Source organism: Pristiophorus japonicus, chromosome 9 (genome assembly GCF_044704955.1).
Source record: "Pristiophorus japonicus isolate sPriJap1 chromosome 9, sPriJap1.hap1, whole genome shotgun sequence".
Classification (NCBI taxonomy): Eukaryota; Metazoa; Chordata; class Chondrichthyes; family Pristiophoridae; genus Pristiophorus; species Pristiophorus japonicus.
Window position 1 is genome coordinate 203,720,158 of NC_091985.1, and position 144,179 is coordinate 203,864,336.

The 144,179-nt window shown below is 46.3% G+C and overlaps 7 protein-coding genes, 1 long non-coding RNA gene and 2 pseudogenes across 9 annotated transcripts; 7 read left to right on the plus strand and 3 right to left on the minus strand.

The window, feature by feature from the left end:
- The first annotated feature begins 18,320 nt into the window (after positions 1-18,320).
- LOC139273472 (histone H4-like) lies at positions 18,321-18,632 on the plus strand. Its single transcript, XM_070890377.1, has one exon. The coding sequence runs from the start codon at positions 18,321-18,323 to the stop codon at positions 18,630-18,632; it is 312 nt and encodes a 103-aa protein (XP_070746478.1).
- Positions 18,633-20,776: 2,144 nt separating this feature from the next.
- On the plus strand, positions 20,777-21,151 carry LOC139273461 (histone H2B 1.2-like; annotated as a pseudogene).
- Positions 21,152-22,172: 1,021 nt separating this feature from the next.
- Positions 22,173-22,586, plus strand: LOC139273457 (histone H2A type 2-A-like). The gene has a single exon (XM_070890362.1). It carries the CDS (start codon positions 22,173-22,175, stop codon positions 22,557-22,559), a length of 387 nt encoding a protein of 128 aa, XP_070746463.1. The 3' UTR covers positions 22,560-22,586.
- Positions 22,587-24,091: 1,505 nt separating this feature from the next.
- Positions 24,092-24,469, plus strand: LOC139273459 (histone H2B 1.2-like). The gene has a single exon (XM_070890364.1). The coding sequence runs from the start codon at positions 24,092-24,094 to the stop codon at positions 24,467-24,469; it is 378 nt and encodes a 125-aa protein (XP_070746465.1).
- A 962-nt stretch (positions 24,470-25,431) lies between these two features.
- Positions 25,432-25,803, plus strand: LOC139273462 (histone H2A type 2-C-like; the record flags this gene model as incomplete). The annotated part of the gene is made up of 1 exon (XM_070890367.1): positions 25,432-25,803. A coding segment is annotated over exon 1 (372 nt), but the record flags the coding sequence as incomplete, so codon positions are not given.
- Positions 25,804-28,372: 2,569 nt separating this feature from the next.
- LOC139273474 (histone H4) lies at positions 28,373-28,684 on the minus strand. Its single transcript, XM_070890378.1, has one exon. The coding sequence runs from the start codon at positions 28,682-28,684 to the stop codon at positions 28,373-28,375; it is 312 nt and encodes a 103-aa protein (XP_070746479.1).
- Positions 28,685-29,490: 806 nt separating this feature from the next.
- LOC139274070 (histone H1.11L-like) lies at positions 29,491-30,189 on the minus strand. Its single transcript, XM_070891121.1, has 2 exons — positions 30,004-30,189; positions 29,491-29,910 (listed from the first exon to the last, which is right to left on the minus strand). The coding sequence occupies exons 1-2, from the start codon at positions 30,187-30,189 to the stop codon at positions 29,491-29,493; spliced, it is 606 nt and encodes a 201-aa protein (XP_070747222.1).
- Positions 30,190-36,902: 6,713 nt separating this feature from the next.
- LOC139273486 (uncharacterized) lies at positions 36,903-45,934 on the plus strand. Of its 2 annotated transcripts, XR_011595139.1 has the most exons (4): positions 36,903-36,984; positions 37,762-37,852; positions 39,935-40,049; positions 44,936-45,934. It is a non-coding gene; the product is annotated as an uncharacterized lncRNA (long non-coding RNA). The 2 variants fall into 2 exon arrangements; XR_011595140.1 differs by lacking the exon at positions 39,935-40,049 and having other exon boundaries at positions 44,936-45,932.
- A 197-nt stretch (positions 45,935-46,131) lies between these two features.
- On the plus strand, positions 46,132-46,614 carry LOC139274071 (zinc finger protein 664-like). The gene has a single exon (XM_070891122.1). The coding sequence runs from the start codon at positions 46,132-46,134 to the stop codon at positions 46,612-46,614; it is 483 nt and encodes a 160-aa protein (XP_070747223.1).
- Positions 46,615-61,229: 14,615 nt separating this feature from the next.
- On the minus strand, positions 61,230-115,519 carry LOC139273479 (zinc finger protein 271-like; annotated as a pseudogene).
- Between the last annotated feature and the right edge of the window lie 28,660 nt (positions 115,520-144,179).

The following is a 144,179-nucleotide window of genomic DNA, read 5'->3' on the forward strand; positions in this document are numbered from 1 at the left end:
CTAAAACATGTCAATGATATCATCCTTCATTTTCTATCTTCAAGGAAGTAAAAGACTTGTCTATGCCATCTGTCCTCATAATTTAACCCTTTTAGCCCCGGTATCAATCTGCTGAATCTGTGCTGCACCCCCGCCAAAGCTAATACATAATTCGTGAGGTCCAGAACTGAACACAATTCTCTCGATGGGCTCTTCCTTTGCATGGTTTAGTTTGCGCGGATGCAATTCATCCAGTCCTGAGGATTTATCGTTTCTACATTTTCCTAGTTTATAAATTCAGGAACAGAAATGGTCTGGAGTAGGGCTGGGGACAGAGTGACAGTAGTAATGACAAGGTAATGTAGAGGGTGCTCAGTATTGTATGTGCCCTGGAAGTGCTTGATAGTGACACTGGAGATAAAGTGGAGGAAGGAACATCGGAACAGGAACAGGCCATTCAGCTCCTCGAGCTTGTTCCCCCATTCAGTGAGATCAGGGCTGATCTGTCTCTTAACTTCTTCCACCTGCTTTACCTCCGTATTCTTTTATACGCCTGCCCCGAAAAATCTCTGCTCATCCACAGCTCCGAGCTTCTCGCCAGTTAGAGAAGTGTATGTGTGTCAATCTTTGTGGCTGTGTATGTGTTTATGTATATATTTTGATATATGAATGTGTACGTGCTTGTGTATGTGCTTCTGTGGGTATGTCTCTACGTGTGTGTATGTGTCTGTGTGAGATTGTCTCTTCCTCCTTGTTCTGTTGCTCACTAAATACAGTTCAGTATCAATGTGTCTCGGCCATTCACCTCCCCAGAAAGTGCTGAATTTTCTGTTTCAATTGGTGCATTCTGATCAATTTGATTCTGGTATCTAACAGCAGAAAACAACTGCTGCAGAGTCTCGGCAAATGAATCTTTATTTGGATTAGTTCACCAGTCCTGGCAACTGCTCCATAGGAACAGGAGTAGGCCATTGAGCCCCTCGAACCTGTTCCCCCATTCAATGAGATGATGGCTGATCTGTGACTTATTCCATATGCCCACCTTTGGCCAGATCCTTTAATACCTTTAGTTAACAAACAGCTATCAATCTCCGATTTAAAATTAACAACTGACCTAGCATCAATTGGTGTTTGAGGAAGCGAGTTCCAAACTTCTACCACCTATTATGTATAAATGTGTTCCCTCATTTCACTGCTAAAAGTTCTGGCTCTAATTTTTAGACTATGCCCCGAGTCCTAGAATCCCCAACCAGCGGAAATAGTTTCTCTCTCTCTACCCCATCTGTTCCGCTTAATATCTTAAACTTCGATCAGATCAGCCCTTAACCTAAATTCTAGGGGATACAGCCCTAATTTGTGTAATTTTTCCTCATACCTTAAATCTTGGAGTCCGAGTATCATTGTGGTAAATCTACGCTGCACTCGCTCCAAGGCCAATATAACCTTCCTAAGGCATGGTGCACAGAACTGCTCATAGTGCTCCAGGTGTTGGCTAACCAGGGCTTTGTATAGCTGCAGCATAACCTCTACCCCCTAGTATTCTAGTGCTCTAGATGTAAAAACCAGCATTCCATCAGCCTTTCTGATTATTTTCTGTACTTGTTCATGACATTTTAATGATCTCTGTACCTGGACTCCCAAGTCTCTGTGGACTTCCACTGTTTTTAGCTTTTTACCATTTAGAAAGTACCCTCTTGTATCCTTTTTAGGTCCAAAGTGGATGACCTCACATTTGTCTACATTGAAATCGATTTGGCGCAGCTTTGCTCATTAACTTAATTTATCGCTATCCCTTTGTAATTTGATTCTTTCAACTACACTGCCTGCAATGCCATCTTTCTTTTGTGTTCAGTGGCAAATTTAGATATATGACTTTCTATGCCATCAACTAAGTCATTAATAAATACTAGGGATAGTTGAATCCCCAACACAGATCCCTGTGGGACACCACATCCTGCCAACTTGAGAACCAACCTTTGTCCCTACCCTCTGTCTCCGACAGCTCAGTCAATTTCCTAACCAGGTCAATAATTTGCAATGAATTCCTACTATCACCAAATTCCTCCACCCTGCTTGCGATCCACTTATCTGTGATGTTACAAGAAAAAGATAAATACCAATCTGGTGATTATTTACCTTACTCATCGAATACCTACCAGTGAATTCGTACTATCACCAAATGAATCCAGTCGGCTTATGTGAACGATCCAGTGATGGATTCCCACCAGCCCGAGCTCTCTCTCTAAATCTACTGGGACTTGTTTTCCATTATTTTTGACAGCTTGTGTCTGTTTTTGAAGCAGTTTGGTCATTTTGTGCATCTATCTGAAACGTTTGAATAATCGGCAAGCGATTCGTACTGATCTGCTGAGTTTATTTCCAGAGGACACCTATGCCACGAGGGAGCAGGTTTCATAGCCAGGTTAAAATAGAATAAACCTAAACTCACATTCCAGAGATTGACAGGTACAAAAAAAACCTACACTCACATATTAGAAACTGACAGGTACAGAATTAAACCCACATTCCCATAGCAGAGACTAACAGGTAAGGAATAAAACCCAAACTCACACATTAGAAACTGACAGGTACAGAGTAAAATGCACACTTTCACAACATAGACTGACAGCTACAGAATAAAACCCACACTCCCACCATAAACTGAGGATAAAAACCCACACTCTCATACTAGAAGCTGACAGGTAGAGTAAAACCCATTTTTGCATAGCAGAGACTGACGAGTCCAGAATGAAACCGACATTCCCATAGCATAAACTGATAGGAACAGAATTAAACCCACACTCACATAGCAGAGACTGACAGGTACAGAATAAAACTCACATTCCCATAGCAGAGACTGACAGGTACAGAATAAAACCCATCAGAACAATAATATGCAGCAAGTAAAACCCATAGTCCCCTAGGAGCTAAATTAAAAAGTAGGACCTCAAAAGTAGTAATCTCGGGATTGCTACCAGTGCCACGTGCTAGTCAGAGTAGGAATCGCAGGATAGCTCAGATGAATACGTGGCTTGAGCAATGGTGCAGCAGGGAGGGATTCAAATTCCTGGGGCATTGGAACCGGTTCTGGGGGAGGTGGGACCAGTACAATCCGGACGGTCTGCACCTGGGCAGAATCGGAACCAATGTCCTCGGGGGAGTGTTTGCTAGTGCTGTTGGGGAGGAGTTAAACTAATATGGCAGGGGGATGGGAACCAATGCAGGGAGATAGAGGGAAACAAAAAGGAGGCAAAAGCAAAAGACAGAAAGGAGATGAGGAAAAGTGGAGGGCAGAGAAACCCAAGGCAAAGAACAAAAAGGGCCATTGTACAGCAAAATTCTAAAAGGACAGAGGGTGTTAAAAAAACAAGCCTAAAGGCTTTGTGTCTTAATGCAAGGAGTATCCGTAATAAGGTGGATGAATTAACTGTGCAAATAGATGTTAACAAATATGATGTGATTGGGATTACGGAGACGTGGCTCCAGGATGATCAGGGCTGGGAACTCAACATCCAGGGGTATTCAACATTCAGGAAGGATAGAATAAAAGGAAAAGGAGGTGGGGTAGCATTGCTGGTTAAGGAGGAGATTAAGGCAATAGTTAGGAAGGACATTAGCTTGGATGATGTGGAATCTATATGGGTAGAGCTGCAGAACACCAAAGGGCAAAAAACGTTAGTGGGAGTTGTGTACAGACCTCCAAACAGTAGTAGTGATGTTCGGGAGGGCATCAAACAGGAAATTAGGGGTGCATGCAATAAAGGTGCAGCAGTTATAATGGGTGACTTTAATATGCACATAGATTGGGCTAACCAAACTGGAAGCAATACGGTGGAGGAGGATTTCCTGGAGTGCATAAGGGATGGTTTTTTAGACCAATATGTCGAGGAACCAACTAGGGGGGAGGCCATCTTAGACTGGGTGTTATGTAATGAGAGAGGATTAATTAGCAATCTCGTTGTGCGAGGCCCCTTGGGGAAGAGTGACCATAATATGGTGGAATTCTGCATTAGGATGGAGAATGAAACAGTTAATTCAGAGACCATGGTCCAGAACTTAAAGAAGGCTAACTTTGAAGGTATGAGGCGTGAATTGGCTGGGATGGATTGGCGAATGATACTTAAGGGGTTGACTGTGGATGGGCAATGGCAGACATTTAGAGACCGCATGGATGAACTACAACAATTGTACATTCCTGTCTGGCATAAAAATAAAAAAGGGAAGGTGGCTCAACCGTGGCTATCAAGGGAAATCAGGGATAGTATTAAAGCCAAGGAAGTGACATACAAATTGGCCAGAAATAGCAGCGAACCTGGGGACTGGGAGAAATTTAGAACTCAGCAGAGGAGGACAAAGGGTTTGATTAGGGCAGGGAAAATGGAGTATGAGAAGAAGCTTGCAGGGAACATTAAGACAGATTGCAAAACTTTCTATAGATATGTAAAGAGAAAAAGGTTAGTAAAGACAAACGTAGGTCCCCTGCAGTCAGAATCAGGGGAAGTCATAATTGGGAACAAAGAAATGGCGGACCAATTGAACAAGTACTTTGGTTCGGTATTCACAAAGGAGGACACAAGCAACCTTCCGGTTATAAAAGGGGTCGGGGGGTCTAGTAAGGAGTAGGAACTGAGGGAAATCCTTATTAGCCGGGAAATTGTGTTGGGGAAATTGATGGGATTGAAGGCCGATAAATCCCCAGGGCCTGATGGACTGCATCCCAGAGTACTTAAGGAGGTGGCCTTGGAAATAGTGGATGCATTGACAGTCATTTTCCAACATTCCATTGACTCTGGATCAGTTCCTATAGAGTGGAGGGTAGCCAATGTAACCCCACTTTTTAAAAAAGGAGGGAGACAGAAAACAGGGAATTATAGACCGGTCAGCCTGACATCGGTAGTGGGTAAAATGATGGAATCAATTATTAAGGATGTCATAGCAGTGCATTTGGAAAGAGGTGACATAGGTCCAAGTCAGCATGGATTTGTGAAAGGGAAATCATGCTTGACAAATCTTCTGGAATTTTTTGAGGATGTTTCCAGTAGAGTGGACAAGGGAGAACCAGTTGATGTGGTATATTTGGACTTTCAGAAGGCGTTCGACAAGGTCCCACACAAGAGATTGATGTGCAAAGTTAGAGCACATGGGATTGGGGGTAGTGTGCTGACATGGATTGAGAACTGGTTGTCAGACAGGAAGCAAAGAGTAGGAGTAAATGGGTACTTTTCAGAATGGCAGGCAGTGACTAGTGGGGTACCGCAAGGTTCTGTGCTGGGGCCCCAGCTGTTTACACTGTACATTAATGATTTAGATGAGGGGATTAAATGTAGTATCTCCAAATTTGCGGGTGACACTAAGTTGGGTGGCAGTGTGAGCTGCGAGGAGGATGCTGTGAGGCTGCAGAGCGACTTGGATAGGTTAGGTGAGTGGGCAAATGCATGGCAGATGAAGTATAATGTGGATAAATGTGAGGTTATCCACTTTGGTGGTAAAAACAGAGAGACAGACTATTATGTGAATGGTGACAGATTAGGAAAAGGGGAGGTGCAAAGAGACCTGGGTGTCATGGTACATCAGTCATTGAAGGTTGGCATGCAGGTGCAGCAGGCGGTTAAGAAAGTAAATGGCATGTTGGCCTTCATAGCAAGGGGATTTGAGTACAGGGGCAGGGAGGTGTTGCTACAGTTGTACAGGGCATTGGTGAGGCCACACCTGGAGTATTGTGTACAGTTTTGGTCTCCTAACCTGAGGAAGGACATTCTTGTTATTGAGGGAGTGCAGCGAAGGTTCACCAGACTGATTCCCGGGATGGCGGGACTGACCTATCAAGAAAGACTGGATCAACTGGGCTTGTATTCACTGGAGTTCAGAAGAATGAGAGGGGACCTCATAGAAACATTTAAAATTCTGACGGGGTTAGACAGGTTAGATGCAGGAAGAATGTTCCCAATGTTGGGGAAGTCCAGAACCAGAGGTCACAGTCTAAGGATAAGGGGTAAGCCATTTAGGACCGAGATGCGGAGGAACTTCTTCACCCAGAGAGTGGTGAACCTGTGGAATTCTCTACCACAGAAAGTTGTTGAGGCCAATTCACTAAATATATTCAAAAAGGAGTTAGATGAGGTCCTTACTACTAGGGGGATCAAGGGGTATGGCGAGAAAGCAGGAATGGGGTACTGAAGTTGAATGTTCAGCCATGAACTCATTGAATGGCGGTGCAGGCTAGAAGGGCTGAATGGCCTACTCCTGCACCTATTTTCTATGTTTCTATCAGAAATGGCAGGGACACACTCACACACCAGAGACTGACGGAAAGAGTAAAACTCTCTAGGAAATCCCACTCCAGTGTCCGGCTCACCGAATCATTTTGTTGGTAATTCGGATTATAATTAAAATTCTCTCAATGTGGCCCATTTAATTAGTGATAAAAGCAACTTGTGAAACAATCCCATTTTTGTTGATTTAAATAGTGACAAAAAGATGGTCTGAGCATGCACTAAATACAAGCTGCTCCCCCCTCTCACCGCCCAGTGTTTAAACCGACGGGAAGGGCCCATGTGAGCTCCCCTCCCCCAGCTCTGTCAGCGGCTGCCGTTTCCTCAGTGCTGGGCTGATGATCGTTGAACACATCACGGAGCGGAGATATCCCGGGCCCAAGTAAGGGAGCAAACAGCAGCCTCCTTACAGCAGCTCATCTCATTAGCACTGTGTCCACAGATGGGCTTTGAGTCGGGGTAAGTTCAGCGGCAGTCGGGGGCTGTCTGTAATAGGTGGAGTGGAGCAGGAACTAGTTCTGGAACATGGAGTGAGTGGGGGAAGGGAGAGGCCATTCTCGGGCTGTGTGTGTACGGTGTAAGGGAACAGAGAAAGTAAATCACCTCGCTCTTTCAAATCAGTGCTGCTTTCTTTCCCCAAATCAGTAGTGAATGTTCCTGATTCAATTCCAATCTCACAGTGTCTGTTGTTCTTGGACATTGAACAGTGGAAACACAGCCTGACTGAGAAGTGTCACGAAGTGCATCTATTGCAGGCACCAGGAGAGGAGTGTGAAAGGAGACATTTCAATAATCGGTTATTTTGTTTCGGTGTGTTGAATTCTCTAGAACCGTGTTGCAGGAGATCGAGAGATACATTGTCGCTCCCTCAGATACATCTGTGACATTCTGTTAACTGTACAGGCTCTCAGCTCTGTTCATTAGACTGAAAACAATTGTTGTACAGCCCAGGTACCTGTGGTTATAATCCAGGAAGCGATTCATAACTTTACAGATTGTCCCATGGAAGTGGGAGATATAAACCTGGACTGTGCCAATCGGGTGTTCCCATTCATGGACCAGTGCTGGGTTTGGGTTGTGTCTGGATGCTGATAACTTACTATCGAACCGTCTGACACAGCTGGTGTGGGGAATCTGATCACTCACCACACCTCCGCCACGACCGTCCCGCTCCTCTGCTCATGGTCGTGGCGGAGGTGCGGTGAGTGATCGAGGCGGAGGGGCATGGAGGGATCATGGCTGAGATTCGGTGGGTGATCGTGGCGGAGGTGCGGCGAGTGTTTTGTGGTGGAGGAGCGGCGAGAGATTGTGACGGAGGTGTGGCGAATGAGGGTACAGGGCCCAGAAGAGCCGATGGCCCAGGGGCAGCACAGGCCAGCACATACTGGGTCTGTGCGCACTAGGTCCGTGCAGCCGAGCAGGTCTCCAGTCCTGGTCAACCCTTGCCACTGGTTAAAGTCCTAGTTCTGTCATGTACATGTGGTGGCTGATGTGTAATGGTCACCACACGTTAAAAAAATCCACGCACAGGCATCTTCCACCCTTTCGATTGGAGTTCAGGACTGGAATATCAGGTCCTTCATTGAAACATCTGTGAACTCACGTGGAAGCAAGTCATCCTGGTTCGAGGGACCGCCTATGATGATGATGATGATGATAAGAGAATCTGAGTGCCGCTGTACTGCAGTGAGGTCAGACAATGTCACTGTTTGTATCGCGCATGCCTCTCTCCAGATACTTTACTTTATTATAAAGAAACACATTAATTATAACTTTATCGTTATAGTCTATGGGCACCTGTCCATGACTTGTACCTAATATTTTACTCATATTATTATTCTCAGAGCAAAATACTTCACCCCCAGAATAAATGTGATCTTTCCGCCACCTGGAACACAAGGAACAGTGCAGGCAGCTCCTTCTCACACACAGTAAGTACATTATCACTCACAGAGCGCAGAGACACAGAACTGACCTCAATCATATTGTCACAGGTAGCAGAAGCTGTCAGTCCCACAGTGATCCGAATCCCAGAGTTACATTATGAATCCCACAGTCACTTGGAACAGTACAATAAGATGTTGTTTCAAAGTCCAAACATATCGCTCTGAGAGGCAGATCCATTTTCACTCACTTGCTCACACACAAGGACTGACTGACACGGTGTCAATCCACACTGGTGTCTGTACACTGACTCTCAAACCCAGCAACTAACATACAAGAGCAGAGAAACGGAGGTAATGGACTGAACCAAACCTCCTCCTGAGACAATCACGGATAATCTCAAACTAGCATAGGCCTAAAGAAGGAACAGAATCCAACAGTCACACAGCAAGAATAGCTGACAACAAGAGACTGTCAATTACATAATAACTCTCGCACTCACACACATCACTATTCTAACAGACATAGTGAACCCCACACCCACAAACAGTGCCAGGGACTGAGACATAGAATGGACCCCACACCCACAAACAGTGCCAGGGATTGAGAGACACAGAATGGACCCCACACCCACAAACAGTGCCAGGGATTGAGAGACACAGAATGGACCCCACACCCACAAACAGTGCCAGGGATTGAGAGACACAGAATGGACCCCACACCTACAAACAGTGCCAGGGATTGAGAGACACAGAATGGACCCCACACCTACACACAGTGCCAGGGACTGAGAGACACAGAATGGACCCCACACCCACAAACAGTGCCAGGGACTGAGACACAGAATGGACCCCACACCTACACACAGTGCCAGGGATTGAGAGACACAGAATGGACCCCACACCTACACACAGTGCCAGGGACTGAGACACAGAATGGATCCCACACCTACAAACAGTGCCAGGGACTGAGAGAGACAGAATGATACATACTCTCGGGCACAGTGAATGACGGATTGAGATTGAATCACAATCACATATGGTAACACACTGACTGACTGGCAGATATAGGTTAAAATCCACACTCACATATCGGAAAGTGACTGGTGCAGAGTAAAATGGATATTCACATAACTTTTATTCTGTACCTCTCAGTTTTTGTTAATACATTCTGTAAACCAGCAGATACAGAATAAAATACACTTGCATCCCAGAGTCAGACAGTTATAAAGTAAAACACACACTCACATACCAGAGACTGGAAGATATGACTAATATCCACACTCCGGTACAAGAAACTGGCAGGTACTGATTAAAATACACAATCACATCCTGGAAACTAACAATTGGAGAGTAACAACAACAGACAAATACCAGAAATTGACAGATAAAGATTAAAACCATACTCACATTCCAAAGACTGACAGATACAGAGTAAAGCCCACACTCACACCACAGAGAGTGACACATACAGTCTATAACACACTCACACATGAGAAAATGACACCTACAGAGTCAAACCCACATTCACATCCCAGAGAGTGACAGCTACAGAGCAAAATCAACAGCCACATAAAAGATACTGATCGATGCAGAGTCAAACACATGCTCACATCCCACAGCCTAACAGGTACAGATTAAAACAGACTCACACATCAGAAACTGACAGATACAGCACAAAAGCAGCACTATCACAGCAGAAAATGACAGGTACAGAATAAAACCCCACTCACATACCAGAGTCTGAATGATAAAGTGTAAAATCACACTCGCATAGCAGAGAAAGACAGCTATAGAATAAAACCCACTCACATACCAAAGACGTGACTGATACAGAGTAAAACGCACACTCACATCCCAGAGACTGAGAACTACATAGTTTTATCTACATTCCGATACTGGAAACAGACAGGTACAGACAAAAAATGACACTCACATCCCAGAAACTGGCAGGTACAGAGGAAAACCCATGTTACAAATTCAGAAAATAACAGGTACAGAATAAAACTCACATAACAGAAACTGACAAGTACAGAATAAATTCCCAATCACATATGAGAAACTGACAGGTACAGGGTAATACCCACATTGACATACCAGAGACCGACAGGTACAGAGTAAAATCCACACTCACATCCCGGAGACAGGCAAAAACAGAGTGGAACTCGCAGTCACATTCCAGAAGCTGACATGGTGTATAATAAAACCCACTTTTGCCCACCAAAAACTGAAGAAAGAACAACACTCATGTACCAGATACTGACAGCTATAAGAGAATAAGAAATAGCAGGCGGTAAGGCCGCTCGAGCCTGCTCCGCAATTCATTACATTCATGGCTGAACTTCACCCTGAACTCCTGCCTGATACCCATTTCCCTTGATTCCCTTTGTTCTCTGTCTTGAATATACTCAATGAATGAGTGTCTCAGACCTATGTGTATAGAATTCCAAAGATTCACATCCCTCTGAGTGAACACATTGCTCCTCATCTCAGTCCTAAGTGTCCGATCCCTTATCCTGAGATTATGACCCCTAGATCTAGACTATCCAGCAAAGGGAAACATCCTCACAGCATCTACCCTGCCAAGACTTCTAAGATTCTTTTTAGGTTTCAATGAGCTCAGCTCTCATTCTTCTAAACTCCAGAGTGTATAGGTGCATTTCACTCAATCTCCCTATCCCAGGATTCAATGTTGCACCCCCTCTAATATCCTTCCTTGGGCAATGAGACCAAAACTGTGCCCAGTAATCCAGGTGTGGTCTCACCAAAGCCCTACATAATTGCAGCCACATTTCTTTACTCTTCTACTCCAAACCCCTTGTAATAAAGGCCAACATATCCTTTACCTTCCTAATTGCTTGCAGTAGCTGCAAGTTAACTATATGTGATTCGTGCACAATGACACTCAAATCCCCCTGAATAACTACATTTACAAGTCTCTCCTCTTTTAAACATTCTGCTTTTTGATTCATATAAAATTTAACACACACTCACATCCCATAGTCTGAACTATACAGTGTAAAACACACACACATCCCATAGTCTGAACAATACAGTGTAAAACACACACTCAAATCCCATAGTCTGAACTATATAGTGTAAAACACATACTCGCATCCCATAGTCTGAACGAAACAGTGTAAAACACACACTCACATCCCATAGTCTGAACTATACAGTGTAAAACACACACTCACATCCCATAGTCTGAACAATACAGTGTAAAACCCACACTCACATCCCATAGTCTGAACAATACAGGGTGACAGATTGAGCAGAGACAGCGGCCTCTGAGCTTCCAGATTCACCTCCAAGCTTCACGCTCCAGCATTGAAATACTTGCCTGCTCCCCCCCCCAACACCGCCCCCCCCCCCACTTGTCTCCCGCCCAGTATTTAAACTGACAGGAAGGGCACATGCGAGCTCCCCTTCCCCAGCTCTGCCAGTGGCTGCCATTTCCTCTGTGCTGGGCTGATGATCGTTGAACACATCAGGGAGCGGAGATATTCCAGGCCAGAGTAAGGGAGCAAACAGCAGACTCCTTACAGCAGCTCATCGCATTGAGACTGTTTCCGCAAATGGGCTTTGTGTCGGGGAATCGGGGGCTGCTTGTAAGAGGCAGAATGGAGCAGGAAGTAGTTTGGGAACATGGAGTGAGTGGGGGAAGGGAGCGGAGATATCCCGGGCTGTGTGTGTACAGTGTAAGGTAACAGAGAAAGTTAATCACCACACTCTTTCAAATCATTGCTGGTTTCTGTCACCAAACCAGTAGTGAATGTTCCTGATTCAGTCCCAATCTCACCGTGTCTGCCCTTCTTGGACATTGAACAGTGGAAACACAGCCTGACAGTGAGGATGTGAGGAGTGTCACAAAGTGTATCTATTGCAGGCACCAGGACAGAAAGTAGACATTTCAAATTTGGTAATTTTGTTTCGTTGCATTGAGTTCTCCAGATCCGTGTTGAAGGTGATCGAGAGATACATTGTCGCTCCCTCAGATACATCATGATCCGGGCTCTGTGACATTCTGTTGTCTGCACAGGCACTTAACTCGGTTCCAATAGACTGAGAACAATTGTTGTACATCCCAGGTACCTGTGGTTATAATCCAGAAAGCGATTCAGAATTTTACAGGTAGTCCTATGGGAGTGGAGGATATAAACCTCGATTGTATTAATCGGGTGATCCCATTCATGGACCAGTGCTGGGTTTGAGTTGTGTCTAGATGCTGATAACTTTCTATAGAACCGTCCTACACACCTGGTGTGGAAAATCTGAGTGCTGCTGTACTGCAGTGAGGTCAGACAAGAACACTGTTTGTATCACGGTTTCCTCTCTCCAGATACTTTACTTTATTATAAACATATACATTCATTACAACTTTATTTTATATTTTCCCCATCAGTTGTCCATATCATAACTAATATTTTTCTGGTATTATTATTCTCAAAGCAAAATACTTCATTGAGCCAGTATAAATATGATATTTCTTCCACCCAGCACACAAGAAAAAATGCAGGCAGCTCCTTCTCGCATACAGTAAGTACATTATCACTCAGAGCGCAGAGACACAGAACTGACCTCAATCCTGTTATCACAGGCAGCAGAAGCTGTCAGTCCAACAGTGATCTGAAGTGGCTGAGTTTCATTGTGAATCTTACAGCCACACAGAGCGGTAGGATCAAATGCTGTTTCACTATTGAAACATATCACATTCATATACCAGATACTGAAATATACAGAATAAAACCCACACTTGCACACCAGAAACTGATGGGTATAGATTAAACCCCACACATAGACCAGAAACTGACAGATACAGATTAAACCACACACTTTTTACCAGAAACTGATGGTTACAGATTAAACCCCACACATGGACCAGAAACTGACAGCTATGGGATAAAACCAACACTCAAAGACCAGAAACTGACAGGTACAGATTAATCCCCACTTTCACATATCAAAGACTGAAAGGTACATCTTAAAACCACTCTCTCATACCAGAAACAGACAGGTACAGAATATCACCCACACTCACATACCAGAAACTAATGGGTACAGATTAAAGCCCACAATAATAGACCAGAAATTGATAGGTACAGATTAACCCCACACTCATATACCAGAAACTGATACGTACAGATTAAACCCACACTCACATACCAGAAACTGACAGGTACAGGTTAAACCCCACATTCGCATACCAGAGATTGAAATGTATAGAATAAAATACACACTCACGTATAAACTGACAGTTACAGAAAAAATGCACAGTCACATACCAGAGACTGACAGGTACAGAATATCACCCACACTCACATACCAGAGACTGACAGGTACAGATTAATCCCACAGTCATATACCAGAACCGAGAGGTACAGAATAAACCCACACTCACATAGCAGCTGACAGGTGCAGATTAACCCACACTAACATACCAGAGACAAATGGATACAGAATAAACACCACACTCAAATACTAGAGAGTGACAGGTACAGATTAAAACCCACAATCACATAACCGAAACTGAGAGGTAGAGAGTAACCCCAACAATCATATACCAGTAACTGACAGGTACAGATTAAACGCCACACTCATATACCAAAGATAGACAGGTACAGAATAAAATACACACTCTCATAATATAATCTGACACCATCAGTTCCGGTGAGATCCAGACCGCCGTGCACCTGCTGCTGCCCGGGGAGCTGGCCAAGCACGCCGTGTCGGAAGGGACAAAGGCGGTGACCAAGTACACCAGCTCCAAGTAAAACTCTCCACGCTGTCCTGAGGGAACACCCCAAACACTGGCTCTTTTAAGAGCCACCCACAACCTCTCTGAAAGACCTAAAGCGCATCACCCTTTAGACTCAATTTACTGTAATTATTTCCTGAACAAGTGTGTTTGGGAACCTTTGCAGTTCCAGCTGTGGAGTTAGTTTTGAATTCTCATAAGCAGCTTCACTGTCTGGTTCGACGTTGGGACTGCTGTTGAATTTCCCGCCATTCATGCTACAAACACGATTCCTTGTCGCTCGTTCCCATTTACAGCGCCTGCCGAGGAATTAAGAGCTTGTTTAGGGAATGAGGCTCAGATTTCATAGAAACATAGAAACATAGAAAATAGGTGCAGGAGTAGGCCATTTGGCCCTTCTAGCCTGCACCACCATTCAATGAGTTCATGGCTGAACATTCAACTTCAGTACCCCATTCCTGCTTTCTCGCCATACCCCTTGATTCCCCCTAATAGTAAGGACCTCATCTAACTCCTTTTTGAATATATTTAGTGAATTGGCCTCAACAACTTTCTGTGGTAGAGAATTCCACAGGTTCACCGCTCTCTGGGTGAAGAAGTTCTTCCGCATCTCGGTCCTAAATGGCTTACCCCTTATCCTTAGACTGTGACCTCTGGTTCTGGACTTCCCCAACATTGGGAACATTCTTCCTGCATCTAACCTGTCTAACCCCGTCAGAATTTTAAATGTTTCTGAGGTCCCCTCTCATTCTTCTGAACTCCAGTGAATACAAGCCCAGTTGATCCAGTCTTTCTTGATAGGTCAGTCCCGCCATCCCGGGAATCAGTCTGGTGAACCTTCGCTGCACTCCCTCAATAGCAAGAATGTCCTTCCTCAGGTTAGGAGACCAAAACTGTACACAATACTCCAGGTGTGGCCTCACCAAGGCCCTGTCCAACTGTAGCAACACCTCCCTGCCCCTGTACTCAAATCCCCTCGCTATGAAGGCCAACATGCCATTTGCTTTCTTAACCGCCTGCTGCACCCGCATGCCAACCTTCAATGACTGATGTACCATGACACCCAGGTCTCTTTGCACCTCCCCTTTTCCTAATCTGTCACCATTCACATAATAGTCTGTCTCTGTTTTTACCACCAAAGTGGATAACCTCACATTTATCCACATTATACTTCATCTGCCATGCATTTGCCCACTCACCTAACCTATCCAAGTCGCTCTGCAGCCTCACAGCATCCTCCTCGCAGCTCACACTGCCACCCAACTTAGTGTCATCCGCAAATTTGGAGATACTACATTTAATCCCCTCATCTAAATCATTAATGTACAGTGTAAACAGCTGGGGCCCCAGCACAGAACCTTGCGGTACCCCACTAGTCACTGCCTGACATTCTGAAAAGTACCCATTTACTCCTACTCTTTGCTTCCTGTCTGACAACCAGTTCTCAATCCATGTCAGCACACTACCCCCAATCCCATGTGCTTTAACTTTGCACATCAATCTCTTGTGTGGGACCTTGACGAAAGCCTTCTGAAAGTCCAAATATACCACATCAACTGGTTCTCCTTTGTCCACTCTACTGGAAACATCCTCAAAAAATTCCAGAAGATTTGTCAAGCATGATTTCCCTTTCACAAATCCATGCTGACTTGGACCTATCATGTCACCTCTTTCCAAATGAACTGCTATGACATCCTTAATAATTGATTCCATCATTTTACCCACTACCGATGTCAGGCTGACCGGTCTATAATTCCCTGTTTTCTGTCTCCCTCCTTTTTTAAAAAGTGGGGTTACATTGGCTACCCTCCACTCTATAGGAACTGATCCAGAGTCAATGGAATGTTGGAAAATGACTGTCAATGCATCCACTATTTCCAAGGCCACCTCCTTAAGTACTCTGGGATGCAGTCCATCAGGCCCTGGGGATTTATCGGCCTTCAATCCCATCAATTTCCCCAACACAATTTCCCGGCTAATAAGGATTTCCCTCAGTTCCTCCTCCTTACTCGACCCCCCGACCCCTTTTATAACCGGAAGGTTGTTTGTGTCCTCCTTCGTGAATACCGAACCAAAGTACTTGTTCAATTGGTCTGCCATTTCTTTGTTCCCCGTTATGACTTCCCCTGATTCTGACTGCAGGGGACCTACGTTTGTCTTTACTAACCTTTTTCTCTTTACATATCTATAGAAGCTTTTGCAGTCTGTTTCAATGTTCCCTGCAAGCTTCCTCTCGTACTCTATTTTCCCTGCCCTCATCAAACCCTTTGTCCTCCTCTGCTGAGTTCTAAATTTCTCCCAGTCCCCAGGTTCGCTGCTATTTCTGGCCAATTTGTATGCCACTTCCTTGGCTTTAATACTATCTCTGATTTCCCTTGATAGCCACGGTTGAGCCACCTTCCCTTTTTTATTTTTATGCCAGACAGGAATGTACAATTGTTGTAGTTCATCCATGCGGTCTCTAAATGTCTGCCATTGCCCATCCACAGTCAACCCCTTAAGTATCATTCGCCAATCCATCCCAGCCAATTCACGCCTCATACCTTCAAAGTTAGCCTTCTTTAAGTTCTGGACCATGGTCTCTGAATTAACTGTTTCATTCTCCATCCTAATGCAGAATTCCACCATATTATGGTCACTCTTCCCCAAGGGGCCTCGCACAACGAGATTGCTAATTAATCCTCTCTCATTACATAACACCCAGTCTAAGATGGCCTCCCCCCTAGTTGGTTCCTCGACATATTGGTCTAAAAAACCATCCCTTATGCACTCCAGGAAATCCTCCTCCACCGTATTGCTTCCAGTTTGGTTAGCCCAATCTATGTGCATATTAAAGTCACCCATTATAACTGCTGCACCTTTATTGCATGCACCCCTAATTTCCTGTTTGATGCCCTCCCGAACATCACTACTACTGTTTGGAGGTCTGTACACAACTCCCACTAACGTTTTTTGCCCTTTGGTGTTCTGCAGCTCTACCCATATAGATTCCATATCATCCAAGCTAATGTCCTTCCTAACTATTGCCTTAATCTCCTCCTTAACCAGCAATGCTACCCCACCTCCTTTTCCTTTTATTCTATCCTTCCTGAATGTTGAATACCCCTGAATGTTGAATACCCCTGGATGTTGAGTTCCCAGCCCTGATCATCCTGGAGCCACGTCTCTGTAATCCCAATCACATCATATTTGTTAACATCTATTTGCACAGTTAATTCATCCACCTTATTACGGATACTCCTTGCATTAAGACACAAAGCCTTTCGGCTTGTTTTTTTAACACCCTCTGTCCTTTTAGAATTTTGCTGTACAATGGTCCTTTTTGTTCTTTGCCTTGGGTTTCTCTGCCCTCCACTTTTCTTCATCTCCTTTCTGTCTTTTGCTTTTGCCTCCTTTATGTTTCCCTATATCTCCCTGCATTGGTTCCCATCCCCCTGCCATATTAGTTTAACTCCTCCCCAACAGCACTAGCAAACACTCCCCCGAGGACATTGGTTCCGATTCTGCCCAGGTGCAAACCGTCCGGATTGTACTGGTCCCACCTCCCCCAGAACCGGTTCCAATGACCCAGGAATTTGAATCCCTCCCTGCTGCACCATTGCTCAAGCCACGTATTCATCTGAGCTATCCTGCGATTCCTACTCTGACTAGCACGTGGCACTGGTAGCAATCCCGAGATTACTACTTTTGAGGTCCTACTTTTTAATTTAGCTCCTAGCTCCTTAAATTCATTTCGTAGGACCTCATCCCTTTTTTTTAACCTATGTCGTTGGTACCAACGTGCACCACGACAACTGGCTGTTCTCCCTCCCTTTTTAGAATGTCCTGCACCTCATTCTCTCGCAAGCCCTTTATAAGTTTATTTTTCAATTCCTGTTACGGTCAATCTGTTTATTAACCCGGGACTCCCTGCAGTGTAAAAACCCAGAATGGAAGTTTGTACAGAGACCAGAATGGGAGCAGTGTGAACACTCTATCCCTCTTCCCTTTTCACAGAAGGGCTCCCAGTTCTGGTCTCACTCCCGCCTGTGCGGAAGATCAATCCATGATTTGTGATTCCCAACATTTACACAGTTTGAGCTGGAATGTGCCCTGTTACAGAATCAGTGGGGATTGATTGCCGTCCGTTACAGACAGATTGACAGTGAACGCAAATATAATTTTGATTGTAACAGCCTGGAATTAGTAAGGGAAATATGGAATAAAATAAAAGGAAGTAAAACCTGTTTGTAAACCTTTGGCTAATGGTGCATTTGTTAACATAATCCGCACTTTAAAAAATTATTGGCGGTATTTTTGAAATTAAAAATCTTTCGAGGTGTGACTGTTGAGGACAGGAATTTCCACCCTCGTTTCATTGGTGATCTCAACAGACAATGGGTAAGGCGAGAGATTAACATTCAGCGGCGATTTCAGTAAAGAATCATCATGACTGGAGGAGGTAAAGGAGGCAAAGGACTGGGTAAAGGCAGAGCCAAACGGCACCATAAAGTGCTCCGTAATAACATCCAGGGCATCACCAAACCAGCCATCTGCCACCTGGCTCGCCGTGGCCGTGTCAAGCGGATCTCGGGCCTGATCTACGAGGAGACCCGCGGGGTGCTGAAGGTTTTCCTGGAGAATGTGATCAGGGATGCGGTCATCTACACTGAACACGCCAATCGCAAGACGGTCACTGCCATGGATGTGGTGTACGCTCTGAAACAGCAGAGCCGCACTCTCTATGGATTCGGCGGCTGAATAACATGACCCTTTTCCCCCAAACACAACACAAAGGCTCTTCTCAGAGCCATCCACCTCCTCACAGAGAGAGCAGTGACCTGGGGAACGGGGGCGAGATAGTTGCTTTACACTTTGTTCTGTATAGATATGTTTTTTGCCAAGATCTATATTGTGGTGTTAGGTGTTTTAAATCAGCATATACACGGTGGACAGAATGTCCTTTTAGTCTTCAAATCATAGACATTTACGGGGCATTCCAGCTGAAGGTAATACTGAAAAAACGAATGTAGTTAGAACATAAAAACATAAAAACATAAGAAATAGGAGCAAATGTAGGCCATACGGCCCCTCGAGCCTGCTCCGCCATTTAATACGATCATGGAGTCTGGTCTACTTCCCTGCCCCATATTCCCTTATTCCCTTATCATGAAGAAACTGTCTGTTTCTGTCTTAAATTTATTCAATGTCCCAGCTCTCTGAGGCAGCGAATTCCACAGATTCACAATCTTCAGAAGAAATTTCTCCTCATCTCAGTTTTAAATGGGCGGCCTCTTATTCTAAGATTAAGCCCTCTAGTTCTAGTTTCCCCTAGCAGTGGAAACATCCTCTCTGCATCCACCTTGTTAAGCCCCCTCATAATCTTAGTTTCGATAAGATCACCTCTCATTCTTCTGAATTCCAATGAGTAAAGGCCCAACCTACTCAACCTTTCCTCAAGTCAACCCCCTCATTCCGGAATCAACCTTGTGAAACTTCTCTGAACTGCCTCCAAAGCAAGTATATCCTTTTGTAAATATGGAAACCAAAACTGCATGCAGTATTCCAGGTGTGGCCTCACCAATACCCTGTACAACTGTAGCAAGACTTCCCTGCTTTTATACTCCATCCCCTTTGCAATAAAGGCCAGATTCCATTGGCCTTCCTGATCACTTGCTGTACCTGCATACTAACCTTTTGTGTTTCATGCACAAGTACCCCCAGGTCCCACTGCATTGCAGCACTTTGCAATCTTTCACCATTGAAATAATAACTTGCTCTTTGATTTTTTTCTGCCAAAGTGCATGACCTCACACTTTCCAATATTATACTCCATCTGCCAAATCCTTGCTCACTCACTTAGCCTGTCTATGTCCTTTTGCAGAATTTTAGTGTCCTCCTCACCCATTGCTTTTCCTCCCATCTTTGTATCGTCAGCAAACTTGGCTGCATTACACTCGGTCCCTTCTTCCAAGTCGTTAATATAGATCATAAATAGTTGGGGTCCTAGCACTGATCCCTGTGGCATCCCATTGGTTACTGATTGCCAACCCGGGAATGAACCATTTATCCCCACTCTCTGGTTTCTGTTTGTTAGCCAATCTGCTATCCATGCTACTATATTACCCCCAACCCCGTGAACTTTTATCTTGTGCAGTCAGTAACCTTTTATGTGGCACTTTGTCAAATGCGTTCTGGAAGTCCAAATATACCACATCCACGGCTTCCCCATTATCCACCCTGTTCATGACATCCTCAAAGAATTCCAGCAAATTTGTCAAACATGACTCCCCTTCATAAATCCATGCTGTTACATCCATGTTACAGCAGTGACAGATAAGAAAGGTGTTGAATTAAACGATGGGATGAAGGCAGCATCAGGGCGGAAAGACAGTGAGGGTCCCTTGCCCTCATAGAAGGACTCCCAAGTCCTGATCAGAAGTGACCCTCAGGCAATCTCAGTTATAAACCGGTCAATGTCTCGAACATGTAGAAATCTAGATCGACATACACAGCAGCGAGTTTGCTGTTCAGATTATTGAATGTATATATAGGAAAAAACGTGAATTAACTTTCCTTATAAGTTTGGCCGTCATTAACCATTTTTGCCTGAGAGCAGAACAGAAACATAAAGAATGGAGTATAAATCGGGAGGGGATGTCATTGATGACCGAATTCAAGAATTTGAGATTGTGGCGAGCAATAAATCTGATTGGATGTTTAAAGGGACCAATCAGAGAGATACAGAACAATGGAAATTGACAACGGAGCTAATGAACCAATCACAATCGTTACCTTTACCCATCCCTTATTAGCATAGGGATGTGGGCGGAGTGTGGGGCTGCCTACATAATACGAGCCCGGAGCAGACTTTGCTTCATATCTATAACTGACTGAACAAGACGATGCCTGAGGAAAAGAAACCAGCTTCGAAAAAGGTTGCCAAGAAAGTCATCAAGAAAACACCACCGAAGGGCGGCAAGAAGCGCAGAAAGTCGAGGAAGGAAAGTTACTCCATCTACATCTACAAAGTGATGAAGCAGGTTCACCCCGACACCGGCATCTCCTCCAAGGCAATGGGCATCATGAACTAGTTTGTGAACGATATTTTCGAGCGCATCGTGGGTGAGGCTTCCCGCCTGGCCCATTACAACAAGCGCCGCACCATCAGCTCCCGGGAGATCCAGACCGCCGTGCGCCTGCTGCTGCCCGGGGAGCTGGCCAAGCACGCCGTGTCGGAAGGGACAAAGGCGGTGACCAAGTACACGAGCTCCAAGTAAAACTCCACGCTGTCCTGACAACAAACCCCAAACACAACGGCTCTTTTAAGAGCCACCCACAACATCATTGAAAGAGCTGCACAAACACATCACCCTTTAGACTGAATTTACTGTAATTATTTCCCGAACAAATGTGTGTGAGAACCTTTGTAGTTCCAGCTGTAGATTTAGTTTTGAATTCTCATAAAAAGCTTCACTGACCGGCTTGACCTTGGCGTCTCTGGAATTTGCTGCAGTGAGTAAACTACAAACACGGGCCCTGGTCGCTTTCCCTTTGTTCTCAGACTCGTTCATTCACAGCGCCTACCGACGAATTTATTTTGGGGGGCGGGGAAACTCCGATTTCAGTCGCATTCTCACTCAAGCCCTTTTTACATGTTTTTTTTATTCCGTTGCGCTCAGTCCGTTTATTAACCCGAGACTCCCCACAGTGTAACAACCCAGAATGGGAGTTTTTAGAGACTAGAACAGGGGCAGTTTGAACACCCTGTCCCTCTTCTCTTTTTACAAAAGGACTCTCGGTTCTGGTCTCACTCCCACAGCAGCTCCTGTGAAAAGAAGTTCACTTTTACAAAGATGGAGCTGGAATGTATCCCGTTACAGAATCAGTGGGGACTGAGTCCCGCCCGTTACAGACAGTTTGAAACTGAAGCCGAATTTAATCCTGATTGTAACAGGCTGGAATTTGCAAGGGGAACATGGAATAAGACAAAAGGAAACAAAGTGTTTTAAAGTATTTGGCTAATGGTGAAGTTGCTAACATAATCCGCAATTTTAACAATTATTGGCGGGATTTTTGAATTTAAAAAATCGTCAGGTTCTGGCTGTTGAGAACCAGTAATTTCCGCCCTCCTTTCATTGGTGGACTAGACAGACTGTGATTGGTCATCGGAAACAGCCAATGAAATCCACGATAGAGTGACCAATCACAAGTTCGCTCCCTGCATCCCTCCAGAAGGTATAAGAAGGGCAGATGTGGGAGGAGTTTCTCATTCCTTGTCTGAACCTGCGGATCGTGAAAATGTCTGGAAGAGGAAAAACCAGCGGTAAAGCTCGGGCCAAGGCCAAGTCTCGCTCCTCCCGGGCCGGACTGCAGTTCCCTGTGGGCCGTGTTCACAGGCTCCTGCGAAAGGGGAACTACGCTCAGCGTGTGGGTGCCGGAGCCCCGGTCTACATGGCTGCTGTGCTCGAGTATCTGACCGCTGAAATCCTGGAGCTGGCCGGCAACGCGGCCCGCGACAACAAAAAGACCCGCATCATACCCAGACACCTGCAGCTGGCCATCCGCAACGACGAGGAGCTCAATAAGCTGCTGGGAAAGGTGACCATCGCTCAGGGCGGGGTGCTACCTAATATCCAGGCTGTGTTGCTGCCCAAGAAAACCACCACTTCGTCCAAGACCAAGTAAAGCGGACAAGATTTAAACTTATAACCCAAAGGCTCTTTTCAGAGCCACTCACAATATATGTGAAAGGGCTGCTTACTGTATTAATGGAGACCTTGTTTTCAGGTACCAATAAAGTGGTCTATTTCAGACCTGTATGCGGGAGTTTTCAGTTCCTGGTATCTGCATTATGGTTTTCTGCTCACACAAACTGTTCTAGTTAGCAACTAATAATTAATCTACAGTTGTCAGAGACTCAAAAATTGTATAAATACCGCAACCGGTTCCCTAAATATTATTTAATCTATCAATGAAAGCTGTATGAAGAAAGTCGGCGGTTATTAAAAGGGCCTAGTTTAATTCTGGTCTGGTTTGAGAGTTTGAATGCTGGTTCTGTTTCCGGGATCTCCGGTCGTTCCGGATTGTGTATTTCTCTCCTAAGCCGGTCAGTTTAGGCCGACACTAAGCAGCCAAGCACAAGACAGTCACTGTCATGGATGTGCTGTATACTCTGAAACGGCAGGGCCGCACTTTCTATGGATTCAACGCGACCCTCTTCCCCCAAGCAGAAAGCAAAGGCTCGTCTAAGTGCCACCCACCGCCTCACGGGGGGAGAGGAGGGGAGGGAGGGAGATACAGTTCATTTACATTTTGTTCGGTATAGATATATATTTTTCGCCAAGGTCTATATGTTTTAAATCAGCATATGCACGATGGACGGAATATCCTTTTAGTTTCAGAATTATAGACATTTATCATAGAAGCTTACAACACGGAATGAGGCCACTTCGGCCCATCGTGTCCGTGCCGGCCAACAAAAGGCTATCCAGCCGAATCCCACTTTCCAGCTCTCGGTCCGTAACCCTGCAGGTTACGGCACTTCAAGTGCACGTCCAAGTAGTTTTAAATGTGGTGAGGGTTTCTGCCTCTACCACCCTTTCAGGCAGTGAGTTTCAGACCGCAGCCTGCGTGAAGATATTTCCCCTCTAAATCCTCTACCAATTACTTTACATTTATGCCTCCTGTGCTAAGGGAAATAGGCCCTTTACGGCACAGAAGGTACGGCATATTCCAGGTGAAGGTAACACTGAAACAACTAATGTAGTTACAGCAGTGACAGATCAGAAAGGTGTTGAATTAAACGGTGGGAGGAGAGCGGAAGGACAGTGAGGGCCTTTTGCCTCATAGAAGGACTCCCAAATCCTAACCAGAAGTGACCCTCAGACAATCTCGGTTACAAACCGGTCAATGTCTGTCGAACATGTAGACATCTCGATCGATAAAGAACAGAATATGGCTCGGGAGGGGATGTAACTGATGACCTAATTCAAGAATTTGAGATTGTGGCGAGCAATAAATCTGATTGGATGTTTAAAGAGACCAATCAGAGAATTACAGAACAATAGAAATTGACAACGCAGCGAGTGAACCAATCACAATCGTTGCCTTCACCCATCCCTCATTAGCATAGGGCTGTGGGCGGAGTGTGGGGCTGCCTATATAATGCGAGCTCCGAGCTAAGTTTAGGTCATGTCTGCGTCGGATTGAACAAAACGATGCCTGAAGAGAAGAAATCAGTTACTGCCAAGAAAGGCGCCAAGAAAGTGATCAAGAAAACACCACCGAAGGGCGGTAAGAAGCGCAGGAAGTCGAGGAAGGAGAGTTACTCCATCTACATCTACAAAGTGATGAAGCAGGTTCACCCCGACACCGGCATCTCCTCCAAGGCCATGGGCATCATGAACTCTTTTGTGAACGATATTTTTGAGCGCATCGCGGGTGAGGCTTCCCGCCTGGCCCATTACAACAAGCGATCCACCATCAGCTCCCGGGAGATCCAGACCGCCGTGCGCCTGCTGCTGCCCGGGGAGCTGGCCAAGCACGCCGTGTCGGAAGGGACAAAGGCGGTAACCAAGTACACCAGCTCCAAGTAAAACTCCACTCTGTCCTAATACAACAAACCAGAAACACAACGGCTCTTTTAAGAGCCACCCACAACGTCTCTGAAAGAGCTGCACAAACACGTCACCCTTTAAATTCAATTTGCTGTAGTTATTTCCTGAGCAAGTGTTTGACAACATTTAAAGTTCCAGCTGTAGATTTAGATTTGAATTCTCAGATAAGCGGTTTTACTGTCCGGTTCAACCTTAGCTTCTCTGATGAATTTCCCTCCCAGTAAAGTGCACACACTGTCGCTGGCCGCCTGCCAATGAATTATGATCTTGTTTTAGGAGGTGAAATTCAGACTTTAGTCACCTCATTCTCTCTCAAGCCCTTTACAATATAAAAAAAATTCCAGTTCGGGTCAACCCGCTTATTAATCCGAGATTCCAAGTGCAACGGCCCAGACTGGGAGTTCTTACAGAGTCCAGAACAGGGAGTTTGAATCCTGTGTCCCTCTTCTCTTTTCACAGAAGAACTCCCAGTTCTGGTCTCAATCCCGCCTGTGCGGAGGATCGATCCATGATCTGTGATTCCCAAATTGTACAAAGATTGAGCTGGAATGTGTCCCGTTACAGAACGTATGAAACTGAACCCGAATTTAAACCTGATTGTAACATCCTGGAATTTTGAAGGTAATATGGAATACGGCAAAAGGAAATAAAAAGTGTTTGGAAATCTTTGGCTAATGGTGAATTTATTAACATAATCCGCATTGTAAAAATTATTGGCGGGGTTTTTGAAATTGAAGATTCGTTGGAAGTCGAACAGTAATTTTCGCCCTCTTTTCATTGGCAGGCGAAGCAGACGGTGATTGGTCAGCGGAAAAGACCAATGAAATCCACCTCAGAGCGACCAATCACAAGTTCGCTCCCTGCATCCCTCCAGAAGCTACAAGAAGGGCAGATATGGGAGGAGTTTCTCATTCTTTTTTCTGAACTTGTGGATCGTGGAAATGTCTGGAAGAGGAAAAACCGGCGGTAAAGCTCGCGCCAAGGCCAAGTCTCGTTCCTCCCGGGCCGGACTGCAGTTCCCTGTGGGCCGTGTTCACAGGCTCCTGCGAAAGGGGAACTACGCTGAGCGTGTGGGTGCCGGAGCCCCGGTCTACATGGCTGCTGTGCTCGAGTATCTGACCGCTGAAATCCTGGAGCTGGCCGGCAACGCGGCCCGCGACAACAAGAAGACCCGCATCATCCCCAGACACCTGCAGCTGGCCATCCGCAACGACGAGGAACTCAACAAGCTGCTGGGAAAGGTGACCATCGCTCAGGGCGGGGTGCTGCCGAATATCCAGGCTGTGCTGCTGCCCAAGAAAACCACCACTTCGTCCAAGACCAAGTAAAGCGGACAAGATTTAATCTAATAACCCAAAGGCTCTTTTCAGAGCCACCCACAGGATCTGTGAAAGGGCTGCTTACTGTCTTAATGGAGTCAGAGACCTTTAATTCATGTACCGATAGATTGGCCTGTTTTAGACCTGTAAACATAGAAAATAGGTGCAGGAGGCGGCCATTCGGCCCTTCAAGCCTGCACCACCATTCAATAAGATCATGGCTGATTATTCCCTCAGTACCCCTTTTCTGCTTTCTTTCAATATCCCTTTAGCCATAAGGGCCACATCTAACTCCCTCTTGAATATATCTAACGAACTGGCATCAACAACTCTCTGCGGTAGGGAATTCCACAGGTTAACAACTCTGAGTGAATAAGTTTCTCCTCTCAGTCCTAAATGGCTTACCCCTTATCCGTATGCGGGAGTTTTCAGTTCACGGTCTCTGCAGTACGGTTCTCTGCTCACACATACACTCTTGCCGTTAACAGCGAATAATTGAACTACAGTTGTCACTCAACAATTGTATAAATACCGCCACCGGTTCTTTAAATATTCTTTAATCTGTCTGAAAACGAGAGAGTCGGCGATGATGAATTAATGTAGTAATAAAAGGGCCTAGTTTAATTCTGGTCTGGTTTGAGATAGTTTGAATGCTGGTTTCGTTCTCGGGAGCTCCGGCCGTTCCCGGGCTCTTTATTTCTCTGCTAAGCCGGTCAGTTTAGACCGCACTGCACAACACATACAGGATCCGGGTCAATTGCAGTGCTTCCCAGATCTGCCTGCCCCCATTCTCCGGCAACACCGAATAGGGAAATCTGTGTTCTGCCCCGGGGAACTTGGGGTCAGAGCGACGCAAAGCCGATGTCAGTTTCCGAAAATATTAAAGGGCTCATCAGTTAATCGTCAATAACTCACATGTGAACTGAGCTGGTATATGAACACACGAGCAGTAATCAGTCCCACACCCTCTGCCCGTCCCTACAATAGGTTAATGAACAACACGAAACTCTGGTTACAGGAGATCGCAGCTCTTTCCTTTGCTGATTTGGTGGCTCTGAAAAGAGCCGTTGTTGCACTTGGTGCTGAAGCTTCGAGCCGAGGCAGGGGGAGTCTAGGCGCGCTCCCCGCGGATGCGGCGGGCCAACTGGATGTCTTTGGGCATGATGGTGACTCGCTTGGCGTGGATCGCGCACAGGTTGGTGTCCTCAAAGAGCCCCACCAGGTAAGCCTCGCTGGCCTCCTGCAGGGCCATGACGGCCGAGCTCTGGAAGCGCAGGTCGGTCTTGAAGTCCTGAGCGATCTCCCGCACCAGGCGCTGGAAGGGCAGTTTGCGAATCAGCAGCTCGGTGGATTTCTGGTAGCGGCGGATCTCCCTCAGAGCCACGGTGCCGGGTCTGTAGCGATGAGGCTTCTTCACTCCGCCCGTGGCCGGAGCACTCTTCCGGGCCGCTTTGGTCGCCAACTGTTTGCGAGGAGCTTTCCCTCCGGTGGATTTGCGCGCTGTCTGCTTGGTCCTGGCCATTTTCTGAACGGATCTCAACACAATCTGGGACACAGGGACTGAAATGCAGAGCCTCCTCTTGTGCCTCCTTTTAAAGTGTGTGAGGGTCGGCCCCGGGGCTGTGATTGGCTGCAGCCTGACCGCCAATCAAGTTTGAACCAAGCACCGAGAGTGAAAATGAAGGGTGGGGATTACTGGGCCCTGATTGGCTGAACTGAAACTGACAGTTGGTCAATTTCAAAAATCCCGCCAATTTCAGAATATCAACCAACAGAGATTAAATAAAATCTAATTTCCCGCCAGCAATTTAAGAATCCCGCTCTTTATAACGGCGATTGTGCCCCATTATAAGTCACCAATCCCATTCTGTCACATTCCGGTTTGAATTCTGTTCCATTCCATGATCCGTCTGTACCGGGCGGGAATAAATCCCCGGTCATTGCTTCCTGTAAACATAAAGTCCCGCATCAATCCCGCCAGTGCCGTCCCATTTAACCGATTCTCACACAGAAACCGCACATGACAGGAATTATCTGTGAGGGGAGACTGTAATGTCTGGGACTGTGTATCCTGCTCGGTAGTTGTGACTGTCAGCCGGAATTTTTGATCTCTCATATTTACAATAGTTGTAAAATATTTAATAATTCCCATATTCCTACAGCGACTACACTCCAAAAGTACTTCATTGGTCTTGTTCATTGGATGTGTTCGGGAGGGAGTTGGATGTGGTCCTTGCGGCTGAGGGGGGGCGGGGGTCGGGGAGTGGAGGTGCTGAAGTGGGTGATCAGCTGTGATCTTGTTGAATGGCGGTGCAGGCTCGAAGGGCCGAATGGCCTATTCTACTCCTGCACATATTTTCTGTTTCTATGTCTTGAGACGTTCGGTGGTCGTGAAAGGCGCTATATAAATCCAAACCTTTCTTTCCATTAATTAAACAGCCGAAACCATTTCCCAACCCTACTGTCCGCGTTCCGATCCCCAGGTCGCTGCTCTCTCTGTGAACCGGTGGGTGGCTCTTAGAAGAGCCTTTGTGTTGTGATTGGGGGAAAAGGGTCGAGTTATTCAGCCGCCGAATCCATAGAGAGTGCGGCCCTGCCTTTTCAGAGCGTACACCACATCCATGGCAGTGACCGTCTTGCGTTTGGCGTGCTCAGTGTAGGTGACTGCATCCCTGATCACATTCTCCAGGAAAACCTTCAGCACCCCGCGGGTCTCCTCGTAGATCAGGCCCGAGATCCGCTTGACACCGCCACGGCGAGCCAGGCGGCGAATGGCTGGTTTGGTGATGCCCTGGATGTTATCACGGAGCACTTTACGGTGCCGCTTGGCTCCGCCTTTACCCAATCCTTTGCCTCCTTTCCCTCGACCAGACATGACAACGACTCTTCACTCAAACAGCTGCTGAATGAGAAGTGAACTGCTGCCGGCTCCTTTTTATAGAGCCGGAGCCGACCTGACTGAGAAAGCGCAGAGTGAGAGAGGCGGGAAGGGGAGGAGACAGTCAAGATTGACAGACAGAGCAGTGAGCGGCCTCTGATCTTCCAGCTCCGCCTCCAGCTTTCTGCAGCCGCCAATTTCAAACCGTTTTCCGACAATAGAACCGAAACAGACTCGGAATTTATATTCAAAGCTTCCAGGAACCAGAAGCTTTTAAATAAGGTCCCGTTACAATTAACAATCGCGAATATTCCCGCCTATATACAGCCCTTTCCCTGTCAATCTCAGATCTTGTTCCATCTCCCCACACTTTCTCTCACAGACGGGTTCAGCAATTTACAAACACCTTATTCCAGCTGATTTGGAGAATGTGGTGTTTGGGGTTTGAGTTGTGAGGCGGGGTATCTCCGCCAGTATCACCGTCTCACAGACTCTCTCCCTGAAAATGACAATGAGCAGGAACTGAGACTGGAGCTGAACACATCCCCAGTTACAGTGAGGTCCGGGCCGGACATCCCGTTCTCAATGTGTGTTTTATTGCAGACACTGGGGGAGGGGTGAGTGCAGCCAATGTCAGCGAGTCACCAGGGATCCTGGCTTCATGTTCAATGATTTCTGTCTGAAATCTGAGCCCGGCCCCGGGACAGGGATCATTTGATTCGGGGATCAACTTTTTTCTGAGAGATGTGGGTGGCTCTGAGAAGAGCCTTTGGGTTCAGATGTTTACAAGTTGCACTTTTTATTTACTTTTTGAGCGCTGCTTTCTTGGGTTTTGCTGATTTGGCCTTGGCCCTCGGTTTTTCCACCTTTTTGGCCACCTTCACCTTTGCGCCCGAGGCCTTCTTGGGGCTCTTGGGCGTCGCCGCTGTCGCCTTCTTCCCAGCCGCAGCTTTCGCTGTCTTTTTTACTGTTGGCGCCTTCTTGGTGCTCGTTTTCTTGGCCGGAGAGTTCTTGGCTGCTGGTTTCTTGGCCGGAGATTTCTTGGCTGCTGGTTTCTTGGCCGGAGATTTCTTGGCTGCTGGTTTCTTGGTCGGAGATTTCTTGGCTACTGGTTTTTTGCCTGGAGATTTCTTGGCTGCTGGTTTCTTCACCTTCGTTCCCACTTTCCCCTGGTTTTCCTTCTTAGCGACTCTGAAGGAACCCGAGGCGCCCGTGCCCTTGGTCTGCACCAGGAAGCCATTTGTCACATTCCTCTTGATACTGAACCTGATCTGGGACCCGCGCTTCTCCACATTCACGCCTTTGGCCGCCAGAGCCTTCTTTATCGCGGACAGGGACATCCCCTTGCGATCGCCGCCATCGGCCACAACCTTGAGGATCTGTTCGCCCAACGTGGGACCGGCTGGCTTGGAGCGGGGAGCTGGCTTCTTCTTCTTGCTGAGAGCCTTGGTTTGAGCGGCGGCGGCAGGAGGAGCCGTTTCGGCGGCTGCACTGTCAGTCATGTCCGCGACTCTGTGGAAAATCTCTCTGACAGTCAGAGCTCGGTCAGAAATGAAACGGGAGGCGGCGGCACAGAGCAACTTAAAGGCAGCGAGCGGACGGGGCGGAGACATCCTGCTGTCAGCTCCCCGCCCCTCCAGCCTCTCTGTGTTTCTCTCTCCTCATTAACTGTCCGATTCCAATTCAACCCGGGCCCTCCAGATTCCCAGACTGGCCTCTTTCTGTCCCGAAGACCGGGATGTTTGTTGTCGAGAAAGCTTCCTCCGAATTGAAGGCAGCAATTTAGATTTAAACCCGTTTCATTGCTGCACTGATCGCGCTCTCTCACCCGATTGCGGACATTTTCTTCGTTTTTCGATTGAAATTTGAAATCACATCAAACTTAACGTTTAATTCCCACTTTAGCCCTGAGCAGGGCAGCAGGGCGATCCTGTGACAGGAAAATCTTTGAATTTTATACAAGAGGGACTCTGGAATCCGGCGATGAGACGGATACACAAACACAGTGACATTAGTCTCACCGGCCCGCCCCTTTAACACACTCTCGCTCACACAATGTTCACATCTGCACATTCACAGCACAAACTATCCCAGATTTACAGCTCCCAGCACAGGGTTACCTCTCCGCTCGGCCTGTGCTGCCGATTCTCGGGGTTTTTTAAGTTTCCCAGCTCAGTAAGTGTTAAACACTCTGAGGTCGGCGCTCCTCAGTGTCTGTTCCCCAGATTCAGGGGCAGGAGCCAATCACAGCTGTGGCTGGCTTAACCTATATATGCTGTTAAGTTGTTACATTGTTCGTACGCAGAAATATGTTTGATTAACGTGAAAATAGAAATTATGAGTTCACCGCCCATCCACCCTCTCTTTGTCTGTCTCTATCCTCCGAAAATGAGGGACATATCACAGTAACTGGTGAACTATCCATACCATGCTCACCACCCAGAGATGGCTATCAGAGGGAGCGACAGAGAGACAGACACAGAATCAGTCTTAAACTCCCTAACTGTGTCTCCATATTACGCTCAATAATAGTATCACACATTCATGTACAGCACCACCGAAAGAGAGGGAAAGAGACACATTATTAGTCTTACACTTGGTATCAGTGTCTCCATATTACGCTCAGTAACAGTGCCACACCGTCATGTATAGCAACAGAGAGAGAAACAGAAACAGTATCATAGAAAATAGGTGCAGGAGTAGGCCATTCGGCCCTTCAAGCCTGCACCACCATTCAATATGATCATAGCTGATCATGCAACTTCAGTACCCCATTCCTGCTTTCTCTCCATACCCCTTGATCCCTTTCATAGAAACATAGAAAATAGGTGCACGAGTAGGCCATTCGGCCCTTCTAGCCTGCACAGCCATTCAATGAGTTCATGGCTGAACATGCAACTTCAGTACCCCATTCCTGCTTTCTCGCCATACCCCTTGATCCCCCTAGTAGTAAGGACTACATCTAACTCCTTTTTGAATATATTTAGTGAATTGGCCTCAACAACTTTCTGTGGTAGAGAATTCCACAGGTTCACCACTCTCTGGGTGAAGAAGTTTCTCCTCATCTCGGTCCTAAATGACTTACAACTTATCCTTAGACTGTGACCCCTAGTTCTGGACTTCCCCAACATTGGGAACATTCTTCCTGCATCTAACCTGTCTAAACCCATCAGAATTTTAAACGTTTCTATGAGGTCCCCTCTCATTCTTCTGAACTCCAGTGAATACAAGCCCAGTTGATCCAGTCTTTCTTGATAGGTCAGTCCCGCCATCCCGGGAATCAGTCTGGTGAACCTTCGCTGCACTCCCTCAATAGCAAGAATGTCCTTCCTCAGGTTAGGAGACCAAAACTGTACACAATACTCCAGGTGTGGCCTCACCAAGGCCCTGTACAACTGTAGCAACACCTCCCTGTCCCTGTACTCAAATCCCCTCGCTATGAAGGCCAACATGCCATTTGCTTTCTTAACCGCCTGCTGTACCTGCATGCCAACCTTCAATGACTGGTGTACCATGACACCCAGGTCTCATTGCACCTCTCCTTTTCCTAATCTGTCACCATTCAGATAATAGTCTGTCTCTCTGTTTTTACCACACATTTATCCACATTATACTTCATCTGCCATGCATTTGCCCACTCACCTAACCTATCCAAGTCGCTCTGCAGCCTCATAGCATCCTCCTCACAGCTCACACTGCCACCCAACTTAGTGTCATCCGCAAATTTGGAGATACTACATTTAATCCCCTTGTCCAAATAATTAATGTACAATGTAAATAGCTGGGGCCCCAGCACAGAACCCCACTAGTCGCCGCCTGCCATTCTGAAAAGTACCCATTTACTCCTACTCTTTGCTTCCTGTCTATCAACCAGTTCTCAATCCATGTCAGCACACTACCCCCAATCCCATATGCTTTAACTTTGCACATTAATCTCTTGTGTGAGACCTTGTCGAAAGCCTTATGAAAGTCCAAATATACCACATCAACTGGTTATCCCTTGTCCACTCTACTGGAAACATCCTCAAAAAATTCCAGAAGATTTGTCAAGCATGATTTCCCTTTCACAAATCCATGCTGACTTGGACCTATCATGTCACCTCTTTCCAGATGCACTGCTATGACATCCTTAATAATTGATTCCATCATTTTACCCACTACCGATGTAAGGCTGACCGGTCTATAATTCCCTGTTTTCTCTCTCCCTCTTTTTTTAAAAAGTGGGGTTACATTGGCTACCCTCCACTCGATAGAAACTGATCCAGAGTCAATGGAATGTTGGAAAATGACTGTCAATGCATCCGCTATTTCCAAGGCCACCTCCTTAAGTACTCTGGGATGCAGTCCATCAGGCCCTGGGGATTTATCGGCCTTCAATCCCATCAATTTCCCCAACACAATTTCCCGACTAATAAGGATTTCCCTCAGTTCCTCCTCCTTACTAGACCCTCTGACCACTTTTATATCTGGAAGGTTGCTGGTGTCCTCCTTAGAGAATACTGAACCAAAGTACTTGTTCAATTGGTCTGCAACCCCTTAAGTATCATTCGCCAATCTATCCTAGCCAATTCACGCCTCATACCTTCAAAGTTACCCTTCTTTAAGTTCTGGACCATGGTCTCTGAATTAACTGTTTCATTCTCCACCCTAATGCAGAATTCCACCATATTATGGTCACTCTTCCCCAAGGGGCCTCGCACAACGAGATTGCTAATTAATCCTCTCTCATTACACAACACCCAGTCTAAGATGGCCTCCCCTCTAGTTGGTTCCTCGACATATTGGTCTAGAAAACCATCCCTTATGCACTCCAGGAAATCCTCCTCCACCGTATTGCTTCCAATTTGGTTAGCCCAATCTATGTGCATATTAAAGTCACCCATTATAACTGCTGAACCCTTATTGCATGCACCCCTAGTTTCCTGTTTGATGCCCTCCCCAACATCACTACAACTGTTTGGAGGTCTGTACACAACTCCCACTAACGTTTTTTGCCCTTTGGTGTTCTGCAGCTCTACCCATATAGATTCCACATCATCCAAGCTAATGTCCTTCCTAACTATTGCATTAATCTCCTCTTTAACCAGCAATGCTACCCCACCTCCTTTTCCTTTTATTCTATCCTTCCTGAATGTTGAGTACCCCTGGATGTTGAGTTCCCAGCCTTGATCATCCTGGAGCCATGTCTCCGTAATCCCAATCACATCATATTTGTTAACATCTATTTGCACAGTTAATTCATCCACCTTATTGCGGATACTCCTTGCATTAAGACACAAAGCCTTCAGGCTTGTTTTTTTAACACCCTTTGTCCTTTTAGAATTTTGCTGTGCAGTGGCCCTTTTTGTTCTTTGCCTTGGGTTTCTCTGCCCTCCACGTGTACTCATCTCCTTTCTGTCTTTTGCTTTTGTCTCCTTTTTGTTTCCCTCTGTCTCCCTGCATTGGTTCCCATCCCCCTGCCATATTAGTTGAACTCCTCCCCAACAGCACTAGCAAACACTCCCCCTAGGACATTGGTTCCGGTCCTGCCCAGGTGCAGACCGTCCGGTTTGTACTGGTCCCACCTCCCCCAGAACCGGTTCCAATGCCCCAGGAATTTGAATCCCTCCCTGCTGCACCACTGCTGAAGCCACGTATTCATCTGTGCTATCCTGCGATTCCTACTCTGACTAGCACGTGGCACTGGTAGCAATCCCGAGATTACTACTTTTGAGGTCCTACTTTTTAATTTAGCTCCTAGCTCCTTAAATTCGTTTTGTAGGACCTCATCCCTTTTTTTTATCTATGTCGTTGGTACTAATGTGCACCACGACAACTGGCTGTTCTCCCTCCCTTTTTAGAATGTCCTGCATCCGTTCCGAGACATCCTTGACCCTTGCACCAGGGAGGCAACATACCATCCTGGAGTCTCGGTTGCGGCCGCAGAAACGTCTATCTATTCCCCTTACAATTGAATCCCCTATCACTATCGCTCTCCCACTCTTTTTCCTGCCCTCCTGTGCAACAGAGCCAGCCACAGTGCCATGAACTTGGCTGCTGCTGCCCTCCCCTGATGAGTCATCCCTCTCAACAGTACTCAAAGCAGTGTATCTGTTTTGCAGGGGGATGACCACAGGGGCCCCCTGCACTACCTTCCTTGCACTGCTCTTCCTGCTGGTCTTCCATTCCCTATATGACTGTGGACCCTTCACCTGTGGTACGACCAACTCGTTACACGTGCTACTCACGTCATTCTCAGCATCGTGGATGCTCCAGAGTGAATCCACCCTCAGCTCCAACTCCACAACGTGGTCTGTCAGGAGCTTGAGCTGGACACACTTCCTGCAGATATAGTCGTCACGGACACTGGTGTCGTCCCTGAGTTCCCACATGGTACAGGAGGAGCATAACATGTGACCGAGCTGTCCTGCCATGACTTAACCCTTAGATAGGCAACAACAATGCTAAAGTTTACTCACTGTTTTTGAAGAGAAAAAAGAAAAACGAAAAACTACTCACCAATCACCAGCCAATCACTTACCCCCTTGGCTGTGATGTCACCTTTCTGTTTCTTTCTACTTCTTTTTTGCCTTCTCCCTGTAGCTGCACCGGCACGCCTCTCCCCGCACCTCTCGCGGACTCTGGGCCCCGGACTCCCTGCTGTGCCTTTTATCGGCCTCTCACCGAAGTCCCGACTGCCTCTCCATGCACCTCTCGCGGACTCTGGGCCCCGGACTCCCTGCTGTGCCTTTTATAGGCCTCTCACCGAAGTCCCGACTGCCTCTCCATGCACCTCTCGCGGACTCTGGGCCCCGGACTCCCTGCTGTGCCTTTTATAGGCCTCTCACCGAAGTCCCGACTGCCTCTCCACATCCCTCTCGCCGACTCTGGGCCCTGGACTCCCTGCTGTGCCTTTTATAGGCCTCACACCGAAGTCCCGACTGTCTCTCCACGCACCTCTCGCCGACGCCATCAGGGCCATATCTAACTCCCTTTTGAATATATCTAACAAACTGGCCTCAACAACTTTCTGTGGTAGAAAATTCCACAGGTTAACAATTCTCTGAGTGAAGAAGTTTCTCCTCATCTCGGTCCTAAATGGCTTACCCCTTATCCTTAGACTGTGACCTCTGGTTCTGGACATCCCCAACATCGGGAACATTCTTCCTGCATCTAACCTGTCCAATCCCGTCATAATTTTATATGTTTCTATGAGATTCCCTCTCATTCTTCTAAATTCCAGAGAATATAAGTCTATTCTATCCAGTCTTTCTTCATATGTCAGTCCTGCCATCCCGGGAATCAGTCTGGTGAACCTTTTCTGCACTCTCTCAGTAGCAAGAATGTCCTTCCTCAGATTAGAAGACCAAAACTGACACAACATTCAAGGTGTGACCTCACCAAGGCCCTGTGCAACTGCAGTAAGACCTCCCTGCTCCTATTGTGTTGTACTCATAAGTGTTTCCACATCACGCGAAATAACAGAATCCCGCCTTCACAGACAGTACAAGAGAAAGGGGAAAGCGACAGAGAGAGAAAGAGTGGGCTGAGAGAGAGAGACAGGGGAGTGCGAGGCAGGACGGTGAGACACAGAAACGTGCACAGTATCAGTTCTAGACTGACCTGTGAGGTCCGGTTTTATCCTGAAAGATCCCATTGGAGGGACAGAAGATGCAGTCCCCTCTCTCACTGATATTGTACCACAGACAGACACATTATTCGTCCCACACTGCGGAACAGTGTCAGAGAGTGAGAGAAACAAGGTCCCACATTTAACCCTCGCTTGCCTGTTGTACTCTCTGTAATCTTGCAGCTCAGGGCCGTTCGGTATTACTCTCAGTGACCGAATGTTTCACTCTGACTAAATTAAACTGGGACAGTTTCTGTCAGATATTGACTCCTGCACAGTTCCAGCAAACACTCCTACTCTGCCGTCCCTCCGATGTTTCTGCAGGATTACTTTGTGAGGACAGCTCACGAAGAGAAAAAAACCCTGCACGGAATGATCACAAATTGAGCATCTCAAAGGGGCAAGGCCCCCAGCTTTAAACATTCCCTGGCCTTGCCCCCCAGGCCCAGTTCCTTAGCTCAGATTCTGATAAAAGTAAATCGAGAAAAGTGCACTTTGCTTTTTGAAGGCTGAATTATTGCAGAGAGCTGCGCATGCGCGATTAAGCCCCGAACCTTGAGTCGATTTCCAGTGAGCAGAAGAGCGCATGCGCCTTCCCCTCCCCCAGCCCAGCCTGTGAGCGCCATTCAGTCAGTGAACGGAAGAAGATGGTTTAAACAGCCGGGAATGGACACACCGCGGTCTCGGGGTAAGGCAGCGAGCAGCAGCCTCCTTACAGCAGCACATCGCTTTGGGAGCGTGTCCGCAGATGGGCTCAGAGATCGGCACTGAGTCCGGGGGAAGTTCAGGGGGAGTCGGGGTCTGTGTATAACAGGCGGAGTGGAGCAAGAACTGGTCTCAGTGCGTGGAGTGAGTGGGGGAAGGGAGAGACCATTCTCGGGCTGTGTGTGGACAGCGTGTGTCCCGGGTAAGGGAGACAGAATGGGAAGGATCTGCTGTTTACAATCATTGCTGCTTTCTCCCTGCAAACCAGTAGTGAACGTTCCTGCTTTAGTTCCAGTCTCACTGTGTTTGTTGTCATTGGACAACGAGCGGTGGAAGCAGAGCCGGACACTGAGGATTTATACAAGGAGCATCTATTGCAGGCACCGGGTGAGAAATGTGAAGGACACGTTTTAAACAGCGGCTCTTTGTTTCTGGTTGAACGGTTAGTGCCCTGGGAGAGGGGGAGTAGCAATCTGAGCTGTGTAAAAGTTCGTGCTCCATCGGGTAGTCCCATTCCTGAAGCAGGGGTTGGGTTGTGTCTGGATGTCAGTAAATTGCTGTAAATCTGCCCAACACACTTGGTGTGCAGAAGCTCAGTACTGCAGTACTGCAGTGGAGTCAGACTCTGACACTGTTTGTATCGCTGGCTTCCCTTTGTGAATGTTCATAATGAATATTAATTGAACGATTACATTCATCACTTTAGTCTTTTCTACCTCTCCTGTTCTTGAATGATCAGAGGTACCTTATCCTCCTACAGGCAAGAAATTGAAGGAACCAGAACAAATGTGAAGTTTCCTCCACCTGAGACATAAGGAACAGTGCAACCAGCTCCTTCTCACACACAATAGGTACGGTACCTATCACACTGTGCGGGTATACAGACAGGTTATCCGAATTAAACATGTTTGTGGTGCTGAATGGCCGCCTCCTATTCCTGTGTAACAGGCCCGAGGGGGCTGATAACCGTCTCCTGTTCCTAAATTAACAGACTGGAGATACTGAGTGGCCTTCTCGTGTTCCTAATGTTATAAACACGAGGGACTTATTGGCCTCCTCCTGTTCATAGGTACCACCTCTAGGGGCAGAATGACCTCCTCCTGTACCTATGTATCAGGCTAGAATGGGATGAATGGCCTCCTTTAGTTCTGATGTAACAGGTTCCAGGGGCTGAATAGCCTCCTCCAGTTCCTATGTAACAAGCTTGAGGGGCTGAATGGCCTCCTCCTGTTCCCATGAAACAATCCCATGGGGATGATTGCCTTTGTCCTATTCCTAATGTAACAGACCCAAGGGGCAGAATTGCATCATCCTATTGCTTTTTAAATCCAGTTGCTGAATAGCCCTCTCCAGTTCCTAATATAATCGGCTCGAGGAGCTGAATGGCCCTCTCCAGTTCCTAATGTAATAGGCTCAAGGAGCTGAATGGCCCTCTCCAGTTCCTAATGTAATAGGCTCGAGGAGCTGAATGGCCCTCTCCAGTTCCTAATGTAATAGGCTGGAGCAACTGAATGACCCGCTCCAGTTCCTAATGTAATAGGCTCGAGGAGCTGAATGGCCCTCTCCAGTTCCTAACGTAATAGGTTCGAGGAGCTGAATGACCCCCTCCAGTTCCTAATGTAATAGGCTCGAGGAGCTGAATGGCCCTCTCCAGTTCCTAACGTAATAGGCTCGAGGAGCTGAATGACCCCCTCCAGTTCCTAATGTAATAGGCTCGAGCAACTGAATGACCCGCTCCAGTTCCTAATGTAAAAAGCTCGAGGAGCTGAATGGCCCTCTCCAGTTCCTAACGTAATAGGCTCGAGGAGCTGAATGACCCCCTCCAGTTCCTAATGTAATAGGCTTGAGGAGCTGAATGGCTTTCTCCAGTTCCTAATATAATAAGCTCGAAGAGCTGAATGGCCTCCTCCTGCTCCTATATAACATGCAGGAGGGGCTGAATGGCCTCCTCCAATTCCTCTAACAGGCTTGAGGGGATGAATGGTCACCTCCTGTTCCTGGTTAACAGTTCCGAGGGGTGGAATTGGCCTACTCCTATTCCTATGTAACAGACCCGAGGGACTGAGTGGTCTTCTCCTGTTCCTAATGTAAGAAGCTCGAGGGGATGAAAAACGTCCTGCTGTTCCCATGTCACAGAATCAAAGGCTGAGTGGTTTGCTTGTGTTTCTAATGTTAGAGAGGCTGAATGGACTCTTCTTCTTCCCACATAACAGAATGGAAGGGCAGAATGGCATCCTCCTGATCCAATGTAACAGGCTCAAGGGGAAGAATGGCCTCATCCTGTTCCTGTCTAACAACATTCGGTGCTGAACAGCCACCTCCTGTTCCTGTGTAATAAGTTAGATGGGATGAGTGGCCTCTTCCAGTTCCAATATAACATGTGTGACTGGCTTATTGGCCTCTTCCAGTTCCTATAACATTGTCGGTGGGCTGAATGGCCTCCTCCAGTTCCTACATAACACGCTTGAGGGTCTGAATGGCCTACCCCTGTTCCGATGTGAAAGGCTCCAGAGGATGGATGGCCGCCTCTATTCCTGTGTAACAGTATCCAGTCGATGCATCGCCTCCACCAATTCCTTTATAGCAAGGCTGAGGTGCTGAATGCCCACCTCCTGTTACTTATGTAACAGGCTCGAGGGACTGAATGGCCTCCTCCTGTTCCTTATGTAACAGGCTCGAAGGGACTGAATGGCCTCCTCCTGTTCCTTATGTAACAGGCTCGAAGGTATGATTTGCCTCCAGGTTCCATGTGCTGAAAGGCCTCCTCAAGTTCACAGATCCAGGGACTGTTCTTCCCCATTGTTTTGGAAATAGCATCGGGCAGTAAACAGGAGCTCACTGCTTCTTGCCCACCAGCTCTCTGATTGGGCTCCTTGTGCTGATTATGTTTTCTCATCTCGCTCAAATGTTGCTTTCTTTTCCATCACCTCTAGAGTTATTAGCCAAGTTTGTATCGAGCACATCGTGATCTCACCAGTAACAGCACTTTTCTGATGGTTATCCACGAGGCTGCTTCTGACATTTTCTTCTGCGTAAATGTTAGCCACCGTAAGTAACTGAAAAGCTTCATTTCTGCAGCAACAACAAACACTTGCATTTATGACAGATACAGAGTGAATCCCACACTCACTCACTGTACCACAGACACATATGGTTTATATTATGTACTAATAGCTCGTCTCTACTCAAAATATTTCTGAATCGCATTCATCCAATATAATGAGAGAAAAAAAATCACAGATATAGGATAAAACACACTCTCACATACCAGAAGCTGACAGATACAGAATAAAACCAACGCACACATACCAGAAACTGACAGATACAGAATAAATCCCACTCAGATACTAGAAAATGACAGGTTCAGAATAAAACCCACACTCACATACCAGAAACTGACAGGTACAGAATAAAACCCACATTCACATCACAGAAACTGACCGGTACAGTATGAAACCCACATCCACGTATCTGAACAATAATATGCAAGTAAAACCCACATCCGCCTATTAGAAACTGACAGGGAAACACTCACACACCAGAGACTGACGGAACAAATAGAACAGGTTAGTCACTCTTACTCCAGTGTCAGGCTCACACAATTGTTTATTCAGTAATTCGGATGATAACTAACATGCTCTCAATGTGGTCCATTTAATGGGCCCAAGTTTCCACACGATAAAAAACGGGGGCCCCTCCGAGCTGGGCGCCCGTTTTTCGCGCCTAAAACGGTGCCTAAAAAAAAAATCGCGATTCTGGAGCGTTCTGCAGCTCTTTGTCTGCCTGGCGCGGTGCCCAGGGGGGCGGAGCCTACACTCGCGCCGATTTTGTAAGTGGGAGGGGGCGGGTACTATTTCAATTAGTTTTTTCCCTGCCGGCAACGCTGTGTGTTGGAGCGTTCGCGCACGCGCAGTGTGAAAAAAACATTGGCACTCGGCCATTTTTGTAGTTCTTTGTCGCTGTTTAATTTTTGAACATTTTTTTAATAAACGCACATTGCCATCAGCACATCAGCACTTGCAGCCTTCTCACTGCCTCCCCCCCCACCCGCGGGAAGAACGGGCGCCGCCTCCTCCCCCCCCACGGGAAGAACGGGCGCCTCCTCGCCCCCTGCGGGAAGAACGGGCGCCTCCTCCCCCCGCCCCCCCGTGGGAAAGAACGGGCGCCTCCTCTCCCCCCCCCCCCCCCCCCTGCGGGAAGAACGGGCGCCTCAGGCTGACTGCAGCATTCTCCGTGCCTTCACACAGGTAGGAAGATGGTTTATTTAATCTTTTCTTTGCTTATAAATGTTTATTCAGGTTGGATTTATTTGTATAATATTTGTAGAAGTATAAATAAGGATTTATTGTAGAATTTAATGACTTCCCTTCCCCCCCCCACACCTCGTTCTGGATGCCTAATTTGTAACCTGCGCCTGTTTTTTTAATGTGTAGAACAGATTTTTTCAGTTCTACAAAAATCTTCACTTGCTCCATTCTAACTTAGTTTGGCGTACGTTTTCACTGTGGAAACTTTGAAATCAGGCGTCAGTGGCCGGACATGCCCCCTTTTGAAGAAAAAAATTCTGTTCCAAAGTAGAACTGTTCTACCTGACTAGAACTGCAGAAAAAAAAATGTGGAGAATTGCGATTTCTAAGATAGTCCGTTCTCCACCAGTTGCTCCTAAAAATCAGGTGCAAATCATGTGGAAATTTGGGCCCTATGAGTGATAAAAGCAACTTGTGAAACAATCCCATTTTTCCTAATTTAATTTGTGACAAAAAGATGGTCTGAGCATGCGCTAAATACATGCTGCTCCTCCCCTCCCCACACAGTGTTTAAACCGACGGGAAGGGCCCAGGCGAGCTCCCCTCCTTCAGCTCTGTCAGCGGCTGCCGTTTCCTCTGTGCTCGGCTGATGATCGTTGAACACATCAGGGAGTGCAGATATCCCGGGCCCGAGTAAGGGAGCAAACAGAAGCCTCCTTCCAGCAGCTCATCGCATTGGGACTGTGTCCACAGATGGGCTTTGTGTCGGGGTAAGTTCAGCGGCAGTCGGGGGCTGTTTGTAAGGGGCAGAGTGGAGCAGGAACTAGTTGTGGAACATGGAGTGAGTGGTGGAAGGGGGAGGCCATTCTTGGGCTGAGTGTACAGTGTAAGGTAACAGAGAAAGTAAATCACCTCGCTCTTTCAAATCAGTGCTGCTTTCTTCCCCCAAATTAGTAGTGAATGTTCCTGATTCAGTTCCAATCTCACAGTGTCTGTTCTTGGACAGTGAACAGTGGAAACACAGCCTGACTGAGGAGTATCGCAAAGTGTATCTATTGCAGGCAGCGGGGGAGGAGTGTGAAAGGAGACATTTCAAAAATGGGTTATTTTGTTTCGATGTGTTGAATTCTCCAGAATCCTGTGGCTGGTGATCGAGAGATACATTGTCGCTTGCTCAGATACATCAGCATCTGGTCACTGTGACATTCTGTTAATGACACAGGCCCTCAACTCGGTTTCAATGGACTGAGAACAATTGTTGTACAGCCCAGGTACCTGTGGTTATATTCCAGGACGCGATTCAGAGTTTTACAGGTAGTCCCATGGGAGGACTGTGCCAATCGGGTGTTCCCATTCATGGACCAGTGCTGGGTTTGGGTTGTGTCTGGATGCTGATAACTTACAATAGAATCGTCCTACACACCTGGTGTGGGGAATCTGAGTGCCGCTGTAGTTCTTGCATCTCTCTGCAAATTTGCTCCCCCATAATGTTGGAAAGTGTGAGATCATGCACTTTGGCAGGAAAAATCAAAGAGCAAGTTATGATTTAAATGGAGAAAGATTGCAAAGTGCTGCAACAGCGGGACCTGGGGGCACTTGTGCATGAAACACAAAAGGTTAATATGTAGGTACAGCAAGTGATCAGGAAAGCCAATGGAATCTTGGCCTTTATTGCAAAGGGGATGGAGTATAAAAGCAGGGAAGCCTTGCTACAGTTGTACAGAGTATTGGTGAGGCCACACCTAGAATACTGCGTGCAGTTTTGGCTTCCATATTTACAAAAGGATATACTTGCTTTGGAGGCAGTTCAGAGAAGGTTCACAAGGTTGATTCTGGAGAAGAGGGGGTTGACTTATGAGGAAAGGTTGAGTAGGTTGGGCCTCTACTCATTGGAGTTCAGAAGAATGAGAGGTGATCTTATCGAAACATATAAAATTATGAGGGAGCTTGACAAGGTGGATGCAGAGAGGATGTTTCCACTGATAGGGGAGACTAGAACTAGAGGGAATAATCTTAGAATAAGGGGCTGCCCATTTAAACCTGAGATGAGGAGAAATTTCTTCTCAGAGGGTTGTGGATCTGTGGAATTCTCTGCCTCAGAGAGCTGTGGAAGCTGGGGCATTGAATAAATTTAAGACAGAAATAGACAGTTTCTTAAATGTTAAGGGGTTATGGAGAACGGGCAGGGAAGTGGACCCGAGTCCTTGATCAGATCAGCCATGTTTGTATTAAATGGCGGAGCAGGTTCGAGGGGCCCTATGGCCTATTCCTGCTCCTATTTCTTCTGTTTTTATAAACCTTAGAATCATAGAAAAATGACGACACAGAATGGGGCTATCTGTCCCATCATGTCCGTGCTGGTGTACATCATGTCCCATATTTTTCCCTCTAGTTGGTGGCCTTTACAATACATCTATTGTGTAACCTCTATTATTTCTTAACCATAGCCATATAGATTCTGTCCTTGACCCCTCCAGGACATCCTCTCTCTCCAGCATTGTAACATTCTCCTTAACCAATACTGCCACATCACCTCCTATCTGTCCTTCCCTATCTTTCCTGAACTCCTATATCCAGGAATATTTAATACCCAATCCTGCCCTTTTTGAGCCAGGTCTCTGTTATTGCCATGACATCATATTCCCTGCAGCTCACCAGCCTTGTTTACTATGCTTCATGTGTTTACATACATACACCATAAACCCATCTTCGACCATTCTGTGTTCTCTCTTAGTCTGACCCCACCTAATACCTTACTATTTCTTGCTTTGGTGCTATCCGTCTCTCCCAATCCTTTGTGCCCTTTGTTTTTCCTTTATAATTTTACATTCTGGTGTCCATCCTCCTGCCAACTTAGTTTAAACCCTCCCCAATAGCACTACCAAACCTCCCCGCAGGGATATTGGTGCCGGCTCTGTTGAGGTGCAACCCGTCCGGCCTGTACAGGTCCCACCTCCCACATAAACGGTCCTAATGCCCCAGGAATCTGAAGCATCTCTCCAGCCATGCATTCATCTGCTCTATCCTACTATTTCTATACTCGCTCGCGCATGGCACCGGGAGTAATCTGGAGATTACTACTTTTGAGGTCCTGCTTTTTAATCTCTTTCCTAACTCCCTATAATGCCTGCAGGATCTCATCCAGTTTCTACCTCTGTCGTTGGTACCAACTTGGACCACGACCTCTGGCTATTCACCCTCCCTCCTCACAATGTTCTGCAACCATTCAGTGACATACTTAACCCTAACACCAGGGAGGCAACATACCATCCTGGAGTCACATCTGTGGCCGCAGAAATACCTGTCTGCTCCCCTGACTATCGAAGTCCCTACCACTATTGCTTTTCCTATCTTCCTCCTTCCTCCTTCCCCCACTGTACAGCTGAGCCACTCGTGGTGACATGGATTTGGCCCTGGCTATATTCCTCGCCCTCACCAGTACTCAGAACGGAATACTGGTTGGAGAGCGAGATGCAGTAGTGTTTTATATAGATTTAGCATCAATTCCTGGCTTTGTTAACCTGTCCTGCCACCTCCCAAGAATTTTGCACAGGCATCCCCAGATCTCTCTCTTCTTCCATTCTGTTAACATTGTACCATTTGGAATGTATTGTCTCTCATTCTTCCCACCAAAATGGACCACCTCAGACTTCTCTATATTGAATTTTATCTGCACTCCTTTTACAGGGTTTTAGAAGAGGAGCATTTACCGACTGTAAACTCAAAACAAACATCACGTCAAGATCTGACAGAGTCACACGATTCATCAGGACCTAATTCAATCGGTCCTCGAATCATCTGGCATATTAGCGAGTTCACACTCATGACAGACCTTTTAAATCTGAGTGTGGGAAGACCTTCAAAATCTACAAGTACCCAAAGAGACACCAGCGCCGAGACACTGGGGGAGCCTATTCACCTGCCTGTGTGAGGGACGGGATTCACTCGATCACCGCTGCGATTAACACCAGTGAATTTGCAGTAGGGAGGGACCGTTAACCCGCTCCATTAGTGGGAAGGGATTAATTGCACCATCCGTGCTGCTGAGACACCAGCATGTCCACTCTGATGAGGGTCGGTTGACCTGCTTCGTGTTTTTGAAGCGATTCACTTATTCTTCCACCCTCCTGAGACACCAGTTTATGCACAGTGATGAGAAACCAATTAAATGGTCTGACTTTGGAACGAGATTTAAAAGTTCCCAGGATCTGAAGGGACATCAGCTGGAGAGAATAGGAGAGATTCTGTTCACCTGCTCCGTGTGCGGGAAGGAGTTCATTCAGTCATCCCACCTGCTGAGGCACCAGTGAGTTCATGGGGGGGACATGCTGGTGAAACATTCTGACTGTGGGAAAAGCTTTAAAAGGTCTCAGGAGCTGAAGCAATTCCAGCTGGAGGGAGCTGGACAGAGACCGTTCACCTGCTCCATGTGTGGGAAGGGATTCAAACAGTCATCCAGCCTGCTGACACACCAGAATGTTCACACTGACGAGAGACCATTTAAATGTTCTGACTGTGTGAAGAGCTTTAAAAGCTTCGGGAACCTGCTGACACACCAGCGTGCTCACACTGGGGAGAGGCCATTCACCTGCTCCGTGTGTGAGAAGAGATTCAGTCTCTCCTCCACCCTGCTGACACACCAGCGTGCTCACACTGGGGAGAGGCCATTCACCTGCTCTGTGTGTGAGAAGAGATTCAGTCTCTCCTCCACCCTGCTGACACACCAGCGTGCTCACACTGGGGAGAGGCCGTTCACCTGCTCCGTGTGTGAGAAGAGATTCAGTCTCTCCTCCACCCTGCTGACACACCAGCGTGCTCACACTGGGGAAAGGCCGTTCACCTGCTTCGTGTGTGAGAAGAGATTCACTCGGACATCCCACCTGATGACACACCGGCGAACTCATACTGATAAGAGACCATTTACATGTTCTGACTGTGGGAAGAGCTTTAAAAGCTCTGGGGATCTGAAGGGACACCAGCGAGTTCACACTGATGAGGGGCCGTTCACATGTTCTGTTTGTGGGGAGAGCTTTAAAAGCTCCGGGAATCTGAAAGGACACCAGCTTGTTCACACCGATGAGAGACCTTTTAAATGTTCTGACTGTGGGAAGAGCTTTAAAAGCTTCGGGAATCTGATGGCACACAAGCGTGATCACAGTGGGGACAGACTATTTCACTGCTCCGTGTGTGGGAAGGGATTTACTCGATCCTCGACTCTGCTGACACACCAGCGAGTTCACACTGAGGAGAGGCCGTTCACCTGCTCTGTGTGTGGGAAGAGCTTCACTCAGTCCTCGACTCTGCTGACAGACCAGCGAGTTCACACTGGGGAGAGGCCGTTCATCTGCTCTGTGTGTGGGAAGTGATTCACTCGGCTGACCCACCTGCGGACACACCAGTGAGTTCACACTGGGAACAGGCCAGTGAAACGTTCGGGCATTGGGAAACAAGTTTAAACGGTCCCAGGAGCTGAAGAGACACCAGCTGGAGAGAGCGGGAAAGAGACTGTTCACCTGCTCTGTGTGTGAGAAAGAATTCCCTCGGTCCTTGACTCTGCTGACACACCAGCGAGTTCACACTGTTCTGTAACACAGGGCCCTGCAGAAAGCTGGGCCCACATGAACATGGAACGGATGAATGTTTTATAAATTCTTGTACTGCTGATAATCTTTCAAACTGTTGTGCTGATAATTCCCTTTATTTGACTTTTCATGCTATTACATAGAATATACAGCACAGAAACAGGCCATTCGGCCCAACCAGTCTATACTGGTGTTTATGCTCCATTCGAACCTCTTTTGACCCTACTTTAATTAACCCGATGAAAATAACTTTGTATAGCTTTGTCCCTTGTGTTTATCTGGCTTCCCCTTAAATGCATCTGTGCTATTCACCTCAACGACTCTTTGTGGTAGTGAGTTCCACATTCTAACCACTCTCTGAGTAAAGAAGTTTCTCCTGAGTTTCCTCCTGGATTTATTAGTGACTATCTTATATTTATGGCACCAGAAATATGTTGAGCTTCTGTTAAGCTGAGCAGTATGTCGTTGTGCTTTACTTGTTCTGATGATATTAAATAAATGAAGTTATCGGAGCTGCAAGATAATTGCAGCTTTGGATTAGCAACCAACAGTATAAACAACTTAGCACTGTGTTCCTTCATGGTAATACTTCACGTTAACAAGTTCTGAAACTATTTATAGGGATGAGAAAACAAGAGACGTAAAACACTTCAAATATCTGACCCATGATTACAAACGCAGAGGTTAATTATCGCCACTAATTTTCACTTTAAAAAAAAAAAAGTATGAGCAGGTCCTCTCATTTTAAAACAAAGTTTAAAAAAAAACAGTTGGAGTGAGTTAAGTATCAAAGCTTTAACTACAGCTAACAAGCTCATTTTTTCTTGTTGAGAAATTAATGGTTTGAGATACACAGGAACAAAGGATGGTTAAAAACATTAGAAAGCAAAATAAATCAGGAAGTAATTGGTGCCACCGAGCTTGGGTTTTTTAAAGCCTGGTTGTAAGAGGAAGCTAATGGTTTGAAGTTGTGGAAAGTAATGAGAGTTAGGTCAGGACACTGTGATAGGAGCATTGATTACAACACAATGATATAACCCAGCTGTGTACAGTCCTCAGTTCAACATAGTCATATCTCCCAGAAACCTTGCTTTTTCCTAGAATATAGGGGGCACAGTTCTGATCCACATTAGTGCCAATATCAAGTAAATAAAAACATTGAGCTACAGATTAGCGTGTTTAAATGTTCAAAGGATTCGATAGGTTAGATATGGAGAAACTATTTTATCATGAAGGGAAATAATCTTAAAATTAGAGCTAGGCCATTTAGGAGGGAAATCAGGAAACACTTTTTCATATAAAAGGCTGTAAAAAAAACTGGAATTATCTCCCCAAAAGGCTGTGAATGCTGGGATAATTGGAGCTTTCAAGACTGAGATCGATAATATTGTTAGTTAATGGTATCCAGGGATATAGAGATAGAGATGGGTCCTGTGGAAGGATCCAGTGATATAGAGATAGAGAGGGGCCCTGTGGAAGGATCCAGGGATATAGAGATAGAGAGGGGTCCTGTGGAAAGATCCATGGATATAGAGATAGAGAGGGACCCTGTGGAAAGATTCAGGGATATAGAGATAGAGAGGGGCCCTGTGGAAGGATCCAGGGATATAGAGATAGAGAGGGGCCCTGTGGAAGGATCCAGGGATATAGAGATAGAGAGGGGCCCTGTGGAAGGAGGGAGGAAGGAGGACAGTAGGAGTATGTTTGAGATTGTGTGTATGTATTGGCACATGTGGCAGAGCCTGGTCTCCAGTTGTCTTGGATCCCCTTACCACTGGACCAAGACCTTGCTCCGTCCAGTCCGTGTGGTGGCTGGTGTGCAACGGCCAGCTCACATTAAAATAATTCAGGCACAGGCATTTTAAAATGTTTAAACCGTTTAAAATGAGTTCATTGGTCACCTGGGTGCTCATCTTTGGTCTGGAAGCAAGTCATCATCGACCCCGAGGGACTGCTTATGATGATGATTTTCTGAGGAATGAAACATTACTGAGCCCCATGTTATGGGATGAAGTGCTAGACAAGTAAAGGCCCAGTGTCTGGGTGTGAATCTAATAATAACCTCAGGGACCGTATAGGTGCGATAACCAGACGGGCTTGTGGTTATAGTCTGGTCACAGATGGACAAAACTCCCGGAATTAACAGGAGTTCAGGAGACGGTCAATGGATAGGTCCAAACAATCCCATTCCCTGAATTTAAGTCATTGTCAGTTGGAACAGACTCCAGAAGATCGCCTGTGAAGCCACTGTACTTCTATTCTGCAGACTGAGGGAATTATCACAATCTATGTTCTTGTAAGCTTGATTACCTGATGTCCAAAACCCTTGGACCCTGGATCATTCAAGTCAACCTCAGTGTGTGGAAAGGGATTCACTGGGGTATCTCACCTGCTGACACACCAGAATTTCCACATCATGACTGCAGTGGTTCAATTGCATTATTTCCAGTGCTTTTAAACACATCCAGGACTGAACACATTCAGGCAACTGGGGCTTGTTAATGTTAAGAGTCCCCAATAAGTGGGCTGGATTTAAAGATTCTTCCATGTTCTCTCCGTGCTAGTGTGCAGAGAGGAGCTGATGTTACAGAATCAGAGCACAGTAGGATGCCTTTCGGCCCATCATGCTAATGCCAGCTCTCTGAAAGAGCTACGCAATTAGTCCCGCTCCCCTGCTCTTTCCCCACAGCCCCGCAAATTTCTGCTTTCAACTATATATCCAATTTCCTTTTGAAAGTTAATATTGAATCTGCTTCTGCCAACCATTCAGGCAGTGCATTCCAAAACATAAAAACTCACTGCGTAAAAACTGTCTCTTCATTCCCCCTCTGGATTCTTTTGCCAATTATCTAAAATCTGTGTCTTCTCATTACCAGCCATCCTTCCACTGACAATATTTTCTCCTTGTTTGCTCTTTAAAAAAAAAAGCACCTCTATCACATCTCCACTTAACCGTCTCTGCTCCAAGATACATTGCCATTGTTCTGTGAATTCCTACAGCCTGAGGAATGGGACATGCTATCTTTGTGAGCAACGAGTGTCAGCATCCAGCAATCTCTGGTCAGGGACTGTTTTTTTTAAACTTCCTCATGATCATTGTATAGAAATTTACGGCACGGAAGGAGGCCATTCAGCCCATCATGTCCGTGCCGGCCGACAAGCAGTTATCCAGCCTAATCCCACTTTCCAGCTCTTGGTCCATATTACTGCACTTCAAGTGCACATCCAAGTACTATTTAGAAGTGGAGAGGGTTTCTGCCTCTACCACCCTTTCAGGCAGTGAGTTCCAGACCCCCACCATCCTCTGGGTGAAAACACTTCCCCTCAAAACTCCTCTAAACCTCCTACCAATTACTTTAAATCTATGCCCCCTGGTTGTTGACCCCTCTGCTAAGGGAAATAGGTCCTTCCTATCCACTCTATCTAGGCCCCTCATAATTTTATACACCTCAATAAGGTCTCCCCTCAGCCTCCTCTGGTCCAAAGAAAACAACCCCAGCCTATCCAATCTTTCCTCGTAGCTAAAATTCTGCAGTCCAGGCAACATCCTCAGAAATCTCCTCTGTACCCTATCTAGTGCAATCACATCGTTCCTGTAATGTGGTGACCAGAACTGCACACAGTACTCTAGCTGTGGCCTAACTAGTATTTTATACAGTTCAAGTGTAACCTCCCTGGCTCTTGTATGCTACCTTGGCTAATAAAAGCAAGTACCCTGTATGCCTTATCTATCTGTCCTGCTACCTTCAGGGATTTGTGGACATGCCCTCCAAAGTCCCTCTACGCTTCTCAGTGTCCTACCATTTATTATGTATTTCCTTGCCTTGTTAGCCTTCCCCAAATGCATCACCTCACACTTCTCTGGATTGAATTCCATTTGCCACTATTCTGCCCACCTGACCAGTCCATTGATACCTTCCTGCAGTCTACAACGCTCTTTTTCATTATCAACCACACAGCCAATTTTTTGTATCATCTGCAAACTTCTTAATCATACCCCCTACATTCAATTCTAAATCATTGATATATACCACAAAAAGCAAGGTTCCAGTACTGAGCTTTGCGGAACCCCACTGGAAACAGCCTTCCAGTCACAAAAACACCCATCAATCATTACCCTCTGCTTCCTGCCTCTGAGCCAATTTTGGATCCAACTTGACACTTTGCCCTGGATCTGACGAGCTTTTACTTCCATGACCAGTCAGCCATGTGGGACCTTATCAAAAGCCTTGCTGAAATCTACATAGACTACATCAAATGTACTGCACTCATTGACCCTGTCTCTGTCTCTGTCTTGTGTTTAATTCCAGGAACACTATTCCAGAGTCATTCTGGAATGTAAAAATAAACTCCGGCTTCTATTGTCCATGGCTAACCATCTTCTTAAACCACTCTCCTCAGTCTCCACCCTCTCCTCCGACAATGTGAGAGGAGCTCATGGCCTTCTTTGTCTCAAAGATTGAGACCATCCGTTCAGCCGCCTCTGCCACTTCCCTTCCTCCCCCTAGCCCACTGGGCCAAACTTCCTCTGAACTTCCCTCCTACCCTAGCCCTAAACTCATATCTTTTTCTAGTTTCTCTCCAATTTCCCCTCATGACTTCTCCACGCTCATCTTGTCCATGAGACCCACTTCCTGCTGCCTCGACCCTATTCCCACCAATATGCTGACTACCCAACTTCCTTTTCTGGCTCCCATGTCCGCTGCCATTGTTAATGGTTCTCTCCCCTCACGTACAGTCCCCTTTTCCCTCACATCTGTCATCACCCCGCTCCACAAAAAAACAACCCTTGACTCCTCCATTCTTGCAAACTACCACCCCATCTCCAACCTTCCATTCCTCTCCAAAGATCGTCAACATGTTGTCACCTCCCAAACCATTCCCATCTTTCCCGCAACTCCATGTTTGAATCCATCAAATTAGGTTTCCAACCCTGTCATAGTACTGAAACAGCTCTCATCAAAGTCACAACTGACATTGTTTGTGACTGTGACTAAGGTAAACTATCCCTTCTCATCCTTCTTGACTTGTCTGCAGCCTTTGATACGGTTGACCACTGCATCCTCCTCCAATGCCTCTCCACCATCATCCTGCTGGGTGGGTGTGCACTCGCCTGGTTCCATTCTTATCTAATTGTAGCCAGAGAATCACCTGCAATGGCTTCTCTTCAGAGTCAGGTGACAAGTAGCAGAATGGATAGCTCGCTGGCTTCAAGACAGAAAGCAGAGAGTAGGGGTAAAGGGTAGCTATCCACAGTGGGAGAAGGTGGGCAGTGGTGTTACACAAGGATCAGTGCTGGGACCACATGTTCGCAATTTACATTAACAATTTAGACTTTGGAATCAAAAACACAATTTCTAAATTTGCGGATGACACCAAATTGGGAGCAATAGTCAATACTGGGGATGCCTGCAACAAATTAGAGGAGGACATTAATAAACTTGCAGAATGGGAATATAATTGGTAAATGTAGTTCAACACAGATAACTGTGAGGTATTACATTTTGGTGGGAAGAATAGGGAGGTCACTTATTACTGGAAGGGAGCGAGTCTGGGTGAGGTAGAGGAACAAAGAGATCTCAGAGTACAAATACACCAATCACTAAAAGTTACGACACAGGTTAGCAAGGCCATAAAAAGGCAAACTGAGCACTCGGGTTTATTTCTAGAGGTATAGAGTTGAAATGTAGGGAAGTTATGCTGAACCTGTTTTGAACCTTGGTCAGACCACACTTAGCATACTGTATACAGTTCTGGTCACCATATAAAAAGGATATAGAGGCATTGGAGAGGGTGCAGAAAAGATTTACAAGGATGATACAAGAAATGTGAGGGTATACATATCAGGAAAGGATGAACAGGCTGGGTCTCTTTTCTATTGAAAAAGGCCAAGGAGTGACCTAATAGAGGTCTTTTAAATTATGAAAGGTTTTGATAGAGTGGATAGAGAGAGAATGTTTCTACTACTGGGGAAGAGCATAACTAGAGGCTATCAATATAAGATAGTCAACAAGAAATCCAATAGGGAATTCAGAAGAAACTTCTTTACCCAAAGAATGATGAGAATGTGGAACTCACTACCACAGGGAGTGGTTGAAGTGAATAGTATAGATACATTTAAGGAGAGACGAGACAAGCATATGAGGGAGAAGGGAATCGAGGGTTATGCAGATAGATTTAGATGAGGAAAGATGGGAGGATTCTCGAGTGGAGCATTAACGCTGCCGGGTCTAGTGGGGCCAAATGACCTGCTTCTGTGTCGTATATCCGATGTAATCCTATGTAATTCCTGCTCCCGCATCGTTACCTATGGTGTCCCCCAAGGATCTATCCTTGGCCCCCTAATTCTCATTTATATACTGCCCCTTGGTGATATTATCCAAAACCAAAGCAACAGTTTCCATATGTACACTGATGACATCCAGCTCTACCTCACTACCACTTCTCTCAATCCCTCCATGGCCTCTAAATTGGCAGATTGCTTGTCCTGGATGAGCACAAATTTTCTCCAATTAAATATTGGGAAGACCAAAGCCATTGTTTTCGGTCCCCGTCACAAACTCCGTTCCCTAGCCACTGACTCCATCCCTCTCCCTGGCATCTGTCTGAGGCTGAACCACACTGTTCGCAACCTTGGTGCCATACTTATCCCCGAAATGAGCTTCCGACCACATATCCGCAGTCTAACTAGGACCGCCTATTTCCATCTCTGTAACATCGCCCGTCTCCGCCTTCTTCAGCTCATCCGCTGCTGAAACCTACATGCATGCTTTTGGTACCTCAGGACTTGACTATTCCAATTCACTCTTGGCTGGCCTCCCACTTTCTACCCAACGTAAACTTGTGGTCATCCAAAACTCGGCTGCCCATGTCCGAACTCGCACCAAGTCCCATTCACCTATCTCCCCTGTGCTCGCTGACCGACATTGGCTTCCGGTTAAACAACACCTTGATTTCAAAATTCTCCTCATTTTCAAATCTCTCCATGGCCTCGCCCCTCCCTATCTTTGTAATCTCCTCCAGCCCCACAACCTCCTGAGATGTCTCTGCTCCTCTAATTCTGCCCTTTTGAGCATCCCTGATTATAATCACTCAACCATTGGTGGCCGTGCCTTCAGCTGCCTGGGCCCTAAGCTCTGGAACTCCCTCCCTAAACTTCTGCTTCTCTACCTCTCTTTCCTGCTTTAAGATGCTTCTTAAAACCTACATCAAATATCCTAATTTCTCCTTGTGTGGCTCAGTGTCAAATTGTTTGTGTTGCAATACTCCTGTAAAATGCCTTGGGACAATTTATTACATTGAAGGCACTATATAAATACAAGTTGTTGTTGTTAAAGGGACAGTGGGATTGTGATACATCTTGATTTCAGTGCAGAGAGGAGGGAGAGCAATTTTGGGCAAAACATAAAGAAAATGTAAGATTGAAAATTGTGTATTCTGAAATTCTCTCCTGCACTTACAGTCATTAGTAATGTCAGGGCATTACATGGAGAGGACGTGCAGAAGGGAAGATTGAAGCAAAGATCACGTCAAGATCTGACAGAGTCAGGGCCTGAATATTGTCGGCATATGGAAGTGGAAAGCAGCAATCTGAGAACGGACAAACCTTACGCGTGATCCCTTTGTGGACACTCCTTCAGCCGACCATCCAGCATGGGGAGACACAAGTGCAGCGGTACTGTGGAGAGACCCCATCAATGTGGGGACTGTGGGACGAGAGTAAACTCTGTGTCTCAGCTAAAAACTCATCAACACAGTTACACCAGAAAATGGCCATTCATCTGCTCCGTGTGTGTGAAGGGATTTAACCACTCGTGGAAACTGCTGAGACACCAGGGAGAGACCGTTCGCCTGCTCTCACTGTGAGAAGAGGTTTACACAGTCTTACAATCTGTTGTCACACGAGTTGGTTCACAGCGAGGAGAGACCTTTTCAATGCTCTGACTGTGAGCAGAGCTTTAAATGGTCCAGCAACCCGATACAGCACCAGCGCTGTCACACTGGCCATTCATCTGCTCAGTGTGTGGGAAACGATTCACTCATTCATCCGCCCTGCTGGTACACCCTGCGAGTTCACACTGCAGAGAGGCCGTTCATCTGCTCAGTGTGTGGGAAGCGATTCACGTGTTCATCCGCCCTGCTGGTACACCAGCGAGTTCACACTGGGGAGAGGCCGTTCACCTGCTCCGTGTGTGGGAAGCGATTCACGTGTTCATCCGCCCTGCTGGTACACCAGCGAGTTCACACTGGGGAGAGGCCGTTCACCTGCTCCGTGTGTGGGAAGCGATTCACTTGTTCATCCACCCTGCTGGTACACCAGCGAATTCACACTGGGGAGAGGCCGTTCACCTGCTCAGTATGTGGGAAGCGATTACTCAGTCATTCAATCTGCTGACACACCAGCAGATTCACACCGGGGAGAGACCGTTCTCCTGCTCCGTGTGTGGGAGGGCATTCACTCATTTATCCTACCTGCATGTGCACCAGCGAGTTCACACTGACGAGAGACCCTATAAATGCCCCGAATGCAAGAGGAGCTTTAAAAGCACTGAGGAACTAAAGATGCATCAACCGGGGAGAGGCCGTTCAGCTGCTCTCACTGCGGGAAGAGGTTTGGGAGGTCAGCGACCCTGGTGAGTTCACAGCGAGGAGGCACCGTTTAAATGTTCCGACAGTGAGAAGAGCTTCAGGAGCTCCAAAGACCGTTGACGAGAGCCCGTTCAAATCCTCTCATTGAGGTAAGACGTGTACACAATCATCCGGCCTTCTGAAACATGAGTGGCTTCACACCGGGGAGAGGCCGTTCCCCTGCGCCCTGAGTGAAAAGTGATTCACCAGTCCATCTGACCTGCTGAGACACCAGCGAGTTCACACTTCACTGCAGTGGTCTGATTCTGCAATTAATCACACTCAGGCCTGACCCATGTTAATTATGGTATTTTAGGGGGTTTGTTGATGCTGATAATAACCCAGAATAATTAGACTGGAGTTTAATATTCTGTATATACGTCTGTTGGAAGATAAATGCTCCTTTTATGCCGGAATTTCGTGCTAAACAATGAGAAAGTGGCTAACACTAGCATCATGGGTAAGCAAAGTTAGCCTGAGGTCGAACATGCAGCCAGTCTCGTGGCCCCACAAGTGCTTTGCTGACACAAAAGCCTCAGGAAAACATGTTTCTGAGCAAAGCGGCCAGAAGAGGAAGATCAGGTGAAGACAGAGACAGAGAGGTGATAGAAGGCACTGGAGAAAGAAAGGAGTGAACAGTCTGCAGCTTTGAGACAGTGGAAATAAGAGAGGGGTCTCTGAAGCAGCTGTGGTTCTACTGCCGTGTTCTCATGTTCACTGACCCGAGTTATACACAGGAACAATTATATAAGTGGGGGAGGGGGAGGGGGGGGGGGTGGTTAAGGGGAATAAATTTGCGGATGCCACAAAATTGGGGGGGTGGGTGTAGGGAATAGTCAATACTGAGGATGACAGCAACACGCAACACATTACAAGAAGACTTTAATAAACTTGCAGAATGGACATATAATTGGTAAATGATTTCAATACAGATAAGTGTAAGATTTTGTTAAGAAAAATAAGGAGGTCACATATTGCATGGAAAATATGTATCTAAATGGGGTTGCAAAGCAAAGGGAACTTAAAAATACAAGTACACAAATCACTAAAAGTAGCGACGCAGGTTGATAAGGCCATAAAAAAGCAAACCAAGCACGAGGGTTTATTTATAGAGGGATAGAATTGAAAAGTAGAGAAGTAATGCTAAACTTGTATCGAACCTTCGTTGGAGCATGCTTGTGTATAATTCTGGTCAGCATATTATAAAAAGGTTTATAGAGGTATAGAGAGGGTGCAACAAAGATTTACAAGGATGATACCAGAAATGTGAGGTTATATTTATCAGTAAAGGATGAACAGGCTGAGTTTCTTTTTTCTTGAAAGGTGATAGCTGAGGGGGGGGTGACCGAATAGAGGTATTTTTAAATTATGAAAGGTTTTGATAGAGTAGATACAGAGAGAATGTTCCCACTTGTGGCAAAGGGCATAACTAGAGGCCATCAATATAAGATAGCCACCAAGAAATCCAATAGAGAATTTAGAAGTAACTTCATTACCCAAAGAATGGTGAAAATGTGGAACTCGCTACCACAGGGAGTGGTTTAAGCAAATAATATAGATGCATTTCAGGGGAGGCTAGACAAGACCATGAGGGAGAAGGGAATAGAGGATTATGCTGATAGTGTCAGATATCGAAGGATGGGAGGAGGTTCGAGTGGAGCATAAATGCCGGCATGGATTGGTTGGGCTGAAGGGCCTGTTTCTGTGCCGTATATTCTATGTAATTAGTTACCCATCATATTGGGAGAACGGAGCCCAGCTCCTTGACTCAGCCGAGGTTCTACCCGGGTCATGAGGGTGTAATCACTGACGGCTTGTGGTAGAGCAGGTGTCGTAGGATTGATGTCTAGCTAAGACTGTGATGCTTGGTTAAATTCGGATGGACTTTGGACAAATAAAGTTTTACACCCAACTGAAGTGTCTTTGTGAGTTTGTTGAATCAACTGACATGACACCTGGTGAGTGCGATAATGTCAAATCAGTCAGTTTTAAGAATAAAATTGTGCAGTGTTAAATTTATCCATTATAATAAACATTAAATTTAAGAAGCCTTTTTTTAAAGTTTGTTCATCTTTATTTCAGGTTCGCTGTTTCCCCATATGGGAGCCCCAATCTTTGTTTTGTTGTAACATTTTTCTAAGAAGTAAACATTTATAGAGCTTATCCACTTCTTTGTTCGTGTTGAGAATTCTGTGTTTTGATTGGCTGTTTCGGCAGCTTGTTGACATCACAGCAACTCGCGCTCGGGGATTCCCACTGCACTCTGTTGATTTGAATAACACGTCGGAAAACACGAACATCTCGACACAGAGATTGCCACATCTTTGTGGGAAGCTTACTTTGGGGCCGGGGGTGAAAGTATTTGCTTCACTGCTGACCACAAATTCCGGGCCATTATTAAACAGTTTTTGCAAAGTGACAGAGGCTGTCTCTGATACTGCAGGAAATGTGTATTTGAATAACTTATCAGGTGATGCTGATGTCCCTCTGAAAGGCCGCTCACTGTGGCTCCTCTCCCAGATTCCAGCCCCAGCTCTGTGTTCGCTGTGGCCCCTCTCCCAGATTCCAGCCCCAGCTCTGTGCTCACTGTGGCCCCTCTCCCAGATACCAGCCCCAGCTCTGTGCTCACTGTGGCCCCTCTCCCAGATTCCAGCCCCAGCTCTGTGCTCACTGTGGCCCCTCTCCCAGATACCAGCTCCAGCTCTGTGCTCACTGTGGCCCCTCTCCCAAATTCCAGCCCCAGCTCTGTGCTGCCTGTGGCCCCTCTCCCAGATTCCAGCCCCAGCTCTGTGCTGCCTGTGGCCCCTCTCCCAGATTCCAGTCCCAGCTCTCCTCTCCCAGATTCGAGCCCCAGCTCTGTGCTCACTGTGGCCCCTCTCCCAGATTCCAGCCCCAGCTCTGTGCTCACTGTGGCCCCTCTCCCAGATTCCAGCCCCAGCTCTGTGCTCACTGTGGCCCCTCACCCAGATTCCAGTCCCAGCTCTGGGCTCACTCAGCTGCTCTCACCTGGGGACAGCGCGTCACAATCGGCCCCCGCACACCTGAGCTGGGCACCAGGCCCCGCCCCCTTGCTGCGCCGCCATTGGTTGGAGGACCCGCCGCCAGCTCGCTCCGCCCATCTCTGCCGGGGCTCTTCCTATTGGTCCGAGCTCCCGTCAGTCAGGCCGAGCACACGTGGTGCTGGGCGGGCAGTTTGAGGCGGTTTGTTCTGGAACTTTCCTTCAGCAGGATGGTGTGATTGACGGATGGGACAAGGATCCCGCAGCCTCTGCTGTTCAGGCCTGAATCATTGGGCCGGTTAGCAACTTATTGAGGGCCTGCGGCCGGGGGTTGAGAAGCTGCTGCGATCCCGGGGGAACATCTTGTGGCGCCGCCCAGGTCCGTCAGTCTGGTCATTGGCAGCAACACCCGGGCTCGACCCCGCCCACAACCAGGCTCAGCCCCGCCTCTCGCACACTCCGATTGGTTGGAGGACCAACTGCCCGCTCGATCCTCCAGCCCCGCCCCCGCTCTTTCTATTGGTCCGGAGCTGCTGTCAATCACCCGGGCAATGTGAGCTGAGCATGCGCGGTGGGGCGGCTGTGTCTGAGGCAGCAGGTGAGAGATGGGCGGAGGGAGGGAACGGGTTAATAAACCCCGGGGGGCCGGCCGCGGACTTCACACACACTGAGTGCGTGCACAGGCCCCGCCCGTCCAAGAGACAACATTCCGCATTATCCGCTTCACACACACCCGCTGTGGGCCTCAGGCCCCGAACAACAACCTGCGGCTCCGGCTCAGGGAGGTTGGTTGCTAGGCACTGCAGTGATGTCATAAAGCAGGGCCATTCAGCCCAGCGGGTCCTCTCCTTGTCCCTTTAAAGGTGGAGAGCTGGGACATCCTGTCTCAACACACATCCCCCCTGTTCATACTGAGAATCCCCGGGGAAGGGCCAGGGCCCAGAGTGTGCAACAAAACTAAGGGGGAAAGAGGAAGCGAGACGGTGCAGTGTGGGAAATGAGGGAGGAGTCTGCTCATTCCCAGGGGCAGATCGGACAAAGTGCTTTGAGTGGTGTGTCCAGCAATGAAAGTGAAACCAAACCAGAGGGAACAAATAAAAATGCAATCCAAGGGAAGCGGGAAGAAACCACAACCAGCCCAAAAGTGGGACTAATCGCCCCAAGGTCACTCAAGACAGTTAGCAACTGCTCCTAGTGACTGTGTGGCTGCAGGACTCGGCTTCACTCCAGTGTTTAATGGCACAGAGTGCTGGCCTCACACCCAGGGGGTCAATGCATTAGAATTCCAGGGGCAGTGAGAACATGCTTGGAAATATCCCAGAGAACATAAGAAATAGGAGCAGGAGGCGGCCATTTGGCCCATTGAGCCTGCTCCGCCATTCAATAAGATCATGGCTGATGGGATCCTGGCCTCAACTCCACTTCCCTGCCCGCTCCCCAAAGCCCTTGACTCCGTTCTCCTTCAAAAATCTGTATCATCACTTAAATATGTTCAAAGACCCATCCTACACAGCTCTCTGGGGTAGAGAATTCCAAAGATTCACCACCCTCAGAGAAGAAATTCCTCCTAATTTCTGTTTTAAATGGGCAACCCCTTATTCTGAAACTATGGCCCCTCGGTTCCCCCATGAGGGGAAACATCCTCTCTCATCTACCCTGTCAGGAGCAGTGAAAGCTCAATGGGCCCCAGCATATGCTCATCGCAAAACCCCGGGAAAGGAAAAAGTCAGCTCTGAAGCCAGTTTGCTGCTCCTTCTGCCCAGCACTGCCTGCACCCCCAGCACACGGAGGGGGAATTTTAGCCTCAGTATTACAGGTTTCATTTACAGGCTGGTGAGAGGAATAGTTCATACTGACACCGAGCTGTGTGTTTGGTTCAGTCTGTATATGACTGATGGGCTCTTTTAAATTTGAGTGGTCATGTATTCGAATTCCCCGTAACTCTAATGGTGGATATAAAAGAGAGATGTGTTCAAATCAAAGAGTCTCCTTGGAGATTCTCAGAGAAGGAACAGGTCAGCTTGAAACGCTGAAAAAGAGAACATTTTTTATAAGTTTTCAATCAGCAGTTTTTGACCGATATTGACTCCCACAGGGACAGAGAATTCTACAATAAGGAACTGGTCACGATTTGAAAGGTATTAAAGGATTCGAGGGGCTCTTACATTTGGGCTCTTTATTTTGTTCACTCGAGGAGTTAGACAACAGACTTCCTGCTGTCAATAAGGAGTTGGATTATTGGGCCGTGATGTATTTACTTGTTCATATTTTGTTAAATACATTTGCTGAGTGGATTTAAATTCAAGTAGAGGTTTGTAGGTGGGCTCTTTATTTTGTTCACTCGAGGAGTTAGACAACAGACTTCCTGCTGTCAATAAGGAGTTGGATTATTGGGCCGTGATGTATTTACTTGTTCATATTTTGTTAAATACATTTGCTGAGTGGATTTAAATTCAAGACGAGGTTTGCAGGCATGCTGCTCTATTCACACAGCGAAGGTGAGAGAGATGCTGTGAGGCACACGCTAAGTCCAGTAGCTGAACATGATTAACAAACTGTGTTTTGTGTTTAGTGATCCCGGGCATGTTACCGAGACCGTCCCTGGATACCAAGGCAAGGAGAGGCACTCTGGAAGGTAGGGGGAGCTGGGACTTGTCCCTGAGAGTAACGAACAGGTTTGAGAACTGAAATAATGTAGAGTTAGAATTGAAAAAAGGCCCAAAATAGAGCAGTCAGAAACAGGACATCAATTAGTCTCCTCTTATCTTGGAGACATTAAATATCGACACACTGTTTTATTTGAAATATCAAAATATTAAACAACAGCCCAGTTACAGGGGTCATTAACATCAGCAGAAACAAACCCCAACTGTCAGAATGAACATGGTTCAGCCAGGATGTGCTCAACATCAGCAATAACAGTAGACTCCCACCCCTGCAGTCACTTGTGAACATGCTGGTGTGTCAGCAGGATGGATGAATGAGTGAATCCCTTCCCACACTCTGAGCAGGTGAACGGCCTCTCCCCAGTGTGAATTTGCTGGTGAGTAAGAAGTCTGGATGACTGAGTGAATCGCTTCCCACACTCCAAACAGGTGAATAGGCTCTCCCTGGTGTGAACTTACTGGTGTGTTAGAAGGTTAAATGAACTAGTGGATCCCTTCCCACACTCAGCAGGTGAATGGCCTCTCCCCAGTGTGAACTCGCTGGTGTGTCAGCAGGGTTGATGATGAAGGGAATCCCTTTCCACACATGGAGCAAGTGAATGGGCTCGCCCCAGTGTGAACTTGTTGGTGTGTCAGAAGGTTGGATGACTGAGTGAAATGCTTCCCACAGTCAGAGCAGATGAACGGCCTCTCCCCAGTGTGAACTCGCTGGTGCCTCAGCAGATGGGATGACCGAGTGAATCCCTTCCCACACATGGGGCAGGTGAATGGCCTCTCCCCGGTGTGACTGCATCGATGAGTTTCCAGCTCAGACGGGTAACTGAATCCCTTTCCACAGTCCCCACATTTCCATGGTTTCTCCATGGTGCAGGTGTCCTTGTGACTCTCCATGTTTGGATGATCAGTTGAAGCCTCGTCCACACACACAACACGTGTAATGGTTTCTCCGTGCTGTGAATGGTGCAATGTTTTTTCAGGTTGTGTAACTGGTTAAAGCTCCTTCCAGTCAGTGCACTGGAACACTCACGCGGATGTGTGTGTCTCAGTGCTTTTCCAGTCATGCCGATTTGTGAAATATTTTCTCAAAGACAGAACAAGCAAATAATTCTCCTGCCACATTCAAAGGCCTGAGGAATCAAGTAACTGTCAGATCTTGACGTGATGTTTGGTTTCTGTTTCCAGTCTGAAAATCTCCCCTTCTAATATCCTGTAAAAGGAGATTACAGAACTCATCACTAAGTATAGAACAGACAATTCTAGATTCTATGGAACATTCTTTCCTCTCTTGTTCCCCCAAAGCTGTAAATCCCCATCCGACTCTCTCCCTCCTCCCTGTGCTGAAAGCCAAACACATCGCACGTCTCAAGACAGTTTGTCCTCCGCTCCCAGTTTTCACCACCAACTCTGGCTGGGTGCAATTCTACACTCACTGGTTCCCCTCCCTCTCCCTTCCCTGAAGGCGCTGACTCTGGCTGGGTTCAGTTCTACACTCACTGGTTCCCCTCCCCTGAAGGTGCTGACTCTGGCTGGGTTCAGTTCTACACTCACTGGTTCTCCTCCCCTGAAGGTGCTGATTCTGGCTGGGTTCAGTTCTACACTCACTGGTTCCTCTCCCTCTCCTCCCCTGAAGGTGCTGATTCTGGCTGGGTTCAGTTCTACACTCACTGGTTCCCCTCCCTCTCCTCCCCTGAAGGTGCTGACTCTGGCAGGTTTCAGTTCTACACTCACTGGTCACCTGAAATATAAAAGAAAATAATGGAAATACTCAGGCAACATCTGTAGAGATAGAAATAGAGTTAGCGTATCAGGTCACTTTCCTTTCATCAGAACTGGAAAATAGGAGCAGGGGTCGGCCCTCCGGCCCCTCGAGCCTGCTCCGCCATTCAATAAGATCATGGCTGATCATCAACCTCAATTCCACTTTCCCGCCCCATCTCCCTATCTCTTGATTCCCCGAGACTCCAAAAATCTATCTATCTCAGTCTTGAATATAAGTTTTAAATTAGTGCAGAGGCAGGGAAAGAGGGGAGGAAAGACAGGAGTGATTAAATGACAAAAGGGATGATGCAGCAAGGCAAAAGGAGATGGTGATGGGACAAGAAACAAAAGATGGGTCTGGAGGAGGTGTAAATGGAGATCATTACCAACAGCTGCTGTACTAAACAATGGGAGCGGTGGTTATGGTGAAATTGTGGAACTCAATGTTGAGTCCGGAAGGTGAAATTCTGTGCCTCGAGCGTTATTAGAACAGTGGAGGAGGCCGAGGAGAGAGAGGTCAGAGAGGGAGTGGTCGGGAGAATTTCAATAACAAGCGATCAGAAACTCAGAGTCACGCTTGCGACTGAACGAAGGTGTTCCGCGATGCGATCATCCAATCTGCATTTGGTCTCTCCAATGTAGAGGACACTGCATCGTGAGCAGCGAATATAGTATACTAAATTCAAAGTAGTACAATAAATCGTTGTTTCACCTGGAAGGAGTGTCTGTGGCCCTGGATGGTGGGAAGGGAGGAGGTGAAAGGGCAGGTGTTGTATTTCCTATTTTAATGTAGGAAACGTGGCAGTTAATTTGTGCACAGAAAGCTCCCACAAACAGCAATGAACAGATAACGTATTTTCGTGATGTTGATTGAGGGATATATATTGGCCAGGACGCCGAGGTAACTCCCCTGCTCTTCTTCGATATAGTTCCATGGGATCTTTTAAATCCACTCGAGTTGCAGCCGGGTTCTCGGTTTAACGTCGCATCACAAGAGACGACATCTGACAGTGCAGTGCTCCCTCAGTGCTGCACTGGAGTGCCAGCCTGGACTTTTGTGCTCAAGTCTCTGGAGTGGGACTTGAGCAGTTCAGAGAACAGGGTGATCTAAATCTGGGCCCACCTGTTACAATTCTATGGGCTGTAAACCGTCTCCCCGGCAATTACCAGCACCTTCAGAAGAGATGCTGAGAAAGCCCGTGTGCAGAGTGAGAACAAAATCAATGAGTCAATGATTTTCTCTCCCGCCCACTCTTTGTTGCTTTACAAATATGGACAAAGAAGTTCCTTTGAACCATCCCAATTTATAACTATATTACATAAGATGTGAAATCAGTTATTTTCTGTAAAATTCTTTTTTGATCAGTTTTCATAAAAATCCTCCACATATATTGCATATGACAGGGGACAAGAGAGAGAGGGAAACCAGTCTCTATTTCTCCTTCATTTACAGACCCTCCCTGGTCTGTCACCAATTCTCCTTCATTTACGACGCTCCCTGACCAATCACCAATTCTCCTTCATTTACAGACCCTCTCTGACCATTCGCCATTTCTCCCTCACTGACAGACACTCCCTGACCAATCACCAATTCTCCTTCATTTACAGACCCTCCCTGACCAATCACCAATTCTCCTTCATTTACAGACCCTCCCTGGCCTGTCACCATTTCTCCTTCATTTACAGGCACCCCCTGACCACTCCATGTTTCTGCTTCATTTGCAGACGCTCCCTGACGAGTCGCCGCTTTGTGGATCTTTCTGTTGTGGCTTTCAACAGAAGAAACCCTGTTGGGTGGGACAAACATTGCAATGTTTGGTAGTGAAATGGATTAGTTCAGGACAGACAGCAGGGATTATTTGAGGAAATAACAGTGCAGTGAGAAAGGAAATGCAGTGGATGTTGTGTAGATGGATTGTCAAAAGGTGTTTGATAAGGTGCCGGACAGGAGGCTTGTTGATCAAATTAAGGCTCATGTTATTAAAGGGAGTGGGGCAGCGTGGAGAGGAAGTTGGGTATAGGACAGAAAACAGAGAATAGTGGTTAATGGATGCTCTTCAGATCCAAGAAATGTAAACAGTGGTGTCCCCAGGGTCAGTGTTGGGACCATTGCTCTGCTCAATATAGAGAAATGATTTGGGCTTGGGTATATGGGGCACACGATCAAAATCTCCAGAGGAGACCAAAAAAGGGCCCATGGCCAACTGAAAGGACTGTACATAGTTTCAGTGTGAATACACAGGTTAGTAAATGGGGCAGGTAGATGTCAGCTGAAATGTAACAGAGAGAAATGTGAGGTGATACATTTTGGGACAAGGAAATTTTAAGAAAAGTACATTAAATGGTAAAAATGTAAAAGCAGTAGAGAAGCAGAATAGGAAAGAGGTGTTAGATTCTAGCTAATGCCTTGTCCTGTTAATTAGCAAGTCCAGTGTCAGAAACTATTACCTTAGCAAATAAATGTAAGATGAGCAGATTCTCTGTCCTCCACCGTAACTTATATTGACCCATCAATCAGAGTAAACATGCAAGTCCCGCGTGCCCACAGTAACTGACACAAGGTCAGCCCGCTGGATGGAACCTCGGGCGCCCTGAGCTTGATCTCCGGTGTCTCCAGTCCTGACTGTCCCCTTACATCAGTCTCCCCTCACTTTTATACACTGCAGTGATCCACCTCTGACACCTGACTCTTCTGTGTCTTCTCTGCTGGGTTTGGGCAGGAAGCTGGGAAAAGACAGCTGGAACTTCTCTAATCTGTGATTTACAAGGACACTTTCCCTGGTTCCCAGCAGTTACTTTTCTTCAGTAATTTTCTCATTATCTCTAAACTACCCTGCCTGCTGATAGTTGTTATTTCTTATAGTTTCACAATTATAGGGATAAACATCACACATTATAAATCTAATCTATTGTGACATTCACTCTGGTTTCAGCTTGCATTGTGGTTACTGACAGACAAACCCTGTTCATTCCCCTGATCTGATTACAGATTCCAACAGTGGATTCAGTGAATGGAATGTCTTATCAGTGTTGCCATGGCAACCTGTCTGCACCGAATCGATTGTCAAGTTTCTAACTCAGACTAAACTTCTCTTTCACGCTATACACATTATATCAGCCAGTTTATGTCATAGAATCCATAGAAATTTACAGCACGGAGGGAGGCCATTTCGGTCCATCGTGTCCATACCGGCCGACTAAGAGCTATCCAGCCTAATCCCATCTTCCAGCTCCAGGTCCGTAGCCCTGCAGGTTACGGCACTTCAAGTGCACATCCAAGTATTTTTAAATGTGGTGAGGGTTTGTGCCTCTACCACCTTTTCAGGCAGTGAGTTCCAGACTCCCACCACCCTTTGGGTAAATACATTTCCCCTCATGTCTCCTCTATACCTCCATCCAATTACTTTAAATCTAGACCCTCTGGTTGTTGACCCCTCTGCCAAGGGAAACAGGTCTTTCCTATCTACTCTATCCAGGCCCCTCATAATCTTATACACTTCAATCAGGTCTCCCCTCAGCCTCCTCTGTTCTAAAGAAAACAGACCTAGACTATCCAATCTTTCCTCATAGCCAAAGTTCTACAGACCAGGCAACATTCTTGTAAATCTCCTCTACACCCTTTCCAGTGCAATCACATCTTTCCTGTAATATGGTGACCAGAACTGCACACAGTACTCCAGCTGCGGCCTAACCAGTGTTTTATGCAGTTCAAGCATAATGTCCTTGGCTCTTATATTCCATGTCTCGACTAATAAAGGCAAGTATTCCACATGCCTTCTTAATCACCTTATCTACCTGGCCTGCTACCTTCAGGGATCTGTGAACCTACACTCCAAGGTCCATTTGTGCCTCTACACCTTTCAATGCCATACCAGTTAATGTGTATTCCTTTGTCTTATTAGACCTCCCCAAATGCATTACCTCACACTTCTCCGGATTGAATTCCATTTGTCACTGTTCTTCAGCTTTCTTCATTATCAACTACACAGCCTATTTTAGTGTCATCTGCAAACTTCTTAATCATACCCCCAACATTTAGGTGCAAGTCATTGATACATACCATAAAAAGCAAGGGACCCTGCACTGAGCCCTGCAGAACCCCACTGGATACAGACTTCCAGTCACAAAACACCCATCAACCATTACCCTTTGCTTCCTTCCTCAGCCAATTTTGGATCCAACTTGCCCCTTTACCTTGGATCCCATGGGCTTTTACTTTCATAACCAATCTGCCATGTGGGACCTTATCAAAAGATTTGCTAAGATTAATTTGCACTACAATATACGCACTGATCTTATCGACCCTCCTGGTTACCTCCTTGAAAAATTCAATCAAGTTAGTCAGGCATGACCTTCCCTTAATAAATCCATGCTGACTGTCCTTGATTAATCCATGTCTTTCCAAATGAAGATTTATTCTTTCCGTCAGGATTTTTTGCAATACTTTTCCCACCACTGAGGTTAGCGTACTGGCCTGTAATAACTCGGTCTATCCCTTTCTCCCTTTTTAAGCAAAGGTCTTGGTCGGCAGGTGCAGACACGATGGGCCGAAATGGCCTCCTTCCATACTGTACATTTTTTTGATTCTATGAAAAAGTCCCGTTCATTCCTACTCTGTTTTCTGTCCATTAACCAATCCTCAATCCATGCTAATATATTACCCTTAATCCCATGAGATGTATTTTAGCCATTTTATGTTAATATCTCTAAAACCTAGAAGGGCTTCAGATACACAAACCTTTAAAAGTGGGAGGACAAGTTGATGAAGTGGTTAAAAAGCACATGTGATCCTAAGTTTTATAAATAGGGGTGTGGAGTACAAAAGGGCAGAGGTCATGTAAACCTGTACTAATCATTGGTTCGACTGCAGTTCGAATATTGTGTCAGGTTTTGGGGATCTTACACCAGGAAGGATGTCGAGGCCATGGAGAGGGTGCAGAGAGATTCACTGAGACGATACCAGGGACAAGAGCCTTTAGTTATCAGGGGAGATTGGAGAAACTGGGGCTCTTTTCATTAGAACAAAGGAGAATTGGAGATCTGAGGGAGGTGGTCAGAATGTGATCAGGTAAATGAGGAAAAACTATTTCCACCAGTCGGTGAGTCAGTAACTCGAGGACATCAAATTCAAATCATCACCAAAAGGCTCAGACCCAGGGAGGAACTATCGAGCACACTGCACAACAATGTTCGGGACACTCACTGTCCCTCTGCATCTGTGTCCAGGTGATGGGTTTCTCTTATCTTTGGGTTAAATGATGTTCTCATCGAGGTGATGATGTCAGTGCTGGGGAATGGGATATTCTGAGATCATATTGTCTGCCTGAAGCACTCTGCAGTCAGCTACAGCATGGGTTAGATACAGAGTAAAGCTCCCTCTACACTGTCCCATCAGCCACTCCCAGGGCAGGTACAGCACGGGTTAGATACAGAGTAAAGCTCCCTCTACACTGTCCCATCAACCACTCCCAGGGCAGGTACAGCACGGGTTAGATACAGAGTAAAGCTCCTTCTACACTGTCCCATCAAACACTGCCAGTCCACAATGAGCAGGGCTCAGTGAGGTTGGTTGCGAGGCACTGCAGTGATGTCATAAAGCAGGCCATTCAGCCCAGCTGGTCCTCTCCGTGTCCCTTTAAAGGTGGAGAGCTGGGACATCCTGTCTCAACACACATTCCCCCTCTTCATACTGAGAATCCCTGGGGAAGGCCCAAGGTCCAGAGTGTGGAACACATCCAGGGGGAAAGAGAGAGAAGGTGTGGTAAATCAAGGAGTAGGGACTGAGGGACACCAAGCTGAAGTTTTAGAGGAAGAGTGAGTTCAGTAGTTTAAGATCCAGGGAGAGAACAAGGCATATTGCACAAATTGCTACTATTTTACCCTTCTCTTCCTCTCCACCCCTGATGGTGCTGACTCTGGCTGGGTTCAGTACTACACTCACTGGTTCCTCTCCCTCTCCACCCCTAAAAGGTGCTGACTCTGGCTGGGTTCCATTCTGCATTCACCAATACATGACCCATGTGCCCAATTTCCCTGTATGAACCTCGACAGCGAGTGTCAACAGGCTATTCCACTGTCCTCACCTGAGGCCTCACACGTGTATTTTCCAGCAGGGTCACTGGACCCTCCTCCCAATGGCTCAGTGGGTAAAGGTAACGCCCAGTGTGACTGAATCATAGGAACAGGAGGGACCCAGGTTTAATCCTGTCTGCATATCCTCTCCTTCTAATCCCCTGTAAAAGCTGTTTACAAATATCATCAGGAACATAGGAACAGGAAAAGACCATTCGGCCCCTTGAGCCTGTTCCGCCATTCAATTAAATCATGGCTGATCAGTATTTTAACTCCGTCTACCTGCCTTGGTTCCATCGCCCTTAATACCTTTGCCGAAGAAGAATCTATCAACCTCAGTTTTGTAATTTTCAATTATCCCCCATCCTCAGTTTTATTGGGAACAGAGTTCTTGATTTCCACTACCCTTGAAGAACATATGAGGATAAGAAATCGGAGGAGTGGGCCATGCGGTCCCTCGAGCCTGCTCCGCCATTCAATAAGATCATGGCTGATCTTCTCCCTCAACTCCACTTTCCCTCACTGTCCCCGTATCCCTTGATTCCTTTCGTGCCCAAAAATCTATCGATCTCAGCCCTGAATATACTCAATGACTGAGCATCCACAGTCCTCTGGATTAGAGAATTCCAAAGATTCACATCCCTGAGTGAAGACATTTCTCATCTCAGTCCTAAATAGCCGACCCCTTATCCCAAGACTGTGACCCCTATTTCTAGACTCTCGAGCCAAGAGAAACAGCCTCTCAGCATTTGTGTGAGGAAGTGCTTCCTGACATCACCCCTGAATGGCCTAGCTCTGACTTGAAGGTTATTTCCCCTTGTTGTGGACTCCCTCACCACTCCTTGAGTGGTCTGCACAGTGCGGTCTTAAACGGAGTGTACTTAAACAGAATGGTTTATTTGGGAACTTGGAAAGAGTGGGAATTGGGAGAAGAGGGGGAAGGAGTTGCAGCTTTTTGCCACACTGTTTGTAATGCTTTGTGTTACAGGTAGATATTTAATGTCATTATCCATTACTCAATGCAGATCAAGTAAGAAATCAAAGAACTAAACTGTAAAATAAGTTACTTAAATACAAATGTAATAACATTTAATTAAATAGAACATGGTGATATAGGGCTGGCAGTGCAGGTGGTGTGTCACAAATGCAGCATGTGGGAGTTTGTGGGGAGCATTGTGATCCCGGACAAACACCTTTGCAGTAAGTGCATGCATCCTGAGGAGCTTCAGCTCAGAGTTGTTGAGCTGGAGTCTGAGGTGCAGACATTGTGGGGCATCAGGGAGGGGGGAGTTATCTGGACACTTTGAAAGGGAATGTAGTTGTGTTGGGGGACAGTATAGTCAGAGAGATAGATACTGTTCTCTGCAGACGCGACCGGAAGTTTCGAAGGTTGTGTTGCCTGCCCGGTGCCAGGGCTAAAGAATCTCCTCACAGCTGGAGAAGAACTTGGAGTGAGAAGGGGGGGATCCAGTTGTCGTGGTCCATGTAGGAACCAACAACATAGGTAGAACTAGAAATGAGGTTCTGCTGAAGGAGTCGGGGTCCAAATTAAAAAGCAGAACCTCAAAGGTAATAATCTCTGGATTGTTAAGTGAGCCACGCGGCAATTGGTACAGGGATAAGCAGATTGGAAAGTTAAAAGTGTGACTCAAAGAGTGGTGTGGGAGGCAAGGGTTTTGCTTCATGGACACTGGCACCAGTACTAGGGAAAGACGGAGCTGTTCCATTGGGACAGGCCCTACTTAAAACGGGCTAGAGGCTAGAACCAGGGTCAAAGTCCGAGGTCCCATGGAGGGACAAAGCCGGTGTCAGCAGGATGGGGCCGACACGGAGCATCGACGAACCGCTGTCCAAATTCAGAGACAGGTGGAGCAGGCGAGTGAAGTCCAGAGGCTATTTGAGGGGCAGAGAGTTCGAGGAGGGAGGTTGTTGCCATAGGAATCAGAGTCGGTGGCGGGAAAGGAAGCTGATGGCGAAACAGATGCAAGTTGGAGGTCACCGTAGGTCAATAAGAATATAAGAATTAGGAACAGGAGTAGGCCATCTAGACCCTTGAGCCTGCTCCGCCATTCAATAAGATAATGGCTGATCTGGCTGTGGACTCAGCTCCACTTACCCGCCCTCTCCCCATAACCCTCAATTCCCTTATTGGTTAAAAATCTATCTATCTGTGACTTGAAAACATTCAATGAGCTAGCCTCGACTGCTTCCTTGGGCAGAGAATTCCAGATTCACAACCCTCTGGGAAATTCCTTCTCAACTCGGTTTTAAATTGGCTCCCCCGTATTTTAAGGCTGTGCCCCCTAGTTCTCGTCTCCCCTACCAGTGGAAACAACCTCTCTGCCTCTATCTTGTCTATCCCTTTCATTATTTTAAACGTTTCTGTAAGATCACCCCTCATCCTTCTGAACTCCAAGGAGTAAAGACCCAGTCTACTCAATCTATCATCATAAGGTAACCCCCTCATCTCCGGAATCAGCCTAGTGAATCGTCTCTATACCCCCTCCAAAGCTAGTATATCCTTCCTTAAGTAAGGTGACCAAAACTGCACGCAGTACTCCAGGTGCGGCCTCACCAATACCCTGTATAGTTGCAGCAGGACCTCCCTGCTTTTGTACTCCATTCCTCTCACAATGAAGGCTAACATTCTATTCACCTTCCTGATTACCTGCTGCACCTGCAAACTAACTTTTTGGGATTCATGCACAAGGACCCCCAGGTCCCTCTGCACCTCAGCATATTGTAATTTCTCCCCATTCAAATAATATTCCCTTTTACTGTTTTTTTCCCCCCAAGGTGGATGACTTCACACTTTCCGACATTGTATTCCATCTGCCAAACCTTCGCCCATTCGCTTAACCTATCCAAATCTCTTTGCAGCCTCTCTGTGTCCTCTACACAACTCGCTTTCCCACTAATCTTAGTGTCATCTACAAATTTTGTTACACTACACTCTGTCCCCTCTTCCAGGTCATCTATGTATATTGCAAACAGTTGTGGTCCCAGCACTGATCCCTGTGGCACACCACTAACCACCGATTTCCAACCCGAAAAGGACCCATTTATCCCGACTCTCTGCTTTCTGTTCGCCAGCCAATTCTCTATCCATGCTAATACATTTCCTCTGACTCCGCGTACCTCTATCTTCTGCAGTAACCTTTTGTGTGGCACCTTATCGAATGTCTTTTGGAAATCTAAATACACCACATCCATCGGTACACCTCTATCCACCATGCGCGTTATATCCTCAAAGAATTCTAGTAAATTAGTTAAACATGATTTCCCCTTCATGAATCCATGCTGCGTCTGCTTGATTGCACTATTCCTATCTAGATGTCCTGCTATTTCTTCCTTAATGATAGTTTCAAGCATTTTCCCCACTACAGATGTTAAACTAACCGGCCTATAGTTACCTGCCTTTTGTCTGCCCCCTTTTTTTAAACAAACAGAGGCGTTACATTAGCTGCTTTCCAATCCGCTGGTACCTCCCCAGAGTCCAGAGAAGCGGCAGAGAAAATTAAAACCACAAGCCAGCGAGCAGCAAAGCTGGAAACCGGTAGAATGATCAGTTGAAGCCTCGTCCACACACAGAACACATGTATGGTTTCTCCCTGCTGTGAATGGTGCGATGTTTTTTTCAGGCTGTGTAACTGGTTAAAGCTCTTTCCACAGGCAGTGCACTGGAACACTCTCACACGGGTGTGTGTGTCTCGGTGCTTTTCCAGTCACACTGATGTTTGAAATCTGTTCCCACAGACAGAACAGAGAAACATTTCTCCTTCCACATTCAAAGGCTGATGATATTCAAGTCCTGAGAAATCGAATAACTACATCAGATCTTGACGTGATGTTTCATTTGAGTTTCCTGTCTGCAAATCTCACCTTCTAATACACTGTGAAAGGAGATTTCAAAACTCATCATTGAAAGTACAGGACAGAAATTCAGAATAGGCATATGTACTTTCCATGGAAGATTCTTTCCTTTCTTGTTCCCATAAAGCTGTAAATCCCTGTCCCACACATTGTCCCTCCTGCTGTGCTGAAATCCAAGCACATCGCACATCTCCTAGACTGTTTCTCCTCCACTCCCAGTTTTCACTACCAATTCTGGCTGGGTTCAGTTCTACAGTCACTGGTTCCCCTCCCTTTACTCCCCTGAAGGTGCTGACTCTGGCTGGGTTCAGTTCTACACTCACCAGTTTCTTTCCACTATGTGACCCATGTGCCCAATCTCCATGTGTGAACCTCGACAGTGATTAGTGTGCAAAATTAAAGCACATGGTATTGGGGGTAATGTGCTGACGTGGATAGAGAACTTGTTGGCAGACAGGAAGCAGAGAGTCGGGATGAATGGGTCCTTTTCAGAATGGCAGGCAGTGACTAGAGGAATGCCGCAGAGCTCGGTGCTGGGACCCCAGCTACTTACAATATACATTAATGATTTATATGAAGGAATTGAGTGTAATATCTCCAAGTTTGCAGATGACACTAAGCTGGGTGGCAGTATGAGCTGTGAGGAGGATACTAAGAGGCTGCAGGTTGACTTGGACAGGTTAGGTGAGTGGGGAAATGCATGGCAGATGCAGTATAATGTGGATAAATGTGAGGTTATCCACTTTGGGGGCAAAATCACGAAGGCAGAATATTATCTGAATGGCGGCAGATTAGGAAAAGGGGAGGTGCAACGAGACCTGGGTGTCATGGTACATACATCAGTCATTGAAAGTAGGCATGCAGGTACAGCAGGGCAGTGAAGGCGGCAAATGGTATTTTGACCTTCACAGCTAGGAGATTTGAGTACAGGAGCAGGGAGGTCTTACTGCCGTTGTACAGGTGAGGCCTCACCTGGAATATTGTGTTCAGTTTTGGTCTCCTAATCTGAGGAAGGACATTTTTGCTATTGAGTGCTGCGAAGGTTCTATTGTTGAGGCCAATTCACTAAATATATTCAAAAAGGAGTTAGATGAAGTCCTTACTACTAGGGGAATCAAGGGGTATGGTGAGAAAGCAGGAATGGGGTACTGAAGTTGCATGTTCAGCCATGAACTCATTGAATGGCGGTGCAGGCTAGAAGGGCCGAATGGCCTACTCCTGCACCTATTTTCTATGTTTCTATGTTCACCTGGCTGATTCCGAGGATGGCAGGACTGACATATGAGGAGAGACTGGATTGACTGGGCCTGTATTCACTGGAGTTTAGAAGGATGAGAGGGGATCTCATAGAAACATCTAAAATTCTGACGGGACTGGACAGGTTAGATGCAGGAAGAATGTTCCCGATGTTGGGAAAGTCCAGAACCAGGAGACACAGTCTAAGGATGAGGGTAAGCCATTTAGGACTGAGATGAAGAGAAACTTCTTCACTCAGAGAGTTGTTAATCTGTGGAATTCCCTACCGCAGAGAATTGTTAATGCCAGTTCATTGGATATATTCAAGAGGGAGTTAGATATGGCCCTTACGGCTAAAGGGATCAAGGGGTATGGAGAGAAAGCAGGAAAGGGGTACTGAGGTGAATGATCAGCTATTATCTTATTGAATGTTCGAAAGACCGAATGGCCTACTCCTGCACCTAGTTTCTATGTTTCTATGTCCTCACCTGAGGCCTCACACGTGCATTTTCCAGCAGGGTCACTGGAGCCTCCTCCCAATGGGTAAAGGTAACACCCAGTGTGACTGAATCATAGGAACAGGAGGGGCCCAGGTTTAATCCTGTCTGCATATCCTCCCTTTCTAATCCCCTGTAACAGCTGTTTACAAAAGTCATCACTGTGTAGGAACAGAGGAACAGAAAAAGGCCATTCAGCCCCTTGAGCCTGTTGTGCCATTCAGTTAGATCGTGGCTGATCAGTATTTTAACTCCATCTACCTGCCTTGGTTCCATCGCCCTTAATACCCTTGCCGAAGAATAATTTATCAATCTCAGTTTTGGAATTTTCAATTAGCCCCAGCCTCAATTTTATGGGGAACAGAGTTCCGGATTTCCACTACGCTGTAAGAGCATAAGAAATAGGAGCAAGAGTAGATCGTACGGCCCCTCTCGCCTGCCGCGCCATTCAATAAGATCAAGGTTGATCTTGTACTTCAACTCCACTTTCCCCGTATCCCTGGATTCCTTCAGTGTCCAAACATCTATCGATCTCGGCCCTGAATACACTCAATGACTGAGCATCCACAGCTCTTTGGGGCAGAGAATTCCAAAGATTCACAACCCTTTGAGTGAAGACATTTCTCCACATCTCAGTCCTAAATGGCCGTCCGTTATCCTGAGACTATGACCCCTAGTTCTAGACTCTCCAGACAAGAGAAACAGCCAATCAGCATTTGTGTGAGGAAGTGCTTCCTGACATTAGTCCTGAATGGCCGAGCTCTGATTTTAAGGTTGTGTCCCCTTGTTGTGGACTCCCTCACCAGAGGAAATAGTTTCTCTCCATCCACCCCATCAACTCCTTTAATCATCTTAAACATCTCAATTACATCACCCCTTAATCTTCTATATTTCTCATAATTTACAAACTTCATCACTAAGTACAGGATCATAGAATCACAGAAGTTTACAGCACTGAGAGGCCATTCAGCCCATCGTGTCTGTGCTGGCCGACAGAGCTATCCAGCCAAATCCCACTTTTCAGCTCTTGGTCCGTGGCCTTGTAGATCACGGCACTTCAAGTGCACATCCAAGTTCGTTTTAAATGCTACAAGGGTTTCTGCCTCTACCACCCTTTCAGGCAGTGGTCTCCAGACACCTACCACCTCTGGGTGAAGAGATCTCCCCTCTAAACCTCCTACCACTTTATAATCTACGCCCCCCTGGTTGTTGACCCTCTGCTGAGGGAAATAGGTCCTTCCTATCCACTCTATCTAGGCCCCTCATAATTTTATACACCTCAATTAGGTCTCCCCTCAGCCTCCTCTATTCCATAAAAAAACCCCAGCCTATCCCATCTTTCCTCATAGCTAAATTCTCCAGTCCAGGTAACATCCTCCTAAATCTCCTCTGTACCCTCTCTAGTGCAATGACATCTTTCTTATAATGTGGTGACCAGAACTGCACACAGTACTCTCGCTGTGACCTAAGTAGTGTTTTATACAGTTCAAGCATAACCTCCCTACTCTTGTATTCTGTGCCGCGGCTAATAAAGGCAAGTATTCTGCATGCCTTCTTAACCACCTTATCTACTTCCTGCGACCTTCAGAAATCTGTGGACATGCCCTCTAAGGTCCCTTTGTTCTTTTACACCTCATTGTCCTACGATTTATTGTGTATTCCCTTGCCTTGTTAGCCCTCCACAAATGCATTACCTCACACTTTTCCGGATTGAGTTCCATTTGCCACTGTTCTGTCCACCTGACCAGTCCATTGATATCTTCCTGCAGTCTATAGCTTTCTTTTTCACTATCAACCACACAGTCAACTTTTGTATCATCTTCCTTGCATTGAAGTATATACTATTTAGCATTGCCAAACCATGGAAGAGAGCGGCTGGGACACATTTCTGACACAGCTCAAGATTAACCCGCACGGCGACTTTGTTGTCGGTGATGATAGACGAGAAAGACCAAAGTGCCATTTGGCCCCCTCAGTGTGGCCCTGAAGGACTGTGTCCAGGCTGAAGTTCTGTTCCCACCGTACAATCCTCCCCCCAGATTGTCCTCTCTGAGTTCGCCAGGTGATGCTAAACACTCAGGTGGGAAAGACAAAAATCAACAGCAATGTGTGAAAAGCAAAGCTGATTTATTTCCCATTCATCCAGAATATTAAACTCCAGCCCAGTTATAGGAGTCATCAGCAGAAAAATAAACCAACTGTCAGAATGAACATGGTTCAGTCCGGGATGTGATTAACAGTAGCAAGAACAGCAGAATCCCACCTCTGCAGTCACTTGTGAACTCGCTGGTGTTTCAGCAGGATCGAAGACTGAGTGAATCCCTTCCCACACTCTGAGCAGGTGAACGGCCTCTCCCCAGTGTGAATGCGCTGGTGTTCAGTGAGGAAGGATGACCGAGTGAATCCCTTCCCACACTCTGAGCAGGTGAACGGTCTCTCCCCAGTGTGAGTGCGCTGGTGTCTCAGAAGGTCGGATGACTGAACGAATCCCTTCCCACACTCGGAGCAGGTGAACAGCCTCTCTGCAGTGTGAACTCGCTGATGTCTCAGAAGGTCGGATGACCGAATGAATCCCTTCCCACACACGGAGCACCTGAACGGTCTCTCCCCAGTGTGAACACGTTGATGGCAGCTCAGTTCCGCTGAATTTTTATAGCACTTCCTGCAGTCCGGGCATTTAAAAGGTCTCTCGTCAGTGTGAATACGCTGGTGTCTCAGAAGGTTGGATGACTGAGTGAATCCCATCCCACAATCAGAGCAGGTGAAGGGCCTCTCCACGGTGTGCACTCGGTGTTTCAGCAGGTCAGATGACCGAGTGAATCCCTTCCCACACTCCGAGCAGGTGAACGGTCTCTCCCCAGTGTGAACTCGTTGGTGTCTCAGCAGGTTGCATGAATCAGTGAATCCCTTCCCACACTCAGAGCAGGTGAACGGCCTCTCCCTAGTGTGAACTCGCTGGTGTCTCAGCAGGCTACCTGACCGACTGAATCCTTTCCCACACACAGAGCAGGTGAACGGCCTCTCCCCAGTGTGAGTGCGCTGGTGTATAGCGAGTTTAGATGATCGACTGAACCCAGTCCCGCAGTGAGAGCACCTGAATGGGCTCTCCCCGGTGTGAACACGTTGATGGTACGTCAGTTCCCCGGAATGTTTATAGCTCTTCCCACAGTCCGGGCACTTAAAAAGTCTCTCGTCAGTGTGAACTCGCTGGTGTATCAGAAGGTGGGATGAACGAGCGAATCCCTTCCCACACTCGGAGCAGGTGAACGGCCTCTCCCCGGTGTGACTGCGCTTGTGTCTCAATAGGCCAGAGATTTGGCTGAAGCCTTGTCCACACACAGAACACGTGTACACTTTCTCCCCACTGTCAACGGTGCTTTTTGCTTCCATATTGAGAGGCCGATGATATTCGGGTCCCGATGAATCGAGTGACGCTGTCAGATCTTGATGCGGTCTGCGATTCGAGTTTCCCGTCTGCAAATCCTCCCCTTCTAATACCCTGTAAAATTAATTTAAAACAGGAAAAAGGGAGTGTGAGAGAGAAAACAGAGGCAGATTAGTAATTTGAACTTAATGAGCCTGCTAATTTGTGGGGCTGGCACTAGAACAAAGTGACCATGAAAGCGACCGAATTGTCGTAAAAACCCAACTGGTTCACTAATGTCTGATTCTGGCTGGGTTCAGTTCTACACTCACTGGTTCTCCTCCCCTGAAGGTGCTGACTCTGGCTGGGTTCAGTTCTACACTCACCAGTTTCTCTCCAATATGTGACCCATGTGCCCAATGTCCACGTGTGAATCTCGACAGTGAGTGTCGACAAGCTATTCCCCTGTCCTCACCTGAGGCCTCACACGTGCATTTTCCAGCAGGGTCACTGGAGCCTCCTCCCAATGGCTCAGTGGGTAAAGGCACCGACCAGTGTGACTGAGTCACATTAACAGGAGGGGCCCAGGTTTAATCCCCTCGGCGTATCCTCTCCTTCTAAACCTCTGTAAAAGCTGTTTACAAAAGTCGTCACTGTAAGTAGGAACATAGAAACAGGAATAGGCCATTCGGCCCCTTGAGCCTGATCAATTGGCCCCCAGCCTCAGTTATATGGGAAACATCGAGTTCTGCATTTCCATTACCCTTTAAGAACACAAGAAATTGGAGCAGGATTAGGCCCATTGGCCCCTCGAGCCTGCTCCACCATTCAGTAATATCATGGCTGATCTTCTACCTCAACTCCACTCTGGTTACCGACCCTTCTGACACTGAAAATTATTTCTCCTTATTAAGAGGGTTGGCGGACTGGAGGAGATTACAGAGATAGGGAGGGGCAAGGCCTTGGAGGGTGTCATGTATGTAACCACAATGTAACACCACTGTATTACTGTATACACTCAACCTAGATGCACACCTTGACAAGGGGTGAACTTGTGGGAGACACTCCTTACCTGATCACACAGGTGTAAAAAGAGAGGTCCCACACAGGGTCATCATCTTTGGAGTCCTGCAAATAAAGAGAGCAGGTCACAGAGTTACCTTGTCCCCAGAATGTGCCTCGTGTGGTTTCATGCTGTAGAGTAAGGACTTTACATTGGCGACAAGAAACGGGAATTCACGAGAATGGCCACCGGTAGCACAGAGGAACGGTACTGTGCTGGGGAAGACTGGGACGATTCTGTCGAGAGGCTTCAGCAAAGCTTCATTACGAAAGAATGGCTAGATGATGCAGCGGCTGACAAGCGAAGGGCTCATCTTTTGATCGGCTGCGGACCAAAGACTTTCATGAAGGACTTACTAGCACCCGAAAAGCCGGCGGACAAAACCTTTGAAGAACTTACTGAATTGATCGGGGAGCACCTCAAACCGGCGAGTAGCATACATATAGCCTGACACAGATTCTACACCCACTGACGTCATGAAGGACAGAGCATACCGGACTTCGTAGCGGACCTCTGGCGTTTGGCCAGCCTCTAAGTTCACAGACGCCTGCACGGGGATTTGCTAAGGGATTTCTTTATCGAGGGCATCGGTCATGCGGGAATTTCCACAAATTAATTGAGACCAAGGATTTGACCTTAGAAGCGGCGGCGTTGATGGCTCAAACTTTCATGGCGGGGGAGGAAGACACGAAAATAATATACGCGCGCAACTCTGCCTCTAACGCGGTGATGGATCAGGGAGTCAACATCATCAATGTGACTCAGGCAGGCAGGGGCAGTCCAACATTCCCCAGGCAGCAATAGACCCCAGAGTAGGACTGTAACAGACAATGGCAGGCTGAACGGACATTCACGCCATCACAGTGGACAATGTGGCTCGGGACGGGGCCATTGACACCCACTAATAGGGTACTTAAGAGCAGTCAAAGGGACAGTCAGCGAGGAATGCCTGGCCATAGTCCCTTTGTTCCCAACAATAGAAACTTTAACTCATGCTGGAGGTGTGGGGGAAAACACTCAGCTAGATCTTGCAGATTTCAACAGTTTGTCTGCAGGAACTGTAATCTCAGTGGCCATTTAGCTCAAATGTGCAGGAAGCCTGCAACCAGACTAATATATGAGGCGGATGGACCAGAAGAGGGTTCTTTGAGGCAGGATGACTTTTGGGGCGAATCGATGGATGCCGAAGCTTAGCGGGTCCATGTGGCGAATATTCACAGCTCATACACCAGAACGCCATCAATGATGATGAGCGTTTTATTAAACGGCATCCCTGTACGCATGGAGCTGGACACTGGGGCCAGCCTGTCACTCATGGGCGTTCAGCAATTTGAGAAGCTATGGCCACTTAAAGCCAACAGACCCAAATTAGCACATATAGACACAATTACGGACTTACACCAAAGAAATCATTCCGGTACTAGGCAGTGCAATGTTGGCTGTCACACCCAATGGGATAGTGAATCGGCTGCCACTCTGGATTGTCCCGGGCAATGGTCCAGCACTGTTGGGGAGGAGCTGGTTAGCCGAGATGAACTGGAAATGGGGGGATGTTCACGCAATGTCGTCTGTGGAGCGAAGTTCGTGCTCACAAGTCCTACAACAATTCGATTCACTATTCCAACCGGGCGTCGGGACTTTCAAAGGCACTAAGGTAGTGATACACATCACCCCAGACGCCAGGCCAGTGCACCACAAAGCCAGAGCGGTGCCATATGTGATGCGGGAAAAGATCGAGTGTGAATTGGACCGGTTGTTGAGAGAGGGCATCATCTCGCCTGTTGAATTCAGCGACTGGACGAGCCCCATCATGCCCGTCCTAAAAGAGGATGGCTCTGTCAGGATCTGTGGAGACTACAAGGCCACCATCAATCTGGTGTCCCTACAAGATCAATACCCGCTCCCGACAGCAGAGGACCTCTTCGCCACGCTGGCAGGCTGCAAGCTGTTCACCAAGTTTGACCTCACTTCAGCCTATATGACCAAGGAACTGGCCCGACGAATCTAAACTACTGACCACCATCACCACGCACAAGGGACTGTTCGTTTATAACAGGTGCCTGTTTGGCATTAGATCAACGGCCGCAATTTTTCAATGATTCATGGAAAGCCTGCTTAAATCCATTCCTGGAATGATCGTATTCCAGGACGACATCCTCATCACGGATCGAGACACCGAGGAACATCTCCACAACCTGGAGGAGGTGCTATGCCGACTGGACCGGGTAGGCCTGCGACTCAAGAAGTCTAAATGTCTGTTCTTAGCTCCTGAGGTTGAGTTTCTGGGCACGAGGGTTGCTGCAGATGGGATTCGGCCCACCGAATCCAAAACAGAGGCGATTCGACGAGCACCCAGGCCCTGCAACACATCGGAGTTGCGTTCATTCCTGGGACTCGAACTATTTCGGGAACTTTCTGTCGAACTTGAGCATGTTGTTGGAGCCGCTACACGTGCTCCTGCATAAAGATTGCGATTGGTTTTGGGGGGACTGTCAGGAACGGGCTTTTGATCAGGCGCGAAACCTACTTTGTTCAAACAAGTTGTTGACCCTGTACGACCCCTGTAAAAAAATTGGTTCTGACATGTGATGCATCGTCCTATGGGGTTGGGTGCGTGTTGCAGCAGGGCAATGCTGAGGGTCAACTACAACCTGTGGCTTATGCCTCCAGGTCGCTCTCTCAAGCAGAACGGGGATATGGGATGGTCGAGAAGGAAGCGCTTGCGTGTATCTATGGTGTAAAAAAAATGCATCAGTACCTCTTTGGTAGGAAGTTTGAATTAGAGACGGACCACAAGCCATTAACATCCCTATTGTCAGACAGCAAGGCCACCAATGCCAACACATCAGCTCGCATACAGCGATGGGCTCTCACGCTGGCTGCCTATGACTACTCCATCCGGCACCGGCCCAGCACTGAAAATTGCACTGACGCGCTCAGCAGGCTTCCACTGGCCACCACTGAGGGGATAGCGGAGCAAAGTGCCGAGATGGTCATGGCTGTCGATGCCTTTGACAGCGCAGGCTCCCCCATCACAGCCTGCCAGATCAAAATCTGGACGAACAGAGATCCCCTCCTATCCCTGATTAAGAAATGTGTCCTGACTGGGGATTGGGCGCCCGCACACGGAGCATGCCCTGAGGAGGTCAGACCGTTCCACAGACGGATGGATGAGCTCTCCATCCAAGCCGACTATGGGGCAGCCGGGTAGTTATGCCCCAGAAGGGCAGGGAGGCATTCATCAGGGAACTCCACAGCGAGCACCCAGGCATTGTGCTGATGAAGGCTATTGCCGGTCACACGTTTGGTGGCCTGGAACATTGTGTTCGCAGGCACACGTGTGCCCAGCCGGGCAATGCCCCCAGGGAGGCCCCGCCCAGCCCGTGGCCCTGGCCCACCAGGCCATGGTCAAGCATTCATGTTGACTATGCGGGCCCATTCATGGGTAAGATGTTCCTTATTGTGGTAGATGCGTATTCGAAATGGTTCGAGTGCATCATTCTGAATTCATGCATGTCATCCACCACTGTGGAAAGCCTATATGCGATCTTTGCAACCCATGGCTTGCCAGACATCCTGGTTAGTGATAACGGACCATGTTTCACAAGCTACGAATTCCGAGAGTTTATGTCGGGCAATGGCATCAACCACGTCAGGACTGCGCCGTTCAAGCCGGCCTCCAATGGCTAGGCGGAACGTGCGGTCCAAATCATTAAGCAAGGGTTGCTCAGGATTCAAGGACCCTCCCTACAATGCCGCCTGTCGCGCCTCCTGCTGGCCTATAGATCCCGTCCGCACTCGCTCACGGGGGTCCCGTCCGCAGAGCTACTAATGAAACGGACACAAAACTCGGCTGTCCCTCATTCACCCAGTCCTGACCGACATAGTTGAGGGCAAGCGCAAGTCTCAAAATGAGTACCATGACTGTAATTCGAGGGGGGAGGTGTATAGAAATAAATGATCCTGTATTCGTCCTCAATCACGCCGTGGGGCCCAAATGGCTTGAGGGCACTGTAATTGACAAAGAGAGGAATATGGTCATCGTGGTAAAACTCAACAATGGTCAGATATGCCGTAAGCATCTGGACCAAGTAAAAAAAAATGTTCAGCACCGACACGGAGGAACCTGAAGAAGACCATGAGATGGATTTCACAACACCGCCAGTGAACGAGCAACAAGAGCAATCAGAAGAATGCACAGTCCCTGCGGTCAGCCTGGAGAGGCCGGAATCACCACAGGTGACAGACACTCACGTGAGTGTCCAACAACCAGAGCCCCAACTGCAGCGCTCCACGAGGGAGCGTAGACCACCTGAAAGACTAGACCGATGATCCCGATATGACTTTGGGGGGGGGGGGGGGGGCGGAGGTGATGTCATGTATGTAACCACAATGTAACACCACTGTATTACTGTATACATTCAACCTAGATGCACATCTTGACCACATGGGGTGAACTTGTGAGAGACACTCCTTACCTGATCACACAGGTATAAAAAGGGAGGTCCTACACAGGGTCATCGTCTTTGGAGTCCTGTAAATAAAGAGAGCAGATCACAGAGTGACCTTGTCCCAGAATGTGCCTCGTATGGTTTCATGCAGTAGAGTAAGGGCTTTACATTCTTTACACAGGGATTTGAACAAGAGGAGTATTTTAAAGGCTGAAGTCACCAGCCATCTCTCCCAGTGCAGAGTGACTCACTACGAATAGGAAGGATTTTTGTTTAACTACTAAAGATGCATAATGAGGGGGAAATCAATCTCTGTACCTTTAACTAACAGCAACATGGAAAGAGGGAAATGAATGACCTTTAAACACCTGGTCCACTTGGCACCGAAGTTTCTGAAATTCATAATAGGAACTCCAGGGAAACAAAATAGCTGTGTTGATAAAGGATGGAATCACTGCAATAGTGAGAGACAACATTGGCTCAAATGATCAGGATGTTGAAACAGTTTGGGTGGAGATAAGGAATAATAAGGGGAAAAAAGTCACTGGTGGCCGTAGTCTATAGGCCCCCTAACAGTAGCAACTCTGTTGGTCGGAGTATAAACCAATAGTGTGTGCTTGTAAAAAGGGAACAGCAATAACCATGGGTGATTATAACCTCCGTATTGATTGGACAAATCAAATTGGTCAGGGTAGCCTTAAGGAAGAGTTCATAGAGTGCATAAGGGACAGGTTCCTTGAGCAGTATGTAACAGAACCAACCAGGGGGCAGGCTATCTTAGATCTAGTCCTGTGTAATGAGACAGGATTAATAAACAATCTCCTAGTAAAGGATCCCCTTGGAATGAGTGACCATAGCATGGTTGAATTTCAAATTCAGATGGAGGGTGAGAAAGTTGGATCTCAAACCAGCGTAGGAAGCTTAAATAAAGGAGACTACAAAGGTATGAGGGCAGAGTTGCCTAAAGTGGACTGGGAAAATAGATTAAAGTGTCGGACGGTTGATGAACAGTGGTGTACATTTAAGGAGCTATTTCATAACTCTCAAGAAAAATATATTCCAGTGAGGAGGAAAGGGTTAAAAGGAAAAATAGCCATCCGTGGCTAACTAAAGAAATAAAGGATGGTATCCAATTAAAAACAAGGGCATGCAACGTGGCCAAAACTAATGGGAGGACAGAAGATTGGGAAGCTTTTAAAAACCAGCAAAGAATGACTAAAAAAATGATTAAGAAAGGGAAGATAGACTATGAAAGTAAACTAGCTCGAAATATAAAAACAGATAGCAAAACTAAGACAGTAATAAAAATAACAGAACCAACCCCTAAACAATAACAAAAATTTTTTTTATACATTTTTAAAAATTATTTAAATCAAAAAAACAAATATTTATGAAAAGTAAGGGAAAATGAGATATACGGCAGAAAGGAAACAAACAAACCACTAAGAAATTAAAACATTAGACCCCGCCTAACAAAAAATCCCCACTCCAAACCATGGACATTCAACTAGGTGAGGCATCACATACTACACACTAACAAAGAGAAGGCGGACTCTACATTTTCACCTAACAAACAGGTAGGACAACAGACCACACAGAGAGAACACATCAGAAGGAGAAAGAAGAACCAGAAGACCAGACAAAGCAAACAATTGACCCCTGATCATTGAGAGAAACAAAGGTTTAAATAGTTCTTTTCCCTCCTCACAGCCCTTCTCGTTTTGACTGACCTAGTGGAAGGTAAGGAGCTCTAAATTCTCCATAACCTCTCACTGTACGTTTTTCGATCGAAAACTCGCGTGACTCTTGAACCCCCACCACACTAACCCCCCCCACCCCCGCACCCGTTTGCTTTTCCTGGCCTCAGATGAAGCCCCAGTAAATGTGAAACGTTAGGTCTATAGACTACAATCAGCCACCTAGACGACGGATCGTGAAGTGAGTTTTATAAATCCTCCCCCAAAAAATCCCCCTGACCTTTTTCTCCCCCCTCCCTGGTGGATTTCTCTCTCACTCTATCCAGATTTCAGATCCACGGTGCTGTCTTTAAAAAAACCTCTCTCATTTTTCTCTGCTTCTAAAAAAATCTTTCCTGTACCAGCTCTAATTGTACTACTAACTAGAACTAAATAAGATAATTGTCTGCTGTGGTACCGTGATTTCTCTGTTCCCCCTTGTTGTCCCCCTGACCTCACCCACCACCAACCGATAATTATTGCCGTCGAACCGTAGTGTACACATACGAAAATAAATTGAAAAACAAGAAAAAAAATGCTTCCTAAATTCCCCACCCCCCCCCCCACCTCCCCACGTGGTCAGTCAACACGGCACGGATCCTGATCAACCCACCAAAACCATTCACAATTTAAGGCCCATAATCCCCTTCCCTACCCTACAGCCCAATCATTCATAAAAAGAACCCTCACCTAAAAATAGTTACAACAATGTAATTTTTTTTATTATTAAATAATTAAATTAAAAATCCAAAAATAAAAATCAGTCCACCAAAGTACAAAACTAAATCTCCACAAAGAACGTAACAACGACTTAAAATCAACCCCCTAAAAAACCCAGAGACTGATCCCTTCCCCGGGAACAACAGGACCTCTGCTCCAACCCGCCTCCCTCCCGAGCCACACAGAAATCCAGCCGAGGCTGATCATCAGCACTAGGCCCAAACACACAAACCACCGATTGACCCAAGACACCATCCCACCAATCACAACAATTAACCCCAGCCACCAACGCTCCCCCACCACTGCCCAAAACACGGTAACATCCCCCCTCCACTCTCAAAACATGGTAACACCACCCCCCTGTGAATATTTAAAAATGTATAGAGACATTTAAGTTGAGAACGTGGGAATTGTATAGGGACAGTGTAAGCTAACAAAGAATTCATGGAGGAATAGCCATGACATCTCAGACTCGAGACTGCAAAATGTTACAACACTAACACATTTTGAAACAAAACCCACAGCTTGCAAAACAAACCTCAAGGTCGTACTAACTCACATTGCTAACCTGAAACATTAACAGTAAGAGAATAATGGGCCTGTGTAAAATCAGACCATTCTTAGATCGGCTTATGAGTGGACAAAGGGAAAGAGGGATCAAAGAGGATAGGCTGAACTAGGATGTCACTCATATTGTATCTTGTTATCTTTTTCCGAAAATGTATAACCGTCGTGCCTTTACAATGTAACATCACTTTGTCCGTAGGAAGTGAGTGCGATCTATCAGAGTTGCATTCCTTCTGTCTGATAAAGTCCCCGATCGGGATTTGCTTTTGAAATAAATGCTCGCTTTGTTTAAAGCAGAATCGGTATTTGACTCAGTGATTTCGCTGTACCAGATTGAGGGAAAAGAATCCACATTTACACCCCCACTGCCCAAAACACGGTAACTCCACCCCTCACTGCCGAAAACATGGTAACAACACCCCCCCCACCTCCGTCACTGCCCAAAACACGGTAACACCCACCCCTAAAAACTTAAGCACAACCCAAACAACCGATGAATGAAAACCAAGCCCTAAAACCCAACCCTGAACTGAACTTTGTACTGGTCCCACCTCTGGGGGTGGTGAGACCAGTACAAACCGGACGATCTGCACCTGGGCAGGACCGGAACCAATATCCTAGGGGGAGTGTTTGGTAGTGCTGTTGGGGAGGAGTTAAACTAATATGGCAGGGGGATGGGAACCTATGCAGGGAGACAGAGGGAAATAAAAAGGAGGCAGAAGCAAAATATAGAAAGGAGAAAAGTAAAAGTGGAGGGCAGAGAAACCCAAGGCAAAAAACAAAAAGGGCTACATTACAGCAAAATTCTAAAGGGGCAAAGTGTGTTAAAAAAACAAGCCTGAAGGCTCTGTGCCTCAATGCGAGGAGTTTCGGAATAAGGTGGATGAATTAACTGCACAGATAGCAGTTAACGGATACGATGTGATTGGCATCATGGAGACATGGCCCGAGGCAGGTGGACCAAGGCTGGGAACTCAACATCCAAGGGTATTCAGCATTGAGGAAGGATAGACAGAAAGGAAAAGGAGGCGGGATGGCGTTGCTGGTTAAAGATGAAATCAATGCAATTGTAAGGAAGGACATTAGCCTGGATGATGTGGAAACGGTATGGGTGGAGCTGCGGAATTCCAAAGGGCAGAAAACGCTAGTGGGAGTTGTGTACAGACCACCAAATAGTAGTAGTGAGGTTGGGGACAGCATCAAACAAGAAATAAGGGAGGTGTGCAATAAAGGTACAGCAGTAATCATGGGCGACTTTAATCTACACATTGATTGGGCTAACCTAACTGGTAGCAATGAGGTGGAGGAGGATTTCCTGGAGTGTATTAGGGATGGTTTTCTAGACCAATATGTCGAGGACCAACCAGGGAGCTGGCCATCCTAGACTGGGTATTGTGTAATGAGAAGGGACTAATTAGCAATCTTGTTGTGCGAGGCCCCTTGGGAAAAAGTGACCATAATATGGTGGAATTCCTTATTAAGATGGAGAGTGACAAAGTTAATTCGGAAACTAGGGTCCTGAACTTAAGGAAATGTAACTTCAACGGTATGAGGTGTGACGTGGCTAGAATAGACTGGCAAACGATACTTAAAGGGTTGACGGTGAATAAGCAATGGCAAACATTTAAAGATTACATGGATAAACGTCAGCAAATGTACAACCCTGTCTGGAGTAAAAATAAAACTGGGAAGGTGGCTCAACCATGGCTAACAAAGGAAATTAAGGGTGGTGTTAAAGCCAAGGAAGAGACATATAAATTGGCTAGAAAAAGTAACAAACCTGAGGATTGGGAGAAATTTAGAATTCAACAGAGGAGGACTAAGGGTTTAATTAAGAGGGGGAAAATAGAGTACGAGAGGAAGCTTGCAGGGAACATAAAAACTGATTGCAAAAGCTTCGATAAATATGTGAAGAGAAAAAGATTAGTAAAGACAAATGTAGGTCCCTTCCAGTCGGATTCAGGTGAAATTATAATTGGGAACAAAGAAATGGCAGAACAATTAAACCAATACTTCGGTTCTGTCTTCACTAAGGAAGATACAAATAACCTTCCGAAGGTAGTAGGGGTCAGTGGGTCTAATGAGAAGGAGGAACTGAAGGATATCCTTATTAGGCGGGAAATTGTGTTAGGGAAATTGATGGGATTGAAGGCCGATAAATCCCCGGGGCCTGATAGTCTGCATCCCAGGGTGCTCAAGGAAGTGGCCCTAGAAATAGTGGATGCATTGGTGATCATTTTCCAACAGTCTATTGACTCTGGATCAGTTCCCATGGACTGGAGGGTAGCTAATGTAACACCACTTTTTAAAAAAGGATGGAGAGAGAAAACGGGTAATTATAGACCAGTTAGCTTGACATCAGTAGTGGGGAAAATGTTGGAATCGATCATTAAGGACGAAATAGCAGCGCATTTGGAAAGCGGTGACAGGATCGGATCAAGTCAGCATGGATTTATGAAAGGGAAATCATGCTTGACGAATCTTCTGGAATTTTTTGAGGATATAACTAGCAGAGTGGACAAGGGAGAACCGGTGGACGTGGTGTATTTGGAATTTTCAGAAGGCTTTTGACAAGGTCCCGCACAAGAGATTGTTGTGCAAAATCAAAGCACATGGTATTGGGGGTAATATACTGACATGGATAAGGAACTGGTTGGCAGACAGGAAGCAGAGAGTCGGGATAAACGGATCTTTTTCAGAATGGCAGGAGTGACTAGTGGAGAGCTGGGACCCCAGCTCTTTACAATATACATTAACGATTTGGATGAAGGAATAGAGTGTAATATCTCCAAGTTTGCAGATGACACTAAACTGGGTGGCGGTGTAAGCTGTGAGAAGGACACTAAGAGGCTGCAGGGTGACTTGGACAGGTTAGGTGAGTGGGCAAATGCATGACAGATGCAGTATAATGTGGATAAATGTGGGATTATCCATTTTGGGGGCAAAAACACAAAGGCAGCATATTATCTGAATGGCGGCAGACTAGAAAAAGGGGAGGTGCAACGAGACCTGGGTGTCATGGTTCATCAGTCACTGGAAGTGGGCACGCAGGTACAGCAGGCGGTAAAGAAGGCAAATGGTATGTTGGCCTTCATAGCTAGGGGATTTGAATATAGAAGCAAGAAGGTCTTGCTGCAGTTGTACAGGGCCTTAGTGAGGCCTCACCTGGAATATTGTGTTCAGTTTTTGTCTCCTAGTCTGAGGAAGGACGTTTTTGCTACTGAGGGAGTGCAGCGAAGGTTCACCAGACTGATTCCAGGGATGAGGAGAGACTGGATCAACTGGGCCTTTATTCACTGGAGTTTAGAATAATGAGAGGGGATCTCATAGAAACATATAAGATTCTGACAGGACTGGACAGGTTAGATGCAGGAAGAATGTTCCCGATGTTGGGGAAGTCCAGAACCAGGGGACATAGTCTTAGGATAAGGGGTAGGCCATTTAGGACTGAGATGAGGAGAAACTTCTTCACTCAGAGAGTTGTTAACCTGTGGAATTCCCTGCCGCAGAGAGTTGTTGATGCCAGTTCACTGGATATATTCAAGAGGGAGTTAGATATGGCTCTTACGGTTCAGGGGATCAAGGGGTATAGGGAGAAAGCAGGAAAGGGGTACTGAAGGAATGATCAGCCATAATCTTATTGAATGTCGGTGCAGGCTCGAAGGGCCGAATGGCCTACTCCTGCACCTATTTTTCTATGTTTCTATGTTTCTAAAACAGATCCCTACCTGGAAACATATTAACCAAATTGGAGCCCCAATACCAAACCCTAACCCAGAACCAAACAGCCAATCAACCCTAATCTAAAACATAACCCCACAAGGATTAGTCAAGACCCAAACACCACAAAACCTAAGCCGTCAGAGCCCAAGACCAAACCCAACACAGACCTAAAACCTAAAGATACTAAATTGCATCAGTGTCTAGAACGAAACACATATGCACAGCAAGGTAGGAATAATAAAATAAAAAATCTTAACTTAGAAATGAGACACAAAACACCAATCCCTAGAAAATCCAAGAATAAACCGCCCTCCCCCCCACCGACACACAAACAATTCCAAAGGAACAACATGCCCCAGGGTCCAGAACGACACAGAGGCACAGGGATTATAACATAGAACACCAGAACATAAGGAACAAGAGATAACCCAAATAAAGGAAGTGATAAGACTAAGAACAAGAAAGATCGAGTAGCATAATTTCTAAAAAAACAGCTAAACCAATTTACAGGGGACAGTAAGGAATACAAAACTCCAAGGGGACATTACCCCTCTGTCCATAACACCAAAAATCTAAAGGACAAGCCAATGGACAAGGGCAAGAATGGCTGAGTAGTAAACTTCGAAAAGCGTGAGCTAATCAAAAGTGACAGTAAGGAATACAAAATTCCAAAGGGGTATTACCCCCCTGTCCGAAACACCAAAAGCCGGGCGATGTTACGGAGGTGGTTTTAGTTATGCTAGAGAGGGAGAGAGATATGGACAGAGGGAAAGACAGAGGGAGACAGACATAGAGACAGAGACAGCAAGACAGATGGAGTGAGTGACAGAGAGAGAGAGAGAGAGCGACAGTGGGAGACTAGAGACAGACAGAGAGATAGATGTAGGGAGACAGAAGGAGAGAGACAGCGGGAGACGAGAGAGACAGAGAGATAGATGTAGGAGAGAAATAGTGTGAGAGACAGCGAGGGAGAGGGGGAGCTCGACCAAGGGAGACAGTGAGATCAAAATAGAGGAAAAGAGACAGATGGAGATACACTGGGAGAGAGAGAGAGAGAGTGACTGACCGAGAGAGGCAGACAGACAGAGAGACTGACAGAGAGGGTGGGGGCGGGGACACAGCGAGACACTAAGTTGGGACCCATAGGATTGGGGGCAACATATTACACGGATTGACGGTCATTTTCAGGTTGTCAGGCTGTAACCAGTGGGGTACCGCAAGGATGGATGCTTGGGCCTCAGCTATTCACAATCTGTATCAATAACTTAGATGAGGGGGCCGAGTGTGCTGTATCCAAGTTGACTGATGATACAAAGCTCGGTGGGAAAGTAATGTGTGAGGTTAATGCAAAGAGGCTGCAAAGGGACACAGACAGGTTAAAGTAGTGGCCAAGAACATGGCAGATGGAATGTAATGTGGAGAAATGTGAAGTTACCCACTTTGGTTAGCAAAATAGAAAAGCAGAGTATTTTTTAAATGGAGAGAGATTGGGAAATGTTGGTGTTCAGAGGGACCTGGGTGTCCTTGTACAAGAATCACAAAGTTAACATGCAGGTACAGCAAGCAATTAGGAAAGCAAATGGTATATTGGCCTTTACTACAAGAGGATTTGAGTACAAGAATAAAGATGTCCTACTGCAATTATATAGGGCCCTGGTGAGACCACACCTGGAGTATTGTGGACAGACTGTCTGGGGAGTCTAGAACTAGGACTCAGTCTCAGAATAAGGGGTCAGCCATTTAGGACTGAGATGAGGAGAAATTTCTTCACTCAAAGGATTGTGGCTCTTTGGAATGCTCTACCCCAGGGGGTCTTATGCTTTTTTGCTTTTATGTTCAAATGACTGGCAGAGAGTGGGGCAGAGACTGGGAGCGATACAGTTGAAGTAAGCGAGACAGAGAGAGAGGGAGACAGAGAGAGAGAGGGAGAATGAGGGAGACAGTGAGATCAAAATCAAAGAAAAGAGACAGATGGAGATACACTGGGAGAGGGAGCGAGACAGGGAGAGAAAGCAAGACACATTGTAGAGGAAACTGTTTGATCTCTTTGTTTCGCCGTACACTGTCCCATCAAACACTCCCAGTGCAGGTACAGTACAGATTAGATACAGATTTAAGCTCCCTCTACACTGTCCCATCAAACACTTCCAGGGCATGTACAGCAGAGGTTAGTCTCTGGGGCAGAGAATTCCACAGATTTACAACCCTCAGAGAAGAAATTTCTCCTCATCTCAGTTTTAAATGAGCGGCCCCTTATTTTCAGACTATGTCCCCTAGTTTTAGTTTCCCCCCATGAGTGGAAATAATCTCTCGGCATCCACCTTGTCGAGTTCCCTCATTATCTTATAAGTTTCAATAAGATCACCTCTCATTCTTCTGAACTCCAACGTGTATAGGCCCAACCTACTCAACCTATTCTCATGAGTCAACTCCCTCATCTCCAGAATCAACCTAGTGAACCTTCTCTGAACAGCCTCCAATGCAAGTATTTCCTTCCTTAGTTACAGAGACCAAAACATGTGAAGGTTAAAATCACCCATGATTATTGTCATTCCTTTTTTACAAGTCTCCATTATTTCTTGATTTATGCTCCATCCAATCATGTAGCTACTATTAGGGGGCCTACAGACTACGCCCACCAGCAACTTTTTCCCTTTATTATTCCTTATCCTACCCAAACTAATTCAACCTCTTGATACTCTGAGCCAATATCGTTTCTCACGAACGCACTGATCCCATCCTTTATTAACAATGCTACTCCACCTCCTTTTCCTTTCTGTCTGTCCTTCCGAATTGTCAAATACCCCTGAATATTGTGTTCCCAGTCCTGGTCACCTTGCAACCACGTCTCTGTAATGGCGATCAGATCATACCCATTTGTATCTATTTGTGCCGTCAACTCATCTATTTTGTTACGAATGCTACGTGAATTTAGACAAAGAGCTTTTAAATTTGTTTTTTTTACCCTTTTTCCTGCTTGTTTCCTCTGTCCTTCAAACTCACTTTCTACATGTTTGATGGAACTTTACTCTGAATCTAACCTGTGCTGTATCTGCCCTGGGAGTGTTTGATGGAACAGTGTAGAGGGAGCTTTACAAAATCTAGGCTGACACTCCAGCACAGTGCTGAGGGAATGCCATTCTGTTAGAGGTGTCGTCTTTTAGATGAGACGTTAAACTGAGAGGTCGTGTCTGCTCTCTCAGGTGGATGTAAAAGATCCCGAGCTTGTTACTACAGTTGTACAGGGCCTTGGTGAGGCCACACCTGGAGTATTGTGTACAGTTTTGGTCTCCTAACTTGAGGAAGGACATTCTTGCTATTGAGGGAGTGCAGCGAAGGTTCACCAGACTGATTCCCGGGATGGCAGGACTGACATATCAAGAAAGACTGGATCAACTGGGCTTGTATTCACTGGAGTTCAGAAGAATGAGAGGGGATCTCATAGAAACGTTTAAAATTCTGACGGGTTTAGACAGGTTAGATGCAGGAAGAATGTTCCCAATGTTGGGGAAGTCCAGAACCAGGGGTCACAGTCTAAGGATAAGGGGTAAGCCATTTAGGACCGAGATGAGGAGAAACCTCTTCACCCAGAGAGTGGAATTCTCTACCACAGAAAGTTGTTGAGGCCAATTCACTAAATATATTCAAAAAGGAGTTAGATGAAGTCCTTACTACTAGGGGGATCAAGGGGTATGGCGAGAAAGCAGGAATGGGGTACTGAAGCTGCATGTTCAGCCATGAACTCATTGAATGGCGGTGCAGGCTCAAATGGCCTACTCCTGCACCTATTTTCTATGTTTTGGTTTCCTTACCTAAGGAAGGATATACTTGCCATAGAGGAAGTGCAACAAAGGTTCACCAGATGGATTCCTGGGATGGGGGGGGATTGTCCTACACACTCAAGAGTTTAGAAAATGAGAGGTGATCTCCTTGAAACGTGTAAAATTCTCATAGGGCTTGACAGGGTAGATGCAGAGAGCATGTTCCCCCTGGCTGTGGCATCTAGAACCAGGGGTCACAGTCTCAGAATAAGGGGTTGGCCATTTAGGACTGAGAAGAGGCAAAATTTCTTTACTCAGAGGGTGGTGATTCTTTGGAATTCTCTACCCCAGAGGGCTGTGGAGGCTCAATCTTTGAGTATATTCAAGACAGAGATGGATAGATTTTCAGATAATAAGGGAATCAAGGGATATGGGGATTGGATGTGAAAGTGGAGTTGAAGTAGAAGATCAGCCATGATCTCATTGAATGGCAGAGCAGGCTCGAGGGACCGAATGGCCTTCCTGCCCCTATTTCTTAGGTTTCCTTGCCCAATCTTTTGGTCATCTGTCCCAACATCTCCTGGGCTTCAGGATCCCAGTGACCAGCAGAGAAAGAACTTAGAATCATAGAATGGTTACAACACAAAAGACCATTCGGCCCATCAAGCCCATGTGGGCTCTCAGCTAGTCCCTCTCCCCTGCCTACAAACTTTATCTCTTCAGATATTTATCCAACTCCTTTTGAAAGAAAAGATTGAGTCTGCCTCCACCACCTTTTCAGGCCGTGCATTCCAGATCTTAACCACTCGCCGCATAAAAAAAGTTTCTGTGTCGCCTTTGGTCCTTTTGCCATCACCTTAACTCTGTCCTCTGGTTCTCGACCTTTCAACCAATGGGAACAGTGTCTCTCTATATACTGTGTCCAGATCGCTCATGATTTTGAACATCTCTATCAAATCTCTCAATCGTCTCCGCTCCAATGAGAACAAGTATTCACATAACTGAAGTCCCCCATCCATGGAGTCATTCTCATAAATCTTTTCTGCACCTCTCTAAGGCCTTCACATCCTAAAGTGCGTTGCCCAGAATTGGACACAATACTCCAGTTGGGGCTGAACCAGTGTTTTATACAGGTTCATCATAATTTCCACACTTTTGTACTCTACCTCTATTTATGAAGCTCAGGATCCTGTCAGCCTTTTTAAACTGCTTTTTCCAGCTGCCCTGCCACCTTCAACAATTTTTGCATACATACCCCCAGGCCTCTCTGTTCATACAACCCCTTTAGGATTGTACCATTTAGTTTATATTTTCTCTCATTCTTTCTACCAAAATGTATCACTTCACACTTTTCTGGGATAAATTTCCCCTGCCACATGTCCACCCATTTTACCAGCCCATCTATATCTTCCAGAAGTTTATCACTCTCCTCGTCACTGTTCACCATACTTCCAAGTTTTGTGTCATGTGCAAATTTTGAAATTGTGCCCCAAGTCATTAATATATATCAAGAAAAACAGTGGTCCTAGAACAGGACCCTGGCAAACACCACTGTATACCTTCCCCCAGTCTAAAAAACAACCATTCACCACTATTCTGTTTCCTGTCACTTAGACTATTTTGTATCCATGCTGCCACTGTCCTTTTTATTCCATGGGCTTCAACTTTGCTGGCAAGCCTTTTATGTGGAACTTTGTTGAACACCTTTTGGAAACCCGTGTACACCACATCAACCGCATTACCCTCATCACCCTCATCAAAAAACTCAAATTAAGTTGATTAATCACGATTTGCCTTCTAACAAATCTGTGCTGGTTTTCCTTAATTAATCCACACCTATCCAAGTGACTATATTAATTTTGTCTCTGATCGCTGTTTCTAAAAGCTTCCCCACTACTGAGGTTAATCTGACTGGCCTGGAGTTGCTGGGTTTAATTTTACACCTTTTTTGAACAATGGTGTAACATTTACAATTCTCCAGTCCTCTGGTACCACCCCCGTATCTATGGAGGTTTGGATTATGGCCAATATTTCTGCAATTTCCACCCTCAATTCCCTCGGCGTCCTAGGATGCATCCCATCCGCTCCTGGTGATTGATCTACTTTAAGTTCAGCCAGCCTTTTTAATACCTCTATCAATTTCTATCCATTCAGGTTTAAACCTGTAATGGAACAGTGGTCTGCCTTTAAAGAAGAAATAGTTGAGGTACAGTTGAGTGTATTCCACTCTCCACAACTTCCTCCTTCACTGTCTATGGCAGCATCCTCTTCCTTGGTGAAGACAGATGCAAAGTACTTATTTAGTACCTCAGCCATACCCTTTGCCTCCATGCATAGGTCTCCTTTTTGGTCCTTAATCAGCCCCACCCTTTTACTATTTATATGCCTGAAAAAGAACATAAGAAGTAGGAGCAGGAGTAGGCCCAACACCCCCTCGAGCCTGCTCCGCCATTCAATATCATGGCTGATCATCGACCTCAACTCTACTTTCCTGCCTGATCTCCATATTCCTTGATTCCACTAGACTCCAAAAATCTATATCTCAGCTTTGAATATATTCAGAGATTCAGCATCCACAGCCGTCTGGGACCGCAAATTCCAAAGATTCACAACCCTCTGAGTGAAGGAATTCCTCCTCATCTCAGTCTTAAATGGCCTACCCCTTATCCTGAGACTGTGCCCCCTAGTTCCAGACACTCCAGCCGGGGGAAACAACCTCTCAGCATCCACCCAGTCAATACCCTTCAGAATTTTGAATGTTTCAATGAGATCACCTCTCATTCTTCTAAACTCCAGACTTTTGGATTACCTTTGATGTTGGTTGCCATTCTATTCTCATACCCTCTCTTTGCCCCTCTTATTTTCTTCTTCACTTCCCTTCTGATCTTTCTATAGCCTATTCTCAGATGTATTAGCAACCTCACATCTGTCATACATGCTCTTTTTCTGCTTGATCATGTTCTCTAGGTGTTTCGTCATCCGGGGAGCCTTGACTTTAGTTGCCCTACCTTTCCCACCAGTGGGAATGTACTCAACTGTACCTCAACTATTTCTTCTTTAAAGGCAGACCACTGTTTCATTACAGGTTTAAACTAGCTTGGCAGGAGGATGAGAACCTGAAAATAGATTCAGTAGGAGAGGAGTAAAGCTGTAGTTAGAAAGCAAAAATAAAGAAAGTGAGTTTGAAAGAGGGGAAACAAGCGGGAAAAAAGGGTAAAAAAACAAACTTAAAGGCACTTTGTCTAAATGCACGTAATATTTGTAACAAAATAGATGAGTTGACGGCACAAATTGAGACAAATGGGTACGATCTGATAGCCATGAAAGAGACGTGGTTGCAAGGTGACCAGGACTGGGAATTAAATATTCAGGGGTACTTGACAATCCGGAAGGATAGACAGACAGGAAAAGGAGGTGGGGTACCTCTATTGGTAAAGGATGGAATCACTGCAATAGTAAACGATATTGGCTCAAATGATAAGGGTGTTGAAACAGTTTTGGTGGAGATAAGGAATAATAAGGGGAAAAAGTCACTGGTGGGCATAGTCTATAGGTCCCTTAACAGTAGCAACTCTGTTGGTCGGAGCATAAACCAGGAAATAGTGGGGGTTTGTAAAAAGGGAACAGCAATAATCATGGGTGATTTTAACCTCAATATTGATTGGACAAATCAAATTGGTCAGGGTAGCCTTGAGGAGGAGTTCATACAGTGCATAAGGGACGTGTTCCTTGAACAGTATGTAATGGAACCAACCAGGGGGCAGGCTATCTTAGATCTGGTCCTATGTAATGAGACAGGATTAATAAACAATCTCCAAGTAAAGAATCCCCCTGGAATGAGTGATCATAACATGATTGAATTTCAAATTCAGAAGGAGGGTAAGAAAGTTGGATCTCTAACCAGCATACTAAACTTAAATAAAGCAGACTATGAAGGTATTTGGACTATGAAGCGCATTTGGAAAGCAGTGACAGGATCGGTCCAAGTCAACATGGATTTATGAAAGGGAAATCATGCTTGACAAATCTTCTGGAATTTTTTGAGGATGTAACTAATAGAGTGGACAAGGGAGAACCAGTGGATGTGGTGTATTTGGACTTTCAAAAGGCTTTTGACAAGGTCTCACACAAGAGATTGGTGTGCAAAATTAAAGCACATGGTATTGGGGGTAATGTACTGACGTGGATCGAGAACTGGTTGGAAAACAGGAAGCAGAGAGTCAGGATAAACGGGTCCTTTTCAGAATGGCAGGCAGTGACTAGTGGGGTTCAGTGCTGGGACCCCAGCTATTTACAATATACAATAATGATTTAGATGAAGGAATTGAGTGTAATATCTCCAAGTTTGCAGATGACACTAAACTGGGTGGCGGTGTGAGCTGTGAGGAGGATGCTAAGAGGCTGCAGAGTGACTTGGACAGGTTAGGGGAGTGGGCAAATGCATGGCAGATGCAGTATAATGTGGATAAATGTGAGGTTATCCACTTTGGGGGCAAAAACACGAGGGCAGAATATCATCTGAATGGCGGCAGATTTGGAAAAGGGGAGGTGCAACGAGACCTGGGTGTCATGGTACATCAGTCATTGAAAGTTGGCATGCAGGTACAGCAGGCGGTGAAGAAGGCAAATGGTATGTTGGACTTCATAGCTAGGGGTTTTGAGTATAGCAGCAGGGAGGTCTTACTGCAGTTGTACAGGGCCTTGGTGAGGCCTCACCTGGATTATTGTGTTCAGTTAAGATCTCCTAATCTGAGGAAGGACGTTCTTGCTATTGAGGGAGTGCAGCGAAGGTTCACCAGACTGATTCCCGGGATGGCAGGACTGACATATGAGGAGAGACTGGATCGACTAGGCCTGTATTCACTGGAGTTTAGAAGGATGAGAGGGGATCTCGTAGAAACATAAAATTCTGATGGGACTGGACAGGTTAGATGCAGGAAGAATGTTCCCGATGTTGGGGAAGTCCAGAACTAGGGGACACAGTCTAAGGATAAGGGGTAAGCCATTTAGGACTGAGATGAGGAGAAACTTCTTCACTCAGAGTTGTTAACTTCTGGAATTCCCTACCGCAGAGAGTTGTTGATGCCAGTTCATTGGATATATTCAAGAGGGAGTTAGATATGGCCCTTATGGCTAAAGGTCTCAAGAGGTATGGAGAGAAAGCAGGAAAGGTGTACTGAGGTGGATGATCAGCTATGATCTTACTGAATGGTGGTGCAGGCTCGAAGGGCTGAATGGCCTACTCCTGCACCTATTTTCTATGTTTCTATGTATGAGGGCAGAGTTGGGTAAAGTGGACTGGGAAAATTGATTAAAGTTTAGGACGGTTGATGAACAGTGGTGTATATTTAAGGAGATATTTCACATCTCTCAAGAAAAATATATTCCAGTGATGAGGAAAGGGTGTAAGAAAAAAGATAGCCATCCGTGGCTAACTAAAGAAATAAAGGACGGTATCCAATTAAAAACAAGAGCATACAAAGTGGCCAAAATTAGTGGGAGGACAGAAGACTGGGAAGCTTTTAAAAGTCAGCAAAGAACGATTGAAAAAATGATTAAGAAAGGGAAGATAGACTATGAAAGTAAACTAGCACAAAATATAAAAACAGATAGCAAGAGTTTCTATAGGTATATAAAAAGGAAAAGAGTGGCTAAAGTAAATGTTGGTCCCTTAGAGGACGAGACCGGGGAATTAGTAATGGGGAACATGGAGATGGCAGAAACTCTGAACAAATATTTTGTATCAGTCTTTACGGTAGAGGACAAAACAATATTCCAACAGTGGATAGTCAAGGGGCTATCGGGTGGGGAGGAACTTAACACAATCACAATAAGGAGGTGGTACTCAGTAAGATAATGGGACTAAAGGCAGATAAATCCCTGGACCTCATGGCTTGCATCCTAGAGTCTTAAGAGAAGTAGCGGAAGGGATAGTGGATGCATTGGTTGTAATTTACCAAAAATTCCCTGGATTCTGGGGAGGTCCCAGCAGATTGGAAAACTGCAAATGTGACGCCCCTATTTAAATAAGGAGGCAGACAAAAAGCAGGAAACTATCGACCAGTTAGCCTAACATCTGTGGTTGGGAAAATGTTGGAGTCCATTATTAAAGAAGCAGTAGCAGGACATTTGGCTAAGCAAAATTCGGTCAGGTAGAGTCAGCATGGATTTATGAAGGGGAAGTCATGTTTGACAAATTTGCTGGAGTTCTTTGAGGATGTAATGAACAGGGTGGATAAAGGGGAACCAGTGGGTGTGGTATATTTGGACTTCCAGAAGGCATTTGACAAGGTGCCACATAAAAGGTTACTGCACAAGATAAAAGTTCACAGGGTTGGAGGTAATATATTAGTATGGATAGAGGATTGGCTAACTAACAGAAGAGAGTTGGGGTGAATGGTTCATTCTCTGGTTGGCAACCAGTAAGTAGTGGGGTGCCGCAGGGATCAGTGCTGGGACCCCAATTATTTACAATCTATATTAACGACTTGGAAAAAGGGACTGAGTGTAACATAGCCAAGTTTGCTGATGATACAAAGATGGGAAGAAAAGCAATCTGTGAGGAGGGCACAATAAAAATCTGCAAAAAGACAGACAGGCTAAGTGAGAGGGCAAAAATTTGACAGATGGAGTATAATGTTGGAAAGTGTGAGATCATGCACTTTGGCAGAAAAAAATCAAAGAGCAAGTTATTATTTAAATGGAGAAAGATTGCAAAGTGCTGTAGTACAGCGGGACCTGGGGGTACTTGTGCATGAAACACAAATGGATAGTATGCAGGTACAGCAAGTGATCAGGAAGGCCAATGGAATCTTGGCCTTTATTGCAAAGGGGATGGAGTATAAAAGCAGGGAAGTCTTGCTACAGCTATACAAGGTTTTGGTGAGGCCACACCTGGAATACTGCGTGCTGTTTTGGCTTCCATATTTAAGAAAGGATATACTTGCTTTGGAGGCAGTTCAGAGAAGGTTCATTAGGTTGATTCCGGGGATGAGGGGGTTGCCTTTTGAGGAACAGTTGAGTAGTTTGGGTCTCTACTCATTGGAGTTCAGAAGAATGAGAGGTGATCTTATTGAAATGTGTAAGATTATGAGGGAGCTTGACAAGGCAGATGCAGAGAGGATGTTTCCACTGATGGGGGAAGACAAGAACTGATCTTAGAATAAGGGGCCGCCCATTTAAAACAGAGATGAGGAGAAATTTCTTCTGAGGGTTGTAAATCTGTGGAATTCGCTACCTCAGAGAGCTGTGGAAGCTGGGACATTGAATAAATTTAAGACAGAAATGGACAATTTCTTAAATGATATGGGGTTATGGAGCTGAGTCGATGATCAGATCAGCCATGATCTTACTGAATGGCGGATCAGGTTCAAAGTGCCGTATGGCCTACTCCAGTTCCTATTTGTTCCGTTCTTATAACCGGTTCCAATGCCCCAGGAATCTAAAGCCCTTCCTCCTGCACCATCTCTCCAGCCACGCATTCATCTGCTCTATCCTCCCATTTTTGTACTCACTCGCGCGGGAGTAATTCGGAGAATAGAAACATAGAAATTTACAACACAGAAGGAGACCATTTCAGCCCATCGTATCCGCATCGGCCGACAAAGAGCCGTATTGCCCTTGGTCAGCAATCCTAAAGGTTACATGTAAACCTATGAACAATGACGGAAAGGCAAAGAGCACCTAGGCCAACCAGTCCGCCTCACACCACTGCAACACCTCTTATACTGAAAACATCTACACTTCACCCCAACCCGAGCCATGTGATCTCCTGGGAGAGGCAAAAACCAGATAAAAACTCAGGCTAATTTTGGGAGAAAAAATCTGGGAAAATTCCTCTCTGACCCATCCAGGTGATCGAAACTAGTTCAGGAGATCACCCTGGCCGTATTCTATTCCCTGCAGTACTTACCATTATATCTGCATCGTCCAACAAAAGGTCAGTCTGTCTGATCCCAATTACCAGCTCTCGATCCGTAACCCTGCAGGTTACTGCACTTCAAGTGCCCATCCAACCATCTCTTAAAAGTGGTGAGGGTTTCTGCATCCATCACTCTTCTAGGCAGCGAGTTCCAGATCCCCACAACCCTATGCGTAAAGAAGACCCCCCTCTCCTCAAATCTCCTTTAAATCTTCCACCAACAACCTTAAAACAATGCCCCTCATAATAGATCCCATCGACCAGTGGAAATAGACCCTTACTATCCACTATGTCCCCCCTCAATATTTTGTACACCTAATGAAGTCTCCTCTCAACCTCCTCCGTTCCAATGAGAACAAACCCAGCCTATCCAATCTGTCCTCATAACTAAGATTCTACATTCCAGGCAGCATCCTCGTAAATCTCCTCTGCTTCCTCTCTAGTGCAATTACGTCCTTCCCATAATATGGTGGGCAGAACTGTACGCAGTACTCCAGATGTGGCCTAACCAAAGTATTATACAATTTAAGCATAACCTCCCTTTTATATTCTATGCCTCGGCCAATAAAGGCAAAGATTCCGTATGCCGCCTTAACCACCTTATCCACCTGGCCTGCTACTTTCAGGGATCTGTGGACAAGCACTCCAAGGTTCCTTTGTTCATCTACACTATTAAATGGCCTACCGTTTAATGTGTATACCCGTTCCTTATTAGCCCTCCCAAAGTGCATCACCTCACACTTCACTGAATTAAATTCCATTTGTCACTGTCTGCCCCTGTCTGCCCACTTGACCAGTAGATTGATATCCTCCTGCAGCCCATGACTTTCCTCTTCATTATCAACCACACAGCCAATTTTATTGTTGTCTGCAAACTTCTTAATCATACTCCCTATATTCAAATCTAGATAATTGATATATACCACAAAAAGTAAGAGACCTAGTACTGAACTCTGTGGAACCCCACTGGAAACATCCTTCCAGTCACAAAAACATCCATCAATCATTACCCTTTGCTTCCTACCTCCAAGCCAATTTTGGATACAACTTGACACTTTGCCCTGTATCCCATGGGCTTTAACCTTCATGATCAGTCTACCATGTGGGACCTTATCAAAAGCCTTGCTAAAGTCCATATATACTACGTCGTATGCACTACCCTCATCAACTTTCTTGGTTACCTCCTCAAAAAAATTCAATCAGTTTAGTCAAACACGATCTTCCCTTAACAAATCCGTGCTGACTGTCCCTAATTAATAATTGCCTTTCCAAATGCAGATTTATCCTATCTTTCAGGATTTTTTCCAATAATTTTCCCACCACTGAGGTTAGGCTGACAGGCCTGTAATTACTCGGCCTATTCCTTTTTCCCCTCCGAGGTCCTTTTTTTTATAAAAATCTCTTTTCTAACTCCCTAAAATCTGCCTATAGGACCTCATCCCTCTTTGTACCTATGTCGTTGGTACCAATATGGACCATGACCTCTGGCTGTTCACCCCTCAGAATGTTCTGCAGCCGCTCAGTGACATCCTTAACTCAGGCACCAGGGAGACAACACAACATCCTGGAGTCACGTATGCGGTCGCAGAAATGCCTGTTGGTTCCCCTAACTATCAAATCCCCTACCACTATTGCTCTCCCACTCTTCTTTACCCCCCCCCCCCCCCCCCCGCCCCCTCAGTACAGCTGAGCCACCTGTGGTGCTGTGGATTTGGCTCTGGCTTTACTCCCCAGAGGAATCATCACCCTCACTGGTACTCAACAGAATATTGGTTGGAGAGTGAGATGCACTTAGGGAACACCTGCATGACCTGCCTATCTGATGGAATAAAAGCCCACAGTCAATAACAGTCCGCAAGTCTCGTGTTTGCCCGGGGTAACTGGCCACCATCTTGGACAGAGAGGGATCAGGGTGCCTGCGCGGCCATCTTGCTCGTGGCTTTCTCCCCGACAGGCTTGGGTTACAGCACCTCCACGGCCATCTTGGTACAGGAGCAGCGAGTGAGTGGGGCTTCAACGTCCCAGTGACCAGGAGAGAAAATCATTGCCTCATTGATTTTATTCTCACTTTGCACACAGCGGGTGAAGAACTGAACCCAACTAGAGCAGAGGGAGGGAGAAAACTGAGGATGGAGGAAATAAATGTTGGAGATGGTGTGATGGGTTTGGATTTCAGCACAGGGAGGAGGGAGAGTGTGTGGGATGGGGATTTACAGCTTTGGGGGAACAAGAGAGGAAAGAATGTTCCATAGCAATTAGAATTGTCTGTCCTCAATTTCTATCCTACACTTCCAGTGCTGACTTTTGTAAACCCATTTTACAGGATATTAGATGAGCATTTGCAGATGGGAAACTCGAACCAAACATGATGTCAAGATCTGACAGAGTCACTCCATTCATCAGGACTTGAATATTATTGGCCTTTCAAAGTAGGAGAAATGTTTGTTTGTTCTGTCTGTGGGAAAAGATTTCAAACATCAGTGTGACTGGAAAAGCACCGAGACACACAAACCCGAGTGAGTGTGTTCCAGTGCACTGACTCTGGAAAGAGCTTGAACCAGTTACACAGCCTGAAAAACCATTCACAGCAGGGAGAAACCGTACACATGTTCAGTGTGTGGACGAGGCTTTAACTGATCGTTTAACCTGGAGAGACACAAGGACACCCGCACCACAGAGAAACTGTGGGAATGTGGGGACTGCGGGAAGCGATTCAGATCCCCCTCCCGGCTGGAAACTCATCGGCGCATTCACACTGGGTAGAGGTCGTTCACCTGCCCCATGTGTGGGAAGGGATTCACTCGTTCATCCAACCTGCTGATACACCAGCAAATTCACAGTGGGGAGAGGCCGTTGATCTGCTCAGTGTGTGGGAAGAGATTCACTCGTTCATCCCACCTTACTTCACACTAGCAAGTTCACACCAATAAGAGGCCATTTAAATGTTCTGATTGTGAAAAGGGCTTTAAAAGCAGAAATGATCTGATGAAACACCAACGAGTACACACCGGGGAGAGGCCATTCACCTGCTCTGAGAGTGGGAAGGGATTCACTCAGTTGTCCAACCTGCTGAGACACCAGCGAGTTCACAAGTGACTGCAGGGGTTGGATTCTGCTGTTATTTTTGCCATTAATCACATCCAGGACTGAACCATGTTCACTCGGACCATTGGGGTTTGTTGCTGCTGATGTAATTAATCCTTATAACTGGGCTGGAGTTTAATTTTCTGGATATCACAGAATCATAGAATGGTTACAGCACAGAAGGAGGCCTTTCGGCCCATGCCGGCTCTCTGCAAGGGCACTTCAGCTAGTCCCCCGCCCTTACCCCGTAGCCCAGTTTCAGGGACTTATCCAATTCCCTTTTTGAAAGCGATGATTGCGTCTAGCTCCACCACCCTTGCAATCAGTGCTTTCCAGATCCTAACCACTCGCTGCACAAATTTTTTTCTCATGTCGCCTTTGGTTCTTTTGTCAATTATCTTGAAGCTGTGTCCTCTGGTTCTTGACCCTTCCGCCAATCGGAACAGTTTCTCTCTACTCGGTCCAGCCCCTCATAATTTTGAACACCTCGATCAAATCCCCTCTCAACCTTCTGTTCTAAGAAGAACAACCCCAGCTTCACCAGTCTATCCATGTAACTGAAGTCCCTCATCCCTGGAATCATTCTTGTCAATCTTTTCTGCACCCTCTGTCAAACAACTGTTAAATAAATCAGCTTTGTTTCCTACATACAGTGAGTCGATTCCTTGATTTCTCCAAGAGGAGACTAATTGATGTCCTGTTACCGACTGTTCCATTTTTGAACCTTTTCTCCTTTGTTAAAGGAAGACTTGTATTTATAAAGTGCCTTTCACCACCTCAGGAATTCCCAAAGCCCTTTACAACCAATGAAGTAACTTTTAAATGCAGTTGCTGCTGTAGTGTCGGAGATGCAGCAACAAATTTGCACACAGCAGGCTCCCACACACAGCAATGTGATAATGACCAGATAATCTGTTTTAATGATGTTGGTCGAGCGATAAATGTTAGCCAGGACACCAGGGAAAATTCCCACTTACTTGGAAATAATGTCATGAGATATTTTACGCCCACTTGAGGGGTCAGATGGGGTTGAATGTCTCATGTGAAAGACGGCACCTCTGACAGTGCAGCGCTCCCCCTCTACTGTATTGGAATGTCGGCCTAAATTTTATGCTCCAGGCTCGGGAGGTGGACTTGAACCGACTGACTCAGAGACTAGTGTGCTACGCCTGAGCCACGACTAACAGCTCATTGCTCTGGAATATTTCAGTTCTCTTACCATCGGTTACTCTCCTGGACAAGTCCGAGCTTCCCATACCTTCCACAGTACCTCTCCCAGCCTTAGGATCCCGGGAAGGTATTGGTAACATACCTGTGTACCTGCCCTGGGAGTGTTTGATGGGACAGTGTAGGGAGATCTTTATTTTGTATTTAACCTGTGCTGTTCCTGCCCTGGGTGTGTTCAATGGGACAGTGTAGAGGGAAGCTTTCTCTGTATCGAACCCCTGCTGTACCTACACTGGGGTTTTTTTGAGACAGAGTAGAGGCATCTTTATTCTGTATTTAACCAGTGCAGTGTCTGCCCTGGGAGAGTGTAGAGGGGGCTTTACTCCATATCTAACCCGTGCTGTAGCGTCCCTGGGAATGTTTGATGGGACAGTGCAGAGGGAGCTTTATTCTGTATCTAACCTGTTCAGTCCCTGCCCTGCGAGTGTTTACATAAGAACTCGGAGCAGGAGTAGGCCATTCGGCCCCTCGAGCCTGCTCTGCCATTCAATGAGATCATGGCTGATCTACCTTAACTCCACGTTCTTGCACTATCTCCATATCCATTGATTCGCTTAATATCCAAAAATCTAGCGATCTCTGCCTTGAATGTACTCAACAACTAAGCATCCACAGCCTTCGGTGTAGAGAATACCAGAGATTCACCAGTGAAAAAGTTTCTCCTCTTCTCTGTCCTAAATGGCTGACCCCTCATTCTGAGACTATGACCCTTTGGGTTCAAGACTACCCAGCAAGAGGAAAGATCCTCCCCCTGTATCTACCCTGTCAAGCCCTGTAAGAATTTTTTTATGTTTCAATGAAATCACACCTCATTCTTCTAAACTCTTGAGAATATATGCCTTGTCTACTCAATCTCTCCGCATAGGACAATCCCCCCCATCCCAGGAATCAGTCTGGTGAACCTGGCCGTGAATATGGGTTGAGGAATTCACATGGAGGCTTCATTTAAGGTTTCATTACCCCTGAACAAAGTTTCCATCAGGGCCTCGATGCAATCATCCACGATAAGCTCATGGGTGGGAAGGGCCTTGTTTGCAAGCCAACGGACATTCTGGAGGGAGATGTGGAAGGGTTCGGTGATGGCTGCCCCACTATCTACGTCCACAGGGTCAGCGCTGGGGGCGGGGGGTGAAGGGGGAGTTGGACGGGGAGGAGATTGGCAAGATTAGCCCCCAGTGGCCCACTGGGTGGGAAGGTCGGCAAGAGAGTAGGATGGGACTGTTGGTCTTGCTGCTCCTGAGGAGGCAGCGATGAGTGTCTCGATGGGCCCTTTGGAGGATGCTGAGAGGGGCACCAAGGGAAGCTGCAGGCTTGTTTAGGAGGGAGTCAAGCCTGGGACAGCGGCAGGAGAGTAGGAAGGTCAAAGAGTAATGAAGGATTGGGTAGGGATTTGGGAGGGCAGAGTATCCAAAAGAGAGGACATGAAAGGAGGTGCGACAATAGGAGAGCGCGGTCAGGCAGGGATAGAGAGAAAAGGAAAAGGGGAAAAAGTTGAAAAGTATTGAATGACTCTGCCCGAGCATCAACCAAAGTGCACACGTGAATGGACACGGGAAAAGCTCAGGTTACATCGGCCTTGTTACATGTGATAATTAATGGGATACATATTTCCTGGCAGCAGGTTGGAGACAATAGTGGGGAGACCAGGGTCAAAGTCCGAGGTCCCATGGAGGGACAAAGCTGGTGTAAGTAGGATGGGGCCGGCAGGGAGCATTGCCAGACCGCTGTCCAAATTCAGAGACAGGTGTAGCAGGCGAGTGAAGTCCAGAGTTTGAGGAGGGAGGTTGTTACTGTAGGAACGAGAGTCGGTGGTGGGAAAGGAAGCTGATGGCGAAATAGACGCAAGTTGCAGGTCACTGTAGATCAAAGTGGTGGAGAAAAAGTAAAACCACAAGCCAGCGAGCAGCAAAGCTGGAAACCAGTAGAACGAGTCACCGGACAGCGAGTGAAACAGCTTAGTTATAGGCCAACAGCGCTGAAAAACCACTGGAACCAGTTCAGCAGACACACAGCCGCAGTATCAATTTTAAAACTTTTTTTTTTAGCAGCAAAGAGAGAGAGAGACGAAGCAGATAAATCTTACAATGTAGACCAGTTGTGGCCACGGCAGGGGGTGGTAAGAAAGGACTTAATTGATCAAGATAAGGTTCGCACATAGTAAGGAAGACTCCACTTGGTAATAACTCTTGGAAGCAAGAGACAAGTTGAGATAACAGCAGAATGTCTCTGTGTCTTATAGAAACAAGCAGGCAATTAGTAGCAACACACATGGTTAACTGAGGGACAAAAAAGGTATAAAGATAGACAAGTTCGGACAGTCCAGAGCAAGAATCCGGGAACAACACTCAACAGAAGCACAGACCAGGGAGCGACCCTTGAAGGAACAGTGTCAGGACCGGATTGATCACCCGGGATGTATTGGATAACAGTGTATTTTGAGTGGCAAGGAACACCTTTTGTAATGCTTTGTCTGCAGAGTTGAGTTAAGCAGAGTGTTGTACTTTTCAAGTATTAAACAAACATTAACGATACTGTCATTTGTCTAGTGTGTAATTTGATATTTAACTCAGGCACTACTAGTCACATGACTAGCGAAATTGCCATTTGCGCAACAGTGGAGAGCACTGGTTCATACAATCACAGGACAGAGAGTGGAGAGCATCAGTTCATACAATCACAGGACAGAGAGTGGAGAGCACCAGTTCATACAATCACAGGACAGAGAGTGGAGAGCATCAGTTGATACAAATCACAGATCAGAAAGTGGAGAGCACCAGTTCATACAATCACAGGACAGAGAGTGGAGAGCATCAGTTCATACAATCACAGGACAGAAGTTGGATCATTGGTCTTTGAAATGATTACTTCTCATTGTGCCTTTTGATCTACCCAAGAATTGATTTAATGATTTACTGAGACAGCTAGAGACTGATTTAACTTTTCAATTACTCAAGTTCTGATTTTAAGTTTACTTATAATTAATCTATATATGAATCAATTTTGTTTCAATATAATTGATCTTGATTATACTGAGAGTACTATCATAGAATCCCTATTCTAGTATTCCCTATTCACTGTGTAAACTGAGTTTTTCCTGTGTCTATTTGCTGCCGCTTCAGACCCGAGCCATTCCCTTCTATTTCCACTTCCTTCTCCCGCTTTTTCTTTTCTCTCTATCCCTCCCTGACCAATCTCTTCTGTCGTCATGTCGCCTTTCATCTCTCCTCTCTAGGAAAATCTGCCCTCCCAAATCCCTCCCCTAACCCTTCATTACTCTCCGACCTCCCTACTCTCCTGCCACCGTCCCAGGCTCGACTCCCTTTGAGACAAGCCTGCAGCTTCCCTCTGTGCCTCTCTTGGCATCCGCCGAAGGGCCCAACGTGGCTCTCGTCACTGTCTCCTCACGAGCAGCAACCCCAACTGTCCCATCCTCCTCTCACCGACCTTGCCACCCAGCTTGGGGAGGGGGGGGGGGCTAACCTTGCCAATCTCCTCCCCGTCCAACTCACCCCTCCAATCCCTGACCCTGTGGATGCTAGCAGTGGATCAGCCATCACCGATTCTCTCTGCATCTCCTTGCAGAATGTCCGTTCACTTGCGGACAAGGCCCTTGTCATCCATGAGCTTATCGTGGATGATTGCATCGACATCATGGCCCTGACTGAAACTTGGCTGAGGGATGATGACACATTATCTTTAAATGAAGCCGCCCCTCCCTTCGGTGGTGTGGCTCTCATCATCAAATCCCACCTTGGTCTGTCCCCCGACTCCTCCGGCATTTTCTCCTCCTTTGAACATCTCACCTTATTCCACCCCTCTCACCTCATTTAAATTTCTCGTTCTCTATCGCCCTCCCAAGTAAGATTAAAATATTATCGCGGATATATCCTCACTGCTCTCCTCCCTCAGCACCAAATGACTTCTCATCCTCGGTGATTTCAACCTCCATCTCAATTCAAGTGAACTCCTCAACCCATACTCACGGCCTCCCCCTTGACCTTGCCATTTCTCGTGGCCTCGATATTCCTACCGTGTCAATTACAGATAAGGCCATCTCTGACCATTTCCTTGTATCGCTCTCCACCCACATCCCCCGTCCCCCACCCAAATCTACTTCCTTCTGCATCCTCCCCGGGAAAATACTTTCTTCAAACTCTCTTACAACTGCACTTATCAACTCCAACTGTCCAGCCTTTGGCCCTCCTTTCACCATGACATTTCTGTAGCCACCGATCTGCTCACCCACACCCTCACTACCACCTTTGATGCCCTAGTCCCTGTTATTACTCTCTCTCTCACCCTGGCCATTCCCCCCGGTACAGCTCTTACCTTCGCTCCAAGTCCAAAGAGCGCAGACTTGAACAGATGTGGCAGACAAGTTGTTTAGCCATTCATCACGAGATCTGGCTCGACCACATAAAGCATTTTCAGGTCCTACTCTTGTCTTTAAAAACTGCTCACTGTTCCAGGATCATTCTGGAATGCAAAGCGAACCCCCAGCTACTATTCTCTACTGCTAACCGTCTCCTTAAACCCTTCTCCCCTGTCTCCACCACACTCACCTCCAACAAACTCATGGACTTCTTTGTCTCAAAGATTGAGACCATCCGATCATCTGCCTCTTCCAGTTCCCTTCCTTCCCCTCGCCCATGGGGGCAATGTTCCTCTGAGGTGCCCCCTTGCCCTAATTCTAAACTCGCATCTTTCTCTAGTTTCTCTCTGATCTCTCCACGCTCATCTTGTCCGTGAGACCCACTTCCTGCTCCCTTGACCCTATTCCCACTAAACTGATGACCACACAACTTCCTTTTCTAGCTCCCATGTTAGTTGACATTGTTAACGGTTCTCTCTCCTCAGGTACTGTCCCCTTCATGGTCTACAGAGCAGTAGTGAAAGCCGCCTTCCTATATGCTTCAGAGAATGGACCATGTACAGCAGGCACCTCAAAGCACTGGAGAAGGACCAATGCTGCCTCCGTAAGATCCTGCAAATCCATTGGCAGGAAAGGTGCACCAACGTCAGTGTTCTCGCTCAAGCCAACATCCCCAGCATTGAGGCATTGACCACACTCAATCAGCTCTAATGGATGGGCCACATTGTCCACATGCCCGATACTAGACTCCAAAACAAGTGCTCAACTCGGAGTTCCAACACGGCATGTGAGCCCCAGGTGGGCAGAGGAAACACTGCAAGGACACCCTCTGTGGAAGAAAGAATCTATGAATCTATGGCTTATGGTAAAGGGAAGGGTTAAATTCTGTTTTTGCTATATTTGAAGAAATAATAGGACTAGAACAACACCCACACTTTTTAGCCTTGAAACTTAGAAATGTAATTAAATGACTATCCGGTATTAAAAGGGAGTCTCCTGATATTCTGCTTATCAGACTGTGAACAGGGAGAAACTATGCCAGGACAGATAGAGTGTGTGCCTCCCGAGACGACCTTTGTACTCACGGAACTAATGAATAAGATTCCTTTTCTATTTCTGTATAAAGATAGGGACAATTTGCTTGTACAGGAGAGTTTTCTGCCTTGCTACGGTCCAAGCAGGCTCTCCCAGATATCTCGCTTTTTAAAAATAAAATTCTCTCGAAGCACGACTCTGAAAGCCTCCGCCTGAGTTAATTTAACTTAGAAATTTCCTCAAAACCTCCTTGAAAAAGTGCAACATCCCCATTGACAACTGGGAATCCCTGGCCCAAGACTACTCAAAGTGGAGGAGAAACAACTGAAAAGGCGCCAAACACCTCGAGTCTCTTCGCCGGGAGCAAGCGGAGATCAAATGCCAACAGCAGAAGGAGCGCACGGCAACCCAAGCACTCCACCCACCCGTCCCTTCAACCACTATCTGCCCCACCTGTGACAGAGACTGTAGGTCCCGCATTCGACTTCATTCACCTGAGAACTCATATTAATGTGGAAGCAAGTCATCCTCGACTCCGAGGGACTGCCTAAAAAGAACTGTCCCCCTCTCCTTCAAATCTGCTGTCATCACCCCTCTCCTCAAAAAAAAAATAGCTCTTGACTCCACTGTGTTTGTTAGCTTCCACCCCATCTCCAACTCCCTTTCCTCTCCAAAGTCCTTGAATGTGTTGCCTCCTCCCAAATTCATGCCCACCTTTCCCAGAATTCCATGTATGAATCCCTTCAATCTGGTTTCCGCCCTTGCCACAGTACTGAAACTTCTCTCATCAAAGTCACAAATTACATTCTTTGTAAATGTGACGAAGGTAAACTAACTCTCCTCATCCCCCTCAACCTGTCTGCAATCTTTGACACAGTTAACCACTCCATCCTTCTTCAACGCCTCTCCACCATCATCCAGCTGGGTGGACTGCACTCGCTTAGTTCCATTCCTATCTATCTAATCATAACCAGAAAATCTCCTGCAATGGCTTCTCTTCCCGCCCCCGCATCATTACCTCTGGTGTCCCCCAAAGATCTATCCTTGGTCCCCTCCGATCTCTCATCTATATGCTGCCTCTTGGCGATGTCATCCGAAACATAGAAAATAAGTGCAGGAGTAGGCCATTCAGTCCTTCGAGCCTGCACCTCCATTCAATAAGATCATGGCTGATCATTCCCTCATACCCCTTTCCTGCTTTCTCTCCATACCCCTTGATCCCCTTAGCCGTAAGGGCCATATCTAACTCCCTCTTGATATATCCAATGAACTGGCATCAACAACTCTCTGCGGCAGGGAATTCCACAGGTTAACAATCCTCTGAGTGAAGAAGTTTCTCCTCATCTCGATCCTAAATGGCTTACCCCTTATCCTTAGACTGTGACCCCTGGTTCTGGACTTCCCCAACATTGGAACATTCTTCCTGCATCTAACCTGTCCAGTCCCGTCAGAATTTTATATGTTTCTATGACATCCCCTCTCATCCTTCTAAACTCCAGTGAATACAGGTCGAGTCAATCCAGTCTCTCCTCATATGTCAGTTCTGCCATTCCGGGAATCAGTCTGGTGAACCTTCGCTGCACTCCCTCAATAGAAAGAACGTCCTTCCTCAGATTAGGAGACCAAAACTGAAAACACGGAGTCAGGTTCCACATGTATGCTGATGACACCTAGCTCTACCTCTTCATCATTTCTCTCGACCCCTCCATGGTCTCTAAATTGTCAGACTGCTTGGCTGACATCCAGTACTGGATGAGCATAAATGTTCTGCAATTAAATATTGGGAAGACTGAATCCATTGTCTTTGGTCCACGCCACGAACTGCGTTCCCCAGCCACTGACTCCATCCCTTTCCCTAGCATCTACCTGAGGCTAAACCAGACAGTTCACAACCTAGGCATCATATTTGACCCTGAACTGAGCATATGGCCACATCCGCGGCATAACTAAATCCCATCTATTTCCACCTCCGTAACATTGCCCGCATCTGCCCTGCCTCAGCTCACCTCCTGCTGAAACTCTCATCCATGCCTTTGTTACCTCTACTTACCTTGACTACTCCAACGCACTTCTGAATGGCCTCCCACATTCTACCCTACGTAAACTTGAGGTAATCCACAACTCGACTGCCCGTGTCCTAACTCGCTCCAAGTCCCGATCACTGATCATCCATGTGCTCGCTGACCTACATTGGCTCCCGGTTAAGCAACGCCTCGATTTCAAAATTCACATCCTTGTTTACAAATCCCTCCATGGCCTCGCCCCTCCCAATCGCTTATCTCTTTCAGCCTCACAACGCCACGTGATATCTGTGTTCCTCAAACTCTGCCCTCTTGAGCATTCCTGATCAGAACTGTTCCACCATCGGTGTCCGGGCCTTCAGCTGCCTGGGCCCGAAGCTCTGGAACTCCCTCCCTAAACCTCTCTGCCTCTGGACATTTCTTTCCTCCTTTAAAGACTTTGCTTAAAATCTACCTCTTTGACCAAGCTTTTGGTCATCTGCTGTAATTTGTTCTTATGTGCCTCGGTGTCAAATTTATTTGCTTTGTCTTGTAACACTGCAAGCACCTTGGGACATTTTACTATGTTAAAAGTGCTATAAAAATAAAGTTGTTGATGTTGTTGATAGCAATGGGAGCTCGTACAACCGGAGCTCCCATTATTATCAATGAGAATACTAGATGTTCATTGGTGGTCCAGGTCCACGTTATCCCAGGATATGAATATATACCTGGAAGACCATGTTCCTGTACATTGCACTGCGAAAATAGGACTCCGATCACAATCCTATGTTCCTCCGAGTCCACCAGTTAATTTTGATTAAAAAATTCCGGTCGGAGGCATTCGCCCGAAAGAAGCCTCCGACCGCAATTTCCTCCCCAAAGTATTTGTTTAATTTCTCTGCCATTTCCTTATTCCATATTATAATTTCTCCTGTCTCAGCCTGTAGGGGACCCACATTTACTTTTGCTAATCTTTTCCTTTTTAACAATACTATAGAAGCTTTTACAATCTGTTTTTATGTCTCTCGTTAGTTTACTCTCATTCTATTTTCCCATTTCAGTTTCTTGGTCCTCCTTTGCTGAATTCTAAAATGCTCCCAATCCCCAGACTTACTGCTCTTTTTGGCAACATTATAAGCCTCTTCCTTTGATCTACAACTATCTTTAACTTCTCTTGTTAGTCACAGTTGGACCACCTTTCCTGTGGGGTTTGTGTGCCTTAAAGGAATGTATGTTTGCTGTAAATTATGTATTAATTCTTTAATGCGAGGCATTGCTTATCTACTTTCATACTTTTTAATGTAGTTTCCCAATCTATCTTAGGTAACTCACCCCTCATAGCTAAAAAGTTTGCTTTGTTTAAATTTAAGACCCTAGTTTTGGATTTAATGAAATCACTTTCAAACTTAATGTAACATTCTATCATATTATGGTCATTCTTCCGTTACCAGCACATCCCATGTACAAATAAACAAGACTCACTGTTAAAAGTTGTTGCTGTTAATAATCACAAATCACTTTTTACAAATCACTCCATGGCCTCGCCCCTCCCGATCTCGGGAATCTGTTGCAGCCCACAAGATGTCTGCACTCCTCAAATTCTGCCCTTTTGACCATCCCTGATTATAATCGCTCCACCATCGGTGTCCGGCCCTTCAGCTGCCTGGGCCCCGAGCTCTGGAACTCCCTCCCTAAACCTCTCCGCCTCTTTCCTACTTTCAGACCCTCCTTAAAACCTACCTCTTTGACCCAGCTTTTGGTCATCTGCCGCAATTTCTTCGTTTGTAGCTCGATGTCAAATGTATGTGTTGTGTCCTGTAACACTGCTGTGAAGCGGCTTGGGACGTTTTACTACGTTAAAGGCGCTCTATAAAGAAAAGTTATTATTAATAGTGCAGGAGTGAGGGATTCAGTGAGCTGGGAGTCCGGCGCAGGCGCACTGCGAGTGGTACCGCCCCTCAGCACCGACGCGACCAGGAACGTCGAGGGCGATATGGGCGGGGCTGTTACGTCACCCGCTCGGCGTGCGTTGAGGCGGTTTAACGGTTTTCAAATCAGGAGCCACGTGACCCCCGAGCTGCCCAGCGCGCCTTCAACACAGTGGGCGGGGCTCTGTGGCGCTGCCGACTCCTATTGGTGGGCGTGGCTGACAATCTGCTGCGTTCAGCCAATAGACGGTCCGGACTCTCTAAGGGTCATTAATTTATGCAGCGAAGGCGCTCCGTGGCGGCACTGCCCATGCTTGGTGCCGCCCTCTCCACCCCCAGTCCCCGGATGCCAAGCAGTTTGCTATAACCAGCAGTTGGACAATGTGGGGAACCGGGGGCCGCAGGGAACCGGACTGATGGTGTGTGGCTGGGGCCGGGGCAGAGCGCTCGGCCGGCGGGCAGGGAGGGTACGGTGAGTCTGTGAGGGAAAACACCGAACTGAACACACAGCCCCGGAGCTCAGGGTTTGGGGACATGCGGGAGATAGACTGAAACTTCCAGTGAGCTCAGACAGTGTGTAACCCGGGGGCCCAGTGAGATCAGACAGTGTGTAACCCGGGGGCCCAGTGAGATCAGACAGTGTGTAACCCGGGGGCCCAGTGAGCTCAGACAGTGTGTAACCCGGGGGCCCAGTGAGCTCAGACAGTGTGTAACCCGGGGGCCCAGTGAGATCAGACAGTGTGTAACCCGGGGGCCCGGTGAGATCAGACAGTGTGTAACCCGGGGGCCCGGTGAGATCAGACAGTGTGTAACCCGGGGGCCCGGTGAGATCAGACAGTGTGTAACCCGGGGGCCCGGTGAGATCAGACAGTGTGTAACCCGGGGGCCCGGTGAGATCAGACAGTGTGTAACCCGGGATCCCGGTGAGATCAGACAGTGTCTAACCCGGGGGCCCAGTGAGATCAGACAGTGTGTAACGCGGGGGCCCGGAGAGATCAGACAGTGTGTAACGCGGGGAGGATGGGCCCAGTGAGATTAGTCAGTGTGTAACCCGGGGAGAATTCTGGTGATTTTCTGTAAGTCCAGACGGGCGGGACAGGAATCTGAAGAATAGGATAAAATCAAACAGAAATACTGGACATATACTTTTCTGAAACATTGGAAAAACACTTTACACTACATTCCACTTCACAACATTAATATTCTTCTAATTTTCTGCCCTGCCAGAATTAGATCTCCCGGTGAATGGCGGAGTGATTGAGAAAGTTCCACAGCTGGAAGGAAACAGGGATTGTGGACTGAGGAACAACAGCAGGTGAACCAGCACAGGATTGTGAGAGCACCAACCAGTGAGCCCCTTCCGATTGAAAGCGCTTCAATAGATCGACTGGGGAGGAAGGTAAGAGAAAGTGCCATTTACTCAGATACACACCGGTCCTGTAGACAGTACACACAGGTTACAAGGTAAGGCAGGAAATGAGACTGGGAGAGTCTGACCACCGAGCACAATTATCCAGCATGAGGCCGTGCAATGGGATGTGAAGTGAGATCACTTTCTGTCTCTAAACACACAGTCACAGTGAATCTTGTGTGTGTTTTAGAGTAAAGGGCTTTGATCTAAGAGGTGACTCCAGTTTGAGGCAGAGCCCAGCAGATGGACCCGTCTCTGTACATTCGGTGGGGCTGAACTCACACCGACACCATCAGATCTCAATGTTCAAATATTTCCCATCTGGTGAGAAAGCCATTGGAAAGATTGAACTGGAAGCATCATAGTCAATTCATTGATCACGATGCACAGACCAATCTGAAAGACCAGAACGGCCTATTACTGACAGAATCAATTATTCATTCATGAACATTTGGAATTAACAGAAAATATATTGATAAGTACTACTATTGAAGCATTGATCACTCGAGGTATGTAGTATTCTAATAAAGTGAAACACAGATGAGGAGAGTTGCAATTTATTGATTGGCGTTGTACTTGACTCCGAGATGAGTTTCCGAATCCATATTCTCTCAATCACCATGTACGTTTACTTCCAGCTCCATAACATCGCCGGTCTCTGCCCCTTCCTCAGCTCATCTGCTCAAACCCTCATCCATGCCTCTGTTACCACGACTTTGGACTATTCCATTGCTCTCCTGATCGGCCTCACACCTCGCACTCTCCGCAAACTTAAGCTTATCAAAAACACTCCTGACTGTATCCTTACTCAAGAACACAAGAAGTAGCAGCAGGTGTTGGCCATACGGCCCCTCCCGTCTGCTCCGCCATTCAGTAAGATCTCTATTCGATAGAGAATTTCAAAGATGCACAACTCTTAAGTGAAGAAATATCTCATCTCAGTCTTCAATGGCCGATCTCTTATCCTAATGCTAGGACCCCTAGTTTTAGACTATCCAGCCCGTGACAATTCTATGTTTCAATGATATCACCTTCCATTCTTCTAAATTCCAGAGAATATAGGCCTATTCTACTCAATCTGTCCTCAGCCCTCTCATCCCAACTTGTACCAATTTCCGTTCACCCATCACCCCTGTGCTCACTGAACTACATTGGCTCCTGCTCCATCGATTTCAAAATGCTCTTCCTTGTTTTGAAATCCATCAAGGACCTTGCCCCTCCCTATTGCTGTAACCTCCTCCAGCCCTACAACCCTCAGAGATCTTTGCATTCCTCCAATTCTAGCCTCTTGAGCAGTCCAATTTTCATCGATCCAATATTGGTGGCAATACCTTCAGCTGCCGAGGCCATAAGCTCTGGAATTCCCTCATTAAACCTCTGCACCTTCAAAATGCTCCTTAATACCTACCCTTTTGAACAAGCTTTTAATCCTGTGTTAATATTTCCTTACGTGACTGGGTGTCAAATTCTGTTTGCTAACGGTCCTGTGAAGTGCCTTGGGACATTTTACGATGTTTAAGGCGCGATATTAATGCAATTTGTTGCTGATAACAGGCATGGGGAATTGCAATAGATTGATAACTGCAGAGGAAGAGGATTGTTATGTATTGCTAACAGCGTGAATTATTTTAATGTGAGGTGGCCCTTGCACATTAGCTACCACACGAGCTTGGCAAAGCAAGGTCTTGGTCCAATGGCAAGGGGATCCAAGACGACTGGACACCAGGCTCTGCTGCATGTTTCCTCTGGCACTGACACTCACTGGGGTACAGTTTCCTCTGGCACTGTCCCTCACTGGGATACAGTTTCCTCTGGCACTGACTCTCACTGGGGTACAGTTTCCTCTGACTCTCACTGGGGTACAGTTTCCTCTGGCACTGACTCTCACTGGGGTACAGTTTCCTCTGGCACTGTCCCTCACTGGGATACAGTTTCCTCTGGCTCTGACTCTCACTGGGGTACAGTTTCCTCTGACTCTCACTGGGATACAGTCTCCTCTGGCACTGACTCTCACTGGGGTACAGTTTCCTCTGACTCTCACTGGGGTACAGTTTCCTCTGGCACTGACTCTCACTGGGGTACAGTTTCCTCTGGCACTGTCCCTCACTGGGATACAGTTTCCTCTGGCTCTGACTCTCACTGGGGTACAGTTTCCTCTGACTCTCACTGGGATACAGTCTCCTCTGGCACTGACTCTCACGGGGGTACAGTTTCCTCTGGCACTGACTCTCACTGGAGTACAGTTTCCTCTGGCACAGATTTACTGTGTATCTAATTCGTGCTGCCCCTGCCCTGGGAGTGCTTGATGGGACAGTATAAAGGGAGCTTCGCTCTTTACCGAACCCGTGCTGTACCTGTCATGGGATTGTTGGGACAGTGTAGAAAGAGATTTGCTCTGTATCTAACCCGTGCTCTGCCTGCCCTGTGAGCTTTGATGGGTCGCTGTAGGAGAAGCTTTCCTCTGAATCTAACCTGTACTCTACCTGTCCGAGTTGTATCTGATGGGACAGTGTAGAGGGAGGTTTACTCTGTATCTCATCATCATCATTGGCAGTCCCTTGGAACATAGGAAATAGGTGCAGGAGTAGGCCATTCGGCCCTTCGAGCCTGCAACACCATTCAATATGATCATGGCTGATCATGCAACTTCAGTACCCCATTCCTGCTTTCTCTCCATACCCCTTGATCCCTTTAGCCATAAGGGTAACATCTAACTCCCTTTTGAATATATCTAATGAACTGGCCTCAACAACTTTCTGTGGTGAAGAATTCCACAGGTTCACAATTCTCTGAGTGAAGAAGTTTCTCGGTCCTAAATGACTTACCCCTTATCCTTTGACTGTGCTCCCTGGTTCTAGACTTCCCCAACATCAGGAACATTTTTCCTGCATCTAACCTGTCCAATCCCGTCAGAATGTTATATTTTTCTATGAGATCCCCTCTCATTCTTCTAAATTCCAGTGAATATAAGCCTAGTCGATCCAGTCTTTCTTCATATGTCAGTCCTGCCATCCCAGGAATCAGTCTGGTGAACCTTCACTGCACTCCCTCAATTGCAAGAATGTCCTTCCTCAGATTAGGAGCCCAAAACTGTACACAATATTCAAGGTGTTGCCTCACCAAGGCCCTGTAGAACCGCAGTAAGACCTCCCTGCTCCTATACTCAAATCCTCTCGCTATGAAGGCCAACATGCCATTTACCTTCTTCACCGCATACTGTACCTGCATGTCAACTTTCAATGACTGATGTACCATGACACCCAGGTCTCGTTGCACCTCCCCTTTTCCTAATCTGTCACCATTTAGATAATATCCTGCCTTCCTGTTTTTCCAAAGTGGATAACCTCACATTTATCTACATTATACTGCATCTGCCTTGCATTTGCCCACTCACCTAACCTGTCCAAGTCACCCTGCAGCCTCTTAACATCCTCCTCACAGCTCTCACTGCCACCCAGCTTAGTGTCATCTGCAAACGAGGATGACTTGCTTCCACGCCAAAAAAGGATGAGTTCACAGGTGCTTCAATGAAGGACCTAATATTCCAGATCCTGAACTACATCCTGAAGGGTGGAAGATGCCTGTGCGTGGCTTTTTTTGCACGCCAGCCACCACATGGGAAACTCAGTATCTAATCTGTGCTGTGCCTGCCCTGGCATTGTTTGATGGGATAGTGTAGAGGGAGTTTTACTCTGTATTTATCCAAAGCTGTACCTGCCCTGGGAGTGTCTGATAGGACAGTGTAGATGGAGGTTTACTCTGTATCTAACCTGTACTGTACCTGCCTTGGGAGTGTTTGACGGGACAGTGTAAATTGGGCTTTATGCTGTATCTAACGTGTACTGCACCTGCCTTGGAAGTATTTGATGGGACAGTGTCGAGGGAACTTTACGCTGTATCTAACCCGTGCTATACCTGTCCTGTGAGTGTTTGATGGGACAGTGCAGAGGGAGCTTTACTCTGCACCTAACCCGTGTTGTACCTGCACTGGGAGTGTTTGATGGGATAATGTAGAGAGAGGTTTACTGTGTATCTAACCTGTGCTAATCTAGCAAGTTGTGAGGAGGACGCAAAGAATCTACAAACAAATATAGATAGGCTAAGTGAGTGGGCAAAGCTTTGGCAGATGAAGTATAATGTGGAAAAATGTGAGGGTATCCACGTTAGTAGGAATAATAAAAAAGCAAATTATTTAAATTGTGAGAGATTACAAAATGCGGTGGTACAGAGGGATCTGGGGGTCCTTGTACATGAAAAACAAACATTTAGCATGCAGTTACTGCAATTGATTAGGAAGGCAAATGGAATGTTGGCCTTTATTGCAAGGGAGATGGGGTATAAAAGTAGGGTAGTCCTGCTCCAACTGTACATGGCATGGTAAGACCACAACTGGAGTACTGCGTACTGTTTTGGTCTCCTTATTTCAGGAAGGATATACTTGCACTGGAGGCAGTTCAGAGAAGGTTCACGAGGTTGATTGCTGAGATGAAAAGGTTGTCATAATGAGAGAGGTTGAGCAGGTTGGGCCTATACTCATTGGAGTTTAGAAGACGTAGAGGTGATCTTATTGAAACGTGTAAGATTCTGAGGGGGCTTGACAGGGCAGATGAAGAGAGGATGTTTCCCCTCATGGAGGAATCTAACACTAGGGGGCATAGTTTCAGAATAAGTGGTCGCTCATTTAAAACGGAAATCAAGAAGAATTTCTTCTCTGAGGGTTGTGAATCTTTGGAATTCGCTACCTCAGAGAGCTGTGGTGGCTGGGTCATTGAATGTATTTAAGGTGGGGATAGACAGATTTTTGAAAGATAAGGGAGTCAAGGGTTATGGGGAGTGGGCAGGGAAGTGGAGTTAAGGCCTGGATCTGATCAGCCATGATCTTATTGAGTGGCGGAGCAGGCTCGAGGGGCCAAATGGCCAATCCTGCTCCTATTTCTTATGTTCCATACCTGCCCTTTGCATGTTTGATGGGACAGTGTAGAGGGAGATTTGCTCTGTATCTAACCCATGCTGTACATGCCCCAGGAGTTTTTGACAGGACAGTGTACAGAGAGCGTTACACTGTATCTAATCAGTGCTGTACCTGCCCTGGTAGTGTCTGATGGGACAGTGTAGAGAGAGCTTTACTCTCTGCATAACCCGTGCTGTACCTGCCTTGTGAGTGATTGATGGGACACTGCAGAGGGAGCTTTTGCTCTGTATCTAATCCATGCTCTACCTGACCTGTGAGCTTTGATGGGTTGGTGTAGGGGAAGCTTTCCTCTGTATCTAACCCGTACTCTACCTGCCCTAGATATGTTTGATGGGACAGTGTAGAGGGAGCTTTAGGCTGTATATAATCTGTGCTGTACCTATCCTGGGAGTGTTTGTTGGAACAGTGTAAAATGAGGTTTACTCTATATCTAATCCTTGCTGTACTTGCCCTTGGGAGTGTCTGATGGGACAATATAGAGGGAGGTTTATTCTATCTAATCCGTGCTGTACCTACCCTGCAAATATTTGATGGGACAGTGTAGATGAAGCCTTACTCTGTTTATGACCCGTGCTGTACCTGTTGTGGGAGTGTTTGATGGGACAGTGTAGAGGGAACTATACTCTGTATCTGACCCATGCTATTACATGCCCTGCGAGTGTTTGATGGGGCAGTGTAGAGGGAGCTTTACTCTATATCTGGCCCATGCTATACCTGCCCTGTGCGTTTTGGATGGGACAGTGTAGATAGATGTTTATTCTGTATCTAACACGGGCTATACCTGCCCTGGCATTGTTTGATGGGACAGTGTAGAGGGAGCTTTACTCGGTATCTGACCTCTACTGTACCTGCCCTGGCAGTGTTTTTGGGACAGTGCAGAGGGAGCTTTACTCTGTATCTAACCTGTGCTGCACCTTCTCTGGCAGTGTTTGATGGGACAGTTAGAGGGAGCTTTAATCAGTACCTAACCCATGCTGTATCTGCCCTGAGAGTATTTGATGTGACAATGTAGAGGCAACTTTACAATGTATCTAATCCATGCTGTACCTGTCCTGGGCGTGTTTGATGGGCTAATGTAGACAGAGATTTGCCGTGTACTGAACCTGTGCTAACCTAGGAAGTTGTGAGGAGGACGCAAAGAATCTACAAAGAGATATGGAGGGGCTAAGTGAGTGGGCAAAAAATTGGCAGATGGAGTATAATGTGGGAAAATGTGAGGTTATCCACTTTGGTAGGAAAAATAAAAAAGCAAATTATTATTTAAATGGGGAGAGATTACAAAATGCGGTGGTGCAGAGGGATCTGTGGGTCCTTGTACATTAAACACAAAAAGTTAGCATGCAGTTACAGCAAGTAATTAGGAACGCAAATGGAATGTTGTCCTTTATTGCAAGGGGGATGGAGTATAAAAGTAAGAAAGTCCTTCTACAACTGTACAGGTCGTTGGTAAGACCACACCTGGAGAACTGCGTACAGTTTTGGTCTCCTTATTTAAGGAGGGGTATATTTGCACTGGAGGCAGTTCAGAGAGGTTCCCGAGATTGATTACTGAGATGAAGGGATTGTCATATGAAGGAAGGTAAAGCAGGTTGGGCCTATTCACATTGGAGTTTAGAAGACTTAGAGGTGATCTTATTGAAACGTATAAGATTTTAAGGGGGCTTGACAGGGTAGATGCAGAGAGGATGTTTCCCTTCTTGGGGGAATGTAGAACTAGGGGGCATAGTTTCAGAATAAGACTGTTTAAAACTGAAAATGCGGAGGAATTTCTTATCTGAGTGTTGTGAATCTTTGGAATTCTCTACCTCAGAGAGCTGTGGAGGCTGGGTCATTGAATGTATTTAAGGTGGGGATAGACAGATTTTTGAATGATAAGGGAGTCTAGGGTTATGGAGAGCGGGAGGGAAAGTGGAGTTGAGGCCAGGATCAGATCAGGCATGATCTTATTGAATGGCAGAGCAAGCTCGAGGGGCCAAATGGCCTACTCCTGCTCCTATTTCTTATGTTCTATATCCGCCCTTTGAGGTTTTGATGGGACAGTGGAGAGAGAGATTTGCTCTGTATCTAATCCATGTTGTACCTGCCCTGGGAGTGTTTGATGGGACAGTATAGAGGGAGCTTGACTCTCTGTCTAACCCATTGCTGTACCTGCCCTGGGAGTGTTTGATGGGACAGTGTAGAGGGAGCTTGACTCTCTGCCTAACCCATTGCTGTACCTGCTTTGTGAGTGTTTGATGGGACAGTGTAGTGGGAGCTTTCTGCTATATCGAATCCGGGCTGTACCTGCCCTGGCATTATTTGATAGGGGAGTATAGAGGGGGCTTTACCCTCTGCCTAACCCATGCTTTACCTGCCCTTGGAGTGTTTGTTGGCCGGTGTAGAGGAAGCTTTACTCTGTATCTAACCTGTGCTGTACCTCCCCTGGGAATGTTTGATATGGGAGTGTAGAGGGATTTTTACTTTGTATCTAACCTGTGCTGTATCTGCTCTGGCATTGTTTGATGGGTCAGTATAGAGGGAGCTTTACTCTGTATCCAATCTGTGCTGTGCCGGCCCTGGGAATATTTGATGGGACAATGTAGAGGGAGCTTTACTAAGTCCCGAGGTTGCAAGCCATCGGGTCCAGGGGACTTTTCCACCTTTCGTCCCATTATTTTACTGAGCACTTTTTCTTTAGTGATTGCTTTAAGTTCCTCCCTCACTACAGCCCCTTGATTATCTATTATTGGGGTGTTTTTAATGTCTTCTACCGTGAAGACTGATACAAAATATTTGTTCAAAGTCTCTGCCATTTCCCTGGTCCCCATTATTAATTTCCCAGTCTCATCCTCTAAGGACCAACATTTACTTTAACTACCCTATCCTTTTTACATACCTGTAGAAGCTCTTTTTATATTGCTTGCTAGTTTACTCTCACAATCCACCTTCCCTCTCTTTATTATTTCTTTAGTCATCATTTGCTGTTTTTAAAAACATTTGCCTCCCACTAATCTTGGCCACTTTGTGTGCCATTGTTTTCAGTTTGATACCATCCTTTACTTCCTTCATTAACCGCGGATAGTTCTCCCGTCGCTTAAAGTCTTTCCTTCTCACCGAAATATATTTGCTCGTGGCTCAGGTAGTAATCCAGAGATTATTGCCTTTGTGGTTCTGCTTTTTAATTTAGCCCCTACCTGCTCAAAATTCTTCAGCAGAACCCCTTTCTTTGTTCTAGCTATGTCATTGGTACCTAAGTGGACCACGACAACTGGATCTTCCCCCTCATACTCCAATCCCTCTTCAGCCCAGAGGAGATAGAAACATAGAAAATAGGTGCAGGAGTAGGCCATTCGGCCCTTCAAGCCTGCACCGCCATTCAATGAGTTCATGGCTGAACATGCAACTTCAGTACCCCATTCCTGCTTTCTTACCATACCTCTTGATCCCCCTAGTAGTAAGGACTACATCTAACTCCTTTTTGATGTCCTTAACCTTGGCACTGCGCAGGCATCACAGCCTTCGGGACTCACACACTCGGCTGCAGAGAACAGTATCTATCTCTGAAACTATACTGTTTCCGAACACTACAACATTTCTTTTTACTCCCCCCCCGACTTGAATGGCCTCCTGTACCACTGCGCTGTGGTCAGTTTGCTCATCCTCCCTGCAGTCCCTGCCCTCATCCAAACAGGGAGCAAGAATCTCGTACCTGTTGGACAATTGCAAGGGCTGAGGCTCCTCCATCACTACCTCCTGGGTCCCCACAGCTGCCTCGCTCGTAGTCACACCATTCTGTCTCTAACCACGGACCAAATTTGAATTAATTAATCTAAGGGGTGTGACTGCCTCCTGGAACACAGGGTCCAGGTAACTCTCCCCCCCTGATGTGTCGCAGTGTCTGCAGCTCGGACTCCAGCTCATCAACGTGGAGCTGAAGTTCCTCGAGCAGCCAACACTTACTGCAGATGTGGTCGCCGTGGACCTCAATGGGGTCAACCAGTTCCCACATGCAGCAGCAGTAACACATTGCCTGCCCTGCCATCTCGAATGTATTTAGTTAAGTTTTCACATTTTGAAAGTTTAGATTTTTAATCCCATGCCCAAGAAAAGAGAGAAAAACTGACCAACCAATCACTTCCCTGCTTTCCTATGATGTCACATTTTGAATCTTTTTACTTCTTATCCTCCCAGGTCACTTGGTGCTGTTTCGGCTGTCTGCTCGGCTGACTCACGCCCTTTGTAGGCTTACCGCTGCTCCCGCTCTCGCGCCCTTCACGAAGGGATGGGCATAAGTTGGGTTTTCCCCTCGTGTTGGTTCTCTCACCCCCTGCTGCTGGCCCAGTCTGGCAGTTATGTCCTTCAGGACTCGGCCAGCTCGGTCAGTAGTGGTGCTACCGAGACAGTCTTGATGGACATTGAAGTCCCCCACCCAGAGTACATTCTGTGCAGCTTGCTACTCTCAGTGCTTCTTTCGAGTGGTGTTCAACATGGAGGAGTACTAATTCATCAGCTGAGGGAGGGCGGTGGGTGGTCATCAGCAGGAGGTTTCCTTATCCATGCTTGACCTGAAGCCACGAGACTTCATGGGGTCCGGAGTCAATGTTGAGGACTCCGGGCCACACCCTTCCGACTGTATACTACTGTACCGCCACCGGTGGGACAGGACACACCCAGGGATGGTGATGGAGGAGTCTGGGACATTGGCTGAAAGGTATGATTCTGTGAGTATGACGATGTCAGTCTGCTGCTTGACTAGTCTGGGACATCTCTTCCAATTTTGGCACAAGTCCCCAGATGTTGGTGAGAAAGACTGGGCTGGGTGGGCCGTTGTCGGGTCCGTAGCCGGTGCGGAGGTCGATGCCGGGTGGTCCGTCCGGTTTTATTCTTCTTATTGTTTTTCGTAGCGGTGGATCAATTGATGAATCAATATGATCTTATTGAATGGTGGAGCAGGCTCGAGGGCCAAATGGCCTACTCCTGCTTCTAATTCTTATGTGCTTATTCCCTAGCCCAGACCCTGTCTCTATATTAAGAGCAATGGTCCCAACACTGACCCTGGGGACACCACTGTTTACATCCCTCCAGTCTGAAGAACATCCATTAACCACTACTCTCTGTTTTCTGCCCTTTACCCAACTTCCTCTCCACACTGCCCCACTCCCTTTAATACCATGAGCCTTAATTTGATCAACAAGCCTCCTGTCCGGCACCTTATCAAACACCTTTTGACAATCCATCGACACAACATCCACTGCATTTCCTTTCTCACTGCACTGTGTTATTTCCTGCAATAATCCCTGCTGTCTGTCCTGAATCAATCCATTTCACTACCAAATGTTGCAACATTTACTTCTGTAGCCAGAATCCCCCGCGCAGGGGTAAAGTGCTCTATCAATGACACCAGGAGCCCAGACACGGGACCGGGCTGTGCTCTGAGTAGGCGCAGTGCCAGTGGTGGAGGTGGTCTGAGGTGGAAGAGACATTCCGCGAGTCGGTAGGAGTTTGTGGGCTCAGCGGAGCAATTAGACCCCTGGGTGGGCTGGGCAGCTTCATAAACACCTGGTGTAGGCCCCAGGCACCTAATATGAGCCGGCAGGACCCATGTTTGACCCGCGATGATAGACCCGACCGCTCGGGGTAACTAGCCGAATTCTTAGACACGATCAGCGTGCCTGGGCGGCCATCTTGGTACAGGAGCAGAGGGCGGGCAGGGCTTTAGGGTCCCAGTGAACTCGAGAGAAAATCATTTCCTTATTTATTCTCAGTCTGCACACTAGGGATGTAGAACTGAACCCAACCAGAGAAGAGGGAGTGAGAAAACTGCAGATGGAAGAAAGAAATGATGGAGGTGGTGCGATGAGTTTGGATTTCAGCACAGGGTGGAGGGAGAGTGTGTGGGATGGCAATTTACAGCTTTGGGAAACAAGAGACGAAAGAATGTTCCATAAAAAGTAGGATTGTCTGCCCTCAATTTCTATCCTGCACTTCCAGTGCTGACTTTCGTAAACACCTTTTACAGGATATTAGAAGAGGAGGATTTACAGACAGGAAACTCGAACCAATCAAGATCTGACAGAGTCACTCGATTCACTTGAATATCATCGGCCTTTGAATGTGAAAGGAGAAATGTTTGTCTGCTCTGTCTGTGGGAAAAGATTTCAAACATCAGTGTGACTGGAAAAGCACCGAGACACACACACCCGAGTGAGAGTGTTCCAGTGCACTGATTGTGGAAAGAGCTTTAACTAGTTACACAGCCTGAAAAAACATCGCACTATTCACAGCGGTGAGAAACCATACACGTGTTCTGTGTGTGGACGAGGCTTCAACTGATCGTCAAACCTGGAGAGACACAAGGACACCTGCACCATGGAGAATCTGTGGAAATGTGGAGACTGCGGGAAGGGATTCAATTGCTCCTCTGCGCAGTCACACCGGGGAGAGGCCGTTCACCTGCCCCATGTGTGGGAAGGGATTCACTTATTCATTCAGCCTGCTGATACATCAGCGAGTTCACACTGGGGAGAGACCGTTCACCTGCACTGTATGTGAAAAGGATTCACTTGTTCATCCAGCCTGGTGAGACACCAGCGTGTTCACACTTGGGAGAGGCCGTTTACCTGTCCTGTGTGTGGGAAGAAATTCACTGCATCTTCACAGCTCATTGAACACAAGCGTGTTCACACTGGGGAGAGACCGTTCGTCTGTTCCGTATGTGGGAAACAGTTTGCTAAATCATCTCATCATCTGAGTCACCAGCGAGCTCACACAGGAGAGAGGCCGTTCATCTGCTCTGTGTGTGGAAAGGGATTCACTAATTCATTCGAGCTTCATGCTCACCAGCGTATTCATACCGGGGAGAGACCTTTTACCTGTTCTGTGTGTGGGAAGGCATTCACTCGTTCATCCCACCTCACTGAACACCAACTTGTTCACACCAGTAAGAGACCGTTTAAATGTTCTGACTGTGAAAAGAGCTATAAAAGCAGAAATGATCTGATGAAACACCAACGCACTCACACTGGGGAGAGGCCGTTCATCTGCTCCGAGTGTGGGAAGGGCTTCCCTCTTTCATCCAACCTGCTAACACACCAGCGCATTCACACTGGGGAGAGGCCATTCATCTGCTCCGAGTGTGGGAAGGGTTTCACTCGTTTATCCAACCTTCAGTCACATCAGCGAGTTCACAAGTGACTGCAGGGGTTGGATTCTGCTTTTATTGTTGCCGTTAATCACATCCAGGACTGAACCATGTTCACTCGGACAGTTGGAGTTTGTTGCTGCTGGTGTAATTAATCCCTATAACTGGGCTGGAGTTTAATTTTCTGGATATCATAGAATCATAGAATGGTTACAGCACAGAAGGAGGCCTTTCGGACCATCGAGCCTGTGCCGGCTCTCTGCAAGAACACTTCAGCTAGTCCCACTCCCCGCCCTTTCGCTGTAGCCCTGCAAATGTTTTATTTCAGGTACTTATCCAATTCCCTTTTTGAAAGCCACGATTGAATCTGCCTCCACCAGCCTTTCAGGCAGTGCATTCCAGATCCTAACCACTCGCTGCTTAAAGAAAAGTTTTTTCTCATGTCGCCTTTGGTTCTTTTGCCAATCACCTTGAATCTGTGTCCTCTGGTTCTCAACCCTTCCACCAACGGGAATATTTTCTCTCTACTCTGTCCAGACCCCTCATGATTTTAGAGCACCTCCACCAAATCTCCTCTCAACCTTCTCTGTTCTAAGACGAACAACCCAGCTTCACCAGTCTATCCATGTAACTGAAGTCCCTCATCCCTGGAATCATTCTTGTAAATCTTTTCTGCATCCTCTGTCAAACAACGATCAAATAAATCAGCTTTGTTTCCTACATACAGCGAGTCGATTCCTTGATTTCTCCAAGAGGAGACTAATTGATGTCCTGTTATCGACTGTTCCTTTTCTCCTTTGTATTTATAAAGTGCCTTTCACGGCCTCTGTTTTAGTGATGTTGGTTGAGGGATAAATGTTAGCCAGGACACCAGAGAGATTTCTTCGAAATAACGTCATGGAATCTTTTATGCCCACTTGAGAGGTCAGATGGTTCTGATTCTCAGAAGATCAAGATGTAGAATCAGTTTGGGTGGAGATAAGAAATAATAAGGGAAATAAGTCACTGGTGGGAATAGTCTATGGGCTCCCTATCAATAGCTGCACTGCAGGACAGCATATAAATCAAGAAATAATGGAGGCTTATAAGAAAGGTACTGCAATAAGCATTGATGATTTAAATCTTTATATTGATTGGATATATCAATATAAAGATTAGGTAGCCTTGAGGAAGAGTTCATAGAGTGTATTCGGGATGTTTTCTTAGAACAATGCGCTGTGGAACCAACCAGGGAGCAGACTATTTTAGAATTGGTAATGTGTAATGAGACTGGGATTAATTCATGATCTCATAGTAAAGGATCCTCTTGGGAAGAGTGATCATAGCATGGTAGAATTCCAAATTCGGTTTGAGGGTGAGAAACTTGGGTCTCAAAATAGAGCCCTGAAAAATAAAGGCAATTACAAAGGAAGGGTAAGACAGTAGATCAGGAGTGGCAGACATTTAAGGAGTTATTTCATAACTCAGCAAAAAAATTCCAGTGAGAAAGAAAGACTCTAAGAAGGATGAACCATCCGTGGCTAACTAAGAAGTAATGGGTGGTAGCAAATTGAAAACAAAGGCATACAATGTTGCGAAGATTAATGAAAGGCCAGAAGAGGGAACTATTTAGAAAATAGCAAAGGACAACGAAAAAAAAAAGGGAATAGATTGAGATTAAACTAGCAAGAAATATAAAAACAGACAGTAAGAGCTTCTACAGGTATATAAAAAGGAAGAGAGTAGCTAAGTTGGTCCCTTAGAAGATGAGACTGGGGAATTAATAATGGGAAACAAGGAAATGGCAGAGAATTTGAATAAATATTTTGTATCGGTCTTCACTGTAGAAGACACTGAAAGCATCTCAATAATTGATAATCAAGGGGCTATTGGGAGGGGAGAACTTAAAACTATCACTATTGCTAGGGAGAAAAGGTACTCGGCAAACTAATGGGACTAAAGGTGGACAAGTCCCCTGATCCCTAATAGCCTGAATCCTCGGGTCTTAAAAGAAATGGCTGCAGAGATGGTGGCCACATTGGTTGTAATCTACCAAAAATCCCTGGATTCTGGAGAGATCCCAGCAGATGTAATTCCCCTATTTAAGAATGGAGGGAGACAGAAAGCGGGAAACTGTAGACCAGTTAGACTAACATATCATTGGGAAAATGCTGGAGTCATTATTTAGAAAATCATAATGCAGTCAAGCAGAGTCAGCATGGTTTTATGAAAGGGAAATCATGTTTGACAAATTTGCTGGAGTTCTTTGAGGATGTAACGAACAGGGTGGATAAAGGAGAACCAGTAGATGTCTTGTATTTGGATTTCCAGAAGGCATTTGATAAGGTGCCACATAAAAGGTTACTGCACAAGATAAGAACTCACGGGATTGGGGGTAATATATTAGCATGGATAGAGGATTGGCTAACAAACAGAAAACAGAGAGTAGGGATAAATGGGTCATTTTCAGGCTGGCAAACTGTAACTAGTCGGGTGCCACAGGGATCAGTGCTGGGGCCTCAACTATTTACAATCTATATTAATGACTTGGATGAAGGGACCGAGTGAATGTAGCTAAACTTGCTGATGATACAAAGATAAGTGGGAAAGCAAGTTGTGAGGAAGACGCAAATAATCTACAAAGGGATATAGATCAGCTCAGTGAGTGGGCAAAAGTTTGGCAGATGGAGTATAATGTGGGAAAATGTGAGGTAATCCACTTTGGTAGGAAAAATAAAAAAGCAAATTATTATTTAAATGGGGAGAGATTAGAAAATGCTGCAATACAGAGGGGTCCTTGTACATGATACACAAAAAGTTAGCATGCAGGTACAGCATAATTAAGAAGGCAAATGGAATTTTGACCTTTATTGCAAGGGGAATGGAGTATAAAAGTAGGGAAGTCCTGCTACAACTACACTGTTGGTGAGACCACACCTGGAGTACTACATACAGTTTTGGTCTCCTTATTTAAGGAGGGATATACTTGCATTGGGGGCAGTTCAGAGAAGGTTCACAGGGTTGATTCCTGAGATGAAAGGGTTGTCTTATGAAGAAAGGTTGGGCCTATATTCATTGGAGTTTAGAAGAATGAGAGGTGATCTTATTGAAATGTATAAGATTCTGAGGGGGCTTGACAGGATAGACGCAGAGAGGATGTTTCCCCCTGTGGAGGAATCTAACACTAGGGGTCATAGCCTATTTAAAATGGAGATGAGGAGGAATTTCTTCTCTCCGAGGAACATGAACCTTTGGAATTCTCTGCCCCAGAGAGCTGTGGAAGCTGGGTCATTCAATATATTTAAGGTGGAGATAGACAGATTTTTGAACAATAAGGGAGTCGTGAGTTATTAGGAGTGGGCAGGGAAGTGGAGTTGAAGGCAAGATCAGATCAGATCAGCCATGATCTTGTTAATTCCTGGATTCTTTTACCTCAATCTGGTTCAGTAAAATTACTGAGTCGAATACCTCTTGTGCTTTGAACAAAGCAGTCTTTATTACCGGCCAGTAAGACCTATCAGACAGAAGATATACTCTCTGGATAGAGCGTACACACTCCCTACGGATAGGTGAAGTTACATCGTAAAGCGTTAACAGTTATACAGTTTTGAAATCAGATAACAAAATACAAATGGATTGACAGTCTAACTCAGCCACTCATTAGTCAATCTATATGAGATGTTCTTCTTGAAAGCTCAAGCATTGCCTCTAAATGTTTCAATCTAATGGTGTGACTATTTACTGAGACCTTGCAATTCTGCAGATGTATTTCATGTTACAATTATATATTATTGGCAGGATTAGTGACTTGAAACCTTGAGACAGACTGTTAGCTATGCTGATGTTGCACTATTTGCAATCTGACATTCTCCCAGCTATTCTTCCATGGCTTATACATTTTCATATATCCCATTTACTTTACTGTCCTTAATTCCATATATTCCGTTCAGATATCCACATCCCCCCTTTTATCATTCTATGATAACATTTAGGATCATTCTATGAGTATTGCATTGTTGAGTAGTTCTCTAGTTTGTTGGATCATAACCCGGGAACCCTTGACCACAAGAGGGTCTACTAACCTTGTCATTGCTTTACAGCAGAGGTTAAGGCAACCAACAATCAAACAGCAGGTAATTATTATGATGAGAACAATTGCCCCATGTATTAGATAGGATCTCCAAGATCCACCCAGAAACCAATCAAACCTGCTAAGTTCTTTTGCTGGTGTGGATAACTTTTTCACCTCCCTCCTTATGTGATCGGCAAGGTGGGTTATGTTTTCTGAACTATCAGGAATGTAAGTGCAACATTCAGATCCTATCAGGGCACACGTTCCCCCTTTCTCAGCTAACAGGTAATCGAGGGCCATTCGGTTTTGTAATGCTATGGTCCTTATCGCTACCATTTCAGCTGTGATGCCCTCCAGAGCCTCAGCAGTGCGGTTAGCTACCTGTTCCAATATCGTTTCTTTGAATCCATCTAACAGTCTCAGTTAGGGTCAGTGGAACGGTGCGCAAAGGAATTCCCCCTTTGGAATGTATAGGGATATGTGAACACACCCAGCATCTAGTGAAGTGCCCTTTTTCCGCATAAACGTAAGACATATACAAAAAGGTGTTTACATGGAGCTCTCGCCTTTGTCTTCCTTCCCATGCACCAAAACTGTCATATATCAACACTATTATGCAGACAGTGGCATACAGACACAGTCTCATCTTATAAATAGTCCAATTATTTAGCTGATAAAAAGAGTTCTGTTTTCCCGTTTCCCTTCTTCAGGTCTCCGTCAGTGTATTTGGCTGTCTTACGGGTAAAAGTTCAAACTGATCCTCCTTCAACTGCCTTGTTCAGCTATGGGGAAGAGGAGATCTGGAACAGAAACAGGAATTAGACTAACCAGCAAAATTTGTTTAAATGGTGATGAGCTTGCAGTGGTGCAGGTGAACCCAGGCACTTTTCCCCTCAACCTTGGCTGCAGTGGGGGTAGTGAGTGACACCTAAAAAGGCCCCTCCCATTGTGGCTCTAATCCCTTCCGAATCCATACTTCCCTGGTGCCACGAGGGACAATTCGGGTAAAACTGGGAGGTCGAGGTGAGCATCTTGAACCTGGTTGTGAACTAGTCGCAGAGCCTGAGTCAGAGAAAGAACATAGGTGGTCATCAGTCTAGCTGAGATCTCATATCTAGGAACAATTTCCCTCATTAACACCTTAACAACAGTCTGAGTCTTATTGTCCAGGTTAGGGTAGGCTTCAATCCATCTGCTAAACACATCTACTATTACTAACACATATCTGTAACACTGAACTTTTTGCAACTCAATGTAGTCCAACTGAAATGTCTCAAAGGGACCTTCGGGTAGGGGCGTTTTACCCCAATCACAGGGGACTCTCTTCCCTGGATTATGTTGCTGGCCAACCAGGCAACGACTACTGATGTTCTGGGTGAGCGCCTGGAGTTTAGGGTGCCACCAAGTAGCCAAAAGTGTGTCACTCGTGGTCCTTGCTCCACAATGAGTAGCAAAATGCAGACATTCTATAACCCATGAGGCCAACTCGTCAGACATGCAAGTCTGTTCCGCGGGAGTGGTCCAGAGTTTAGAAACATTGTCATAAGTACATGCATAATATTTCCACAACAGTTTATCTTTTTCAGGAGCGTCCCCCTGTGCTTTTATAACATCTTGGATGGTTGGCATTGGTTTTTCCGAGGCTAACTTATCCTTCGCAGGATTTTTAGTCTGACTCATAATTTTGGGCACTACCATCTGTTGGTCACGAGAGGCCTGTTTGGCCTCTTGGTCAGGACAACGATTCCCTATATCAACCAGAGAATTTCCGGTAGGTTGGGCGGTACATTTGACAATGGCAATGCGTTTGGGGAACATGAGGGCTTGCAACAAATCAGATACTAACTGTTTATGAGATATCTCATTCCCCTGTGAGGTTAGGAATCCCCTATTTTTCCATAATTGTCCGAAATCATGCGCCACCCCAAAGGCATATCTAGAGTCGGTATAGATATTGACTTTGAGATCTTTGGTCAAGATACAGGCTTGGGTGAGGGCGAATTGTTGAGCAGAATTCCAAGACCTGATTCTCCTGGTTTACTATGGCGTATCCTGAGATTCGTGTATCTTCTGGATTAATAGAAGTACTTCCGTCAACATACATAAACAATCATGACTGGGTTCTTCCTCATCTTGGGGTGGCTCAGTAAGAATACAGTCTGGATCTTCCATCAACTAAATCTTCCCTGACTGATGTGGCCTCTTAAATTTAAGATAAGCAATCATGACTGGGTTCTTCCTCATCTTGGGGTGGCTCAGTAAGAAAACAGGCCGGATTAATTGCAGTACAGTGCCGAAAAGTCAGTTTAGGATTGCCTGTGATTTCAGTGGGTTCTGTCGGATAGAGGGCCAGTCCACATTGCCCTGCACTGGGATCTCAATTAATGGGAGTATAACCCACTTGGAAGGGGTCCTCTGCCCACACATGAGGATCCACATAATCAGGTATGTCCGAGCCAGTATGATGCCGTAGAGTTGTTAATACTTTCTCGGGGTCCCCATTAAATTGGACTGTTCGGCCATGTTTTACAATTTGCACATCCCGGCTGGTAGGGTCAGCCTCATCTATGGCCTTACGTACCATAACTCCCAAATCTTTAGCATGGTGAGGGGCTAATACTTCACGAGCAATATGCGGTGCCATTGTTAGGGGCTGTTTCCACAGATTCTTATCCACTTCCACAAAATCTGCCTCTCTTTCCAGTCCAGTCACTCTAGCCCTTAATAGAATTCCCTTCACTTCCCCTTCGTGATCCTGATAAAAGTTCTGCAGGTCCTGATTCTTTCCACTGGGATCGTATGCTAGGGTCACGTGATAGGGTGCCTGCGGCAGGTCCAGAGACCACCACTGAGGGGTTCTAGTGGTATAATACTGCCGCTTAAGGGTTTCCTGTTTTACAATAATCCCATTATCTCCACACTCCAAATGCAACTGGAATTTGCAAAGGAGGTCTCTAGCCATCAAGTTACAGTCCAGATTGGTTGTGATAACAACTCGATGTTCCACCGATTCTTCCTGGTAACCCATTTTAACCGGTTCTGACACTGGGAATGTCGAGATTTGTCCCAGGAATCCTGAAAGTTCCTGTGTTTCAGTAGAAGCAGGGAGTTTAAGCTTTGATTGTACAGAAGACATGAAGGCTCCCGTATCTATCAAAAAGGGTTGCCACTCATTCAGAATGGGTTCGTCGTCCGGGGAGGATCCCTGCACAATCAAGCTGCGTAGTCAATCGGGGGACAATTGACCAAAGGGGTTGTTCTGGGAGAAGTTAGTGTAAGATCCTCCTCTCCCCCCTTGCCCCCCTCCTCTTCCTTTTCCATGCTGACGGTAGGGGCAATTTTTATTCCAATGTCCTTCCTGCCCACAATTAAAACAGTCAATTCCTCTTACCCAGTCCCAGCCTCTTCCCATACCATGCCGGGGACAATAGGGAGGTTTATTAGCAGGGCTCGGGCCGTTTGGTTGTTTAGTATAACCGTATCCTTGCTTATCCATCCAATCCTGTATGCAACACTACGGTTCTATTGATCCTTCCTCCCGAGATGGCTCTTCCTTTCTAGTCACGTATTCAGTCTTGACCCGGGTTGGGGGCGCACCTCCCCCCTCCCCTTTCTTTTTCTGCCAATAATATCTAACTGCCCTTTCCATCTGTCCGGATAGCGTGAGCAATCAAATAGTTGTTTGAAGATCACAGACATCTATAGAGAGGTGGTCTGCAGCTTGTTGTGCATCAGGGTTTGGCATTGGTCTGACAGGGAATTGGTGTCGGGACTTTGGGATCTTGGAAATCATCCGGAGGATGTTTCAGAGCTGTCTGACTGCTTGACAGTTCTGCGTCTCGATCGGCGGGGGTGTTTGCTATGTCTTTCACAACTTGGACTAGTAGGTTGACTAGAAGATTTACGGGACTGTTTGTGATGTTGAGATATAGTTCTGCCCTTTCGAGTGTGAGATCTGGTCCTTTCGGCTATATTGCCTGTGAACTGGAGATCCGAATCGCTATCAGAGGATGAGGAGTCAGTTTGGGTTTGTTGCTTTGGTGATATGTGGTTGTTCCTAACTCTTTTTACCAGAGTGTTAGGTGGAGGGTGTTGGGAAGAGGACTGGAGTAAGAGGCCAGGGGGTGCGGGAGGCGCCGTTGGGCGCTGAGTCAGTGGCCACTCATCAATTTCATTTTCAGCCTCGGTTAACACAAAGCCAGCCATTTTAACTTGTAGTTGATCAATACCTTTCTCAGAGGTCCCAGAGGATCTCTTAGCAAGTTTCTCGTGCGCACATTCATTCTTTTTTTTAAGACGTCTACAGTTTTAACATGTGTTCCCTCTGTCAATGCAAGTCCTAATTTAATAGCATTTGTTTGCCAACTCGATAGAAGTGATGCATCTTTTAATTTCTGACAATAATGTCGCCAGGTTGCAATTACATTTTTTTTATCCCCTTTTCCTCGTCCCCTTCTCCAAATTAATCCCTGTGCTTTTTTTTTTTTACCTCTACGCTTCTAGTGTCACTTAGAGGCCACTGGTCATCCCCTAATAATTTGTTCAGGGCTCCTGATAATTTTCTAAAGTCTTCAGCTCTTTCAGGGAATTCCTCACATAGCTTTTGTAGCGGACTATCCGCATCCGTGGTTTTATCTAACTGATTACCCATTTTCACACTGCCCCTCGTATTACTGTGTCGCTACGCGTTCGTGTCGTCATGCAATTTAAACAAACTTAAAAATAGACACAGACTTTACAGAACTAACACGGACTTTAACTAACTCCAAATAACCAAACTTTACTAATGCTAACACTTACCCGCGTCGCCGCGCGGTTCACGTCGCCGCGCGATTTCAATACTAAACTACCACGTCGCCTCGCAGTTCACGTCGCCGCGCAATCCGCGTTGCCTCGCAGTTCACGTCGCCGCGCAATCCGCGTCGACCCGTGGCTCGCGTCGCCGCGCGAGTTAAGATACTTTAAACTTTAAAAGATAAACAAGGACTTCTAACACTTACCCGTGTCGCCGCGCGGTTCGCGTCGCCGCGCGATTTACAACATAGACAAAGACTTCTAACACTTACCCGCGTCGCCGCGCGGTTCGCATCGCCGCGCGATTTCAATACTTAAAACTTTACTTAAAACTCTAAACACTTTAAGACTTACTGCCATTAGCACTGACTTTCGCGATTCGCGTTGCTGCGCCTCTGCGTCACTACGCGTCGGTGTCACTGCGCGTTTATGTCACCGCGCGTCTACGTCACTGCGCGTTGACGTCACTGTGCGTTCGCTTCACTGCGCGTTTACGTCACTGCGCGTTCGCTTCGGCCCTACCTTCAGAGTTGCTGCGGGGGTTTTTTTTAAAAATTCAATCAGAGCCTAGACGGGCCAAGTGATATACAAGGTCGACGTCGTACCTGAGTTGAACACCTATCTTCTATTTAAATCCCCATTTTATTCTCTGTGAGCCTAATTTTCTAATTTTGATTTCTTATGAGCCTCAATTAATTTCTTTTAGTCTCCAAATTTCCCTATCCTTTCGCGTTACTGCGCAGTTTAAATTCAATCAGTCAATGAAAGCCCTAATTTAATGGAGTTTTTCTGCCAATTGGACAGGAGTGATTTTATATTTTTCATAATTTAAAATCTCAGAACATTTTTTTCTTTCAGCACCTATTTAGTACGTTACTTTTTTTCCATGACTAGAGAGAAGTCTGGCACGTAGGCTGTGGACTGCTTTTCGTTATCTCAATTGTTCCAGCCTCAAGGTCGTGTTATTTAATATAATTTTTTTTTTTTAAATCCTTTTGAATCCATCTCAGTTGTTTTGCTGTGCCTTCTCTGAATGTTTTCTTTCAACAAGTTTTTTTCTTTTTTTTTTCAACAAACCTATCCTTTGGGCATTTCCTGGCTCCGTAACTTATCCGAATATACGTAATTCAATAAAGTTCACACTCTTAAACTTCCCACATACAGGACAACACTACGAAGGGTTAAAACAAACTTTCATTCTGTTTGAGATAAAACAAACCACAACTCCCTGGCTTTTTTTCTACAGTAAAAATCACAGAAGCATTTCTCATTTAAACAGACATTCACAAGAGTCTCTTTTCTTTCCTATTAATTTTTTTTTTGGATCCATGATTGATCATCTATCCCTATCTAGCTCTAACTATCTTTCCAAGTCGCCGCTTGGTTTGCGTCATCGCACAATTTCCCTATCTCTATCCCTATTCTAAGTTTGAAAGGTATTCACCAGATTGTCCTGGATCTCGTTCAGACACTACCTGAGAACCAGCGAGTGGCTAAACTTTCCTCAGACTTTTGCAACCGGGGGAAACTGGAGCAGTATTGAAATCATACTCACTCCAGTGGCCATTTTCCCCTCGTCTCGTCCAAGGCTAGTCTGGCTCTTAATTCGCAAGTTTTCGGCAGTCGTCCGTTGAGATCCCACTTCTGACACCAAATGTTAATTCCTGGATTCTTTTACCTCAATCTGGTTCAGTAAAATTACTGAGTCAAATACCTCTTGTGCTTTGAACAAAGCAGTCTTTATTACCGGCCAGTAAGACCTATCAGACAGAAGATATACTCTCTGGATAGAGCGTACACACTCCCTACGGATAGGTGAAGTTACATCGTAAAGCGTTAACAGTTATACAGTTTTGAAATCAGATAACAAAATACAAATGGATTGACAGTCTAACTCAGCCACTCATTAGTCAATCTATATGAGATGTTCTTCTTGAAAGCTCAAGTATTGCCTCCAAATGTTTCAATCTAATGGTGTGACTATTTACTGAGACCTTGCAATTCTGCAGATGTATTTCATGTTACAATTATATATTATTGGCAGGATTAGTGACTTGAAACCTTGAGACAGACTGTTAGCTATGCTGATGTTGCACTATTTGCAATCTGACATTCTCCCAGCTATTCTTCCATGGCTTATACATTTTCATATATCCCGTTTACTTTACTGTCCTTAATTCCATATATTCCGTTCAGATATCCACAATCTTATTGAATGATGGAGCAGACTCAAGGGGCCATATGGCCTACTCCTGCTCCTATTTCAAATGCTCTTATGGGGCCTCATGTGAAAGACGGCACCCCTGACAGTGCAGCGCTCCCTCTGCACTACATTGGAATGTCGGCCTAGATTTTATGCTCCATGCTCTGGGGGTGGACTTGAACCCACAACCTACTGACTCAGAGACCACCACTGAGCCACGACTAACACCGCATTGCTCGGGATTATTTGAGTTATCTTGCCGTCTGTTACTCCCACAGACAAGTCCGAGCTCCCCATACCTTCAAGAGCGCCTCTCCTAGCCTTGCGATCAGAGAATCATAGAAATTTACAGCACAGAAGGAGGCCATCATGTCCGTGCTTGCTGACAAAGAGCTTTCCAGCCTGATCCCACTTTCCAGCTTTTGGATCGTAGCCTTGTAGGTTGCGGCACTTCAAGTGCATATTCAAGTACTTTTTAAATGCTATGAGGGTTTCTGCCTCTTCCATTCTTTCAGGCAGTGAGTTTCAGACCCCCACCAACCTTGGTGAAAATATTTCTCCTCAAATCCCCTCTAAATCTCCTACCACTTACTTGAAATCTATGCCCCCTGGTTATTCAACCCTCTGCTGAGGGAAATAGGTCTTTCCTATATGCTCTATCTAGGGCCCTCATAATTTTATACACCTCAATTAGGTCTCCTAAGCCTCCTCTGTTCCAAAGAAAACAACTCCAGCTTATCCAATCTTTCCTCATAGCTAAAATTCTCCAGTCCAGGCAACATCCTCGTAAATTTCCTCTACCCTCTCAGAGGCAGTCACATCTTTCCTGTACTGTGGTGACCAGAACTGCACGGAGTACTCTAACTGTGGCCTAAGTAATTTTTTATACAGTTCAAGCATAACCTCCCTACTCTTCTAGTCTATGCCTCGGCTAATAAAGGTAAGTATCCCGTATGCCTTCTTAACTACCTTATCTACCTGTCCTGCTACTTCTGGAATCTGTGGACATGCACTCCAAGGTCCCTTTGTCCCTCTACACTTCTCATTGTCCTACCATTTATTGTTTATTCCATTTCCTTGTTAGCCCCCCCCCAATTACCTCACACTTCTCAGTATTGAGTTCCATTTGGCACTGTTCTGCCCACCTGACCAGTCCATTGATATCTTCCTGCAGTCTACCGCTTCTTCATTATCAAGCACAGGGCCAATTTTTGTATCATCTGCAAACTTCTGAATCATACCTCCTACATTCAAGTCCAAATCATTGATTTTATATATATACATATATCACAAAAAGCAAGGGACCAGCTACTGAACCCTGCGGCAGCCCACTGGAAACTGCCCTGGGAGGGTGTAGAAGGACATTTACTCTGTATCTAAACCAAGCTGTAGTTGGCCTGGGAGTGTTTGATGGGGAGTATAGAGGGAGCTTTACTCTATATAGGTAGAGGGAACTTAACTCTGTACCTTGCCCGTGCTATATATAACCTGGGAATGTTTGATGGGACAATGCAGAGGGAGCATTACTCTGTCACTAACCCGTGTTGACTATGCCCTGGGAGTGTTTGAAGGGTCAGTGTGGAGGGAGCTTTACTCTGTATCTAATCCGTGCTGTACTACATGTCTTATTACATTAATATACTTGCAGAATTGGCATATAATGAATTTCAACACTGATAAATGTGAGGTATTGCATTTTGGTAACAGAAATAAGGAGGTCACATATTAGTTGGAAAACCAGAATCTAAATGGGGCAGAAGAGCAAAGTGATCTCGGAATACAAATGCAAAAATCACCAAGAGTAGCAACGCAGGTTAATAAGGCCGTTAAAAAGAGCAAACCAAGTACTCGGGTTTATTTCCAGGGGGATTGAATTGAAAAGTAGCTAAATTATGCTGAACTTGTATCGGACCTCGGTTAGATCACATTTGGAGTACTGTGTACAATTGTGATCTCAATATTATAAAAAGGATATAGAGGCATTGGCGAGGATGGAAATTAGATTTACAATTATGATACCAGAAATGTGAGGTTATGCCTATTAGGAAAGGATGAACAGGCTGTGTCTCTTCCTCTTGAAAAGAGAAGATGACTTTTGTTTTAATTCGTTCATGGGATGTGGGCTTCGCTGGCAAGGCCAGCATTTATTACCCATCTCTAATTGCCCTTGAGAAGATGGTTGTGAGCCACCTTCTTGAACCGCTGCAGTCCGTGTGGTGGAGCGGTGAGGTCAGGGCGAAGGAGCGGCGAGAGATTGTAGCGGGACATGATCGGGACCTAGGTGAGGCGTGAGTTTGGGGACCAGAAGAGGCGAGGGCCCAGGGGCAGCACGGGCAGTCCACACTGCGACATACGTGAGCATTAGGTCCGTGTAGCAGAGCTGGTCTCCAGTCGTTTGTACATGGGATATGCTGGCAACGGAAGAATGACCATAATATGATAGAATGTTACATTAAGTTTGAAAGTGATTTTGTTAAATCCGAAACTGAGGTCTTAAATTTAAACAAATTTAGGTATGAGGGGTGAGTTGGCTAAGGTAGATTCGGAAACTACATTAAGAGGTATCAAGATAGATAAGCAATGGCTCGCTTTGAAGAATTAATACATAATTTACAATAATTACATTCCTTTTAAGGCACAAGACCCCCACAGGAAAGGTGGTCCAACCGTGACTAAGAAGTGAAGTTAAAGATAGTTTTAGAACAAAGGAAGAAGCTTATAATGTTGCCAAAAAGAGCAGTAAGCCTGGGGATTGGGAGCATTTTAGAATTCAGCAAAGGAGGACCAAGAAACTGATCAAGAAAGGGGAAATAGAAAATGAGCGTAAACTAGCGAGAGACATAACAACAGACTGTAAAGTCAGTCGAGGAGGCGGGAGCTCGGAGCAGCGCGAGTCCGGGGTCGGCGAGAGGCCTATAAAGGCCAGCGGGAGTCGAGCAGTTCGAGCAGTCAGTCGAGGAGGCGGGAGCTCGGAGCAGCGCGAGTCCGGGGTCGGCGAGAGGCGTGCCGGTGCAGCTACAGGGAGAAGGCAAAGAAAGAAACAAAGGTGACGTCACAGCCTAGGGGGTAAGTGATTGGCTGGTGATTGGTGAGTTCTTTTTCTTCTTACATTAGTCAGTAACTTTTAACATTGTTGTTGCCAATTTAAGTGTATCTAAGGGTTCAGTCATGGCAGGAGAGCTCGGTCGGGTGTTATGCTCCTCCTGTACCATGTGGGAACTCAGGGACGCTTCTGGTGTCCATGACGACTACGTGTGCGGGAAGTGTATCCACCTCAAGCTCCTGACGGTCCGGGTTACGGAATTGGAGCTGAGGGTGGATTCACTCTGGAGCATCCACGATGCTGAGAATGACGTGAGTATCACGTGTAGTGAGTTGGTCTTACCGCAGGGAAAGGGTCCACAGCCAGATAGGGAATGGAAGACCAGCAGGAAGAGTAGTGCAAGGAAGGTAGTGCAGGGGTCCCCTGTGGTCATCCCCCTGCAAAACAGATACACCGTTTTGAGTACTGTTGAGGGGAATGACTCATCAGGGGAGGGCAGCAGCAGCCAAGTTCATGGCACTGTGGCTGGCTCTGCTGCACAGGAGGGCAAGAAAAAGAGTGGGAGAGCAATACTGATAGGGGATTCAATGGTGAGGGGAATAGATAGGTGTTTCTGCGGCCGCGACCGAGACTCCAGGATGGTATGTTGCCTCCCTGGTGCAAGGGTCAAGGATGTCTCGGAGTGGGTGCAGGACATTCTGAAATGGGAGGGAGAACAGCCAGTTGTCGTGGTGCACATTGGTACCAACGACATAGGTAAAAAAAGGGATGAGGTCCTACGAAACGAATTTAAGGAGCTAGGAGCTAAATTAAAAAGTTGGACCTCAAAAGTAGTAATCTCGGGATTGCTACCAGTGCCACGTGCTAGTCAGAGTAGGAATCGCAGGATAGCGCAGATGAATAAGTGGCTTGAGCAGTGGTGCAGTAGGGAGGGATTCAAATTCCTGGGGCATTGGGACCGGTTCTGGGGGAGGTGGGACCAGTACAAACCGGACGGTCTGCACCTGGGCAGGACCGGAACCAATGTCCTAGGGGGAGTGTTTGCTAGTGCTGTTGGGGAGGATTTAAACT

Excerpts from the sequence above, each read along its gene's own strand:
- LOC139273474 (XM_070890378.1), bottom strand. The coding sequence starts at position 28,684 with ATGTCTGGTCGAGGGAAAGGAGGCAAAGGATTGGGTAAAGGCGGAGCC.
- LOC139273459 (XM_070890364.1), top strand. The coding sequence starts at position 24,092 with ATGCCTGAAGAGAAGAAATCAGTTACTGCCAAGAAAGGCGCCAAGAAA.
- LOC139273457 (XM_070890362.1), top strand. The coding sequence starts at position 22,173 with ATGTCTGGAAGAGGAAAAACCAGCGGTAAAGCTCGGGCCAAGGCCAAG.
- LOC139274070 (XM_070891121.1), bottom strand. The coding sequence starts at position 30,189 with ATGACTGACAGTGCAGCCGCCGAAACGGCTCCTCCTGCCGCCGCCGCT. Across the intron at positions 29,911-30,003 it reads CCCTGTCCGCGATAAAGAAG|ACCAAGGGCACGGGCGCCTC; the intron begins GCTCTGGCGGCC and ends TTCCTGGTGCAG.
- LOC139273472 (XM_070890377.1), top strand. The coding sequence starts at position 18,321 with ATGACTGGAGGAGGTAAAGGAGGCAAAGGACTGGGTAAAGGCAGAGCC.
- LOC139274071 (XM_070891122.1), top strand. The coding sequence starts at position 46,132 with ATGACACACCGGCGAACTCATACTGATAAGAGACCATTTACATGTTCT.